General features: G+C 42.0%; 3 protein-coding genes across 4 annotated transcripts; 1 reads left to right on the top strand and 2 right to left on the bottom strand.

Annotated features, from left to right (window-relative positions):
• Positions 1–32,130: 32,130 nt before the first annotated feature.
• Positions 32,131–68,460, bottom strand: TTC13 (tetratricopeptide repeat domain 13). The gene is made up of 23 exons (XM_060242748.1): positions 68,203–68,460; positions 66,395–66,489; positions 65,054–65,129; positions 62,773–62,843; positions 60,312–60,377; positions 56,800–56,892; positions 55,840–55,956; positions 55,166–55,276; positions 53,751–53,833; positions 52,479–52,620; positions 51,937–52,111; positions 48,072–48,228; positions 47,088–47,218; positions 45,298–45,430; positions 44,448–44,540; positions 42,403–42,486; positions 38,914–38,998; positions 37,584–37,690; positions 35,850–35,985; positions 34,624–34,703; positions 33,821–33,899; positions 33,263–33,342; positions 32,131–32,280 (listed from the first exon to the last, which is right to left on the bottom strand). Exons 1-23 carry the CDS (start codon positions 68,426–68,428, stop codon positions 32,169–32,171), a joined length of 2,532 nt encoding a protein of 843 aa, XP_060098731.1. The 5' UTR covers positions 68,429–68,460; the 3' UTR covers positions 32,131–32,168.
• A 26-nt stretch (positions 68,461–68,486) lies between these two features.
• ARV1 (ARV1 homolog, fatty acid homeostasis modulator) lies at positions 68,487–131,380 on the top strand. Of its 2 annotated transcripts, none has more exons than XM_060242760.1 (5): positions 68,487–68,816; positions 81,083–81,202; positions 86,808–86,961; positions 87,596–87,820; positions 94,772–95,382. In XM_060242760.1, the coding sequence occupies exons 1-5, from the start codon at positions 68,640–68,642 to the stop codon at positions 94,876–94,878; spliced, it is 783 nt and encodes a 260-aa protein (XP_060098743.1). In that variant the 5' UTR covers positions 68,487–68,639; the 3' UTR covers positions 94,879–95,382. The 2 variants fall into 2 exon arrangements, with proteins under 2 accessions (XP_060098743.1, XP_060098748.1); XM_060242765.1 differs by lacking the exon at positions 94,772–95,382 and adding an exon at positions 131,370–131,380 and having other exon boundaries at positions 68,625–68,816; positions 87,596–87,867.
• Positions 103,994–115,174, bottom strand: FAM89A (family with sequence similarity 89 member A). The gene is made up of 2 exons (XM_060242737.1): positions 114,711–115,174; positions 103,994–105,122 (listed from the first exon to the last, which is right to left on the bottom strand). Exons 1-2 carry the CDS (start codon positions 114,969–114,971, stop codon positions 104,964–104,966), a joined length of 420 nt encoding a protein of 139 aa, XP_060098720.1. The 5' UTR covers positions 114,972–115,174; the 3' UTR covers positions 103,994–104,963.
• Positions 131,381–135,083: the final 3,703 nt, after the last annotated feature.

Genomic DNA, 135,083 nt, shown 5'->3' with positions numbered 1-135,083 from the left:
AAGGTGCTACTGGGCTCCAACTCAGTTCTCACATTTGTTGACTGCTTTATTATCTGTACTAGGAGTAAGGCCTGTTGTGAAGAAAAATACAACGGTCTGTAGAAGGGGGCTCTGGGCGAGTGCCTGCCACCCTTGCTGTCTTCCCACACACCCAAGTGAAGGCATTGACTTCACCCCCCCCACCTCAACGGGAGCTAATGTCTGTCATCTAGAGAACAGTTGTAAATCTGAGTGATCTCCAGTGCCTCCCTAAAGGGAAATGGCATTGTACCTGTCTGAGGTCCTATCCCTTCTCAAACCCCACCCTCTTCAGGCCCCACCCCTAACTGGAGTTGGCAATCCTATCTCCTTTTCTTTATCTGCCCCTCTGACTTCAGCTTTCCATTGCCTTCCCCCTCCCTGCAGCTTCTACAGTGGGGGAGCCAAAGCAGTTTGCATCATTCTCCTCTCCCTCCATGTGATCTGAACAACAACCCTGAGATGCAGGTTAGGCTGGAAGTCTATGCCTGGTCCAAAATCACCCAGTCAGCTTCCACAGCAAGAACCTGGGTCTGGCAGATTCCACTCTGAAGCCCTAACTTGCATGTTCTCTGTATTGCTATGTTGCATACATATTGTACAAAGTTCAGAGTTAGTTAATACAATAACACTGTATTGCTATGTTGCATACTTATTTCTGTAGTATTAACTAACTCTGGACTTTGTACATTGCTCAGAAAGTGAGTACCCAGAAACTGTTTTGTATTCTGCCCTGGGTCAGAGACCCATGAATTTATCAAACAGAGGTATCTGTGATGCCATAGTTTTGTCAATTTCAGTACAATCGTACTTCATTGTTTAAAACAATTTATTGCAATGTAATATATTGTAATAACGTGTCATCATTTGTCATTAAATGTTAATACACATATATAACATTTTCTCCACCACCCCCTTTTGTAACCCCCAGCAGTGCATGTCCCCTTAGCAAAGTCCCCGTATTACTATTTAATCTAATTTGTTATAAGGTAATAAACTCTATCTATTAATCTTTCTCCAAAAAATCCAAAGGTATAATTATAATCCATCTTCATGGTATTTCTTCTTAATCATTGGGGAAAAAAAGAAAAAGTTATAAACCAATAATCATATTTTAAAAAAATTGTAATCCATATATCGTTTCTTTAAAAATTAACCATTGTCAAAGATCACCAAATGTCCTTTAACGTTCCATTGTTTTTCAATGTATTTTCGAAACTTTCCTCAGTCGTTTTTAAATTTCTCTAAATCTTGTTCTTTTAAGATTCTTGTAAGTTTGTCCATTTCACTCCAATGCATGACTTTCAAAGTCCATTCCCATACTTCTGGTATTTTGTCTTGTTTCTACATTTGCGCATATAATGTCCGTGCAGCTGAATGCATATATCAAATTATTGTTCTATCTTGCTTTTGAAATTTTTCCATTTGTAATCCCAACAGAAAAAATATCTGGTGCCTTCTTAATATTATATCCCAAAACTTTCGAGATCTCCTGTTGAATAATTTGCCAGAATTGTTTCGCCTTTTCACAAGTCCACCACATATGGTAAAAAGATCCTTCATGACATTTACATTTCCAACATCTATCCGACAACTGATTGTTCATTTTTGCCAATTTTTTAGGTGTCATGTACCACCTATATAGCATTTTAAAGCAATTTTCTTTAATGTTATATGTGGAAATTTTCATAGAGTTCTTCCATAGGTATTCCCATGACTCCATCTGTATTTCCTTATTTATATTTATCGCCCATTTTATCATTTGTGATTTAACTACTTCATCTTCCGTAGACCATTTCAATAATAGTTTATATGTCCTTGAGATCAGCTTTTCATTTTCTCCAAACAGCATTCTCTCCAGTTCTGTTTGTTCTTGTCTTATTCCATAGTTCTTAATGTCCTGTTCAAGCAAGCTCTTTATTTGTTGCAGTTGAAACCAATTATCTTTATATTGTATTTCTTCAGCTGTTTTTAATTCCACCTTTTTTCCTTGGATCTTTAAAAGTTGTTTATATGTTAACCACTTCTCTTCTTTAATATCGGAATATGATTTTATTACTTCTGTTGGTACGATCCAAAGTCCTGGAGGAAAAATTTAGGCTGCTAGGCGGGAGACTTAAGGCCAGGACCTCCAAGGTAGCCTTCTCGGAAGTGCTACCTGTTCCACGTGCAGGGCAGGAGAGACAGGCACAAATTAGAAGTCTCAATGTGTGGATGAGACGATGGTGTAAAGAGGAAGGGTTTAAGTTTGTTAGGCACTGGGATGCTTTCTGGAACAAGCGGGAGCTGTACAAAAGAGACGGTCTCCACTTGTCCCCGGATGGAACCAGGCTGCTGGCGCTTAAAATCAAAAAGGTGGCAGAGCAGTTTTTAAACTAAATCTTGGGGGAAAGCCGACAGGAGATGAAATGTCTCTGGTTCGGGAGGACTCGTCTCCAAGAGATGAAGGGTTAGCTGCTATTTTTCTACCGGGTAACGGACCGGAGTTGTCCACTGTGAAGGTGACAAACAATATGGACTGTCTGCCAGTGTCTCGAGGCGGCAGGAGGAAGGTGGCGGGCCTAGCTCGCCTGGGAAATTATAGATGTTTGTATGCAAATGCTAGAAGTGTTCAAAGTAAAATTGGTGAATTGGAATGTTTAGTGCTGGGAGAAAACATAGACATTGTGGGAATTTCAGAAACTTGGTGGAATGAGGAGAATCAGTGGGACACGGTGATTCCTGGATATAAGCTATATCGGAAGGATAGGGAGGGAAGGGTTGGAGGTGGGGTGGCTCTGTATGTCAGAGAGGATATACGGTCCAGTAAGGCTGAGATCAGAGAATTAGATTCACTTTTAGAAATGCTTTGGGTTGAAATAGAGGGCCCAAAAGGAAATTTAACTATGGGAGTTTGTTATCGCCCACCAAATCAAAAGAGAGAGGACGATTATAATATGATGGAAGGCTTAAAGATAGCGGCTAAACGTAAAAACTGTGTTGTAATAGGTGATTTTAACTACCCGCAGATTGATTGGGTCAATATGTGTTCTGGTCGAGAGAAAGAGATTGAGTTTCTTGATGCTCTCAATGACTGTGCTATGGAGCAGATGGTCTCAGAACCTACCAGGGGTGGGGCGATCCTGGATTTGGTCCTAAGTAATGCCCAAGACTTGGTGAGAGATGTAAAAGTGATTGCGCCGCTTGGGAGCAGTGACCATAATGTTATTGATTTCACCGTTTGTATAAATAGGGAGTTGTCCAAAAAGACCACCACAACCACGTTTAACTTTAAAAGGGGTAAATACACTGAGATGAGGAGGCATGTGAGGAAGAAACTGAAAGGAAAGGTACATACGGTCAAAACCCTTGAGAAAGCTTGGACGCTATTTAAAACTATAATCCTAGAAGCTCAGATAAAATACATACCACAAGTTAGGAAAGGCACAAACAGGCATAAGAAAAGGCCTGCGTGGTTAACAAACAAAGTAATGGAAGCTGTAAAAGGTAAGAAGGACTCCTTTAAGCGGTGGAAAACCAGTCCAAGTGAGATTAGTAAAAGGGAACACAGGCTGTGGCAAATCAAATGCAAGACTGTGATCAGGCAGGCAAAAAGGGACTATGAGGAGCATATTGCAAAAAACATAAAGACCAACAATAAAACTTTCTTCAAATATATTAGAAGTAGGAAACCAGCCAGGGAGGCAGTGGGGCCCTTGGATGACCATGGGGTAAAAGGATTACTGAAGGAGGATAGGGAAATGGCTGAAAAGCTAAATGAATTTTTTGCCTCCGTCTTCACTGTAGAAGACGAGAACTTTTTGCCCGCCCCAGAACCACTAATTTTGGAAGGGGTGTTGAAAGACCTGAGTCAGATTGAGGTGACAAATGAGGAGGTCCTACAACTGATAGACAAATTAAAAACTAATAAGTCACCGGGTCCGGATGGCATACATCCGAGAGTTCTGAAGGAACTCAAAGTTGAACTTGTGGATCTTCTAACAAAAATCTGTAATCTTTCATTGAAATCTGCCTCCATTCCTGAGGACTGGAAGGTAGCAAATGTCACCCCCATCTTTAAAAAAGGTTCCAGAGGAGATCCGGGAAACTACAGGCCAGTCAGTCTGACTTCAATACCGGGAAAGTTGGTAGAAACCATTATCAAGGACAGAATGAGTAGGCACATTGATGAACACGGGTTATTGAGGAAGACTCAGCATGGGTTCTGCAAGGGAAGATCTTGCCTCACTAACCTGTTGCATTTCTTTGAGGGGGTGAACAAACATGTGGACAAAGGAGACCCGATAGATGTTGTTTACCTTGACTTCCAGAAAGCTTTTGATAAAGTTCCTCATCAAAGGCTCCTTAGAAAGCTTGAGAATCATGGAGTAAAAGGACAGGTCCTCTTGTGGATCAAAAACTGGCTGAGTAATAGGAAGCAGAGAGTGAGTATAAATGGGCAGTCTTCGCAGTGGAGGACGGTAAGCAGTGGGGTGCCGCAGGGCTCGGTACTGGGTCCCATGCTTTTTAACTTGTTCATAAATGATTTAGAGTTCGGAGTGAGCAGTGAAGTGGCCAAGTTTGCGGATGACACTAAATTGTTCAGGGTGGTGAGAACCAGAGAGGATTGTGAGGAACTCCAAAGGGATCTGTTGAGGCTGGGTGAGTGGGCGTCAACGTGGCAGATGCGGTTCAATGTGGCCAAGTGCAAAGTAATGCACATTGGGGCTAAGAATCCCAGCTACAAATACAAGTTGATGGGGTGTGAACTGGCAGAGACTGATCAAGAGAGAGATCTTGGGGTCATGATAGATAACTCACTGAAAGTGTCAAGACAGTGTGCGTTTGCAATAAAAAGGGCCAACGCCATGCTGGGAATTATTAGGAAGGGAATTGAAAACAAATCAGCCAGTATCATAATGCCCCTGTATAAATCGATGGTGCGGTCTCATTTGGAGTACTGTGTGCAGTTCTGGTCGCCGCACCTCAAAAAGGATATTATAGCTTTAGAGAAGGTGCAGAGAAGGGCAACTAGAATGATTAAAGGGCTGGAGCACTTTCCCTATGAAGAAAGGTTGAAACGCTTGGGACTCTTTAGCTTGGAGAAACGTCGACTGCGGGGTGACATGATAGAGGTTTACAAGATAATGCATGTAATGGAGAAAGTAGAGAAAGAAGTACTTTTCTCCCTTTCTCACAATACAAGAACTCGTGGGCATTCGATGAAATTGCTGAGCAGACAGGTTAAGACGGATAAAAGGAAGTACTTCTTCACCCAAAGGGTGATTAACATGTGGAATTCACTGCCACAGGAGGTGGTGGCGGCCACAAGTATAGCCACCTTCAAGAGGGGTTTAGATAAAAATATGGAGCACAGGTCCATCAGTGGCTATTAGCCACAGTGTATGGAGCACAGGTCCATCAGTGGCTATTAGCCACAGTGTATGTGTGTATATAACATTTTTTGCCACTGTGTGACACAGAGTGTTGGACTTGATGGGCCGTTGGCCTGATCCAACATGGCTTCTCTTATGTTCTTATGTTCTTAAAGTGGTTTCCTCTCATCACCATATCTTTTATATTTTGACCAAGTATTTAGCAGATTGCTTCTGATATAGTGATGTGAGAAGAAACCATCCATCTTATTTTCCCATAGTACATGTAAGCATGCCATTCAAAGACATTTCCATGTCCTTCTAATGTCAATAACTTTCTATTTGATAATGTCATCCATTCCTTAATCCACACCAGGAAAACTGCATCATGATTCAACTTTAAGTTAAGAAGTTGGAATCCACCTCTTTCTTTCGCATCAGTCAGAATTTTCATTTTAATTCTTGGTTTTTTCCCAGCCCATACAAATTCTGAAAGTTTTCTTTGCCATCTATTAAATTGTTTGTCTTTCACTATTGGAATTGTTTGAAACAGGAACATAATACTCGGTAAAACATTCATCTTAATTGCAGGGATTTTGTCCAGCATAGATAGGTTCAATTTGTTCCATTTAATCATATCTCCATCGATCTTGTGCCAGAGTTTCTCATAATTATTTTTATACAAATCAATATTTTTCGTTGTTATTTCTACACCTATGTATTTTACCGTACTTTTGAGGTAATTTCACACTCTGTTATTCTCTGTAGTTCTTCCTGCTTACTCTTTAACGTATTTTTACACATAATTTTTGATTTTTCTTTGTTTATATAAAAGCCTGCCAACTCTCCATGTTCTTGTATCTTACGGAGCAGCAATGGTGTTACATGAGTGGGATTTTCATTTATAAACATCACGTCATCTGCAAATGCTCTGTATTTATAGGAAAAACCTTTCATTTTTAGCTCCTCTATCTCTTTATCGTCTTGGATTTGAATTAACAAAACCTCTAAAGTCATTATAAATATCAGTGGAGATAGAGGGCAACCTTGTCTTGTTCCTTTATTTATTATCATTTTTTCTGTTAAGTCTGCATTAATGCAGAGCCTTGCTGATTGTTCAGAATATATCACCTTTACCATTCTAATAAAGTCTTCTCCCGATCTCAATTTCTCTATCACTGCAAACATAAAGTCCCAATGCACATTGTTAAATGCTTTCTCTGCATCTGCAAAAAATAATGCTACTTCTTTTTCAGGATGTTTCTCATAATATTCAATAATATCTATAATTGTTCTTACGTTGTCTTTTATTTGTCTCGTGGGAAGAAATCCTGCTTGCTCTTCTTTAATAAAACTGTTCAAATGCTGTTTAAGGCGTTCTGCTAAAATCCTTGCGTATATTTTATAGTCATTGTTTAGTAATGAAATTGGTCTGTAATTTTTCACATTTGTGGTGTCTCTGTCTTCTTTTGGTATCAAAGAAATTACTGCTTCTTTCCAGGTACTAGGAAATTTCCCATCTAATCTTATAGTGTTCATCAATATCTGAAGTTTTGGTAATAGCATCTCCACTATTTTGCCATGAAGCCATCTGGACTAGGTGCTTTTCCTTATTTCATTAAGTTGATCGCCTCCTCTATTTCTCCTCTCTCAATTGGTTTATTCAACAAATTCTCCATGGTTTTTGTTAATGAGTTAACCTTAATTTTCTGTAGATACTCATCAATTCTTTTTCTATCTACACTTTGGCTATTAAACAGCTTAGCATAATATTTGTAAAATTCCCTTTTAATGCCTTCATGGTCTTTTTCTCCAGATACAATTTTGTTAATTAGTTTATTCTCCCTTCTTTTTTTCATTTGCCATGCAAGATATTTTCCAGGTTTATTCGCACCTTCAAAAGATTTCTGCTGTAGTCTTTTTAAATTCCATTCCAATTCTTTATTCAGCAAATGGCTCAATTGGCTTTGTAATATTGTAATTTCTCTTATGATCTTCTTTTTCCCAGGTTGTTTTTTAAGCTCTTTCTCTTTTTTTGCCAATTTCTTTCTGAATGTCCGTCATTTGTTTATTTTTGGCTCTTTTATCCTTGTTGTTCAATGTAATCAAAATGTCCCTCATTACTGCTTTATATGCATCCCACACAATTCGAAACTGGGTATCTTCTTTTTCATTTATTTGGAAGAATCATTTAGTTTCCTTTTCCAGAGAAACCACTATTTCCTGTTTCTGTAGCAAATCCTCATTTATCTGCCACCTTAGAGTCTTTTCCCCTGATTTTGTATTGTGAGTGAGTGAGCTGGTGGCTCAGTCCAAACGGGACGTTTCAGTGAGGGCCCTGATGGCCAAAGACATTCGTCTGGCTGGCGGATCTGTATATGTTATAGTTCGTCGTTCCAAGACCGAGCAACTGCAACGGGGGGATACTATTAGTTTGGGTTCCTGTTCTGACGTCAAGCTCTGTCCTGTAGCGGCTTTAATGTGCTACATGGCTGCTCGTGGTTTGGGTGCCGGTTTGTTGTTCTGTCACGGGGACTGCAGTCCCCTGACGAAGCATCAGTTTTGGACAGTGACGTGCAAGGCCCCCTTGCTATGCTGGGCCTGTCGGGAGTTAAGTTCGGCACCCATTCCTTCCATATTGGAGCAGCATCTACTGCTGCTGCCCTGGGGTACTCCCCACCTTCCATTCAGAAGCTTGGTAGGTGGCGTTCCTCAGCCTATAAGGGCTATGCACTGCAGTAACTGACATCACGTTATTAGGGGGCTATGTTATTCATTGTTTCTTCTTTTCTCAGGTGCTGTGGTCCATGGAGAGAGATGACGCATCCTCATATGTGGACACAGCTTCATGTTTTGGGCTGCCCATCAGGCCAGGAGGACTTCGGCCGGGTCACAGCTGGGGCTCAGCAAGTGGGCCACCATTGAATGGTGTGGACAGCGGGGTCTCCATTGGTCGGTTCTGTTGCCCCTATTGTTCAAAGATGTTCACGTTTTGCCACCATATGTTGTGGTGATACATCTGGGTGGTAATGATTTAGGCCTGCTCAAGGGAAAAGCCAAAGATGACTTTAGAGTCATCAAGAGGCGTTGGCCGCAGGCTTTGATCGTGTGATCAGCCATGATCTCTCACCAGGTATAGTGTGGGGCATGGGACCCATGGGCGATTGAGAGAGCTCACCGCAAGGCCAATTTAGAACTTTAAAAAGCCCTCGAGGGGGGTTTGGGCCACTTTCTTCCTCACCCTGGGATCCGGGCTGATTGCGCGGATATATACAGGAATGATGTTGTACATCTTTCGGACAAGGGTAATGACACCTTTTTAGAGGACTTGAAACTGGGGCTTAAGGAAGTGTTGGGCGTTTAGTGGGTGCAACTGCCTAAGCAGAGGCTTGGCCTCGCAGTGGCTGGGTTTTGGCCTAAACTTTCATTATGCAGCTCGGTGAGCACCTGTAGCACCTCAGTTTTGGGGCACGGGGTCTCGCTAAATCATTCCTGGACCGTGCAGGCTGGTTGAGTGATGAACCAGACTGCCTTGGGTTTGCATGGATTGATTCGCCCATTAGCCGTGTGGCTGGGGGTTGGAACTCCAAGTCATAACCTTTGCTAGGCCAGCCGGGTATTAGCCATGCATTTTGGCTATACCTAGGGGCAGGGCGGCTCGCCCATTATGCGGCAGGGGAGGGGTATTTCGTCCCTTGGCCCTGCCGTGCTGCTGGTTATGTTTATAGCCCTTGTGTTAATGTAATAAAGAAAGTGGCCCTTTAGTTACCCAAACTCTTGTGTCCGTCTCTTCCTTCCGTCTGGGGGGGCAAATATAGCACACTTGTTAAAAGTTAAGCCAGAAAGATACTTGAAACCTTTAGGGAAAGTGAAGCAACTTCCAGGGAAACACTGTATCATGTGTAGCCTGTCACCTCAGAAGTGTTCTGTGTGCAGTTTTAAATGTGTGTTTCTATCTGCAAAGCCCAAACACCTATGTACATATTAATTCCATTCTCTACCAGTTTGTTTTAATAAACCAACTTTTGTTTAATCCTCCCCTTTACCTACTGTGCCGTTTTCTGAGGGGTAAATTTTTAAAACAAATAATGACGGATCAATTTTAGTGGAGTGCTGGTTAAATCGGTCATGCCTGTCTCATAATTGGCAGCAGTATTCGAGATTCAAAATCACCCCCTCATGTCATAGCAACTATTACTACTGCTGTGTGTGAAGCACGGAAGGAGGGGGAAATAGGCAGGCTTGCAATCCCTTCTCCTCCACCACAGAGGTCACCTAGAGACCTAGAGTAGGGAAAGAAAAAACAAGAGCCAAGGGAGCCACTGGAAGGAGGGATGGAATTAAAAGGGTGGTGCAGGTTTCTCCCTTAGTTTCATAGCTCTTGCAGGAACTGTATTTACTAATCTTGGTGTCAAGGCAAAGAGAGATGCATAATGTTGCAAATGATGGTCAGTGATTTATATGGTATATGTGTGGTTCCTTCTCTCACAGGTGCCAAAAAATAATTCCCTAACCTATCTCTATGCTAGTTGTATGGGGACTGATATTCCCAGCTTTTTCTTTTTTAAAAAAGTCTCATTCTAGCATTGTCATGTTGTAAAGTGCATACAAATGTGTTTTATCTTCCTGTGCAATGAAAGTATTAAGAGTTTTTATAAAGGTGTATGTGTAATATTTGTTCATGTCTTACAGCTATCAAACATCTGATGTTTATTCTATGTGGCTCTTATGTTTGGCCACCCCTGCTCTAAGCTTCATTAGTTTCCTTCCTGTAATCACTTCTATTATCTTATTTGACTCTTTGCCCTTCCTTTTAAAGACTGCAAGGTGCATAAAATGATCACAATGCTAAAATGAAAACAGTGACGAAGTTTGAAGCCAATAATCCCATATGTTCCCCAGAGAGCACTGAGATCTAGCTCCCAAAACCTCTTAAAAATCCCTGGGCCAAGAGAGGCTAGACTGAAGACAACCAGGGAGCAAGCCTTTTCAGCAATGGCCCCTCGATGGTGGAATCAACTTCCAGAGATGGTGCGAGCCCTGCGGGACCTGAACCAGTTCCACAGGGCTTGCAAAACCTCTCTGTTTCAGCTTGCCTTTGGGACAGAACTGGTTAAACGGATCTGTAGCCATCCAGCCATCTTGTGCATGATTGTGATCTACAGCACTTTATAGCACTGTTTTATCCATCTAATTAACTATGTAACTGAATTGTAACTGAATTGTATTTTAAAATTGTTTGTTTTATATTGTATTTTATTTATATAACGGTGTTCCGTGTCTGTGAGCCGCCCTGAGCCCGCCATCGGCGGGGGAGGGCGGGATATAAAAATAAACTTATCTTATCTTATAATGAAATTATTTCACTGCTTCTTATATTATTCTTTTACATCTCCTATTTTTCTAAGAAAAATTAGAGAGATTTATCAGTATTAGCTATATAAAAGCCTTGTTTAAAATAAATGCCATATAATACTTGGCAAGCCACAGTGACACAAGAAAATGCCAACAACTTCTTAAAGAAGCCCTCTGTGAGTCCTTGAAGACTGGCCATCACCCAAGAATGAAATGAGCGGATACAGTCAAGAATTTGTTTTTTGTATTGTTAATAACCATTAACCAAATTCCAGTGGGTGCAGTTTGTTTTGCTAAAATGCTATAGAACTGAGAATTCAATGAAATCTATATAACTATTTAATAGTACATTTGGTTACCCAGGAGCCAGTGGGACGCACCCCCTCATCCTCAGATGGGAACAGTCATTAAGGTAGTGGTAGCCACAATATATTAACATCCTATTAAGGTGGTGAGTCACATGACACAAATACTTTGTTCCTGACATTCTGTTATTGGTAGGGCATTTTGGACGCTGTTAATTCATAGGGTCACCATAATTTGGAAGCAACTTGATGACACTTCACACACATATTGGCCAGTAGCACTCTAAAGACTAACAAAATTTGTGGCAAGGTATGAGCTTTTGTGAGCCACTGCTCACTTCTTCAGATACACATAAGTATGTGTGGTAGGGCGATGATTACTCTTCTTCGCCTATAAATAGTGCAATTTGCTTTCAAGTAGTTTTAAGGAAAAGGGCTCCATTTAGAGTTATTTATTTAGTGCTGTTAACCCTACCCTTTCTCCAAGTTGCCTGGGGCAGTAAACATGGCTCTTCCTACTTCCATTTTATCTTCACAACAAATATCCTGAGAAAGAGAGTGATCAGCCAGTCTTGCTCACAGTACATTTATAGGCAGTGTCACAACCATCTAAACCCTACATATTTCATGCAAGTGGGGACTGGATGTTGGGTCTCCCCTGAGGCTTAGTCCAACACTCTGACTATTACACTACACTGGGTTATGCTGTTGTACTTTGAACTTCAGAATTAAACTCTCCTTACTTGGTACTAAACCAAATGTCATGTTACTGTCCTAATTCTGTTCTAATAAAGTTTGACCCTGTCAATCTTGAGAGCCAGTTTGCTGTAGTGGTTAAGTGTGCAGACTCTTATCTGGGAGAACTGGGTTTGATTCCACACTCCTGCAGCCGCTAGAATGGTCTTGGGATAGCCATAGCTCTCGCAAGAGTTGTCCTTGAAAAGGGTAGCTTCTGTGAGAGCTCTCGCAGCCCCACCTACCTCACAGGGGGGAAGGAGATTGTAAGCCACTCTGAGATTCTGATTCAGAGAGAAGGGTGTGGTATAAATCTGCAGACTTCTTTTTGAGTTGTAGTATATGCTTCTTACTGAATTGTATGGAAGGGTACAGTAGAGAGAGTGTATGTGATGGAACAGATTTTGTAAGAGAGGGACTGACTGGTGAAGGGGCTGGAAGAATACAGGGTAGTCTGCCTGAGAAGGTAGGAGGGAGAAAGGAATGCTTGGAAAAATCCACCCTGCTCCAAGCCTCAATCTGAATACTACAAATGCTTAAGGCTTGATCAGACCAGTTTTCCCCTTCTCAGTTTCCTTCTTCCACCTTAAGCTCTCAGCATTCTGTCCTCATCAGGCTGTTTTTATGATAATTTTTTTTCCAAATTACAAATAATTGTTTTCCTTTATGCTGGGAAAATCCCCTGGGTATCCAGAAACCATGATCTTGTTGGTAGTTAAGCTTTTCTGTTGCCATATGAGATATCCTATTGCTATTAGATGGAGTCCTATTTAATTATTTTTAGCAATATAGATATTATGAAAATATATTGATATTATAATGGAGGAAGCTTTTAAGGAGTTTAAATGCAGGAGACAGTATCTGTTCCTATTTGGGGACAAAGAGAATATAGGCTTTGTTCAGGATTTATCATAGAATTTTTTTCCCCAAGTTTGTTAGCTCTTATCTAAGACTCCTTTCCTGAATGCCACAAGTATTCTTCTGACTCAGTGAACTCTCTCAGCTTCTGTCTAAGAAGGGAGCTATACTGGACACTACATATTCTTACTCAATAGATTTCCTGGAACCTTTAAGAAAATCACACTTTTATTCATCTAGAATAGATAGCCTTGCTACAGTATTATTTATTTTATTTTATTTATTTTAGTTAATTTTTATTCCGCCCATTCCCCGCAGGGCTCAGGGCGGAGTACAACATATAATAAAACAATAAAATACAATAAAAACATTTTAAAACAGACAACTCAACAGCACTAAGATTACTATGACATCACATATTGCCCAGCCTAGCCATCTCACATCATGATATCTCATAGGGATGGCAGTTTTTATTCCAATTCCTAGCACAGATGACAGTGCTGGCCGGGGAGGCCAACCAGATCAAGAATAGACACCTGCAGCCTCAGCTAAAAGCCTGGTGGAACAGCTCCATTTTATAGGCCCTATGGAAGGCTAATAAGCCAGATAAGGCCCGGATCTCAATTGGGAGCTGATTCCATCAGGTTGAGGCCAGGATTGAAAAAGCCCTGGCCCTAGTTGAGGTGAGGTGGGTGTCTCTTGGGCCAGGGACAGCCAACAGATGTTGGGAGGCCGAACGTAACGACCTCCTGGGCATATATGGAAAGAGACGGTCCCTTAAGTATGTTGGTCCCAGGCCACATAAGGCTTTAAATGTTAGCACTAGAACCTTGAAGCGGATCCAGTACTCGATGGGCAGCCAGTGCAGACTGCGGAGTGCCGGCCAAATGCCCACCCGTAAAGGTGGTGCAGTCAGCAGGCGAGTTGCCACATTCTGCGAGCTGCAGTTTCCAGATTAGTCTCAAGGGTAAGCCAGCACAGAGCAAGTTACAGTAGTCTAGTCTGGAAGTGACAATTGCATGGATCACTGTAGCCAGGTCCTGGGGGGATAGATATGATGCTAGCTGCCTGATCTGCCGAAGATAACAAAAGGCAGACCTGGCAACCATCGTGATCTGGGCCTCCATGGAAAGGGAGGCATCCAAGGTCACTCCCAAGCTCCTCACCTTTTGGGCTGGAACCAATGTGGCACCGTCCAAAGCTGGGAGCTCGATGCCCATACCCACCCCGCACTCCGACTCAGGTACAGGACCTCTGTCTTAGCTGGATTCAGCTTCAGCCGGCTCTGTTGTAACCACCCAGCCACGGTTCTCAATGCCTCAGACAACTGGTCAGGGGCGGCGACTGGCCAGCCACCCATCAACAGATAGAGCTGGGTGTCATCAGCATACTGGTGGCAGCCCAGCCCAAAACTTTGGGCAATCTGGGCAAGGAGGCGCATATAGATATTAAATAATATTGGCAAGAGAATGGCTCCTTGCGGCACTCCACATACAAGTGGATGCTGCAAGGAAGTCTGCTCGCCAAACACCACCCTTTGTCCCCATCCCCGGAGAAAGGAGGAAAACCATTGTAAGGCCAACCCCCGAACTCCGGCAATGGCGAGGCGGTGGGTCATAACATCGTGATCGACTGTGTCAAATGCTGCTGACAGATCAAGAAGTATCAGCAGCGCTGACCCGCCTTGATCCAGATGCCGTCTTAAGTCATCTGTGAGAACGACTAGGACAGTCTCAGTCCCATGGCTCGGGTGAAAGCCAGACTGGAATGGGTCCAAGGCGGATGTCTCATCCAGGAAAACCTGTAACTGCTCCAACGCCGCTTTCTCAACTACCTTACCCAGAAATGGTAAATTCAAAACTGAACGGTAGTTAGCCAAGACCCCAGGGTCCAATGATGTTTTTTTCAAAAGCAGACGAACCACTGCCTCCTTCAATATCTCTGGGAAGGTCCCTTTTGAAAGGGACAAGTTAACAATATCACCCAGAGAATCCCTGATACCATCCCGACTGGTTTTCACCAGCCAGGATGGACAGGGATCCAGGGGGCAAGTGGTAGGCTTCAGTGCCGCCAGGATCCTGTCCACATCCTCTGGTAAGAGCCCACTGAAGCAGTTCAATATAGCAGGGGTAGACAGCGGTAGCTCTCCAGATGTTTTTGCCTACAACACCCATCAGCCCCAACCAGCATGGCCAATGGCTGGGGTTGATGGGAGTTGTAGGCAAAAAACATCTGGAGAGCTACCATTGGCCACCCCTGCAATATAGGACCAGAAGACGCCCAAGGGACTTCCAGCTTGCATACTGTATCAATCGTGGCAGGTAGGTCCTGGTGGAGAGTCAGGATTTTATCTGTGAAATATGTCGCAAAAGATCCAATATCCAGTTCTCTACCATTTTGATTGCCTGATGGCAAGCCTGTTAATGACCGAATTACTCTAAAAAGTTGGGCTGGGTGTGACTTCGCAGACTCTATGAAGGCCGCATAGAACTCTTTCTTATTGGACTTCATAGCCCCTTCGTAGACCTTCATAAACGTTCTATAAGAGGTTCTTGACTCTTCATCACGAGCACGTTGCCACATTCGCTCTAGCCATCTAAGTTGCCGTTTCATCCTCAGCAGTTCCAAGGTATACCACGGGGCAGCTTTGGCGCGACAACGAAGAGGGCGCAGGGGAGCGATGTCATCGATGGCAGTGGAGAACCGGGAGTACCAGTCCTCCGCTAACTCATTCAATGACCCACCAGGGGGCATCGGATCCTGCAGGGCCTCCTGAAACCGCGCTAGGTCCATTTGGCTCCGCAGGCGAGCATAAATCCGCTCACCACCTAAACAGGAGGGAAGTTTCAGGTCTAACTGGGCTTTCAGGGCATAATGATCTGACCATGGAACTGGCTCCACCACCACCAGATCTGGTAATATACCTGTCCCAAAGATCAAATCCAGCGTGTTACCGGCCTGATGCATGGGAGCTGATACAAATTGGCTGAATCCTAGTGTCTCCATGGATGACATCAGGTCCTGTGCCTGGTGAGATGCTGCATCATCAACATAGACACTGAAATTCCCCAGAATTAATAGCCTGGGGAAGTCCAATGCCCAGGTGGACACAGCATCCAGCTGGGCAGGCAGGCTTCCTGGTGGTGTAGCAGGTGGTTGGTATACCACCCAGATTGCCAAACTCTCCTCAGCTTCCCACAATCAATGCCGGCAATGTTTGGGGCAGGAAACGCCCTGAAAGAAAAAGAATCCCGGACAAACACAGCAACTCCCCCCCCCCCCACCGCCCATTTGTCTGAGACTGGTGGAAGACAGAGAAACCAGGCGGGGTAAGCTGGTTCAAGGCAACAGTGTCACCTTCCCGCACCCAGGTCTCCGTCATACATGCCAGGTCCACTTACAGTAGTAAGTGTAGTGGAATATTGTTATGGTCTTTGAGAAATTTTTCAAAGGAGTAAGACACTGGTGAAAAGGAGTCTTTCCCCATCTCTACCATATGGTAGGGAGGGATAGTGCAAAGCTCAGCTAGATCTCCTGATATTTGATTGCATTGATTTACACCATGTCATCCAATTTATAATTTTTACAAAAATTATACCCCATCTTTCTGCCCTCATAAGGGTCACCAAGATGACTACAAATTAAAACATACATAATAAAATCACATATTAAAATAATTAAAACCAACAAGACACATCATTAAAACAATTAAAGCCAGAGCTTAAACACACAAAAGCATTAAGAACTCTTCAGAAACTTGGATACTGAAAAACAAGGAATTGTAACTGGGGGAACAGGAGATCTGTAGTTAATGTCTCAGTATTATAGTTTGGTGTAGTGGTTAAGTGTGCGGACTCTTATCTCAGAGAACCGGGTTTGATTTCCCACTCCTCCACTTGCACCTGCTAGCATGGCCTTGGGTCAGCCATAGCTCTGGTAGAGGTTGTCCTTGGAAGGGAAGCTGCTGAGAGCTCTCTCAGCCCCACCTACCTCACAGGGTGTCTGTTGTGGGGGAGGAAGGTAAAGGAGATTGTGAGCAGCTCTGAGACTCTTCGGAGTGGAGGGCGGGATATAAATCCAATATCTTCTTCTTCTATAATAGTAACAAAATGTATAATGGTCACCAAGGCAGTTAACAAATTAAAACTTTATATAACAAAATCACACCTTAAAAACCATTAAGAGCAACAAAAACACATCATTAAAACAACTAAATTCAGAGCTGAAATACATACAGTACAAAACTATGAAACAACAAAACATTGGGCAGAAACGATAGATCTTTGAGGGCATGCCAAATGAAACAAAAAAAAAAGTCTTCACCTGCTTGGCAGGATAGCAACAGAAGGGAACGGATGAGCAGGGGCTGGGGGAGACCAACTAACAGCGATAATCTGATATTTGGGCAAGAAAAGCAGCAGCAAAGCTGCAAAAAAACAGCTGACAAACTGCCCAAAAGAGCCCACAAAGCAGCTGAGCACAGGGGGAGACTCTCCCTGCTGGCTCAGCTCGGGCTATTTTGTGCAGTCCAGTTTAAAGGGACTGCACAAGAGAACCTGCAGAGCAGCTGAGCTCACAGGGAGACTTCTCTGGCAGATCAGGTCAGGCCTCTTTTGGGTAGTCCAGTTTAAAGGAACTGCCCAAGAAAGCCCCAGTTGTTTGCAGCTTCTCTTGGACAGTCCCTTTAAACTGGACTGGACAAAAAAGCCTGAGCTGAGCCAGCAGGGAGAGTGCTCTTCTCCCCTGGCTGTTTTATGGGCTGTCTTCTGCAGTCCTTTAGATGCCCTGTTTAAAGGGACTGCAGGAGAAATCTTGAAAAACAGCTGAGGGGAGGGAGCAATCTCCTCCAGCCACTCAGTTGTTTTTTTTTGGGGGGGGGCTGTAACTCCCAAATACATCTGGGTTTTTTTCCCAGGAACTTTACCCCAAAAAATTATGGATACCTTTGGGATGCTGAAATATATTCAGAAAATACCAGGAAGTAGGAGAATAATAATAATAAGATGAAGATATTGGATTTATATCCCGCCCTCCACTCCGAAGAGTCTCAGAGCTGCTCACAATCTCTTTTACCTTCCTCCCCCACAATAAACCCTGTGAGGTGGGTGGGGCTGGAGAGGGCTCTCACAGCAGCTGCCCTTTCAAGGACAACCTCTGCCAGAGCTATGGCTGACCCAAGGCCATTCCAGCAGGTGCAAGTGGAGGAGTGGGGAATCAAACCCGGTTCTCCCAGATAAGAGTCCGCACACTTAACCACTACACCAAACTGGCTCTTTGAAGGCCACAAGACATCCTCAAAGCAAGAGGACCTTAAACAGAAAAGTCTGCTTCTGCCTAAAAAGGAAAGCTGCTATTGCCAAAAGAATGGCTGCTTCCAAACCTGCCTTCCTCTTAGCCATTTCTATGTTTCCCTTGGACAACAGCAGTACCATGGTGGCTCACCGCTTTTCTGGAAGGAGTCAGAGGCACGACTTAATCTTTCCCTCATTCACTGTTTAGTTTGGCACCCAAGAGACTGCAAAACCCAATTTCCATAACATCTTCCCAGTATCCCAAATCAATATGTTGGGTGTGAGCTTGTCTTATTGGCCTTTGTGTTCATCAGAATTGCAGGTGTGCAGCTGTGTCCCAGGGACTTTTTATTTCCACAGTGTTGCATTTTGAGGGCCTTCAAATGATGAATTTCAGTCTGGCATGCAAGGAAAAGTATTCCTGAATAACTTGATTGTGCATGCTAAAAGCTTGGGGGGGGGGGGAGGTGTCTTTCCCTCTTATGTGTAGAATCCAGCCCTGTGTAATCTCATTCTTACAGCATCTTGGTAGCTGTTTATCTTAACATAGTTGCCGAAGCTAATATTCCAGTTGATACACCAGTTTTTGGGCACCTTCAGCTAAATCCAGAAATGTTCTCAATGCCACAGGAACAATCACACAAAATATAATAAAAAAATCCAGTAATCAGTTCCCCTTATTCCATAATATCAATTAGAGCCAAACACAACTGAGGTCATCTAGTGGAAAGGTCTTCTGTTGTTGAGGTTGTCTGGTGGAGAGGTCATCTGGACAAGCATTACTTCCATTAACCAACACTTTCTCTCAGTATTAAGAGTTGTTTTTCCAATGTTTGCAGCTACTTGTACTTAGATTTTCCTCATGGAATGCAATCACTTGGTGCTGTATTGTTGCATTCGCAGCAAAGGTCACAACTTCTGATGGCAAACACCACAGAGTATTAAATACATTTTGTTTGAAGTTTAGGGTTGCTAGGTCTGTGTTAGAAAATACCTGGAGACTTTGGGGGTGGATCTGGGAGAGGGTGGGGTTTGGGGAGGGGAGGGGCCTCAGCATGGTACAATGCCATAGAGTCCACCCTTCAAAGTAGCCATTTTCTCCAGGGGAGGTGATAGAACTCTATAGATGGAGGCTGTAACTGGGCCATCCAGGGCCAAGAAAGTACCAGATTAACACCTACGACCCACTCCAGTCAAAATCCAGGTTGCAGGATTCTGTATCAAAGTTCCCAAATGCTTTCCAAAGACAGCCTTATTCAGAGTACATTGGATCTAGATGTAAACAGGGCCAGAACTTTTCTGCCTGGGAAAAGTTACAGATGCCTAACTAGTCAAGGCTGGTAAAAGGCACTCCTTGCCATAACTGGCATCTCCTTATCCAGCAATTAGGCCTGGGTCCAAGAGTACCTGCAGACTCTTTCAAAGGGAGTGCAATCCCATGCAGAACAGATAGTATCTTAAATACTGCGTTAGACTTTCCACCTACCAGTAGCATTTCCCCCTTGAAAGAATTAAGTTTCAGTTTATTAGCACTGCATCCACGCCAAAACTTCCTTCAGGGACCAGTTCAGTGTTTCTACAGCCTCTCTGGGATCATCCAGAAGTGCAAGACAGAGCTGAGTTCACATTCACATATTGGTAACATAACCCCACCCAAATCTCCAGATGACCTCATCCAGTGGTTTCATGTAGATGCTAAATTGCCTAGGTGGCAAGATGAAGCCTTATGGGATCCCAATTGCCTAAGGGCTGAAGAGCAATCCCTCAGCAACACCTTCTGAAACTTACCTTCCTGGTAAAATTGAAGTCACTGTGAAATGGTGCCTCCCACTCTCAGAGGAGAAAGACAGTTCATAAGGAGATAAATGGTACTGAACACTGCTGAGACGTCCAGGTGAATCAACAGAGTCATACCCCCTCTGTCCATCTCCTGCCACCACTAGGGTAATCAATGCTGTTATATATATGGTTTCAGTATTTGATTCCGACCTGGCTCATTGGAGCCATGAGAGCAGAGCTTGGGGACTTGGGAACAATGGACAGTAGGATCCAAATACCTGCTGCCCTACACCAATCACAGGCCCCCCCTGCCTGTTTGAATGAACCAATGACATGCTGGTGTGGGAACCAGTAGTTGTATATAGGTTTGGCCTGTGGGCCCTTTCTCCAGTCTTGTAATGCAGCCATCTACCATGCTGCCTCTAATAAAGAGCTGTTATCACTGTTGCCGCATCTCCTTGATGCTTTGAACCCACTATATTATAGTGGCAACGAAGGTGGGATCCTGGTAGGTGCTCCAGCAACCAGTACCGCACTGCATCTCACAGCAGCTGTTCCAGCTCCGCACATCACACCACCATCACTGAAGTAGGTCACCAAGCCAGAAATGGAGATGAGTGAGGACCAAGCATCCAGCTCCTCCAGCGTCTCTGCACCAGCAACTGCTCCTCCAAGGCCCAGCTCCGACCAGGCTGTGGCGCCCAGCACGTATGGGCACATTCTGGAGTTCAATGCTGCTCACCCGGAGCGGTGGGAGAAGAGACTAAACTTCTATCTTCTCTACCACGACATAACAAAAGAGCTTGTCACGGCTGGGGCCGGGTCAGGCAAAGTCCAGAGGCAGTCCGAGGTCTTTAGCCAGTAAGCAGGAGGGTCCGAGGCGCCAAATCCGAATCACTGTAGAAGTATCGCAGGTCTGAGGTCCAGAAGCCGAGGTCAGGGAGTCCAGAAGTCCAAAGCCAAAGTCAGGGAGTCAGGAACCAAAGTCAAGCCGGAGTGGATGCTAGAATGTCAGGGAGATGACTAGTTGCTTCCACAAAGCTTCCTCCCAAAGCCCACAGCTATATAGCCCTCTGCTGGCTGTTGCCCGTTTGGGCTAATTGCTGGCTCAGGGAGGCAGCCAGGATCCTGTTACCACTCAAGCATCCTTGCTCTTAGAAGGGCCAGAATCCTCTCAGAACTCAGGGCTCAGGGAGCGTCTTGCTTGTGAGCGTGCTGCCCTCCTCCGATCCCTGAGGTCCTGCCGGAGGCGGTCACGCACACGAGCCACCCGAGAGGGCGAGGCAGGGGAGCTGGGATCTTCTCCAGCAGGAGGCAGGGGCACTGGTGCAGGTGGCAGGGGCACAGTTTCCTCATCAGACTCAACTTCCTCTGAAGGGTCCCCAGCACCCATGACAGAGCTAAAGGAGAAACAGCTTTTGCTTGGCCTCTGCGGAGAGGACATGCTGGAGTTAGTGGAGAACCTGATGTTACCAGTGTCGCTGATCGACAATGCTGCCACCTACCAGGTCATTACGGAGAGGCTGACAGAGCACTTCTCCCCTCGGCCAATGCAGATGTCCAGACAACCAAGGCAGAAGCCCCCGCAGCCACAGCTCAGCCACCACCTGAGACTCAGGGGGAACGGGAACATCTGGCTGCAACTAAGACTCCAGAAGAACCTGAACTGCTGGTTGAGGCACCAACACCACCAGACCCCCAGCTCCCAGAACCCAAGGTTGCAACAGCTTCACCGGTGGCTCCAGTGCTCAGACGGTCGACACGCAAGCATCGCAAGCCTGCGGATCTACAGGATTATACGCAATAGAACTTGTGAACTTAGGGAGGAGGGATGTTATGTATATGGTTTCAGTATGTGATTCCAGCCTGGCTCATTGGAGCCTATGACACCTCCTGCGTTTCTATAAGCAGCGTATGGCGACTTAAGGTGACCCCAGCCCCTCTTCTAACTTTTGGTTCCTTCCTTCTGTATTTTACCTCACAACTACTGAACAAAAGGGGTGGGTATAATACTAGTCTCTTCGGGGGGGGGGTTGTTTTATTTTCAGATGGATGGAGAACTCAATATGTAGGGGACCACGGCAGATTTGATGGTTATTCTCAATATACAGGCACCAGAGAACTTAAAAGTAAACCACAGGATTTCATTTACACACAGTCTCCAACTGGTGGATGGGAGGTATTTACATGGGCTATATTGTATCTCAGATAAATAACAGTTGCTAAAAAGTTCAGGCTTTACAATACAGATTTTACTGAGGTCTCTCAGGGTTCACAGTTCATATAATCGTCACTCTCCAACACTATTTTAGGTTAGCCTCTTGGGCTTTGTGTGTCTGGTCTCTTGAGCCGACTGGTGTCTCTACTCCCAGCCCTTCTGACCCCTCTAGACCCACATCTCTCCCTCAGCAACCTTGTTGTTTCTGTGACCTCTCAGGTCTTTCACTGTGACTCTCCTTTTGTCACACTCAGCCCCTTGGCTGTCTCCACAGAGCTAGCAGCGAGCTTCACTTCTCTAGAAGTCTCTCCTCAGCTCCTTCTCCTCAGCTCTACTGCTGACAATATACTGCCCACTTCAACTGTCTCCCTCTGACAGTTGACTCTCCAGCCGTTATATGTCAATCACTCCTCCTGAGAGTTCCGAGCACTCCGGCCCCCACCCTCAGATCACCTGACTCAGGCTCTATGAGTCCTTAGTTTTTCTATTTACCCTTCCATTACCGTCACAGAGCCATGAGAGCAGAGCTTGGGGACTTGGGAACAATGGACAGTAGGATCCAAATACCTGTTGCCCTTCACCAATCAAAGGCCCCCTGCTTGTTTGAATGAAGCAATGACGTGCTGGCGCAGGAACCAGTAGTTGTATATAGGTTTGGCCCATAAGCTCTTTCTCCAGCCTTGTAGTGCAGCCATCTACCATGCTGCCTCTAATAAAGAGCTGTTATCACTGTTGCCGTGTCTCCTTGATGCTTTGAACCCACTATATTATAAATGCTATTTCAGTCCCATGACCAGGCCTAACACCAGGCTGAAAGGATCCAAGCCATTTGCTTCATCAAGGAAAGCTTGAAGTCATCTAGCCACCATCTGTTCAATCACTTTGCTCAAGAGAACACCATTTGAGACTGGTCAAAAGCTATTGATAGCTCCTGAATCCAGAATAGGGTTCTTCAGAAATGAATGTACCACAGCCTGTTTAAGGCTGGGGTGACCATCCCCTCTTTCATTAACTATCTCTCAGACTCAGTCAGCCAGTCTTTCCCCAGGAAAGTTAAGTAGCCAAGGGCAAGGATCATTCACGCAAATGGTAGGCCTCATAACTCCAAGTATCCCATTCGCATCCGCAGACGGAATAAACTGAAAAGTATCCTAAACAGCTGCCAATTTAACACCAGATGACCTTGTCATTGCTCATGTAGAGTCCAAGTTGGAACCTATGTAATAAATTTTCCCTGCAAGGTGCTAAAGCAAAACAGTCACAATGAGCCACTGAGCAATTTACCTCCACCTGCAGATCCCACCAGGCCCCTGGTCTACACTGTGCAGACACAATGGTGGTGGGAAAGTATTGTTTTGCCACTATCATCGTCATGTGTACACTTTAAAATGAGCTTTTACAAGTGTCTTGTTGGATAAGATGTAGACGGAGGCCTCACATTGACAGCCTAAAGACCCCCTCATTCATCTTAAGACCATGAAAGCTTATACAATGTGTTCTTTTAGTTGGTCTTAATAAAAGGCATTACATAACTTGTTTTTAGATATTGAGGTACACCAAGGTGGCTATCTTCTTTGTTACATTTAATATTGATGCCCAATTTTTTAAAAAGGTTACAATCATATTTTGAGAAATGTTTTATCGGCTCCAGTGGATAAGCATCGCACACTACCTGTTAAACAATTGAATCTACTTGTTTCTACCTGAGATAGAGCCCTGGCCTCTTCTTGCACCAGAGATTAGCCAGTAATAAGATCCATGGAAAAGATTTATTAAATCAGAATTGTTTAATCTCATTGAAAATTCAGCTCGGTGATGCTAGATGCTTGCATCTAGCACAGCATTTCAATGGATGGAGCACTTTCCACTACAGAGCACAACTTTCTTCTTTCCCCCTTCCACTGCTGCCTAATGTCCCCCTTCTGTTGCTGGGAGTCCTCTGCTCCCCAACACTAGCATTTAAGGGGATATTGGGGGCTGCAGCAGAGGAGCTGAGGGAAGAAACTAAATGCTTTGACAGAGCCAAACAAACTGTTCAAAACAATGAGAGGTGACTCTAAATAGCAAAAAAGTATTTTAGAAGTCTGCTGAGTTCTCTCTTTTAGACATATGCAGCATACAAAATTTTCAAAACTATAAAAAACAGGTTCTAGAGGAAAGTCAATCCACAAGCCAGTAATTAAAACTACACTGGAAGAGGTAGTTAGGCAACAGGATATGGCAGTTTTTCAGGCAGCTTTAATTTTCCCAACTTACTTTTGTGATCAAAGAAGCTGTAAATTATGGGAAGCATTTATAGTACTAGTTCCAAATATATCATATCTCAGATGGGCACAGATTCTGTGGCATGCCAGTATAGCAGATTTAACCCATTATCCATTCTATTTCTGTATTACTCATTCTATTCCTGTTCTAGGAATATGTTTTATCTGATTGACAGTAGGGGTGTGCAAAAAAAAAAAATTGAATAAATCAGATTCGGAAATATACATGGCCAAAATATTTGGAATACCATATATTTCTGAATACCAGTACTCGAAATAGCCGTCTATACAGGAGATATACGGCTATTTCCGAATATACGGGCCCCATTATACCCTATGGGCCATTGAAATCAATGACAAAATAGGGTATATTGGAAGCCACCTGGAGGGAAGGGGGTTTGAGGGAGAGCCCCCAAATTTGCAGGGGACCTGCAAGGGACTCTCCCCTATGAACCCCCCAAGTCCCAAAAAGATTGGGCCAGGGGTTCCCGTTCCAGGGGCACCCAAAGAGGGTGCCCCATTCCACCATTATACCCTATGGGCCATTGAAATCAATGGCAACATAGGGCATAATCAGAGGCTACTGGGGTACAGGAGGTTTGAGGGAGAGCCCCCAAAACTGCAGGGAACCCGCAGGGGATTCCCCCCTACAAAACCCCCAAGTCCCAAAAAGTCCCTGTCTTTGGGCTCCCCAAAAGGCCCATTGCCACCAATGCTGGGGAAAGCCCAATTAGCTACTTTCTCCACTATAATTGCTGTGGGGAAAGTGGCTCTGGACAGAGGGGGGGAGTTTGAGGGAGAGGCCACAAAACTGCAGGGCAGCTTCAGGGGACTCCCGTGGATGCAACCCCCCTGGCCCAAAAAGATTGCACCCATTTGTGGGCACCCAAAAGGAACACTGTTCCCAATGGTGAGAAAAAAACAATTAGAGCCACTTCCCCCACTGTAATTGTCATGGGAAAAGTGGCTCTGGGGAGCAGGGAGTTTTGAGGAGAGCCCCCCAAACTGCTGTGCAGCTTCAGGGCACTGTCCCACACAAAACCCACAAAGCCAAAAAAAATTTGGATCAGGGGGTCCAATTCCTGAGGCACCCAAAGCCAAACCTAACTTCACACCAGAGAATCTCTATAGGACCCAAATGCACTACATCCATCTATCTACTCTATGAAGCCTGCTGGCCTGGAACCAATATAAATCCAGTTGCCAACATCACTGCCACACAAAACACAATCTGCTCAAGGTCTGCTCTGCAGACCTGGCTGCAGCAAACCCAGATGCCAGCTCTCCAGCCCTGTACCAAACTTCACGGGGAGAGCTGGCCAAGCACAACAAGCATGTTGGTTCTGGGTCTCTCACCCAGATGCCAGTTTCCCTGCCACAGAACACACAATCTACAGATGCCAGCTCTCCAGCCCTGCCCCAAACAACACAACTCTCAAACAAGAGAAACGGTGGACCACACCTAACTCCACATCATTCTGTATCTGACACAAAGCAAGAAGCATTTAGACTTACCTTGAGCGATGGATGGTTGGCTGGTTCAGGGTACACCACGAGGAGGCGAGCCAGAGTTGGACCCCAAATGAGGAAGATCACTGGGAGGGCCTCAGATTGTGTGAGAAGGGAACCATTCCTTCTCTCTCAGCTCAGCAGCAACACACCAGCATCACTGTCCCATTAGAGGGACCTCAGCATTGGTATGGCTGCTGGCTGCCTGTCATCATCACTGGCACCTCCCTCTTTCTTCCTCCTGCCCCTGAAAAAAAAAACAGGGTTATTCTGGCTGGGCCTGTGGGTGCTGTTGGTTACAGTTGGGGGCTACAATGGCCCTTTCAGTATTATTAGGCATGTGTGGATGGGGACTCGGGACATTTGGATTGCTTTGCAGATTTTTAAATATTCACTTTTGGTTTGGGGATGGATGAGGGGTGGGGGGGTGCACTGCCAATCAATTTGTGAGTTTTGGGGCTGTCTTTGGACTCTAGTCTATGTTTACTGGGAGAACGTTTTACAACCACCTTCGAAGCATGGGCCAAGAGAGGATGCAGACTCAAGATGGGTTGTGAACTGGCAGAGACTGACAAAGAGAGAGATCTTGGGGTCATGGTAGATAACTCACTGAAAATGTCAAGACAGTGTGCAATTATAATAAAAAAGGCCAACACCATGCTGGGAATTATTAGGAAGGGAATTGAAAACAAATCAGCCAGTATCATAATGCCCCTGTATAAATCGATGGTGCAGTCTCATTTGTAATTCTGGTCACCGCATCTCAAAAAGGATATTATAGCATTGGAAAAAGTGCAGAAAAGGGCAACTAGATGATTAAAGGTTTGGAACACTTTCCCTATGAAGAAAGGTTAAAACACTTGGGGCTCTTTAGGTTGGAGAAACGTCGACTGTGGGGTGACATGATAGAGGTTTACAAGATTATGCATGGGATGGAGAAAGGAAAGAAAGAAGTACTTTTCTCCCTTTCTCACAATACAAGAACTTGTGGGCATTCAATGAAATTGCTGAGCAGTCAGGTTAAAACGTATAAAAGGAGGTACAATTAATATAGAATGGCAGTGTCTGTTTCTCACGCAGCAGATATGAGTCCGTATTGCTGTGTGAGAAGTGACCCGTGATGTGCCGACACTTCTGGAGCAGAAGTTGGTACTCATGGGTCACGGCTAGATACCGACGATCCTGGCTTTTCGTCTGGTCCAATGCGTCCTTAACCATGAGGTGGAGAAGGTGGGCTATGCAAGGAAGGCGTTTTAGGCCCTGACGCTGGACAGCCGCCTTGATGTTGGAGCCACCGTCAGTCACCATGAAGTCTGTGGCGACGTCCCCGCTGCCTACCCAGCCCTCTAACTGCCATGAGAAGATGGTTCCGAGAGTGTCCGTGTGCGGCGCGTCAACTGCTTTGGCGTGCAACAAGGCCCAGCGATAGCTGGCCTAGTGGCCCTGACCCTGCCTGCCACTACTGCCACCTCCACCCTGCAGCTCACTTGGTTGCCACCAATGCACAGTCAGGGAGAGATACCCCTCGAACGCATGTTGGGAGCTCCAGGTATCTGAAGTGAAATGAACAGTGCCCCCGACAGCACGGGACAAATGCTCCTTCACCACAGATCTGGTCGCCCTGAAAACAGATGGCACAATGGTCCTGCTAATGGTGGTTCTAGCAGGAACTTTGCACCAGGGCGCCAGGTACTCAAGCAATCCTAGCACCCTAGGATTCTTGACAACTGAAAATGGAAGGCCATGGGCGACCAACCTGACAAGGTTCCAGGCAATCACCCTCCTGCCGTACCTGATTTCCCCTCTTGGCATACAGGTGCCACCCCCACCAAACATTTCAGGCAGAGATGGCTGGCATCCCTGCCCTATCACAGAACTCTCCTGGACAGCTCTGGAGGTAGTCGCGATGGGACGGACCTCCTGGCTGGGTGGTGTTGGGCACTTGGGCACTCCAGCACCAGCCTGCTTCTCCCCCTTAAGAAGCACCGCCTGGTGGTGCTTCTGCAGGTGGTTCTGCATCCCCCCCAGAGTTAGGTGGGCAGGGTCCCGCCCACAACTGATCCGAGCCCTGCACAGCTAGCACTGTGCATAGCGTGGATCCTCCATAAGTCAGAAATGCTTCCAGACTTTGGAGGTGTATGGATGCCCAAGCTAACGGGCAACTTGCGAGTCCGGAGCCACCTCCTGTGAGGTGCTCGGGGCAGACACATCGTGTCTTGGGGTGGCAGGAGGGGCTAGCCGCCAGGGGGAAGTGGACAGAGATGGAGGCACCTCGTGTGTCTCCATTTCTTCCCCCTCCACCCCATGTGGCCTCCCCTCCTGGCCATCCCCTGAAGGACTGCTGGTGCCCGAAGGTTCCAGGCAATCACCCTTCTGCTGTACCTGATTCCCCCCCAACCCCACCCCCCACAAAACCAGAACCAGGAAAAGGGACAACAGGACAGGATGCAAAACCAACAACAACAGAAAAGATCCAAACAAATCACTGAGAAAAGGCCAAGAAACTCAAAAAAGCGACCTTTTCAACAATAAAAAACCTCAGGCCAAACCAGTCAACAACACCCCCCCCCCCCCAAAAAAAAACCCCAGAACCAGGAAAAGGGACAACAGGACAGGATGCAAAACCAACAACAGATCCAAATCACTGAGAAAAGGTCAAGAAACTCAAGTGTTAAAAAAGTGACCTTTTTAACAATGAAAATTAGGCCAAACAGCGCCCCCCCAGAACCAGAAGAGAAAAGGAACAGCAGCAGCAACAAATCAAACACAGAATCCTTTTAAAACAGTAAAAAACTTGACTTTTAACTATACAGGAACTTTACCAACCCTTACTCCCAAAAAAACCTTCACCCTAACCCCAAGAAATCCAAGCCACCCAAATCAAGAAAAGTAAAAGGACACTGCACTTTTAAAAGTCCCTTCACTAAAGTAAGATATAGGCAAATTGGCAAACGCTCCTCACCACAGGCCTCCACCCCCAGAAGAACCCCCCAACCGCAACCCCAAATAAGCTACCCAGTACCCACCCACCCAAATCTGGATAAGTAAAGGGACTCCAAGTCTTAAAAAGTCCTTTTACTAACTAAAATAAAAACAAGAACCCCAAGACTGTCTTACCTTAGATGACTTCTCTTCTCCAGGCAGGTCAGGCAAGGCTGAGAGTGAGTAGCAGCAGCTGAGGCCAAGGGCCAGCGCAGCACAATCTCTCTCTCACACCAACACAGCAGCAATGGAATGGAATCCAGCCAGGCAGACTCCTTAAAAAGCTTCTCTGGCCCTACACAGAGCAGTTTCAAAAAATACCACTGCTCTGTGATTGGCCAGAGAACACTGTTTACTTGGATACCCAAGTAACAAAAGAACAATGTTGCTGATGGCTGGGGGATTAGCCCAGCCATCAGCTACACAACAGCCCTGCAAAGCATGCATTTGCAACGCATTTTGCAAATGCATGCTTTGGATTGGCTGCTGGGGCTCCTCTCCCCCTCCCTCCCTGATCCCAGGGAGGCTATGGGAGAGGTGGGAAAAGGCTTCCAAAGGCGGGAAAGGAGGCAAGCAGCTCCCCTGAGGCTGCAGAAGCTCCTTTCCCGCCTTTTCTATGGACTTCCGTATACTTCCAAATATTGATTCGGAAGTATATGGGGAGCTGTATACAGCTCCCGTATAACGGCTTCCAATTGGATTCGGAAGTATACGGCGCCGTATACTTCCGAATCAGGGGATTTGGAGGTTTATTCAGTTTGGCCAAACCAAATGCACACCTCTAATTGACAGCAGAATCTCAAACACCCTTCAAAGACCACAGAAGAGTGTAACTTTGCTTAGGATTGCACTTTTAGCAACTAGAACAAGCTGTCAACTACAAACATTCAGGGCTTTTTTTGAGCAGGAACACAAGAGAACACAGTTCTGGCTGGCTTGGTGTCAGGGGTGTATGGTTTGATATGCAAATGAGTTCCTACTGGGCTGGTTTTACAAAAAAAAGCCCTGTGCAAAACAATGCTGATGTCAGAGGGTGTGACCTAATATGCAAATGAGTTCTTGCTGTGCTTTTTCTACCAAAAAAGTCCTGGATTTTATATCAAAATATGTTTTAATTAAACCCACTTAACATATAGTCGTTATCTCTGCAGTGGCAACCAGGAAGTTTTGTTTACCACAGGATTTTTGATGAGGTATAACACCAGGAATGGGGGGGGGGCAGTATTTTATCTGGTTTTAATATATAAGGCATCTTGAGCCACGGTACAAACAGTTAAATAATCCTCTGGAACCACCTATCTCCCTACAGTCTATGATAATCCTGTAAGTAAATGGTCTTTCAACAATTATGCTGTGTTACTGATCCATGTTCACTATGATTCATTAAGTCTCCATCCTTGCTATGGCACATACTTTAAAAACAAAGACTGATATGGTGTTTTTGTTTGTCAACTTGGGGACTCTGCCTGGGTGGAAAGGTGGCATTAAAATACTTTACATAAGTAAATATGATAGTTATCTTGTTGACTGAAATTGAAATGGCTCAACAATAGGAAAAACTGTGCTTTTCCCCGAGAAATACTATTTCAGTGAAACATAGAAAAAGATCTTGTGCAGGAGCAGGAGAACATTTATCAAGTGAAAAATGATCATGGAGAAGACCTATCATACAATGAACAAGTTTGTACTTCTTCCTATCATGGATATATCTGCTTTCCTCTCCTCAGTTAATGAAGAAGAGAAATTGCTACCCGGGGCTCAGCTGCTGAGATGGGAGCAGCAGCAGACTTTTCTTCATCAACAGAGAAGGGTTGTTCAAGACGTTGGCATTATCTCAATAATCAAAATGTATCGTTTTGTATGTTGCTGTGTTCACACATCACAATAAATCAGTTTTCTGTTGTTTAAATCCGTTTGTTGCACAAACCTTGACTGATATTCCAGAAGTGCATAACAGAGCAGAGACCTGTAGTCAACCATTATTCATGGGATGGTGGGTTTTTCCCATATTCCTCTGTTCCTGCAGGAATAGCTGCATGGGTTCTACTGCTCTATGATTGGTCTTTCCAGAGGCTGGAAGCAGACTAATGTGGGAATATTTTGTGCTTTCTGGGCACTGGTGGTTGGCTACAAGCCATAATACCTGTATGTCCTGTATGGAGAAAGTCCAGAGAAGGGCAACTAGAATGATTAAAGGGCTGGAACACTTTCCCTATGAAGAAAGGTTGAAACGCTTGGGACTCTTTAGCTTGGAGAAACGTCGACTGCGGGGTGACATGATAGAGGTTTACAAGATAATGCATGGGATGGAGAAAGTAGAGAAAGAAGTACTTTTCTCCCTTTCTCACAATACAAGAACTCGTGGGCATTCGATGAAATTGCTGAGCAGACAGGTTAAAACGGATAAAAGGAAGTACTTCTTCACCCAAAGGGTGATTAACATGTGGAATTCACTGCCACAGGAGGTGGTGGCGGCCACAAGTATAGCCACCTTCAAGAGGGGTTTAGATAAAAATATGGAGCACAGGTCCATTAGTGGCTATTAGCCACAGTGTGTGTGTATATATAAAAATTTTTGCCACTGTGTGACACAGAGTGTTGGACTGGATGGGCCGTTGGCCTGATCCAACATGGCTTCTCTTATGTTCTTATGTCCTAGATAGTCTGCTGCTTGCCTCCTGTCCCATTGCCAAGCAGAATCTCCCCAACAGGCCTGCAGCTTGTAAGGGCCAGAAGCTCTTGCTTGTCCCTACCCCACAGGGGGCTGATTTATTACCTGAAAGGACAGGTAGGAGAGAGAAGAATGCCTAGTCTCACTGCACTGTGTAGCATTTTAAAATGGCCCAAGGCCTGCTATCCTGCTGGGGGCAGCATCCATTGGTCAGACCTGTGGATGCCATAATGTCTACTTTACTTCTGTTGCTATTTTCTGCCAGCAAGTGAAAACTTTTTTGTTCTGTTTAGGCATTTCCTTCCTTCCTCACACAAAACTTTTAATTATAGCTTGTCTTACATATTTTAGCTCTAGATATTGTTTTAATGAGTTTTTTTAGATAGTGAGTTTTAATGATTTTACATTGTGATTTATCATGTTTTAATTTGTTAAGTTGCCTTGGTGGATCTTTTGAGGGCAGAACGGTGTGGTGTACATTTTGCAAAATATCGAAGTGCACAGGATTGTTGCCTGCACATCTCAGTTTCATGCACTTACTACTGACTTCAACTGAAAAAAATAAATTATACCTTGAACAGAATAAGGCTCCTAACCACTGCCTATCAGGAAGTGGTGGCAATGAATTCAGAATCACAAAATTTTCTCCAACAATCTTCAGTTATTGAAAAGGCTTCCTTTTGTACATAGTTCCAAAAAGAAAAATAATTAATGTATTTAATTTCTACACAGTATCAGCAAAAAACCCTCAGCTGCCACCCAATTTTTCCTTTTAAAAACAACATACAAGAGAAGATATCATTGTTCTTTATTGGGATTTATACAGCAGCTAAAGCCTTTTAAGGCAATGAGATGAATCTGTACTCAAGGCTTCAATCATGGTTCGTAATGTTGGAAAAGACTCTGATACTGATGGAAGACTTTTGTAAGAAGGTGAAATGCTGAAAAAAGAAAAACAGAAAGATTAACAGAAACAAAGATAAAAACTGAAATAAAATGTGTACATTTGCTTCAAATATTTTGTATGAGCCCCCAAAGCCTCCAATATTAATCTAGAACTTACTAAGGTTTTGCTTGGGGAATGCCATAATGGCATCTCCTATTCTTAGGACGCAAAGACTTTAATTCATTATTTCATATTTTGAAGCTTTTTGCACAATACATAGCGTTAAGTTTGGTGTAGTGGCTAAGTGAGCAGACTCCTATCTGGGAGAACCGGGTTTGATTCCCCACTCCTCCACTTACAGCTGCGGGAATGGCCTTGGGTTAGCCATAGCTATTACAGGAGTTGTCCTTGAAAGGGCAGCTGCTGTGAGAGCCCTCTCAGCCCCACCCACCTCACAGGGTATCTGTTATGGGGAGAGAAGATATAGGAAATTGTAAGCCACTCTGAGTCTCTGACTCGGAGAGAAGGGTGAGGTATAAATCTGCAGTCTTCTTCTTAAGCTATACACTGTCATCATGATAATCAGTGAAGGCAGCTAGTTATAGAAATGGTTCTACTCCACAACACCACAGAGAGACTGAGGGGTTCCTTCTGCTAAGTGAGGAAGCATCAATTGGAGGGAAAAACTTCTTACAGTGAAATACGTCTTGCTCCAGTGGTAGGTTTTTCATGTTGCAAAAAGAGAACTATTGGATCCAACTCTTAATGTAGATTACTCTTTACTTTTCTCAAAGAGTAAGCTTCCATACTTGCTCCCTCTAACGTGTACTGCAGCTTAACTTCTCACCTTCCTTAACTGACTAGGATGGTTGCTTGATGATGCAAATTTTAAGTATGACAACTACATTTTGCAATGAATGTAAATGTACAAAATAGTTTTATGAGCTGGAAATATTTATAGTAGTGATGACAGCTCAGTGGATAGGAAAAACGTTTATAGGCTACATAACAGATTGAGTCAACGTTAATAGTGTTACCTTTTCAGATTCAGCCAGTCTTTTGCTGTTCTACTGAAGGCCTCAGAATCAGGTGCTGTCATGGCTTCAAAATCAACCAACTGTAACACAAACGACAATTGCATTAAAAAATTAAACTTAAGCCCTCAAGTTTGTTGATGTATATCCCCATGTGGGGAAGACTTGAACACTTCTGACTTTTCTCACACATGGTGCAACTATAGAGCACTGCAACTGTGATATGCTGAAGGTAGTAGCACAATTTCAGAAGAAAAGATATTTATATTTGAGAGCCACAGTCATAGGGGACTCGTGATATGATTCCACAAGTGCCCAGAAATGACAGCAGATGCAAAACACAATTGGCAAGTTGGCATAATTTCGGTATTGGGAAGATGTCTTCCTTTAAGAAACTGTAGGCGCTTCCTAGCTGCTGTCAGAATCTTTGCAATATATGCATTAAAACCACTCCCACAATATATTTTACAGAAGACTTTGGACACAACAGTGAGAAATAATCGTCTTGTGTCACATTTATATATAACAAGTATTTACTGTGGCATAGTTCACACATCATACCTTTCCTTTAGGAATTTTTCCAGATACTTCTTTTCCACTTGCCATCAGGGCCCCCATTATCACTGAATAAGCAACCACACTAAACAAAAAAACAAAAAAACCCCATCAAGTGTACTATAGGACTGAAACAAGTGGATACTTGATAAAACTACATATAGGTTAAGACAGGTAAGATTAAACATAGAGTCTGTATCCTAAGTGTAGCAAAGTAACCTATGTATAGTCTGCATATGTTTCATAGTTCTGCTAAAAAAATCATGATTTGTATTATGCTTATTCTCCGACATTTACTAAACCAGCTATTTCAGAATGACATTCAATGGAAAACTCAGCTACCCAGGAAAGATAAATGCTGATATACAGATCATTAGGTGACTGTTATTTAAAAGATCTTTTCGTTGAGAGATGGCTATAGGCCAAATTAGAACTGATGTTTTCTCCCCCAACTCGTCTGTAACCCAGCTCTCATTCACATCAGTTAGACAGCAGAGCTCAACCTCTTCCAAGTCCCCTCCTTGTTACAACCCCTGTTCCACATGGCTTTGGCTTTTGTCCATCCAGATCCTATGATCACAAACACAGCTTTTTTGGTGGTCAAAAGTGATCCCTTTCTTCCCTTTTCACCAGTGGAAAAAGTGGTTGGATCCAACTCACAATCAGGTGTTGTTTGTACTGCATGGTGCTAGCAGCACTGATCACTGGAGTGATGTATATTTGTTCCATGCCCATTCTAAACCTTTGATTAGTGACAAAGTTTTCAGATTTAAAAGACCTGCAGAATGTATGGGAAGAAAGATACTAACCTGGAACCTCTGGACAGAGGCATTAAGTTATAGAAGTAGTATACAAGAGTCAGGATCAGATTGCACACAGCATCTGTCTCCTAAGTAAAATAACATCATATCTTTAGCAGGAGAAAATACAACGCACACATATGCTGTGTTAAGAAAAAAATTCAAAACATGCACACATTCATCAATGCTTCAGTTGGAGATAGTTCCAAAATATTTCTCTACATTTCAGTGAGCATTCTCTGCAGTCCATGATATGTCATAGATTAAACACTATGAGAGCAATACAGTTTTTATATGGCAATATTTTATTTCTTAAGTTCAAACCCAGTTTATTACGTCCTAGAACCCAAACCTGACAAACATAACCATTATTCTGCCTATTCTTTTTTTTTAATAAACAACTATCAATCATTGTTTCATATAAAAATGTGAACATCAAGGAAATGAAATCTGATGGATGAACTTTATCAACACACTTATGGCATTTATATTATAGTATATTTCAGAATCAGTACAATACTTTATTAGAAGGACACCACTGCAATATGACAAAAACATTATTGCATACTTTGTAGAAACAAAGAGTATGAGTTTTTAAAAAATATATATGCTAAAATGCAGTATTAGGCCCACAACATAGATAATAAAATAGAAAACATGAAATCAACTAAGCTGAAATATAATTAAAGAGGCACTGTGGCTAGGTGGAAGGTATATGCCTTGCAAGCTGAACAATGATCAGTTAAAAGGACCAGGCATTAGGTGATGCGAAAGACCTTTGCCTGAGACCCTGCAGAACCACAGCCAATCAGAGCAGACAGTACTGCTTTGATAGCCCAATGGTTTGATTCAGTATAAGGTGGTTTCATGTACTGAAGCTATAAAAAAATTCTACAGAACCAACAAAACAGAATAACAGTTCACAAATATATGATCTACTACTGGTCACGTTTGAGCACTGTATTAAAGCACATTCTAGAGATGGAACCTGACTTGATGAATAAGGAATATGGTTAAAGGTTAGAGAGATTATGATTAAAATCCAGAAAATACTTTGGCCCACATAAGGGGCTTGTGCTAGCCCAGAGAAATTTTCAGCTTCTTTTCCTTTGATCAGCTGACAGATAAAAGAGAGTTTGCCAAGTGGAACAGGGATAGCAGTTAGAGAAAGCCCAATCTACAGCCCACTCGGGCTCATGGATCAATAAAAATAATAAATGAATGGAAGACCTTACCCCAAGTTCGGCAGATAAAACAAGCATTTTTCCTTTGGCGGTTAGGTCTTTATAAAGAGCATCTATTTCTGCATGATACAGTTGTGTTCTTTCTTCTGTTGTCTGTGTTTCCAGTGAAAATAATATATTGCCAGTCCTAAAAACATGTATATGAATTCTCATATCAAAACATGCAGTTTATATATACACACAGAGACACACAATGATCCTTTCATTACAATTGTCAGTTAAATGCAGAAAAGAAAGCAAAATAAAACAAATCTTTCCCTTCAAATGCTAAAATTAAAAAGTCAGTATCAAGACTTTTTCTGCAGATTTCCCTCTCCAACTCTGCTAGGTATTTCAAAAATGCTTATGTTTATCTTGACCATAAAGCCTAAGCAGGAGCAGTGTTTGCATGAATTGTACTCTTAGCGATTATAGGTTTCCATGTACACTGAGTAGAGATCCTTCAAAAAAGAAAATGTGTAATTTAAGAATTATTTCTATAATTCTATATAATTAATTCTACAATTAATTATTTCTATATAATTTTATATAATTAAAGCATTATTTCTACAGTACTAGGCTACAGTGGAGCTGCTAAACAAAAATACTGGGTTGAATCCAGAGAACCATGAGCAAATTTCTGCTTGTGAAACGTCTATTCCAGGTGTGTCAAACATGCAGTTTGGGGGCTGAATGAGGCCCCAAGACGGCTCCTATCAGGCCTCCGAGCAACTGGATGTCATCTGCTTCCTTCTCCCTCTCTCTTGCTTCCTTCTGCATAACAGCTTGCTTTGCCAGGCTTTCTCAATAGCAGAGCTACTGAGCCAAGCCTCTCTTCCTTCAACTGACTGAGGCTCCTCCCCACCCACCCTAGTCTCTGGGGAAGGAAGGAAAGAGCCAGAGCTTCCTTTGCCCAGTTCCCTGGATCCCATGGGAGAAATACAAAGAAAGCACCTGTAAGACTAATGAGTGTGAACATTTTAAGTTTTTTTAAAAAAATATTTGTGTTTGTCTTTGTTCTTTATAAAATTGATATCTCTGTTACCTAGTCTTAAATAGGTACACAGATGGCCGGCCCAACATGTCTCTGCCCAACCCGGCATGGCCCAGCTTAACAAGGTCTCATTTATGTCAGATCCAGCCCTCATAACAAATGAGTTTGACACCCCATGTCTATTCTCTGCATCTCTCTCTACTTCCCTCCCTCACCCATCTGAAAAGTTGCTCCAGAAGGTCAGGCAAGAAACTAACTGAAACTAACTGGGAACAGAGAATTAGCAAAAATCACCTGTTCTTGCATGACTGGAAATACAATCCACTTATGGAAGGCAGGTTTGGAACCAACTCACTACAACCCAATTCCATTACAGTGTAATTGCTACAATGTTGTTATATTTACAGAAGGATTATGATGAGCAAAGGGATTAAGCGGTTTGGCAGGCAATGCCTGGCATCAAAATTTTATCTTTGTGAATACTAAAGAAGATTCCTACAAGGTGTATACAATATTCCTACAAGGTTTATACAATCTATATGCCATTAGTAAAATCACTCTAGGATATTAGAGAGTATATGATTGCAGAGCGATAAATAAAGCAGTGGTTAAAGTACAGAATACTTTCCAATCAACAACAACAAAAAACCTTTGGAAATTGCTTTAATTTATTGAAGTGTTAATAAAACAAAGGATGGTGAGTTGTTGAAGGTTTGCAGGTATAAGACAAACAATAAAAAAAATAAACATACTTATCTCCTGTTATGGTAACAGTAAATCCATCATACTCCTTCCCTGCATCTTTGAGGCTAGGGACTTTGCTGTTGACAGTAAACCCATCTCTTGTTTTACTGCTTAACTGTTTTCAAACACAGAAAAAATGGAAAATAAGATATATTTTGTCCTTTGTGATATACTAATAAAAATTTAAGGATACTTTAGCCTTCCTAATGCTACAAGGACTGGTCCAAAAAAGACACACTTTCTTTTCTGTTAAGAGCTCTGATGTCAGGCAACAGACAACAGGTGTTTTCACTGCTAGGAAAATTTCACCCAACACCCTCTGGGCTCTTTAGGAGACAGAATATTCCCCTTTTTTAGATTACAGTCACCCCAATGACTCTAAACATTAACTTTAGTAAATTTATTTAACTGCAAAACAATGGAATTGGTTTTAAACATGTCACACTACAAAAATACTAGAAATACAAACACCATTCTATACTAATTGTCTTAATTATCTGGTTCTTAATTAAGCAGTTGTAAGGTAAATAAAAATTGCCAGCAGATTATTATGCATGGAAATCATTTCTTTTCCCCACCCCCCATTAAAATATGCTTAAGTCAGCATGGGAAACAAGTTTGATTTATATTATATATTTATATTTGCTGGAAAACATCAGAACACAGAGTGAAGAAGAAGATGATGATGATACTGGATTTATATCCCGCCCTCCACTCCAAAGAGTCTCAGAGCGGCTCACAATCTCCTTTATCTTCCTCCCCCACAACAGACACCCTGTGAGGTGGGTGGGGCTGAGAGGACTCTTACAACAGCTTCCCTTTCAAGGACAACCTCTGCCAGAGCTATGGCTGACCCAAGGCCATTCCAGCAGGTGCAAGTGGAGGAGTGGGGAATCAAACCCGGTTCTCCCAGATAAGAGTCCGCACACTTAACCACTACACCAAACTGGCTCTCCAGAGTGGGACATCAGCTCTCCATAGTGAGATGTGCAGCCTCAGCTCAATTCTTTCCTCCTTTTTACTTTCTCTGTGAGATGATGATGATATACCTTGCACTACAGACATTACAAAGGAGGGGTGGCAGCACATGCTCCTCCTCTCCTCCTCTCACAAGCCAACTTCATGTCTGAAACACTGTCGAGAGAGCCTCCTGTAGATCCCCACTAGAAAGGAACAGTTTCCGCAACACATATACAATACAGCAATTAGTTTATTACTCTATTGAAATCTTTTGACTGAAGAGTTTTTAATTTCTCAGTTCTTCACAAGTATTGTACATGCATGACCTTTCCTTATTCCCAAAATTCATTGAAGGGGCGGCGGGGGGGTGGGGATTACCTTCATTATTGGGAGAAGGTCTTCTACTTTATGTACCTGGTCCAGTGCATCTTGAACTTCTACAAGTTCTCTGTGATTATTAGTACTGCAAGTTAGATTATAGGTTTAATATATTTCATTACGTATACACATAATATGTTATTGTAATTGAGATTATTTCTAAGAAATACTCTGAATACCATAATATGCTACAGAACTGCAAAATACTGTTATTGCTATACTTAGCTTCTCCTGATCAAATCTTCCTGTTTAGACTTCTAAACATGTATTTGTTAGTGTATTTGTTAACCAGCCTGAATGAATCATTTATATTTTAATATATTCCTATTTTGCTCTTACTCAGAAGAATGTAGTACAGAGTTGTTGTCTCCCACCCCCGCTTGAGGATTCCTAGGCTGAAACACTCAGGGATTCAACTCATCATGAATGGAGTGAATCTGCTGAAGAGAATGTTGTTGCTTCTCCCTTTCCACCAAAGCCTTGGAAGCAACATGGGATGCACTGCAGAGGACAGTGTCTCCCTACTTTCACACAAACTTATCTAAATTCTGCAAAAACTTGCAAAAAAAATGGGAAGGAATTCAATTTTTGCTCAATGCCTTGTTCTCACTGCAGCTGCCCACGCCATTCCAGAGAGGTTCATCCAGCCCTTAAGAGGGGGAGCAGAAGGAGATACATTAAGAAAAGATCTTTGGATACTGCTTTGAAACTCCAATAATGGATTTAAACCAAAGTTTCCTCACATTCAATCTGTCACTGTCACACTGATTCTTTAGATAGGCTCTACCCTCCATGACTTCGGAAACTATAAGCAAAAAAAAATGGTCAAGTCCAAAACTTGATTTGCATAGATTTAAGGAAGACGGCTGACACCTGAAAGTACAGGAGTAATACTCAAGAGGAATATTAAGGTTATTCATTAGTTCTATTTACCAACCTTAATAGTAATTTAAAGCGCTTCAAATCTACAGCATCTATTATACAGCCTTCCAAAAATCTGTTAAAAGAAGTTATAGGAGGGAAATCAGGTCCCTCGATCTTGTCCTGACTTCATCAATTCTGAACTGCTTTTCAGAGGACCCTCTTGAACCGGAATGAGTGTATATGGATTGTACCAGGGTTCCCCAATCTTCTTGAACCCTTTGAGCACCTTTGGAATTCTGACAAAGTACAATGGGCGTAGCCGCAGAATAGACAATACAACAATAGTATGGATTCAGAGAATTGTGCGCAAATCCTTACTTAACAGAATACTCAAATGTTTGCTCACCACATGCTACTTTTGCTCACCACATGCTATCACCTACATCTGTACTCACAACATTCCTATGATTTTGCAGATAATGAACAGCAGCTAAGAGACTTAAGGTTGTCCATAGTTGCAAACTAATTTCAATCCCAGTCAATCCAAAAGTGGGAAGAACCTCATACCTAAGATCACAAGCAGCTCTCTCTTTTAGAAATGTTTCTGTTCCTCTAAGGTACTGGACCATGATCCATAGCTAAGTCTGCACTCAACTCCCACATTGGTATCACCGGACTTGCAGGTGTCTGCTAGACTTTGGTTAGGCTCCCCCATAACTTTACCATTTCTATGAAGCTATACAAAGAGCTGAAAGAGTTCAGAATTCTTCCCATACAACTATTCAAGAAAGAAGGGGGTGTTGCTTTTCTGCCTTCCATGTAACACTACTGGCCTTTGTTTCTTCCTATTTGTTCTTTTATGTCTCTTAATATGGATTCTTGCCCTTTCTGCATGGCTCCTTTCTTACCTCCTATTCCGCCACGTCCTTCTCACAGTTCTGCCGTTGCTCTCTGCTCTCTCTTACACTCAATAGTTTTGCTCCACTTGTTCTAAATTCTAGTCAACTTTTGCTTTCTAAGCCTAGATTAATTCGTTTCGTAATCTTTGACCTGTACTGATGTTTTGGACCATGCATGGCAAACATTCCACCCCTTCTTGATATTATTCAATTTAAATTTACGTTTCCCTTTTGCTTTTTTGAGTTCCTGCTAAGCAAGACAATTTCTTTATTCATTTCCCAATTTCTTTCCCTAAGATCTTTTTCTATTTTTGTGTGCTTCTCTACCATTTCCTTGCCTCTTTATACTTTGCTTTACTCTTGGGCTTTAGAGAAATTCTTCATGGAGTTCTATTATTTGTGTTTATCTTTCTCCTTTTACTACTTTCTTCCATCACTAAGGTTGCAATCATTCTTTGGAACCAAGCTCAACTGAATAACATGGAACTTACTTACAAGTAGATCTTCAGAACGCTCCCTTAAGTCTTCTTGCTAGAAGTCTGCTGTTTCTCCCACTTTAAATGAATGTTCTCGACACTATTTTTAACTGTCCAATTTCGCTTTCATTCCCTTAGAAAGCTTTTGAATATCTTAGTTTCATTTTTCCTTCTACTAATTCACTGTTCAGTCCCTTTAAATGTGGCTTTCTTGTCATTTGACAGAATGCTCTCCAATTATGTTTCACTACTGAGCCACATAATCACAATCAATTTTCTGTTCTTTTCCCTACCTTCAGCCTTTGATATCACTAAGCTCTTCTAGGGCCATGGCTTTCCTGGCTTAATTTTTACCTGTCCTACTGATACTTTTACATTAATGATAAACAAGAATTGTTCCCAGCAGTTTCCAGCTGGACCTGTTCTAAGGTCTGTTATGTCTTTTTATATTCTTCTTTTTTATCACTTCTATCCTGATGGCTTGCTATTATACTTTTCTGGATCTTCATTTTCTTTTTCTATTTCTGCTTGTCTGATTCCTATTTCTGACTAAATTATTCCTCAATTATATTGGCCTGTCTTCCTCCTTCAATGTATGATCACCTTCTCTCTCTCTGGGTAATGCTTCTGTTTTCTTCTCAGCCAGGGAATCCTTAGATTCTCTGTTTTCTTCTTTTATTCAAGCCTCTTACAATTTCCAACTTCAAAAATAAAATCAATATCTTTTTTGTCTCCTACTTCTGCAAAACCATTGGTTTATTACTTCCTTTGCTGCTGCAATTACCTTTTTCCTCATTTTCTTCTCTCTACTTCACCTCATCCCTTTCCTTCTTGACAGTGTTGCACATTTGTTTTTTTGCTGCATTCCACTTTGGGCAGTTTTCTTTTGATACACTCTTCATTAACTACCATCTCAGTTTGTGAATCTCTTCACTCTGTTCAATTTCCATTGCTGACTTTATTCTGCTGACAGTTTCAACTCCTATTTCATGCCCTCATCCTATTTTTCTTGCTGCATGAGCCTCCCACCTCCCAACATCCATGCTCTGTTTGCTGGCACCTGTTCAAACATTTAAAAACATCTTTCTTCTCTCAAGCCTCTGACCTCTTCTTTTCTTCTCTATCTTGTGTGCCTTCCTCCTTTCCTTGTGATCTGATCATGTAAACAATGTAAACCTACGCAGTGCCCAGCTTGATGTGTTTTTTTTTAAATACTGTTATTAACATAAGAGAAGGAAGAGTATATTTACCTATGATAAACAAGGATTCTGTCTTTTATAAAATCAAGAATCTTTTCAAAATAGTCAAGGTATCTCATATTAACAACCTGTCCCCTGTAGGTAAGAAAATGTTTAAAAACAGGACATTCAGCACTTAATTGGCATTTATATATCATTAATAAAAATATACAATTACCATATTGTAAAATTGTGAAGTTCAGATTTTCTCAAGGAACAATTTCAACACCAATTTGCCTAATGTGGACCTCCTGAATATTGCATAGGATTCTGGACACGTCTGTGCTTATACTTTCTGTGCTGAGCACCAGTAAGGCTTTTTGGGCTTAGCTATCACTATGTGTAAATTAGGAATATACTCATTATACCTGTGTGTGATTATACATAATGGCAGACAAATTATCTTTGACGCACCAATGCTTACCATTCTTGTTGTAAGCCATATCATTTTCTGCGAACACAGTCTGAAAGCTAGTGGTCCACATGGCAAGGTTGAGCATACAATTTGTGCATTTTTATACATATTAAAATTGTCACTATTTAGAAGTGACAAAATAAATGATCAGTAAGTGTATTATCAGTATTCTAGCACTGGCAATAGTGTCTGTTTGAAGCAGTATTTCTGAAGCATCACATTTATAATGTTGCAGTCTCTCTATAAGTTAATGAAAGCACATTAATACTGAACAAATGTGAATGAAAAGATCTGTCTAGACTCTTCCTGACCATACACCACATTTATACTCTAACAGAAAAACTACATACCATTATCGCATTTGTTGAAGTCCTTTCTAATCTCCCAGTTTACAAAACAAGATTTTATGAAGCAAACATTACAGCTGCAAATATCAGAAGACAAAACTACTTGTCAATCACAGGGATTAATTATGTAATCCATCTGGAGGTCTTTTAACCTAACTTTGATATGTTTAGTTACATTTCACAGCTCTACTGGTTAAATTAAAAAAAAAACTATTGTGCCCAAACAAGAATTACAAAATAATTGCTACCAAAGGAAGTCTGAAAATAGGGCAGACTCACCAATACAGTTTGCCAAAAAAACAGGGGTTTTTTTTTAAAAAAGAGAAGAAACAAAGATAATTATATGTCCTTTTCTCTTATGCTACATCCTGCTGTAGCTCATGCTAATGATATGGTTCAAGCCACAAACAATGGGTAACTCTGCACAAATGGAAAGCTAATTTCACTATATTTAAAATGAATGCAGTGCCTTTCTTTATAGCTGAAGCTACTGAGGACCAGAGCCTCTAAGGAATATCTGTACATATACAACGTTTGTAGGGATACTGACAATTTATATCCATGCATGCCCAGTAGACTTTAGATCTTCCATTTTTGTGTGTTAAGTGCTGTCAAATCGCTTCCAATGTATGATGTTCCTATGAATCAGTGTCCTCCAAAACTTACAATGACCTTCAAACATACAATTATAACAAGGATTCAGTAACTCTTAATAAGGAAAAATAAGGAAAAAATCTGCACTACAAAGACTACACATAAACCTGAATATAAACCCCTGCAACTGACAACGTTTGCCATTTTCCCCTTCAAGTTTCTGTGAGCCCTCCAATGCATGCAGTCTTGTTTTGCAATATAGGAGAAGAGAGTATGTACAATAATGGTTGAAATACTCTTTGCTGACAGCTGGGCCTTCTTGTGATGAAGCACACTGGAATGCAGAACTTATCTCATGCTGGATGTATTGTTACCTTCTACAGGCATCTGCTAATGTTTTAAAGAGAAGCCACTTCAGATAAGGAATGAAGGGCAACAGTGAAATCAAACAACCCAAAACTATGGCAAATATTTATTTTGCCTACAAAGCAGAACAGATGTACAAGTTCAGCTAACAAAGGAAAAAATGGAAAACAAGGACTATATTTTGTTCTCGAACTCACAAACAAGTTTTCACTGAAAGAAACACGATGTAATACAAAGCCCAGCAAAACATGTACAAAAACATCAAGACAAATTGTACCATGCACAATCCTAAGATTCTGGCACAACTTTCACAGCAAAAAGAGATTTCACCATACCTGATTAAATTGATATGATTATTAAAACCTCTACTAAGACTCTGAAGTGGCATTTGGTCTAGCCATAGTACTGGCTGGTCTGGGTCAGCAATCCTAAGGAGGACACATGCATTAGCACGATTAAGGGTTCAACAATTATACAAATTCAAACACAATCATATGTTTGATTCCCCAAATGGCCCCACCATGTGAATCAACAGTCTACCTGAGGATAGGGGATATATTATTATAAATCTGGAGGAATCCCCAGCATGTAGAAATATCTTTATGCACACACAGTACACAAATAAACACAGCATGGTAACTTACAAGATTCAGTGCATGCATGCACCATATCAACCATTAAAAATGGGTTTTTAAAGAAGTATTAGCTGAGGAGTATTTGTGGAAAAAAGCACAAATGGGAGGATTGAGAAGAACAAGAATGGAGGAACTGGAACCCGTGGGAGGATAGCATAGGTCCCATATTTTTTCTCCTTGTGTGCCTGGCAGAGGTTAACTGGAGATCAGAAGAATTTGTAGTGAAATACTCACATAGGCCTTAACCTCAAAAATTATTTTGCTTAAGTCAAATCCTAGAGGGATAGTTAGCCATATCAGTATATTCTTTGTGTTTTCTCTAGCAAATAGCCTGGCAGCTTAAATATTTCTCTAGACTTTTTGGACCAGAGTCCACTTCATCAGACTCAAATCCACAGCAAAACTGAGGAGACAGAACCATTCAAAACTGAATGTGCAATTTCTTTGGTACTCACTGCCTGTATATGCAACCTACCTACAGTTCAACTCTGTATGCCTACTATTGTAATGAAATCCACAATATAAAGACTCAGTTACTCTTCTTTATTACCTTCTCCATTTCACAGCAATATCAAACATATCTCTCCACTGCATCAGCCTGGATTTTCCATTTATTCGGACTTTTGAGTTCACCCATGTTCGCTGTACTGCTTGCATTACTTCTAGCACAGCTAGACCCATTGCTGAATGACAAACAAAGCATGTTACTAGTTATGCCCACTTGCATTTGGGGGGGTGGGGGACAATAAAAGCAACAAAGGCAAGAACAGCATAAGAAATGATGTTTAATATCAGCATTAAAGGCTTATTTTATCATCAAAAATAGTTTATGCCAATTTTCCACTTGATTAGGGTCCACAAGCAGTGAATATTAAAAAAGTAAACATTTAAATAATTAAAAATAAAGTTAAAATAATAAAATAATTCTATTTAAAATATTTCAACAAAACACACTAGAAGGAAGGCCAGTAACCATTACTGAAAGTATGCCAAACAAGACAAAAAAGTCTTCACTCACTGGTGAAGATGCTGTGAAAGATCGCAGACATATGAATGCTGAGAGGCAGTGCATGTGAGTGTCTCCCAGTGAGTGACAGCTAACGGAACTCACTCTGATTGGTGAACTGCTTCTAATGGTCAAAAAGAGGATCACAGACAGTTGTAGAAAGCCGTTACAGAGGGGAAGGAGTTGAAGAATGACTGGAAAAGAGAGTGGTGTTCTTTGTGATGCTTTCTAGTGTGTGACAAGAGACACAAAGCAGAATCTGATTCAGAGCCTGTGTGGGGTGGTTTTGAATACTGGGGACTCTGGTGGAAGGCTGTTCCCAGGAGGGAAGAACAGTCTCTGTATTTGTAAAACAAAGAATCACATATTGAGAAGGAAAATAGTTTCCTGTATTAAGCTTAGTGCCCAAGGGGGAAAGACTGGAAGTCTGGAAGATCAGTCTTTGGCAAAGAGTTTTGAGGTGGCAGTGAAAAGCCCTCAAAAGGTACCAAAGGTGCAGGTTATTTATCTTAAAGGGGAAATAGTAACGATCTTACCAGAGAAAGTGGTCTAGTGGAGAGACCTTAATCTTATAACCAAAGGGAAAAAGCAGGGTACACTCAAGATTGTGTGCTTATAAAGTGGAAAAGGTTAACCAGAAATACAAAACATTTATCAAAAGATAAACCTTTAACATCGATGATACCTTCAGGAAAAGTTAAACCATGTTAAGGGAAACACTTCAGCTTGTGAAGTCTGTTTCCTGAAAAGTAGTTCTGGGTTCAGTTTTAACTGTCTGCCTACATCTTCTAAATCCCAAAAAACTCTATGTTCCCTTCCCTGCCAGTTTGTTTAAATAAACCAACATTTGTTTAAATCCTTCCCTATGTCTACTGTGCCATTTTCTGAAAGGTAAATTTTGACAACTGAAGCAATGACAGGGTGATCGATTTTAGTGGAGTGCTTATTAAATCAGTCACGCTTGTCAAAGACACTGATAGAGAGGCAGACAACTTGCTGGGAAGGGAGTTCCAAAGTTTTGGGGCCATGACTGAGAAGGTACTTCCTTGGATTACCACCTGTGTAGCTTCAAATGGCAGGAGCAACCGAAGCAGGGCCTAGAAGATGACCAGAGTACATGGGAAGGTTCATACGAGATGAGGCAGTCCTTAAGGCATGTTGGTGCCAGGCTATACAGGACATTAAAGACTAATACCAGCACCATGACCTAGAATGTTTAAGAAAGTGTTTTGAAATTGCTCATCAGTACTATTTAAAATTCTGTAGTCAGCTGCAAGCAAGTAACTGTTATCCTTTTTAATTTCAACATCCAGATAATGTTGTTTCCAGCATACCTCTATGTATTCTCTTGTTTGAAAGAAATCCTGGCGTCTCATATTGCATCAGTGAACCCAAATGATCAGCTACACATATCATTTCTTGTATTTCAGGTTTATAGTTTTCAAATTTCTGATGAAGCACATCCCTTAAAATCATAAGCAAAATATTAAACACCAAGGTGATTCCCAAGGAGTTTTACTCAAATAAAGGCCGTTTCCTCATGTAGATGCTTCTCTGAGTAGCTCTTGTTACTGCAGATGCCTTTGCAATGGCAATGGTGTCTGTACCACAGCTGAACCTTATCAATGAAACTAAATGGTATACTCCAAATATGGTACACTTCCAATTTTTTAAACAAGTGAATTGGTCATCTCCTTGGATCTCATAACAAAAATACACCATATAGAAGATACTTGGTGCAATCATGCCATATTTGATCAGCCATAGCCACCCCCCACCCCTGGATTTAATGTGTGCGTTCACGTGTATTCATGTATCTGCCCCCATGGCCCATCTGTCCTTACCTCATTGTAGGATGGGCTGGGACTGGATTAAACAGCTACCAGGAAGTTCCAGTCTCCCAATTGCATGCATGGTGCATTTCCCAGCCATCTAAACAACTGAGATGTGGGATGCTCCTCTTGCAAATGTGCAGCCCGTGGCTCTCCAGGCAGCAGGGCAGGGGCTGTGCGATTGCTGTGGCATGTCTCAAAGAGTACTGGCTTTTTCAAAGCCAGGAGATCGCCATGGCAAATTCCTTGTCTGATCACACACACTAAACTCCCATCAAAGACTTGGCAGGGTTCAAAATATTTGGAAAACTTCTCACATTTTAGGTGATAGCCCTCCACTCCAAATTTGCAGCTACTCTAAATGAACAATTCAAAGATATTCCACATACAGAGAGCTACATGTGAACTGCTGAAGACTAAGCACCCTTATGCATCCCTCGTAAATTTTCTAACAAAAATGCTCAAAAGAGACAATAAATTACTCACTTTATATGTGGTTGTAACCCTGGCTGTTCTTCATAGTCATCTATGAGAAAAGGAAGATTTTTGGCCCAATGTTCTTTAAGCTTTCCAGGAAGATCCATATCCACACTGTATTCTGAAAGTGGGGTATCCAGATGTGCATGCAGATAGCGAGAATATTCTGTGAAAGAAGTAAATACTAGGTTTTTTACCCTATTAGGCAAATTAAAGGACCTGCAGACTGAATATTCTTCATATGATCTACAATTCTGATCTACTTTTTACATTTTATCATTCTGCTGTTCTCCTTAAACAACCAAAGCACCTACAGAGAATCATAGCCAAGATGTGCAATCCACACTTTTTGTCAGCAGTGTGTGCCATTTCTGGTTGTATTTCCTTCATGCAAAAAGAGCACTAAGTCATGAATGCAACACATGTTTTTGTGCAACAAGCCCAAATCTCATTATATTGTACTGGAATTATTGCCATTAGTGTCACCTTTTCAGTGAAGATCTCCCACAACTAGCTGTTTCCTAAGTTCTATCTGAAGTGTATACTTCTCTCCCAGGCAAGCCTCATCATAATTATCACGTTGGATACATCTGTACAAATTTGCTCTTTAATCAGAAAAAAGCTAACTTGTACAGAAAGGGAGAAGTATGTTGTGCAGCACACAAAGATAGCAATGCTGTGAAATGAAATAGAAAGAAAATATAGTAACCTAGCCTCTTAAAAACCAGATTAGGATCTCATTGTTCACTGTGGTAACTACTCTAGAGATTTCTGCCAAGCAAAAACACAAACAGTCTTGTGTGACAAGCGTTAGAGCCAAAGAACTGCAAGCAGAGTTGTATTCACAGGACAGATCTCTCCCACCTCTTTCTTCCCATTACAGCCCTCAAAAAAAACTACTCCTGAGCTTGTACATGGAGCAGAGAATTAGCAGAAACTGTATGAGAGGAAATGCCTTTCCACTTCCATTGCATGCAGATTTTTAAAAGCAGATAAAAAAAAAGTACAGGGGATCAAACCGTATTCAAGCAGTCATGAAAATTCCTGACCTGCCTGGTTGTCAACTTCCTTTTTCAAATCGTAGAGTACAGGGCTTTTTTTATAGAAAAAGGCCAGCAGGAACTCATTTGTATATTAGGCCACACCCTCTGATGTCACCATTGTTTCATACAGGGCTTTTTTTTGTAGAAATAGTTCAGCAGGAACTCATTTGCATCTTAGGCCACACCTCCTATGCCAAGGCAGATGGAACTGCGTTCCTTTGCATTCCTGCTCAGGAAAAGCCTTGGTAGAGAAAACTACAAGGGGCTAGGCCATACTTGACCTAATATTAACCAAAAGGCAAGAGTTGGTAGAGGAGGTAAAGGTGGCAGGAACCTTAGGAGGAAGTGACCATGTCTTCCTAGAATTTCTTTTGCTGTGGGGGGCCAAGGAAGTTCATAGCCAGACACATACTTTAGATTTTAGTACTTTAATGAAATCAGAGCCAAGATGAGAGTCATTCCATAGGCAAGAATGCTGGAAGGGAAAGGGGAAGTGAAAGGTCAGCTCTCCTAAAACAAGAACTCTTGCAAGCACAAACCATCATTATTGCAACAAGATAGAAACATGTTAAGGGATCCAAATAAGCCAATGTGGATGAACAGAGAACTCCATTATGAGCTAAGGAAGAAAAAGGAAATGTTCAAGAAATGAACGGAAGGACATACTAATAAAGAAAAGTATCTGAGGGTGCTAGGCACTGTAGGTCAGCCATTAGAAAGGTCAAAATTCAGATTGATCTGAGGTTGGCCAGGGAGGCTTGCTAAAAGAAAAACTTCTTCAGTTATGTGAAGAACAAATGTAAAGTAAAAGAGATAACAGGCCCACTGTTGGGTGGAAATGGAGAAACTCTGACAGATGACAGGGAGAGAGCAGAAAGTTTCAACGCCTATTTTGCCTCCGCTTTTTTTCCCTGAAAAAGAGGACAAGTTTATCTAGAGATGATAGTAGGCAGGCATGGATTCTGGTTGGACAGAGAGGTTGTTGAGGGGCACAGCTGCACTGGATGAGTACAAACCCCTGGGTCAGTGCTCAAAGAACTTTCCAGAGAACTTGCAGAGCCTTCATCCATCACCTTCAAAGCCTCTTGGAGGATGGAAGATGTGTCACAAGACTTAAGGAAAGCAAATATTATCCCAGTCTTCAAGAAAGGTGACCCAGGAAACAACAGGGCAATGCCTGACCTCTGTTCCAGGGAAGATACTGGAGAATATTTTAAAAAGGTCAATATGCAAGCACCTGAAGGACAACCTGGTGATCTGGGGAAGTCAGCTTGGATTTGTCCTCAACGGGTCCTGCCAGACCAAACTTGTCTCCTGTGATTAAGTGACAAGCTTACTAGATCACAGGAACACCGCTGACATTGTTTACCTGGATTTCAGTAACGCTTTTGACAGTTCTTACAGGTACACTGGAGGACTGCAGACTGGACTCTAAGAGAGTTAGGTGGATAAAGAATGGGTTGGCGAACTGGACCCTAAGAGTAGTTGTCAATGGCATTTCATCTGATTGGAGGGAGGTATTCAGTGAGGTGCTACAGAACTTGGTTATGGGCTTAGTTCCACAAAATATATATATATTTTAAATGATCTGAATGAAGGGATGGAGAGACTACTCATTAAATTTGCAGATGACACCAAATTGGGAGGAGCAGAGAACACACCAGAAGGTACGGAATTCAATGAGACCTGAACACACTGAAAGAGTGGGTGGATGTGGATAAGATGCAGTCTAACAAGGATAAGTGCAGAGTTCTGCATCTGGATAACAAAAATGAGAAGCACGAATACTGGATAGCAGACACATTTCTGGGCAGGAGTGGTGGTGAACAAGATCTTGGGGTGTAAGTGGACTGTAAGCTAAATATGAGCAATCAATGTGATGCAATGGCAAAAAAGGCTAATGCAGTCTTTAGGTGTATCAACAGAGGCATAATGGTCCTGCTGTACCCCATATTGGTCAGACTACACCTGGAATGCAGTGTGCTGTTTTGGGGGCCTCACTTCAAAAAGGATGTGGACAGAATTGAATGGGTGCAAAGGAGGGTGACAAAGATGATCAAGGGCCTGGAGACCAAGCCCTATGGGGAAAGCCTGAGGGAGCTGGGAATGGTTAGTTTAGAGAAGAGGGAATGACTGCTCTCTTTAAATATTTGAAAGGCTGTCACTTAAAAGAGGGTAGGGAGCTGTTTATTTTGGCAGCAGAGGATACGATCCACAATAATGGGTTTAAATTACAAACGGAATGGTATCAGCTGGATATTAGGAAATTCTTCCCCCGCTCCCATAAAGTCCAGCAGTGGAATTGACTGCCTAGGAAGCTGGTGAGGTCCTCATTGGCAGTCTTCAAGAAGCAACTGGACAAACACTTGTCAGGGATGGTTTAGGTTGATCCTTCCAACTTTATGATTCTAATTCTAGAAATGAGATTTCTTATGTATCTTTATATATTCTGAAACAAGCATACAACATTTTTGTATTTATGTGCAAGCATTTAATTTTTGTGGGAAGGGCGGGATATAAATTACAAATAAATAAAAAATTTAATGCTGTATATCTGGATACCTATAAAAGCTGCACACTGCCCATGGGTTTTAGCTGACTATCTTAGATTTTTAATTGGTTTTATTGTATTTTAGTTTTATTCAAATTGTTTTAATCTTGTTGTAACCTGCTCTGAGCCTTTTTCAGCAGAAAGGATGGGATATAAATATAGTAATAAAATAATAATAATACAGAGATGGCATATGTTTCTTTTAAAATATTCACTAGTATGATTATAATATTTATACAGTTTTGACACCAATATTAATGTTTTGTCAGGTTCAACTTACCTCTGACGTATTTCACTTTTAGGTATTCTGTACTAGCTTTCTGACCAGGAAGAGGATCATTTAACATAACTTTAGTTTGAGCTTTAATTCCTTCATAAAATTGCCCCAAAGTGACATGACTGAGACCTTTCATATATTGGCACACTTCATTATATGGTTCTAGTTGCAGGCATCTCTAAAATATCAAGGGGAAAAGAAATAATAGATCTAACACTGACATAAGTTCAGATAACAGACCACAGAACTTTATTATCTGAAAATGCATACATGAATAAAAGGAATTTTTTTCATATTATTCCAATGAACTCCCATTCTTCAACCCTAATCTTCAAATGATTAATTATGCTTTCTACAGTCGAATACAGGTAAGTTTTTTCAGCACCAGTTATGGCAGCATAAGGAAAATCATGCTAAATCTCATTGAGGGGTTTATCTGTTCAATTTAGTCATATGACTAGTTGTGCTAAGAAGAATGTAATAAATAACCAGTTATTAGCATTTACATCATATCTGTAGTGTACTATAGCTTTACCAGTGCTTACCTTAAAGTTCTTCAGAGCCTCCTCTAGGTTACCATGATGATATAACATCATTCCCCCAAGCTGTATCGTTTGAACATGATTTGGGTTTAGCATCAATGCCTTCTGAAAGTTTTCTGTAGCAGCTTCAAAATTACCAAGTTCTCTGATGTATTCATGAAGTAATTAATACCAAAAAATAGCAATATTTTAATTCAACAAAGCCATTTCGAAAGCAATCCTAGGAAGGTCTACTCTGAATTCCACTAAAGTCCATTCAATGGAGATTACTCCCAGGAAATGTTCTTAGCTTTGCACTGTTAGAGCATTAATGACAATCAACATAATCTGTAAAAATCAGTGTCCTCACTGAAAATGAGGCCGCCCTGAGCCTGCTCCGGCGGGGAGGGCGGGATACAAATAAAATTTGTTGTTGTTGTTGTTGAAAATGTTAACACAGTATGTATGACTCATTTACACATTTGTTGCTCAGAACCTCAAAAATTAGGATTTAGAAAAAGTTATTTTAGTCAAATGCACTGGGATAGACCTTAACACTTCTACTTGTGAAAAAGAAATTTCTTACTTCACACTGAAGTCCCCATATTTCATACACACCCCACACACAAACATTTCCTGGAAGCCCACTGACTACCAGGGACTGGAGTTAATGGGCCCTAATAAACTGTACTGGGGAAGGAATTGGTAATTCCCACCCACTTTCTGCTTGAGAAGAACCTTCTGTGAGCTAAAAGCTTACAAAAGACAATAATTTTATTCCAAATTCTTCTCCAGTTAACTTTTCTTCCAATTAAATTGTTATAAGATATGAGGCAAAAATTGCTGTAGCATCCAATCTTGTTAGTAAGTCAGCATAATGTCTGGATGAAAAAAATTATTCTCAACAAGCTCCTGCTTTGGCAACACTTTATGTCAAGGGTCCCTGTGGGTGCCACAGCACCCAAGTGTTTTTAGAAAGTGGGTCCAGCCGGATGGGGCTTTTGACCAGAAAGGCTTCTGAGTAGTTACTGGAGATCTGGACTGTGATGATTTTTAAAAATTTGTTTCAGCAGCAGCTGCCACCTGCATGACTGAAGGTAAGCTGCGGCAACCATTCTGCAGTTAACTCCACCTCCTATAGCAGTCATTTTCTGGCTATCATTTTATGGCTGTGCCCACCACTTTAGTCTCTGAATTTCAAAGGTGCATGCAGGCTAAAAACATGAGGAACCCCTGCTTTATGTTCTTTGCAAAATAAAGGCTGATAATTTAAAAAACTGCTTTCAAGTTGCTTACCGATAGGCTTGCCCCAGACTTTTATATGCATCTATGAAATCTGCTTTCTGTTTCAGGGCATCTTTGAATGATTCAATAGCTTCCTGTTTTAAAAAAAAACCCACAAACAGTTAACATTAATTATTCCAATTTACACTTATTATCCCTGCTAGGATTTTAGAATAATTGTGTTTAGAACCAAAGACTCCCTTCTTCTAAGTAGCTTTCCACTGTTACTCCAAGCTCTGTGGAAGGAGTCACTGGACCCAATCCTATGTAAATAGTCTAATGGAAGACGTGACCTATGGCTCGTACAGGCAAATACTACTATTTGTATCTAAATACTACTAGGGAAAAAACTTCCAAAACCAGCTATAAATCAATTAAAACATTTCCTTTAAAAACAAGAATGAAATCCCCGAAATGTTTGCCTTCTCTTGGAGCTTACAAGACACAGTACCATGCAAATATACAAGGTATTTCATGCAATACACATTTTCTGCATGATCATACATAAGCTTAACAACAAATTTAAAAATTGTTTTAAATAGATTTATTAGGTTTTCAGGTAAAATAGGAAGGAGGGGTAGAAGGGAAGGGAAGGGAAAAGGGTGGGGTACATGAATAAAAAAATGTGTTATTTCTACTTATACATTATTCATTACATATCCTCATCATCAATATCAGTCACAAATTTAAAAATTGAAGATATTCATAACATTTTAAAAATCAGAAAAATTAAAGAAATTTCATTATTTGAGCTATCAGAAGTTACCATGACATATTTCAGACACAAATTAAGATGACATTGCTGAGTTACTGAGGTTGCAGCCATTTTAGAATCCTCATTGCTCAACTATGTTAGAACTAAAAATACTCAGCACAATTTTGCCAAGTGAAGTCATTTTTAAGACTCACTGGTTTTAATGCAAAGAAGTTAAGCGAGTCTGGCTCCCCCTACCCAGCAATTTACAAAGGAAAAGAAAGCTGATGACATCTCAATCAGTCAAAGAGGTAAAACAGAAACAAGGAAAGATTTTCCTCCAAGACCCTATGGAGGCTGCCAGTTCAAACAGACATGGCGAGGCTCAGCAGACTAAAGGCTGGAGAACTCCATTTGTACATTACTCTGCAGAAGACTTCATGGAAGAACTAGGTTGGATCCAGGATTTCCATTGGCAGAATGAGACTCTCTCATCTTTCCTATCCTGCTGCAGCCCAAAAGGCTCTCTCAAATGCCATTCCTGGGGAACAGAGATCCCTGAGGAAAAGCTTGAGGGGTGTATCTGCAGTGGATGGAAAGATTCAAGGAAAATCTTTCAGTGGAAAACTACTACTGGACCCATCTCATTATGTATTCTGGCAAACACATGTGGTAGAAAACCTTGTGACATTTTATAGTCATTTAGAATTTTGTTGTCCTTCAAAATAGTTACCTTTAGAAGCCCTCTATGAAAAAATGTCAGCCCTTTGTAAAGCATAGTTGTAGGCTGATTTTTGTTCAACTCAAGGGAATTCTGGAAGTCTTCATAGGCTGTTGCATATTCCTATTGGACAAACACAACTTCCATCAGACAGAAAAATCTGCTCTGTTTAGATTATAAAGTTTACATAAATTACCTTGCAATGACATAATACTTTACTCTCCATAAAACTGGTATCTGGAAATAAGCTGTTTTAATTGCTCAGGGTATCAGTTATTTACTGTACTTCTAACATAACAATACTTAGAAGTTAACTGAGATGGTGTCCTATGAAAATGCTGAAATTATATTTGTATCATATCTACAAAATATTGATTTCTTTAAAATACACCATTGCTAAATAACATGCACTACTCCCTCACACCTGTACTTTATAAATATTTAGCAGCCAGTTTTCTCCCAATAAAGAGATATCCAGCTCATTTCTCACGCAGCCTCCCAGTAACATTTTGTGAGCTAGCCTCAGTGTAGGAGATGGGAAATTCCAGAAATTAAATATATGCCTTGCAAGCCCCAAAGCATATACATATTAGCATGAATTTAGCTTCCAGTTCACTTTCAGAGGTAGTCTTCAAGAATAAATCCCTATCTACTAACTCCCTAAAGGTGTCTAGTTAGCTACTAACCTCAGACATGAAGTAAAGAGTACCTCTATGCCGGTAGAGTCGTGCTGAAGGTTTTAGTTGAATAGCTTTAGTGAGATCTGCCAGCGCTTCACTAATTTGACCCAAAGGTGACAATATCTATAAAGCCAAGGTAACACTTTAGTCCAGCAAGAACACACAGGTAATCCTTCATTTCTCAACACAGTTTTAATTTTCAATATGCAGTACTAATAAGCAAATAATTGAGAATTTGTGTGCAATATTTATACTGAACAAAGAAACTGTTATGTAGAAAAGAGATTGTACACTACAATTCATTGGTGATTGTGCTTGCATATTACATAAGCCAGTGAAGGAATGTAAACGCCAGGAATCAGATTATGGTTACTGCTGCTTTTAGGATTTTGTGGGAACTTTGAGTGTGGTCTAACAAAATGTAGTTTACAAACTGCCCTGGAAGCTTTTTGAACTGAAAGGCAGGTTACAGTCGAAGTAAACACATAAAACAAAGCTATGTTTTGGACTATATTGAAATTGTATATTTCTTTCTTGTCAAAGACTTGACAATCCATCTGCAGATTTTATAAAATTATAACTATTATTACAAGTGGCCTTAAAGAAAACATCAAACACACAAATACAAGCTCATGCTTCAGAAGATGGGACCCTTAACAAGTTTATATTATACCTTTAATTACACAATACTTCTAATTAAACAGGTTTCAGGAATGCAAAATATCATTTCTTAATCTGTCAATGGCTATATATATCTGTTTATACCCTATCAAGTTTTTAAACAAGTAAATATATGTTCCTTCCTTCAATTATGCTGCCTTTGAAAAATGGAGGCATATTGTTTTGACAAGAACTTTCAACAATAAAAATGCAGTAAGTATTTAGAAAAACTCTAGCAAAAGGGAAAAAGAACTGTATAAAATACTGAAATCCAAATCCCTTTTAAAAGGAAAAAAACATAGTTACCTCAGCTCGCTGTTCAAGAACCTCTGGGTAATCTGGTGCCAGGCTAATTACTCTGCTCAGTTCAAACAAAGCATGCTCTGCATTTTTTATGTCCTTAAAAATGGAAAATATAAGCAGCAGTAATTTTATGCTCATTTCAGACCTCACAGCAAACTATAGCTATGGCTAGCAAGATTATCTGAATGTAAGTCACTCCACTAAATGTAATTAAAGTTCATAAAGCCAGGATCTAAGATTTGTTTATTAAGTATAGTTCGTCTTAATAATGGCTTTACAAGATGTCTGAACGTAGACAATTCCCATTAACTCTCGTTTAATCCTGGCTTCTCCTCTGGCAATGTCCTCCTAGACTACAGAGAAAAGGCAACGAAACCAGCATTTATTAACACAAACCAGGATTTGACAGATGCCTACGGGCTGAATCCTGTTTTCACAAACTAACCACAGTTAAAATAAACAATTGTTTTGTTTTAAGCAGTGCTTTTTTTTTGTAAAAAAATAACAACAACCAATACTAGCTTTGGAGAAGATCACAGGGCTACCGATATACCACATCACACTTGCTGATTATGCCACCATTGTGTGCAACAGAATATATTATCTGTCCTGCCACCTTCTTTCTTTCACCTGCTGCCTTCTCCACCAGCTTCACTGCAAAGAGGCCAGTCAGAAAGAGGCATTGGTTTGCTGTTCTAGTGCATACTGGCACAGAAAAAGCCCTGGTTTTAAGTCTGAACCAAGCCTCGGTTAGGCCAACCATTTCAGATTGCATAATGTAAAAAGTAGTTCAAACCAGCCATTTAATTATATTATAAAGTGTCCAAAAAGACTGAACTGCTTTATATCACAAACATTAGTAAAACAAACAGTATGCATAAATATGGGAAAAGCAAATTAATTCCTTAATATTGGAAGATCTGAAATCTCCAATGTGGTTCCTTCATTTGACACTTGTGTTCATTTCAAAAAGCAGTGCTATCATAGCTCTAAAAATATTATCAGCATTATAAGCTGAGTGAAGGCTATGTAACCATCTTTATATGCATATATATTGAGCCGAGCTAGGTGCTGCATAAAGCCAGTTCCTAGTCAACAAGCCGCATAAACAGAGTGGAAATGCTGAACTTGTTTATGTTACATGGGGAGAATCAGTGGGAAAGCATCTGCTTTATATGCAGAAAGTGCTAAATTCAATCCCCGCCACCTCCAGTTAAAAGAAGCAAAGAGCAGGAGATAGAAAAGACTGCTACCAGAAACCATGGAGAATTGTTTCTAGTCAAACCTCACTGACAGACCAAGGGTCCAATTCAGTATAAGGCGGTTTCATGTGATCAATACACAACTCATAATTTAATTACATAAGAGGTACAAGCTGATGTTACACTATGCCTCTTTTCTCATCTTCCTCATAACATCGTATGCATTATCTGTGACATGACATACTGTGTACTGTTCTATGTCACCTCACATTATTGCTCACCAGCAACTGGGCACAGTGCAATGTCACTAGGCACTGTGTGGATGCAGGTGCTATGAGGAAGAGGGGCAAAGAGACATGCAGTTCTGGCTAGCATCTGTTTAAGCCGTTCACATGGGTCTGACAGAATTCCAGAGAATAGTCTTAAAATGGGACTGAGATTTTTTTTTTAACTGACAAAGAAGAAACTTGTACAACAGAGTCATGGAAATATGTTTGGGTTTTTTTCCTAGCAATAGTACTCACAGTTTGATTGTAAAGTATTACTCAGGAATGCAAAGAGTATGGTTTTCGTACAAGTCTTAAGATGTATACGAACAGCACTTTGCATTTCCCTTTGGACTCCTATCATATCAGTCTGTCAGTCAGTCGGCTATGAAATCATTCTCCAGAAACTGGCCAACCAATCTCCCCCTTGCCTGCTAACTCGTTCTTTATGCAGTCTACATTTTAATTCACTGAGAGTTTTGAAATAACACTAAGACAAAGACCAGGAGATACAAACACTGTGAACTGACTTGACAGTATTTCTATGTTAACAAGCTGTGTACATATTTGAATCTGATATAGTTTGAATGGGGGGGATTACATTTAGATTGTTAGAGCCTAACAATCTCTAGATATTTTGCAGTTATAAACAGTTTGCCATATTTAACGTATCAAATTAAATTAACATGCCAGATTATGCTCCCACCCAATAAACCTTCAGCATCCCTCTAAAAGGATACCTCCAAGGCTTAAAAGATTACTCTGCTCCCCCAGAACAGCACTGGGGCCCAGCAGTAGAAGAGGGGTTCAGCAGAAAATCCTCTGCTTTCCACAGCAGAAGTGCCATCCTGCTAGTTTATGATATTAGGTGCAATATATTTTTCATATAATAAAGAAAATTTGAAACTAAAGAGCACTAATCTAGAACAATATAGTACCCAATACAACTGAACTCATGCCTGTCTAGTTCTAAATAAAAGGTCTGGATTGCCCATAATTCAATCAAAACAGCCTACATGTTTCTTAGTTCTTGTCTGGAAAAAAAATCAAGTTAAAAGGATCTTTAAGAAGAAATAAAAACAAGAGTCACAATATGCCAAATTATGTATCTTATCTCTGTATGGTGAAGCTTTGGATACACAGAGCTCTAGGGACTGAGAAGTCTTACACAATTCTAGTTTATACAGATAAGGTATGTCATTAGCTTGGGCTGGAATCAAAGCTGCTCTTATGCAAATAGAAGGCTCTCCCACGCCACAGATTTTGGATTCAACATGCAGCTTCTTAAATTGTATCCTATACTATTTCCAATGGTCCTGTGACCTTAAGGAACAGGTTTTTTGGTGGTGCATGGGGCAGCAGTAGATAGAGGAAGCAGGAAAGATCTAATCCATGAGTGGAGTGCCACTCACATTTCATTAGATCCAGCCCCATATATTTAGCAAATATCCTTCATTCACAACACTATGACAAGTTTAGTTCTATAAAATCCAGTAGGGAATACCTTTTAATCCGCAAGACTTCAAGTGTTAAAAATCACCTGCTCCAAAAGTCAGCATGGATTAATCAGCATGTTCATTTTTACTAATGTATGGTTTTAGAATAAAACATTTTATTTAATATTTACAGCTATAATTCAGGAAATTTGATGTAACATTGACCAAAGCAACATAGTTGCTGAGAGGTGGAATTATGTAAGTAGCCCTACTCCTTCACTAAGAGAATCCTTCTTTCTTGAATGCTTAAATCTTTGCGAAAAGATACACAGTGCAGTTGTCAGTTTAGAGTTCCAAACAATTATTTCACATCTACACTGAACTACCTATTTGGAGTTCAACATCAGTCTCTGCCATTTATGTAATGCAATAGAACAAAAAGCTAAATGTTCCAGTTCTTGCTACATATTTATTCTGCTAATCCATGCATTATGTTAATATGTAGTTTCATTACTGCATCAATATATAGTACAGCCAAGGTGTACTCTGTAAACAGCAGCTCAACCTATCAATATAATTATTGTGGCATACTGTTTAAAAAATATACTCACATGCAATCCTTTCTTTCTGTACGCTATCCCCCTTCCATAAATTGCACTAATGAGCTCCGGCTGTTCCTGTTCAGAGCACAATACAATTAGAAGGTTCCAGTGTAAACAGGCCATTAACAGTGAGTGCTACATTCCAGAATGCCTTCATTCCCAATACAAGCCAAGATCCAGGGAGGAAGATATTTATTTTCAGCTTTCACACACATTTAAAATGAATTTGGGGGGATTTGGTGTGGGAGCAACAAGATGGGAGAAATGGTTGAAAATGTCTCTATCTTTCTGCAGCCCCCTGAATTTATTATTATTATATTTATATTCCGCCCATGGGAGCTCAGAGCAGAGTACATCAAATATACAATAATAAAAAACAATCAAAACAGCTAAAATCATAATAAAATCAGTTACAGCATTAAGCTCAGAATCTAACCAGCACTTTACATACCATATATTATGATGTTACATAACCCACTGGCCCCCGTCAGTAACAAACAGTCTGAATAATGATGAAACAGCAATGCTATATTAATAACATATTTTTTTTTCAGCACTGATGACGGTACAGCAGGGGAGGCCAACTGATCGAACAAGTGGACGCCCGCTGCCTCATCCAAAAGCCTGGCAGAACAGCTCCATTTTACAGGCCCCACAAAAGGCTAACAAGCCAGGTAGGGCCCAGCTCTCCATAAGGAGCTGATTCCACCAGATCGGGGCCAGGACCAAAAAAGCCCTGGCCCTGGTAGAGGCAAGATGGGCATCTCTTGGGCTGGGGCCAGTCAAAAGATCTTGGGAGGCCGAATGAAGTGACCTCTGGGGCATATATGGGAAGAGACGATCCTGCAGGTACGTTGGTCCCAGGCCGCGCAAGGCTTTAAACCTCAAAACTAAAACCTTGAAACGGACCTGGTACTCTATAGGCAGCCAGTGCAGGCTGCGGAGCATTGGCCGTATGCTCACCGTACAGGTGATGCAGTCAGCAGGCAAGCTGCTGCACTCTACACTGACTGCAGTTTCTGGATCAGCCTCAAGGGCAAGCCAGCATACAGTAGTCCAGCCTGGAGTTATAGTAGTCCAGCCTGGAAGTGACCATTGCATGGATTGCTGTAGCTAAGTCTTGAGGGATAGATATGGTGCTAGTTGTCTGATCTGCCATAGATAGAAAAAGGCAGACCTGGCAACCATTGTGACCTGGGCCTCCTTTCTAGGGAGGCATCCAGAATCACTTCCAAGCTCTTCACCTGTTGGGCCGGCACCAAAACAGCACCGTCCAAGGCTGGGAGCTGGATGCACGAACCCACCCCTCGACTCAGGACCTTCGTCTTAGCTGGATTTAACTTCAGTTGGCTTTGCTGTAACCATCCGGCCACGGCTCCTAATGCCTCGGACAGATGATATGGGGTGGAGAACAGTCTACCACCCATCAACAGGTAGAGCTGGGTGTCATCAGCATACTGGTGACAACCCAGCCCAAAACCACATGCAATCTGGGCAAGGGGACGCATATAGATATTAAATAATATTGGTGAGAGGACAGCTCCCTGTGGTATTCCACAAATAAGTGGGTGTCGCAAGGAAGTCTGCTTGCCAAGCATCACCCTTTGTCCCCATCCCCGGAGAAAGGAGGAAAAGCATTGTAAGGCTGTCCTCTGTACTCTGGCGATGGTGAGGCGGTGGGTCAAAATATCATAATCGACCATGTCAAACACTGCTGACAAATTGAGAAGAATCAGCAGCGCCGACTTCATAACTGGTTGTACATATGGATCCTGCACCTCCAGCATCAGCTTTTCAGAAGTTTCAGGGGGTCGGCAGAGGCAGGATTGTTCCATAAGCAGCTTTGTGCATCACTGGAGCTATGCCTTCATATTTACTATCATGAAAGTTATTGCCAGTTTCAGATGAGTTTATTATGCTGTGTCTGCACATTTCCTCTAGGATATTCACATATGCAAAAATATATTCTAATGCATTAATACTTAATCATTAACACACAGCAGTCTCTACCATGCAGGATTAGGAGTAGCCAGTGTTCAGCTATAAGGAAAAATTTCAAGCTTAGGTATCTCTTAGTCCCTTACATGATCAACCCAGATATGATGTTGCACATACTGTTTCTCAACCCCACCCTCCACCAGCAGCCTGGCCATAAGTCTGAGCAGACAGTTCCATGACCTGCTTTCTCCCCACCCCTGATTTCAGGGACTCTAACTACATGTGAGCCTCTCTCCTCCTGCCACATAACCTCCTATGCTCAGGACACAGAAATACTTTCAGTGACATCTGCCATAGACTCCTGCCTCTCTTTCATACACATGAAATCTGTGTACCAGCCATACCCTTTGTTTTGTATCATGAATGAATGTGAAGCAGCTTTCCCATTCTGTTTCTGTTCCCCAGGAAGAAAAGTATTGTGCATTGTGAAATTCTGATATGGAAGTTTATATAAAAAGAAGTGCAAATTTACCTGAAGCATTGTTGAGAAATGACGTATAGCTTCATCATAGAGGCCATTACCAATCAATACATAAGCGATCGCTGCCAAAACAACACTACGAATTAATAAAGCTGAAATTCAAGCTTCCATTAATTCCACATTTGCCATACATATGACAAGTTGCTGAACCGCTTTGAAGAACTGAAAGCAGCAAATTTTTAAAGTCTGGTTTCCAGAGGTCTAACTCTTCTAGCCTGTCACACAGTAGTACTGAATAGGGATGGGCATGAACTGAACCACAAATCATGATTTGTGCTGAAAATGGCTGATTTGTGCTTCATTTCAAACTAGTTTGGCTAACCTGTGGCATCTGAACACAAACTGGCTTTTTTTCTTGGCATGCTATTTGATTCATGTTTGCTTCATTTTCCCAGGAAGCCTGGTGCCAGCATGTGGATTTCTGGTCAGATTCCAGTGAAACTGACTAGATGTTGCAGCTCCACTCTCCCAGGCCCCTCGGCTTCTCATCAGTTTTCAGTGAAACTGATGAGAAGTGCAGGGTCCAGGAGAGCAGAGCTGCAGCAGCTAGTCAATTTCCAAGCTTTCTGGGGGGTGAAACCAATCGGAAACCCTGCAGCTTCCCTTTCTTTCCCCAGTTCCTAGGAGAGAAGTTCACTGGTACACCTGCTTTGGGGGGCTGTAGCTCAGCCCCCCAAAATCCAATTTGCACCAAAACTGGCAAGCAGGTAGAAGAGAGTCTGCTGAAGAGTTTGCCACAAGTTTGGTGTTCTTAGTCCACTTGGGGGCTGTTCTACCTTCTCAAATAGAACAACTCACAAACTGTTCAGGAAATTTTAAAAAAATGAACTGAACCATCGATTTGGGCCAGCCACGAACCATGAAACAAAATGAACCACCATTTTCCCATTCCACGCTCATCCCTAGCACTGAATAATAATCAACAAATAGCACATCAATATTTAGCATATGTAATTACCTGCTCCAGAGTGGTCTGCATCAATGTACAGAGTGGTCTGCATCAATGTACATTTTAAAAGATAATTTTTAATGTGCACTGGCCTACAGATTTAGTATCTATCTAGTATATTTTACCCCATCTGACTCAAAATAACTTGGAGCAGCATTCATGGTTTTTCACACCCCATTTTATCCTCACAATACTGCTCTGAGACAGATGAAGCGGAGAGAGAATGACTGGCCTAACATCACCCATAGAGCTTACGCACAGAATGGAGATTTGATTCTGGGTCTCCCAGCTTCTAGTCCAGTACTGACTACCATTCCACAGCACACATTTCATTTTCTATTCACAAGACAAGATACCTATCTAGAGGGTTGTGACCTATAAAAACCAATGTTACAACGCATTTATTTATCTATTTATAATATTTCTGTTCTATTTGCTATTTCCTCCTTTAAACTCGTCACATATTGCTCAGTTGCAAAAGATCATGGGTGTAATAAATTTTGGCACTGTAGCCACAACCTGTTCTTCCAGTATCTAATAATGAAATGCATTGGTAATTGATTCTTTGATTGGATCTAATAGCAGGCCTATTCCAGCTTCCTCAAGGTAAATTACCCTAATCTGTGACAGAGTCTCAACACAAACCCATGCCTTAAGAGTATGTGAGAGACATACAGGAAAAAAAAACACCCTGGCATAGTTCTAGAGATGATGCATTTATCCTGCAAAATTCTAGAAGCAATTTTTAGTCATGAACAAAAATAACCACTCCTACAATCTATTTACATCCATCTTAAATACAAGTTTTAAAAATGTATTGCTGAAACCAGTACATTTGCTGTAATCTAGTGTTTGTGAAAAGTAAACTGCTCTGGGTGATAATGTGGAAATACCAATGTACTGAATCAGGAGTGCCCCCTTAAATGAGCTGTAATGAACATGGGAGGTGGGGGTAGAGAGAGAACTGAAATATGGATGCAGGTTTTGGTTTATTGTTCATCAAGTGGCTAAATGTGTCTATTTTTGTTAAAACATCCAAAGTGGCACATGGCAATCCCCCCCAACAGATTTCTGAATTAAGGTGTGACAGTATATATATAATACAGGTGGAGAGCTCCAATTAAAAGCCCAGAAACAAAAAAAAAACGGAATAATTTGTAAATGTCAAAATTTCTCAATCTAACTCTCACCTGCAGGCAGCTGTTGCAGTAATTAAAAGTGACTTATTAATAAGTCTTAACACACCTATTTCAGAAGAACCTGCAGTGTTCCTCAGGCACTGTAATCTACTTAAAGGCACAGATCACATGCAGTGCATCTTACCTAACTCTTCATTTATACTGTCATCACTGGTGGCAAAGGGAACTCTTTTTTGTTCAGTGAGCAATTTTGCTTGACTCTGTAAAATGTAAAAAGTTTAAAAAGTTAATCTCATAACACCAAAATAACAATAGGCACATGATCTAGCCAAATTTTATTTCAGCAAGAGAGACAAAGTTACACCCTTTTAAGCCCATTGACATCAACAGATTTAGAAGGGTGTCAATTCTGTTTAGTGTCGCAGCATAATTCTACTGAATACATTCCATGAATACTTGTTTTCTTCTGGCAGAACATGCCTTTTTCACTTGTACCAGAGAAAGAATCATTCTACCAGATGAATAGACCTCTGCTTAATGAGACAGACTCCTAAGACCCAAACCGCTGAGATTTGCAGTAGTTCCTAAGCAGAGTTACACCCCTCTAAGTCCACTGAAGTCAAATGGGCTTTGAAACAACTAACCCTCCCTAGGATTGCAGTGACAATGTTCAAAATCCTATCAAACATTTTGTACCAGTAAAAGCATTTGGATTAAAAGTAACTAAGGTTGCATGTTGCTTTAAAAAACAACAACAGGGCAATCATAAGTATTATTACAGTATATATTTTTATCCTACCCTTTGGCTCAGGATGGCATACATTCTCCCTTTTATTCTCAGAACAGTCCTGTGAGGTAGGTTAGGTTGAGAGATAGCAACTGGCCTATGGGCAGCCAGCAAACATCACAGCAGAACAGGGATTTAAACCAGGTTTCCACAGTCCTAGTCTGACACTACAGCATGCTGACTCACTTGATACAGTTTAAAAGCGTTAATAGTTCTAATTTTTTTTTCTAATTCAATGTATGCAGTCTTTAAAGAACTGCAATCAAATAAAAGACACAACTTCTTTTTTATATTTGTATCAATATTTGGGCATGAAACACAAGCAAATGTCATCATCAAGCAAAATGAATATCCTAAGTAATATGGTAAAAACTCCTACTATATTGATTCACTAGCATTCACTAGTGACTTGCACCTTGAAACCAGGACGTCCTTGTGTCTCTGCTCCCACCAGAACCAAAACTGATTCCAATTCCTGTTTATTTTCAATAAAACAGTCCATAAAGTTCAACAGCTTATTGAACTTACTCAGGCTGGACCTCATACAGACATTAGGTAATATGCAATAGGTATATGCAAACATTTCAGATTCAAAAGTTTAAATTATAAAAGGATGGGATATATTGTGAAAGTTAAATAAAATATTAATAAGCCCTCTATCAAGGTTAGATCAGTTCTCTGAACCCACTCAGCAAGGACAGTTTAAAGACTTGGTCACGATGTTTTAGATAAACTTACCAAGAGTTTTTCAGTGTTGAGTGAAAGCAGGGATTCACAAGCAGGAAATCCCTGTAGCTCACAATCTGAGTCATGGAAGTTCAAAAAAGAAGAGTCTAAAATGGAAGATTTCATTATTAATCAATATGTTCAATCTTAAAACAATTACACTTCAGCAGAATTTAAAATGTAGAAGACAGTATAAATTATATAATGTATGACATGGAAATAATATTTCTAGACTAATTGTTCAAACACTGTCTCCTTAAACTTACAACAATGGACTACCTCTAAATGGAAACTAGCACTCAAGAGGTTCATTTTTGATAGTCTATAAGCCTTCTGGGAAAAGATTGCAATGCTTTTGTGATTTGTAGTTAGCACCTAGCAAACAGCCTGCTATATATCATATTTGTAGGCACCTGTTCTTTTAAAGGCTCAATACAGTCCCCCACCCCACCCCACCCCCACAACTGACAGCAACATTACTTTTAAGTGGGCAGGTACAAAATAGATTCAGTATCACTGGCTGGCTGTTTGAGTTTAAATCTCCATAGACAATCAGAACAAAGGCAGTTGGCATCCAAAATGGGGCAGAGTAACATTAAGTTGCGATAGCCCTGAAGTGTCTGAAAAACCTGGATGTTTTAATTTTATGGGAAAAAGAAAGGTCCCTTGTGCAAGCACCAGTCGTTTCCGACTCTGGGGTGATGTTGCTTTCACAACGTTTTCACAGTAGACTTTTACAGGGTGGTTTGCCATTGCCTTCCCCAGTCATCTACACTTTCCCCCCAGCTAGCTGGGTACTCATTTTACCAACCTCAGAAGGATGGAAAGCTGAGTCAACCTCGAGCCGACTACCTGAAAACCCAGCTTCCGCCAGGGATCGAACTCAGGTCATGAGCAGAGCTTAGTACTGCAGCTTTAACACTCTGCACCACAGGGCTCTTTTAATTTTATACACAACTACTAAAACACACAAAATTATGAGTTTTAAAATGTGTAAAGTGTTTGTTTAAAGACATTTTAATGATGAAACTGAGGGTAGCTTTATTTGCAGTTGTTAGGCTGCAGTAGTGATCTTTTAAGCTTAAACAGTAAGTCTTTATCTTCCCTGAATTTACTATCCCTTGAGTCACCATTTGGAAATACTCTCCAGGCAGCATTTCTTACTGATGACCTCAGATATGAGGGTGTGGGGTTTAGCAACTGCAATTTGATGAAAACAATCATTCCTTTCCCAGCCAGTAGATTCTCCTGAGAACCAGCAAAGCAAGAGATTCGGCCAGTGCAGCAAGAACTACTATGTGCAGGAAGAAGAGAGAGGGAGAGCACAGTGCTCCCACAGAGAAACCTTATGTGGTATAACCCAGGAAACATTTAATCTCTTAATGCTGTGTAAACCGAACATAAAACTCAACAGGAATCTCTCAAAGTCAGAAAACAGCGTAAGGACGGCACAAGCCCTACTCAGCGTCCTTCAGCCACAAGCAGTCAGGGTCAGTTGGTCATTTGGCATTTTCCTGGAACGAGGGTGCAGGAGGGGGCGCTATTCCACGTCCAAACGTCGGTCAGTATTTAAAGCGATCTGCATGTAGAAACCGAGCATATCAAGGAAAATAGTTCAGCCCAGCTTTTCCCCTGACACGGTCCTGCATGTTGGGACGGGACTGGGGCTTTTTCCTTATCCCATGCAGGTGCATTCCAGCGTGCAACCCTACAGTAGCACCCCAGGAAAGCTATTCCATTGGGTGTGTTGCACTGCCCCCTAGCCAGGACAATAAGGAGGAAGCTTCCTTTGTTTCAATCTTCCCCCTTCCGTCACTCACCACAGTCGCCGGCAGCTGCCGCATACTGTTCCCCACCCCAGTCAGCCACCAAGACCTCTGGACAGCCTCTAATCCCCTGACCCTGAGGGAGGTAGAGCTCCTCCTGCCAGAGCAAGGACAGCGTTGGGTACGGCTCAGTCAGGGCAAGCGCCGGCTGAATTACCGACCCCAACAGCAGCACGGCGAGACTTGGCCAAGAACACCAAGAGGCGGCGGCAACTGCCATTTTCCTAGCGCGCCTGCGTAAAGCAATTACCTCCTCTACGTACCTCCCCTTCTTTGTAACACTTAGGGCGGGGCGTGGAGAAACAGACACGCGTTCTGGGAGCTGTAGTGCCAACTTTTTTTTTTATTGCTACTGTTTGTGGCTGCTAAACCACAAGCCCCAAACTGCCTTGCGGCTTCTGTCCGCCTCTTTTAGTAGAAACCGGAAGTGAATGAGGCGAAACAGCAAAAAAAGGACCTGTAATGTTTCTGTGGTAACGGGACTGCGGGGCTCTGTTCTAAGGAAGAAGATGGAGGCGCTTGGCGCCTACAGGTGCATCGAGTGCAATGGAAAAGCTACGGAACTGTATAGAGACTATCAGCGTGGCGTGCTGCGCATCTCTATCTGTGTAAGTGACGGGAGAGCAAAGACTGGTCGAGGAGAAACAATAATTAGAAAGGGAATTGTGGAGGTACAAGAATGTAAGACAACTTGTAATGACCTTGTTGTTGTTCAGTCACACAGTCGAGTCCGACTCTTTGCGAGCTCATGGACAAAGTCACGCCAGGCCCTCCTGTCTTCCACCATCCTCCGAATGGTTGTAAATATCACCCCCAATCTGCAGAATAAAGATCGAAAGAACAAAGATACGGAAACAGGATACCTTCAACTCCTTCCCCTGCTGTTACCTATATATTGGCATTTTAAATTGGCTGTTTATACCCTCTTTTCTTGCCAATGGGGAACCAGAGCCTTACAGCATAGTTCTTCCCCTTTATTCCCCCCCATAACAACCTCGTGGGGGGGGGGGGGCAGAGACTGAGACTGGCCTAAGGTAACTTGGATTTGCGTGGCCGTGTGGGGGTTTGAACCAGAGTCTTGCACTCCAGCACTGATCACTAGACCACATTGCCATTTGAATTCCAGAGCAGAAAGATAAAAGTTTTGGGAGAAATCCTTGTGGAACTCCCTCCTTAGGTATCTTGAGCACCATAATTACACGTTTTAAAGCCTTAGTTTTTTTTTAATTCTGGAGGTCAGTTTTCAGATGGCTGTGGATTCTGGGTTTAAGTTGTCTTGAGAATTTTTGGAGGAAAAGTCAGCCTAGAACTCAACTAAATAAAACAAGATGGTTCACGGCATATTTACAGCTGACACTGTTCCCAGAAACAAACTGATGATATTGAAATCTGAGAAAGCCCATTTGAGTCAGAGTTGTGATACTGTATACTGCCATCAAAACAAAGTGACTTCAAGTTTGTCTAATGCAGGGGTGGCCAAACTGTGGCTCGGGAGCCAGATGTGGCTCTTTCACACATATTGTGTGGCTCTCGGAGGTTGATGCTTACTCTTGAGTAAGTGTGCATAACAGCAGGACCTCAGTCAGCCTCTGAGTGCTGACCCATATGTAGGCAACTATTTCCACCAGATGTGAAGCAGGGGAAGAGGGGGAAATAGGCAGAATTGCAGGCTCTTCTCCTCCACCACAGAGATCACCCAGACACCTAGAGTGGGGAAAGAGAGTGCAAGAGCCGAGGGAGGAAAGTGAGCACATAAAATGGCTGTGCCACCGAGTCCAGTATTGAGGATTTTAATAAAAAGTGTGTGGTAGTATTTGTTCATGACTTGTGGCTCTCAAACATCTGAAGTTTATTCTTTGTGGCTCTTACATTAAACAAGTTTGGCCATCAGTGGTCTAATAGGCTCTGCAAGCTGTGGGATTTGCTTCTTGTAGTAGACTGCCTGAGGGTTTTTTAAATTACCTGAACACACTTTTATGCAGCTCTCTTTAAGGAGCTCAGAGTGGTGTATATGGTTCTTTCTTCTTCCAGTTTGTCCTGACAACTTTGTGAGGTAGGTTAGGCTGTAAATATGATTGATTCAAGGTCACAGTGAGTTGCAAAGTGAGTGAGGAGTTGGACCAGGATCTCCTTGGCCGTTTTCCCACTTAGCGTTTGCTCCCCTTATTCCCCGGCGCAATTATCTCCGGATCATTTTTTTCGTTTTCCCACTAGTGACTCTTTGCGGAGTCGCCTTCCCTGAAGCCCCGGCTCAAATCGTTTTCCCACTGGCATCGACTTGAGTTCGATGCCCTGTCAATCATTTTTTTTTTTAAGCGCAAGTCTGGTTGCGTAATGACGTACTAACGTACTAACGTACTAACGTAACATCGAGCTGCTCCCTCCCCTTCATTTCGTGGACAAACCGCATCACGTGTGCTGCTGCTGCTCATGGATTGGCTGCAGCTGTAGAATCCTCCACAGTCCTTTATGTATTAACAGAAGCATTCCTAGCGCTATATTCCCCCCCCCCCCAAATTCTGAAGTTGCGAAATATCGCAATAACGAAGAGAGAGAAATCGAGGGGTTTGTGTGTGTGTGTGTGTGTGTGTGGCAGCTTCTTCCCTTCGCTCCCTCCCGGGTGGCGAAGCTGGGATTTCCTCCGCTCTCTTTCCCCTCTCCGGCTGGCTCTTGCAACGGGGGACCTGACTGATTCCTGCTGCCAGAGCTCCCCCCCCCCCGCCCCATTCTCTCCTTCCCCTTCTGTGGCGGGTATGAAGAGCGAGCTCCGTCTATTTTCTAACCGAGCAGAATGTAGCCAGGGAGAAGAATGCAGGACTCCAACTTCCCATTTTATACATGGCGATTTTGTGCAGGTCCAGAAATCCTGGTGGCACAGCTGAGGGAGGCATTCCGTTTTTAACACACACACATGAACGCTTTGGCCCGCACCGGCACTAGATTCCCCCCCCCCCAACAATGGAGAAGCGCCGCCGCCGCCAAATGTCTCTGGGCGGCTGGGCTCCCTTTGCCAAGGCGGCGGCAGCGGGAAGCCGGCGGGGTCAAGCGGGGCGCAAATGGAAGTGAAGTGGGGGTGTTTGAGCTGGGGAGAGTCGAAGCTGCCGGGGCCCCTCCTCCGGCCCGATGAAACCTCCTCCTTCCTGCTCGCCCTCCCCAAACTAGACCCGAAACGAACTGGCTGGAAAAGGCCTGCTGGGGGGGCTGCCGCGGTCCCCCCACCGGGGCCCCTAAAGGGAGAAGAGGCGGGGGATAACGCAACAGCGAAATAACGCAACTATTCCAGGAGGGGTTTTTTTCCCTTTGTTAATTTCGAAATATCGCTATTACGCAAAACTGTGAAGTTTAAAAAAAAAAAAATGGCCGCACCGGCACTTCGGGGAAGCGCCGCGAAAGGCTGATGATTGGCCAAGGGGGTGGATGGGGTGGGAGGACGGAAAGGGAGAGGGTGCCGCCCACAAAGCGTCGATCCGGCGTGGATGGATTTCCCACAGCAAACTCCGCTGAGTGGATCCGGAGTGGATCCGGAGGTTTTCGGAAACTCCGGCAGAATGCTGAAAAACATACTCCGGCGTAAAATCCCTGAAGCGCCAGAGCAAACCGCAGCGCCGGAGCAAGATGTGCGAAATCCAAGAGAAGATCCGGAGGTAAATGGGGCGCTACGCTGGAGCAAACGCTAGTGCGAAAACGGCCCTTGTGTCTACTATACGGGTCCCCAATCCTTTGCAGCCTGTGGGCATTTTTGGACTTCAGGTACAGCAGTGTGAGTGCAGCCATATAGTGGATCCAGCCAGAGAATGGCTGCCACAGATTACTTTCAATTGTACAGTGATGGTCCTTGTGCTGTGGCAGTAGCTGCTCCTATAGCAGTGTTTTTAAAAATCTACACAGCCAATCAGAAACATTTCTAAGTGTGGCGGAATTTATTTTGAGTTGGCCCTCCTTATGATCCTAACCATATTCTTTATGGTCTAATAAACTGTTTTTGCTTTGAGAAGCCTGGAGTCAGATAAAGTTTATCTATGAGGTCTTAAAACTTATTAGCGACTATGTATTAGCCTTCTGATAACTGCAGGTTGTTTTAGTTTCTGCAGGTTTAAATTTCGGTGTTTTATATTGTTGGGGGTACAATAGAAATCCTCCAACACTAAGCAAGTACACCATGTGGCTCTACCCACCATCTAAAAATACTTGATGTGTGCCAGAAAAGGTGTTAGGAAGTGCCATAGCACCCATGGGCACTAGAATTGGAGGTGATATAGTATTACCCTGGCCACGATACTACACTGATTCTTCTAGTTGCTGGAACTAGCATTCACCTATGATCCTGATGATTTCTAGTTCTTATTGTTAAAGGCTAACCAGAGAGATGAGTACTAGCTAGAGATGTAATGTGTTTGCATTGGACGGTCTTCCCATTTCCTGTCATGGCCTGGTGAACAGATTGCCTTGAAGGTGGAGGACATGTTCTGTTACAGCTTATAGGGATTCCCTCATACATGCCCTATTGACATTATTCTTCTGTTATCATAGCTGTGACCATCAGAAATAGCAGAACGGAAATGTTTTAAACAAACACACTATATTCTGGTCCTCTGAAACATAGTGAATGCTTTATTCCAACACAGACATTCAAATGATTTTTCTGGGCCAGTCAGGGCTGACCCTGGGGTTTTTGCTGCCCCAGCCAAGGCCCTGCCCTCACTCTACAGTGGGGAAGGGCCCCCAGCACCGGCCCACATTGGGTTCCATTTGCACTGAGGGCTCCTTTTAAGGAGCCCTCCTTGCAAACACTGCCCCCACTCGAATTTTCCACTGTGTAGGAAAGCCAAGCAGGGCCGGATGGTCCCGTTTGCACAGTGAGCTCCTCTTGAGGAGCCCTCCGTGCAAATGCCCCTCCCCCGGCTTGACCTTCCTGCGGCACGGCACAAGAATGTCTTGAGCGAGAGAAAGAGGCGACTCGGGGCCTCTGCCTTGCTCTTAGGCTGCCTCCCCTGTAAGGGAAGGCAGCCTGGGAGAAAGGCCAAGGCGTCTCTTTTCTCCACCTGAGTCTTGGGTGGATGAAAGAAGTTACGGGCCAGCTGGTGGGTGGGAAGGGGGCGCCTAGCTGCGTCATATAGGCCACATAGTGCCCCAGGCAGCCACCTACATGGCCTACTCCCACGCACTGGCCCTGGGGCCAGTGCATGTTATATAGCTGTCCCTTCCAATTTCTTGTCTTAATTACTATCAAGAGTGCAAGGATTGTCACTATGTTCCTCTTACAGTGCAATTCTATGCAGTTTAAGCCAGCTGAAATTAATGCATTGGGACATGAAAGAGGCCAAATAAGTTTGTTGAAAGCTGGAAGAACTCTGCATTGGGTTGTACTGCAAATTTCATAAATCCAAATTTATCCTCATTTAGTTCTCAATTGTATTCCTGTCTTCTTTGAATTATTTGAATATTTCTGAAATGTGCCTTATACATCTATATACTATTTCTCAAGTGTGGCCCCCATCTAAATTGCAGATCAGGGTCACGCTGTCTCTAAACAGATGTTTCTGTAAACTTTGGGGATACCCCAGGTTTGCAGAAAAATCTGACATCTTTAAAAATATATTGAGGGATTTACCCCCCACCCCCCCACCACCACCAATAAAAAAAGCATTCTCTGTGCACTTGCCCTTTTGTTCCGAGCTGGTGGTGGTAGAACCCAGTCAGAACTTGGGATCCTCTGCAGGCCCTGCAGCATTGGCAGTACTGCCTGGGAACCTTCATGGACATGGCCACAGCCACATCAGTGCTAGAACCCAGGAACCTCTCCAGGATGGGTGGCAGTGCCCAGGAACCTCTCCAGGCCCAGAGCAGCTCTCAGATGCTGCTGCAGCTGGGCCTGGAGCTGCACGTGGCCTGGCAACATGAGAGCCGCTCCAGTCATGGAGCAACTTCCTGACATCACAGCTGCCACAGATGGTAAATTAAGGAGAGGGAAGAAAGATCGGTGGAATACCGCCTTTTTGTTGTTTGCGTGTTTGCACTGTTTTTCAGTTTTGCAGTTATAATTCTACTGCCATTTGTTGGAGATCATTGCTGTTAAGTGAAATAAAAAAAAATTATCTACCGTGAGTCTCAGTGAGAAAAGTAGGCTATAAGTAAAGTATAGTAAAGTAAAAGTACAGTTTGGGGTATTTTTCTCCCAGCCTGGATGAAGAACCAGATTGGGGGTGGGGGAATGAGATTGTCCCCCAAAAGTAAAAGATAGGAGGAATATAAGGTAACCCAGGAGGAGGAAGTATAAAAAGGGGATAAGGAAGGGGGAAAAGGTACACAAGTGAATGGACAGAGTCTGCCAGCTGGAAAACAGAAATGGAGAATATAGGCAGGGATGTGGGGCAGAACATTTTCTAATACTATCTTGTTCCATGGAAAAATTTACATCCCATGTATGACGGTGTAACCTGTTTGTCTATAGCTGTCAAGATTGTTGTGCTGAACATGAATCATGTTAAATGGGCCAAGTGTGGGATATAAAGCATGGACCTAACCCCCTTGCTTGTATATGGTGCAGGCTTGTACATGGTGTATTTGCCTACTTTTGCTAACATTTTAAAGTTTTACTAGCATTACTAGCATTATTTAGTTATTTAAATTTGAATGGAAAAATTTGCTGATTCATATTTTTCTGCAAATCCAAGAAAGGAAAAGGGAGGGACTGTGTGAAAGACGGGAACTAAAGATGCTGGTGGGACCAAAACATGTAGGTGAGAAAGAAAGAAAGAGCTTCAGGGGGGTTATACAGGAACACAAGAGAAGGTGGGAGTGAGGAAATGAGATCCACATGCGTCATTTACTTGTAAATTTGTAGTTCTGTGGTGGTCAAATTATCTTTATTTTGTTTTGGAGGATGGGCACTGTTGTACTATACCTAAATCCTATTAGCCTATAACCGCTAATACATTTTTAGATTAAATGGATCTGTGTTTAAGTTATTTCCTGCTGCTTTCCTAAGTGAAACTGGAACCCTCCATTTCTACTAATGTATTTCTTTTTGTTTTCTTTTATGCTCTGTCAGATTCCAGCCTAAAGATTCACAGTCTTCTGTTGTTTTCTGCTTCTTCTCATTTTACTACATTGTCTGAAAGCTCTTCCTTTGGATATAGCTGTCAAATATTCTCTCCATCTTTCTGCTCCCCCCCTCCCTTTCTGTCAACAGTGTTCACTTGTAATAGTTGTGCTTCAGCTTGTGTTTTCATAATTTGATAGGCCGTACCTGTCTGGTGAATTAATGAATTGCTCCGTAGAGTCCCACTTATCTTTGAGCAATCCTTCTTTGGAATCCTTAGGTTTCCTAATAATTACGCTGTTATTTGAGTTATATCATCTCTGTCCTGTAGCCTTAGACCAGCTTACAGCAGTTTCTCCAAATCAAAATACTCCAGTCCCTAAGTGGTCACAAACATAGCAGTTAAATAGTTTGTGAAGTGAAAGAGGCCAAATGAAATTTAAATTACATTTCATACCTGTAAAATATATTTAAAATAAAAAAGCCCAAATGATTAAATCACGCCATCCATATGCATTCCAGATTGGCATCAGAAGGGCATTGTTTTCTACAGACATCCACTGCTAAGCAGAAATTTGTTGGCAGAAGCATGGTTCAGTCCCAGATGTGGTGGTGACAGTGCCTCTTGAGGTCTGCAGAGGAAGTAGGTGGATGATTATTCCGGGTTGTTAGAGTACTACTTCTCTTCAGAGCTATGTCACCTGTCAATGGTGTCTGTTAGAAACACCGGCAAAGTTTAGGAGCAGAGTTCAGTCTCAGGAGTGTAGTACTGGTTTCCTGTGGTGTTCTTGTTGCGATATGAGAGAAGTCCTCATTATCATTCCCTGATTCTGCCATCATTGGGTCACTGAACAGCCATCTGTAGGTGTTTCTTGTTTATCTTTAGCAGGTTCAATGGAAAGTGGCAAGAATGAAACACATTGGTAAGAAACTGAATTGTCAAGATCAAAAAGCAGTGAGATGGTGATGCTGTAAAAATGTCCTTTTGGGTGAATGTTTATGATAAGACTTTTACAGCACATTTTCTCAGAATTTCCATATGTTGACTTTGCTTACTAGACAGTCATTGTTTATGGTTGTCACAATCCCAGTACATCTCCCAAGCCCTCTGGTACACAAAGGGATGTAGTGGAGATGAGAAACAGAAGGAATGCCTTCCTTGCTCAGAAGAGATCCCTGTTTTAGTTATTTAAAATTACAGTTGTGAGAAGGGAATATGTCTGCTTTTGAGCATCCTACTTGCCTATGGACTAGGAATGGGCACAGAACACGAAAATGGTGATTTTGAAAATGGCATTTTGTTTTATGGTTCATTGGGTTGCCCAAATTGGTGGTTGGTTCATATTGCGGGTTTTTTTCTGATTTCCCCAAAAAATCATGGTTTGTTCAATTCAGGAAAGTGTAGAATTAGTGGGCTAGGGATGCCAAACTTGTGGAAAATTCTTCAGCAGACTCTTCTCTACCTGCTTTCCAAGTTTGGTGCAAACTGGATTTTTTGGGAGGGCTGAGCTCCACATACCAGAACAGGTGTCCTCAGTAAACCACTTTCCTAGGAGCTAGGGAAAGAAAGAGAAGCTGCCCTGCAGCTTCCAGTCAGTTTCACCCCCAGGAAGCTTGGAAACTGACTAGGCACTGCAGCTTTGTTTTCCCAGCCCCTGCACTTCTGTTCAGCTTCCTGTGAAACTGACTAGAAGCTGCAGGGGGACAGGAGCAGCTTCTAGTCAGTTTCACAGGAAACTGAACAGAAGTCCAAGGGGGAAAGCAGAGCTGCGATGTCTAGTCAGTTTCACTGGAAACTGACTAGAAGCTTGGGGCAATGGAGATCAGAGTTGTAGCGTCTTGTCAGTTTCATTGGAAACTGACCAGAAGTGCACATGCTGGCATCAGGCTGTCTAGAAAAATGAAGCAAAAGTGAACCAAATGTCATGCCAAGAAAAAAGGCTGGTTTGTTTCATGTTCAGGTGTGGCAGGATCAGATGAACCAGTTTGGAATGAACCACAAATAGGCCATTTTTAGCACAGATCATGATTCATGGTTAGGCTCATGTCCATCCCTATTACTGACTCTCTCTCCAGCTGATGAGTGTATTTTTGTATGCCTGTGCCTTCTCCATACACAGCCACTTCAATCTAGCAATGAACATTGAACTTCTTTGACTCCTCTGAAAGTATTTGTACAATTATCTGAGAAACAGCTGTTGAATCTCAGTTGCTTTGCTAACAGTATGTGTCTGCTAGGTTCGCAGCATGTGTTTTGCTTTGATTTCACACATCTGAATTGAATCCCACATGCAAGCTACAGTGTTATAGTAACATGTGGGTTGTACTTGCACTCTTAGTCTGGGAGCTTTATTTGTTTATTTAAGTGTCCTATTGTGTTCAAAGGCTAGCACTTTTTTGCTTCAGTTGAAAACTATATAGACTGTATGGCACCCTTAGTCAAGGCTAACTTCTGGTGTCCCCTGCTGCACTGATAACATCACTGAGTCACATGGGGAGCACCCAATTTGGTGCCCCCAGAAGGTTGGCACTCTAGGCAGTTGCCTAGTTTGCCTAGTGGCAGGGCCAGCCCTGCTGTCAACATTTTTAAAGATCTGCATAGCCAGTCCAGCAGCCAGTCAGAAGCCTAGCTGAAGTAAAGCCCCATCTTGCTCTGCTCACTTTCTAATAATACTTGGAAGACACCAGGGAATGGAACCTTGGATACTTGCCATGACAGCTCCTTCTCCTCACATCACTTCCCATTTAACTTTATCTTCATTGTTTTTATCCATCTCCCTTGTGTGTTGTTCTCAAAACCTTGTTTTGGGTCAGGGCGCAGTTAACACCTGTTATGAGTGAGAAATATTAAATGCTATGTTTATCTTAGCAAAACCTTGTGTTCTCATTCAGTACTGATACTAAAGCTTAGTGTAACTAAGAATGGTCTCTATTTTTCTTGATTAGATTTCTCCCGAGTGGGGATGAAAAGCTATTTACATCATTCTCTTTCATTTTATCCTCACAACAATATTGTGAGGTCAGTTAGGCTGTGAGTGTGTGACTGGCAAAAGGTCACCCAGGAAGCTTCCATGTTAGAGTGGGTATTTGAACCCTGGTCTTTTGAATCCTAGTCCAGTGCTTTTACACTATGCTGGCTACTGCATAGAGGGAGATTTCTCCATGTATCTGCAGAAGTGAGCTTTAGTCCATAAATGTTGATCCTGGAATAAAGCATTATGCTGCAAAATTACATTTTTAATATGACTAGTGTCCTGTGCCACGTCCTAAATAAACAAATTTGAGGAATTCTGTCAAACAGTATACTTTCAATAAGGCTAACTACCCATAGTTAGTGAAGTGGCCTGTGTTCAGGCAGTCATACTAGTCAACTAACTGTGATTTTGTCTGAATTGATCCAGTAGGGTTGCTTACCCTGAAAGGAGTAGTAGAACTGCTGTTGGATCCACACATCCAGATGGATGTTCAAGTTTCATTTATAGCATTAATCAACTTCATTTGGTTCACAAGCTGCATCCCTTCATATAAAAGCTAGAGCTGCCTACAGTCATTCATATTTTAGTCAAAACAAGCATATTGCTGCAATATGGTCTTGGTTGGGCTGCTGTGGAATTTGTATATCAAGCATTCTTAAAACAGGAGGGAAATTACATTTTTATGAATGATAATAAGCAGCTGGGATAGTTGCTGGGAAAGGACAGAAGCAGTTGCAGTGGGAAGGAATAAAACAAGTTTTAACTGCTGTCCTTTCTCTCCAATGACAGATTGTGCTTCATATAGAGTTTATTATCCTTCATCCAGAAAAGCGTCTTTTCCTGTTATAAAAACTAAAGTGGAGGTCATCCTTTATAGCCCTCATTATGTTTCCTCAGCAATATTGCCTTTGAAAGTTGCAATAAGGGTACATGCATAAAAATGGTTGGCAATCTGCTTACATTTTGTAGGAACATGGTTATTGCTGTTGATTCAGTTGGTGTTTTCCTTGAAGCTGGTTTATTTCATTTTATTTGTCAGGCTTGGAAGCTTTTTTGTTTCTAACATAAGCAAATGAAATATTTATGTAGGAGCAAAAAGAGGTATTATTCCAGTTAACTGCAGGGTAGTCATGAGTTTGATTTTGTCCAGCAATAGTTTCAGCCAGGGTTTTGTTTTGTTTTTTTTTTAAAAAAACCCAGAAACGCACAGGAACACAGTTCCGGCTGGCTTGGCGTCAGGGGTTGTGGCCTAATAGGCAATATACAAAAAAGCCCTGTGGGAAAGCCCTAATATCAGGGTGTGGCCTAATATGCAAATGAGTTACTGCTGAACTTTTTCTACAAAAAAAGCCCTGGTTTCAGCTATCAGCGTTGAATGAGCAAGGCCCTGTCTGTGAATACAGATGGCTCAAAATAATGAGATGAATGTTTATTTGTGGTTGTCTAAGTTAGTAGTTGTCACTGTGTATTGCAATAAGTTTATAACTTAACTAGGAAGGAAGATACTTTTTTCTTTGTCCTGAGCCCAATGGCTCTGAACAGTGGTACTGAAATTTTGGCTGTTTTCTAGTGGCCATGAGTGCTAGTAGCTTTCTGCTTTTACTAGATATAGAAGCACCACAACTGTGTATTTTGTGTTCTCCCAGATAAGGGTCTACACATTTAACCACTACACCAAACTGACTCTCAAAGAAAAGGGGTTACTAACCTAGAGTGTGTAGTATGTAGAATTTTACAAGAATTCTTGCTATATTTAGAGAAGTACCTTACCTCCTTATTTCATTGGTGACTTTAAAAATGCAGGATTGAGAATTCTGGAAATTTGCCTGCTGGTCACCAAAATTAAATTTTTGGTCAGCTCTAGCAGTCTGCTGACTGTTTATAACTGCTGGCAATCAGTTTTGCTGGACAGTACTAAGTTTTGTTTTGAGAAATTTTCTTACAGTTTCTACATGTACCTTTATAAGCCCACCCTTACTAGTCCATTTTCTGCATTGAAAAGTCTTACTGACATGTTTCTTTGTAAGGAAGATATGCCAATCCCCTAATCATCCCCTTTGCTATATTTTCTCTATCTCTTTTTAAGCCTTTCTGAGACCAGGCATCAGGAACTATGTGCAGTATTCTAAATGTGTGGACATGGTAGGTTTATATAATGGAGGTATAGTACTTCCTGTCTTGTTTTCCTTTGCTAATAATTCCAAACATTGTATTGGATCCAGTGGAAAGGCTTCTCATCATTAGAGTGGCACTTCTTTGCCTTCCTCACTTCATAGCAGCCCAAAAGGCTTTTCAAAATTCTACTTCTGGACAGAAATACATTCAAGAAAATCTACTGCTGGATCCAATCCTTTGCGATTTCCTAATTTACTGCTGTCATGGGCTGGCTAGAATGTAGCTGAGTTTCTTGGATTTAATTATGGCCCCATATTTGTATAACTCTCACAGATCCTCTTCTAAAACATACCATTGCTTCTTTGTTTAATATGTATGTTATAATTAATTCTAAATGACTATTTTGTACATCATATCAAAACGTCTTCACGTGGCCAAAATATACATTTTTGGTAAGAACACTTTATGAGCTGCTAGTACATTTTCTCAGAGTCTGGCAGTTGGCAAATAGCTCTCTTTCTCTGCCTTGTGGTGTATATGAATTTAATGGCTGAGTTTAATGCTGGGTGAAACTTGAAGCTATTCCTCATGTTTGTCTTTGCTTTTGTGAAGATCTCAGATGAAAACCATAATGGGAAGACAGAGCACAAAACATTTTTGTTACTCAGAATACAGACAGCTGTGTGTGATTTACAGGAATCTTAATAAGCATTTTAACTTGTTTTTGCTTTTTTATTTTCAGAAATCTTGCCAGAAACCAGTGGACAAATACATTGAATATGATCCTGTTATAATCTTAATTAATGCTATATTATGCAAAGCACAGGCCTACAGGCACATTCTGTTCAATACAAAGATAAATGTAAGTTCCTGGGACTTTTTTCTCATCTTAATATAAGAAACAAAGATCTTATTACAAGTCAGTGAAAGTAATAATGAAAAAATTGAGTCTGTGATTCATTGCCAGGAACTGATCCCTCCCCCACTTTCTATAAGTGTATTAGAGGCCTCTTGAAAGTTGTTTCTTGTGTGTGATGTTTTTGAGAATGGAAAGTCTCTTGAAAGTTACTCTTGTGCTCACATAACATATATAAACATATTAACATATACACAGATATTCTTTTACTGTTTTTACAGTTGACCGTTTTTATGATGTATCCCTCCCTGAGCCTGTTCTATGAGAAGGGCGGGCTAAAAATAGAATTAAATAAATAAATAAACTGAATGTATAACTGTTGAGATGACACTCTGATGGCTAATTAATAGAAGTAGTTCTGTAGTTTGCATCTGTCTGGAGGCTAGTTATATGGGATACTTTTGCAGTGTATATACAGAGATGTGGTGATCCTATGTGTGCTCATAGGAGACCATTGCTTCTGTGAAAAATCATCATGAGAAGCTTGTGTTGTAGCTTCATTTTATTTATTTATTTATTTTTCAAATTTATATTCTGCCCTTCCCACAAATGGGCTCAAGGAAGATTACAGACAAATAATTAAGCTGTTCAGCTTCACAATATTACACAGATTAATAAATAGTTAAAACACATTCAAACAAGAATGGAAAAACAAATTGCATGTGCACAATCTCCAAAACTGGTGCCGCAGACTCTGAAGTTTGTTTGATCTAGGCTGAGTGAAAGTGGTATCTTCAGCAGGGCTCCCTGACTTTTTAATTGGATATCCACCACCTCAGCCAAAGGCCTGGTGGAACAGCTCCATTTTGCAGGCCCTATGGAATGGTAAAAGTTCCCTCCGGATTCTGATCTCATGTGGAAGCATGTTCCACCAGGATGGGGCCAGGGCAGAGAAAGCCCTCTGGTCCTGGTTGGGGCTAAACAGACACCCCTTGAGCTGGGGACAACCAACAGATCTTGGTTGGCAGAGCACAGGACTCCGGGGCACATATGGGGTGAGGCAGTCCCTCAGGCATGTCATTCCTTTAACATGTTGAAACCTGAACACTGAAGCAGAGAGGGTTTTTATAAAAATAACAACACATGCCATGTTTGGGTAGTTCTGTTCTGCTTTGAGCAGGAGAAGAGCCTGTACCTCCTAACAGTGGCTGAAAAGATATTCAGGATTAAGCAGGCATGGGGTACTTTAAAATTAATTAGGTATCTTGTGTGCATGCGTGATCTGCCATGAGCCATTGGGAAAGGGCAGAATAGAAATTAAACTAAATGAATTAGGTTCTGCATGATCAGCTTGTTGCATTATTAACAATGTTGTCCCATTGTACTGCTAATCAGATCTATTATAGGCTTGCCTTAATGTGTTTGCTTCTCCAAAGAGCTTTACTCTTAGTGCTTTTCAGTGCTGAACTGAAAAGGATAGCTGCTTGACAGTACAGTTATAAAAAGGGCCATTGTAGCCTGGCCTCTCTTAAGTTGATGGTATCTTTTGTATAGTTTAAATTCTCTGTGTGAGTATTTGTTCTTTGTGGACTCCTGTTGCTGCTTAGAACAAAACTCTTGAATTGCTTTAAGACAGGTTATTTATATCTGTCAATTAAATGGGGATCTGCCAGTTTGGTGGGCGGTTGTGTGTGATTTGGGGGTTGTACCTGCTTAGTAATTTTGCCCTTCATTCCAGGCCATCTCATCCCTCCCTTCAGTTTCAGTAGGATCAACAAAGGGAGGAACTAGAGCAGGGAACTAGAGCAGAACCTACCAGGGGTGGGGCGATCCTGGATTTGGTCCCAAGTAATGCCCAAGACTTGGTGAGAGATGTAAAAGTGATTGTGCCGCTTGGGAGCAGTGACCATAATGTTATTGATTTCACCGTTTGTATAAATAGGGAGTTGCCCAAAAAGACCGCCACAACCACATTTAACTTTAAAAGGGGTAAATTCTCTGAGATGAGGAGGCATGTGAGGGGGAAACTGAAAGGAAAGGTAAATACAGTCAAAACCCTTGGGGAAGCTTGGAGATTATTTAAAACTATAATCCTAGAAGCTCAGATAAAATACATACCACAAGTTAGGAAAGGCACAAACAGGCATAAGAAAAGGCCTGCATGGTTAACAAACAAAGTAATGGAAGCTGTAAAAGGTAAGAAGGACTCCTTTAAGCGGTAGAAAACCAGTCCAAGTGAGATTAGTAAAAGGGAAAACAGGCTGTGGCAAATCAAATGCAAGACGGTGATCAGGCAGGCAAAAAGGGACTATGAGGAGCATATTGCAAAAAACATAAAGACCAACAATAAAAATTTCTTCAAATATATTAGAAGCAGGAAACCAGTCAGGGAGGCAGTGGGGCCCTTGGATGACCAAGGGGTCAAAGGATTACTGAAGGAGGATAGGGAAATGGCTGAGAAGCTGAATGCATTTTTTGCCTCCAGCTTCACTGTGGAAGATGAGAAGTGTTTGCCCGCTCCAGAACCACTAATTTTGGAAGGGGTGTTGAAAGACCTGAGACAGATTGAGGTGACAGGAGGTCCTACAACTGATTGATGAATTAAAAACTAATAAGTCACCAGGTCCGGATGGCATACATCCGAGAGTTCTGAAAGAACTCAAAGTTGAACTTGTGGATCTTCTAACAAAAATCTGTAATCTTTCATTGAAATCTGCCTCCGTTCCTGAGGACTGGAAGGTAGCAAATGTCACCCCATCTTTAAAAAGGGTTCCAGAGGAGATCTGACAGGCCAGTCAGTCTGACTTCAATACCAGGAAAATTGGTAGAAAGTATTATCAAGGACAGGATGAGTAGGCACATTGATGAACACAAGTTATTGAGGAAGACTCAGCATGGGTTCTATAAGGGAAGATCTTGCCTCACTAACCTGTTACAGTTCTTTGAGGGGGTGAACAAGCATGTGGACAAAGGGGACCCAATAGATGTTGTTTACCTTGACTTCCAGAAAGCTTTTGATAAAGTTCCTCATCAAAGGCTCCTTAGTAAGCTCAGGAGTCATGGAGTAAAAGGACAGGTCCTCTTGTGGATCAAAAACTGGCTGAGTAATAGGAAGCAGAGAGTGAGTATAAATGGGCAGTCTTCGCAGTGGAGGACGGTAAGCAGTGGGGTGCTGCAGGGCTCGGTACTGGATCCCATGCTCTTTAACTTGTTCATAAATGATTTAGAGTTGGGAGTTAGCAGTGAAGTGGCCAAGTTTGCGGATGACACTAAATTGTTCAGGGTGGTGAGAACCAGAGAAGATTGTGAGGAACTCCAAAGGGATCTGTTGAGGCTGGGTGAGTGGGCGTCAACGTGGCAGATGCGGTTCAATGTGGCCAAGTGCAAAGTAATGCACATTGGGGCCAAGAATCCCAGCTACAAATACAAGTTGATGGGATGTGAACTGGCAGAGACTGACCATGAGAGAGATCTTGGGGTCCTGGTAGATAACTCACTGAAAATGTCAAGACAGTGTGCGTTTGCAATAAAAAAGGCCAACACCGTGCTGGGAATTATTAGGAAGGGAATTGAAAACAAATCATCCAGTATCCTAATGCCCCCTGTATAAATCGATGGTGCGGTCTCATTTGGAGTACTGTGTGCAGTTCTGGTCGCCACACCTCAAAAAAGATATTATAGCATTGGAGAAAGTCCAGAAAAGGGCAACTAGAATGATTAAAGGGCTGGAACACTTTCCCTATGAAGAAAGGTTGAAACGCTTGGGACTCTTTAGCTTGGAGAAATGTCGACTGCGGGGTGACATGATAGAGGTTTACAAGATAAAGCATGGGATGGAGAAAGTAGAGAAAGAAGTACTTTTCTCCCTTTCTCACAATACAAGAACTCGTGGGCATTCGATGAAATTGCTGAGCAGACAGGTTAAAACGGATAAAAGGAAGTACTTCTTCACTGCCACAGGAGGTGGTGGCGGCCGCAAGCATAGCCACCTTCAAGAGGGGTTTAGATAAAAATATGGAGCAGAAGTCTATCAGTGGCTATTAGCCACAGTGTGTGTGTGTGTGTGTGTGTGTGTGTATGTATGTGTGTATATGTATGTGTATATATATATATATATATATATATATATATATATATAATTTTTTGGGGCCACTGTGTGACACAGAGTGTTGTCTGGATGGGCCATTGGCCTGATCCAACATGGCTTCTCTTATGTTCTTATGCTCTTATGATTTCAAACTCCTGACCTGTAGGGCACACTCTCCCAGGGCTTCAATCAAGCCTGTGGCAATTTTCTCCCCCCTCCTGTCCTCACCCTTTGAAGCTCCCAGGCTGCCTGTGACATTCCCAGCTCCCGGCATTATCTTTGCTGGCTTCTGGGCTTGCAAAGCTGCAAGGAAAACATGGAATGAATTTTCCATTAAAGATATCTGCACCCAAAGACCTTTAATGGAAAACCCGTGTTTTCCATGTAATTCTGTGCTGCAGTGTATTTCAATGGAGATAAAGCAGTTTCACTCTTTGCAGCATTTTTTGGCCAGTTGAAGCTGCTTACAAATAAAGGGTTGATGCTTTGAACCAGCATGTCTATGCTGAATAGACCTGAGAACTGGTGCCTAGTGAGTACTCTAACCTGGGAATTCATAGTCATATTACACTGGAGAGCTATTGTCAATCTGAGTAGATCCCGGAGGAGGGGGGAGAAGCTTGCAATGCCCAGCCATTTCACATTTCCTAGATTCAGAGCATTTTATATTTTTAGTTTCTGCTGTGATCCTTCATGTTTTATTTTAAAAATTGCATTGCCATATTTCACTATTCCCACCCTTCCATTTTAAACAAAATATCACAAGAATTTTAAGCATGTTTATATTTTAAGTTAAAAATAATTTTATTTATTTATTATTTTCAATTTATAGCCCACTTTTTCCCAAATGGGCTCTGAGCGGATAACAACAGTAAATAATACAAGGTTAAAATCAGATACATATAATAGAACAATATGCAATCTAAAGCAATATAACAATCTAAAAACAAACTCCAATATATTTAATTGTGTTTATATCTCCATTACCCGGCGTTACATTTTATGACATGCATGGCTCGGCCCCACAAAGTCCCATTTGTATCAAATCCAGCTCTCATAACAAATGAGTTTGACACTGAACTAGAGCAAGCCAGTCATGTCCATGTGCAACTTGCTTCTCCCTCATTTTCCACATTTGTTAGCTTTTTTTGCCCATGACTGGTGGGGAAGAAAGAGCAACTGTAAAAAGGTGTCCCCAAGACCTCTTATACTCCCCCTGTTGTTTTCTTAGCACAAGAACCTTCTAGGGAAGGAGAAGAAAAATTGATCGCTGCATTTTAATGCACATGTCACCTGTTTTGCTTTTGTTATTTCTCAACTTCCCAACATGAGAAAAGTGCAAAACTGGCTTTAAAGAGGATATTCACAGCTAACTTTATAGAACCTAGCAAAACAGTGTGTTTTGCAATTTCAAGTGAGGGTGATAAGGTTGTGGGCTGTGGATAATAAGGTTGTGAAAGCCAAGAGACTATTTTAATTGAAGTACGTAACTGCTTCTGACACAAACATTCTTTTATACCCAAGATCCAAGGGAAGCTCTGCATATTTTGTTTGCTTTGTGAAGCTTATCTCAGATGGTTACAACTACAGGATTCAAGCCAAAGCCCTGACCCTGATGATTTAATTAGATATGCCAAAGAATGGGATTTTTATCGAATGTTTGGAATAGCATCCCTAGGTAAAATCAAAGTTTATTTGTTGTTTCTGCCAAAATAATATTTTAAAAGTGTAATTTAATACATTTTAGACCTTTCTGAAGTGCCTTTACACCACAGATGCAGAATTTATGTGTTATAATGTTCATTCATTATTTCTGTCTCATCTTCCACTGATTTTGCTTGGGTTTTGTGCTTTGTTTTAATCGCAAATTGCTTTGAGCCATCTTGGAAAAAATGGTGTATAAGTACAAACCACAACCCTTTGCATTTTATCCGTTGTATTTGAGAGCCCCAAAGGAACAATAAGTGGGTTTTGGGGGAGCACAGAAGGCTATAGTGGAGCAGAGAAGCCTGAAAAATCTTTGGTGCCCATGCAAATACAATTTCACAATTCTCTGAATCCTGGCAATTAGAGATATAATTGAGATTTAGAGATATTATTATTTCTGTCTTTGCATAACTTTTGGATGATCCTGTTCAAATACTTGTTGCTAAGTTCATGGTCCAATCTCAAAAGATCCATGTTTTGATTGGAAATTACTTTAAAAGTACTTTGTGTGTATGCATTGTAAACTATTATACAGACTTCTTTATGATTTATCATTTAAGGAGTCTTTTTAAAATCTCTTCTTGTTTCATCCCTCTTCCATTCAGAGCAAACTGCCTTTTTGATTGGCATCTTCACTGCTCTGTGGTTAGCAAGGCCAAGAGTCCTACAAACCAAGGCAGATTTCATCTTACTCCTGAAAGCACTGCTGCTGTCTAGTTATGGAAAACTTCTGCTGATTCCAGCTGTTATTTGGGAGCATGACTATACTCATTTGTGTCTCAAGCTCATTAAAGTATTTGTCTTGACATCAAATTCTCAAGCAATTAGAGGTATTTTTCTCATTTTCTATTACTAGTATAATTATGCTGTGAAAGAGGTCTGACACATTATTTCAGTCCTAGCATATAGCTGATCCAGGTTCATCCACTTGTTGACATGTCAAGCATCAAGCTATAAAACTCAACAGAAGCTAAATTTTATTCGCTAAATCATAAACTCCAGTGGAAAGACACTGATGTGTGTAACAGCTGACCCAAATCTGTACATTATATTTTTAAAAGATTGGCTAACATAATCTGATGTTATAAATGGCTGGACTTTGATCAACAAGAATACCAGGAATGGGCAGGTTATAGAATTTGTTACTGGTTTTGCCTCAGACAGACTGTCATGATTTCCCTCTTAATGTATGAAATGCTGCTACCAGGAATTTAAGTCCAGACACTTTATTTAACATTCCCAACTGAATTCTGCCCAAACTCGAAAGCTTCTTCATTGGACTATGGGGTCCAGAAGATGAGACTTTTATAATTCAAAATTGTAGGACTCCAGGTTAATGTAAAACAAAATAAAACTTTATTTGTACAATAAGGGTATTGGTGTCAAGATGTTTATACCTTTATTCTTCAGTGAATAATAACTTCTGACTGAGGTGTCACTCTTTCATTTCACACACACCTCACTCTCAAATCCTCCTTTCTCTTCCTAACTCACTCCTACAATACTTTGATAACATTAGGTTTTGGTTCTCTATCTAGCCCCTAATATGTCCTCTAAAATATTCTACTTTTCTTCTCTAGAATCTTAATGCCTTTCACAGCACTAGTGTGGGATTCAGAAGACTGCTTCTCAGACTCTATAGCTGCTGACCACAATTGACTATTAACTGCTGTCACTTTGCTGACAATTCACTTCTCTCTCTCTTTCTCTCTCCCTCTCCCACATACTTCTTAGATCCACCCACACTCTCTCAGCCACCAACCAATCATCTCACTCACTCATTCCCCCTCTTTCACCCCTTTCTGTACTGCAACTTTCCAACAATTAAAGGAACACACTTACATAAATTCAAATAATTACACACACACACACACATATATATAATAGCTGGGTTTATTCAGCTGTATGACATTTGATACTGCTCTCAGCCAATCTGTGTACCCTGGTATCTGTTTCTTCAGTCCTTTGCCAATAGAATGTTAATAAATTCCAGATCTCTATTTACCAAGTATTTGGGAAGCCCAAACAAAATCTCTGCTGTTTCAAGAAGGACTCTATCCTGTTTCTAATTTTGAACCTGGCCCTCAAGTGGAGTAATAGATGCAAAGTATGGACAAATGGGGGGGGGGGGGGAAATCCCCCAGATTTGCAGAAAAATCCAGAACATTTTTTTAAAAGTCAATTAACTTTAGAAACCAAGATCTAATCTGCCATTTTTGAAGCTAGGAGTAGCTGCCTACCTCTGCGTCAGGCAAGCAAGGAAGGAAGAGTGGGAGCTGCTTCTGGATCTGACAGATGAGGGATGCAGGAAAGAGTACTGCATCAGTTCCTCATCTGCCACTTGAGCAGACAGGCTGGTGAGGAGGACTGGGAGCCACTGCTGCCTCCCTTTCTGCTGATGGCAGTGCAGAAGAGGTAAGAAAGAGGAGGCTGAGGGGGTGGTAGAGCATCTGCTTGGTAAGCAGATGGTCTCAGGTTCAATCCCCAGCATCTCCAGTTAAAAGATATGGTAGTAAGTTATGTGAAAGACCTTTGCCTGAGACGAGGAGAGCTGTTGCCGGTCTGAGTAGACAGTACTGACTTAGATGAACCAATGGTCTGATTCAGCGTAAGGCAGCTTCATGTGACACTGCTGCCCCCTGCCACCACATGAGCTGGGGGGCGGGCAAGAGCTGCTGTCACTGCCACTGTGCACTCTGCTGGACAGACTGCACAACAGCCATGCAGTGCTTCTGTGGAGAAGAGCAGGGAGCTTGCTTCCCCTGCACTTGTGCCAGGTGTGCTGGGTTGGTGCTTCCTGCGCTGGCACCTCCTCCACTCTCAAGCCTTCCTACTACTTCACCCAGTCAAAGGGACTTACTTTCCCTGTGTACTCATCCTGTGAGGCTCTCCCCAAGCTTTGGGTGGCTGGGATGCAGGAGTGGGTGGGTGGGGTTGGCGGCAGATAGGGGCACAGGTGGCTGACACCCCACTCCGGCCTAGCTAGCTTTGATTCTCCCATTGCAATCTCATGAGTCCCCCACTTATGTGCACAAATTGTGTTTTCAGTTTCCTTTTCTTAATACACCTTCAGATGTTCATGGTTCACTCAGTAAGTTTGCAAGAGGAGCTGTGGGGTAACACACACACACCCCTTCCCCAGGCAGTCTGTTGTTTGTTCCAAGACCTTAAGAAAAGGTCCTAAGGTCTGGAGAGCCTCAAGAAGAAAATGCTGATTCATTACATGGAAAATGGGTGAAATTGCCTCCTTTGCTGAAGTAAGCTGCTAATGGGAAAAGAAGAAGGAAGAGGGAATTTTACTTGATTCCCCCTCCCCGACCCAATCACTGTAATACTCATATCATGGCACATTTTGTTTACAAGGCTATCTTGGTCTTCCAAGAGGATTTTTCAGATCAAACACTAGGTTTGTGGGGAAGGCAGGAAAAGAATCTACCAACTTCTGCAGTCTTTTTCACTGGATCCAACCTAATGTGTAGGTAGTTATCATTCAAGACCATTTGTAAATTTCCTGACCATAACATGCACTTAGTGACATGGATACAATTTTCAAAATACAGTCTCTCTAGTTTCAGGTGAGTAGCTGTGTTAGTCAGCAGCAGATCAGCATTTGAGTCCAGCAGCACCTCTAAGATGAACAAAATTTTATTCAAGGTATAAGCTTTTGTGTGCAAGCACATGAACAAAATTGTGTTGGTCTTAAAGGTGCTGCTGGGCTCAAACTTTGTTTGGTCTCTCTAAGGTTAATGTCTTGGGAGGGGGGAGGGCTATCTAGTTGTAGCTGATTTATGGTGACTGTTTTCAAGGCAAGAGACATTCAGAGGTGGTTTGACATTGCTTACCCCTCTGTACATAGCAACCCTATATTTCCTTGGTGGTTTCCCACCCAAGTACTACACAGAGTTGCTGCACTTAGCTTCCAAAATCTGATGAGATTGGGCCATGTGAATGGAAAAGTTATATTCTAGATTTTGAGCATTTTAAAAAATTTAGCTAATTCGTAATGGTGTACCTCCCCCACCCCCAAGGGAATCATTCTTTCAAAAATTGATGTATGGAAATTAGGGGTAGTCTATTTATATGTTCCAAAGCAACACATTAACCACTAAATCAGAGCGCTATGTTGAGAAGGCTTAATAACCCTCTGACTAAAGAGAAGTCAGAACCTGAAGTTAATTTATTCCAGGCAGAAGGGAAAACCTTGTATCCCAGCCAAAGACAACTCATGTTTGCCTTTTAAGTGTTTTTATTTAAAATCAATCTAATCATGCTTGAAATGAGTAAATATTAATTACAATTAAACAAAACTGCTTGCATATGTAAATGAAATCACAAGAAGACATATATGTCATCCCTTATTTTGTATATTTTAAGATTAAAAGATAAGCTACATCTTCTGAGATTGTCACCAAAGTGCTTTCAGAAAGGTTAAATATTCTCTTATAACCTACATTTGAAAGATTCAGGGGTGTTTTGATTGTGGCTATTTTATATAAACGTAGCTACATAAAACCCCTATGACCATACTGAAATCTCCCAGGTTCTGATGGTATGAAGTATGTCTGTTTATGGATAAACACTGAATATCTTTGGGCTGTTATAGGATCTTTCAGAAGCTTTTGACATAGTTGACTTCAATATTTTGTTAAGACATTCAGAGATGGAATTAATGTTTCAGTTTTTCTTTTAATTGACTGTATGCCACAAGTTATTGTTGGAGATTAGGAATCATTAGGATTGGATCTGTCCCATGAGATTCCACCAGGGCTCTGTGTTATCTCTTATGCTATTTAATTTCTGTAAACATTGATCTTTGTGCCTTTTTTCAGATGCTTGTTGCTCCACACTCTTTTGTGCAATCGGCCAAATGCACTATTGCACCCTTCTTAAATCTTCGTTCGCGAAGCCAAGCCGAGAGAGAGAGAGAGATTTAATTTCTGTGCGAAACATGCAAGGGAGATCATCTATAGTTTTGGTGCTGAGGATAATAAGTGTGCCAATTATACGCAACTCTGTAAGCCACCAGTAGCATCTATTGGTGTCCCAGGCCATCTCCTGGGCAAACCAATCAAATAAGAATCTTGACAGCAAGTATTAGAAGCAGGAAACCAGCCAGGGAGGCAGTGGGGCCCTTGGATGATCAAGGGGTCAAAGGATTACTGAAGGAGGATAGGGAAATGGCTAAGAAGCTGAATGCATTTTTTGCCTCCGTCTTCACTGTGGAAGATGAGAAGTGTTTGCCTGCTCCAGAACCACTTATATTGGAAAGGGTGTTGAAAGACTTGAGTCAGATTGAGGTGACAAGAGAGGAGGTCCTACAACTGATAGAAGAATTAAAAACTAATAAGTCACCAGATCCGGATGGCATACATCCAAGAGTTCTAAAAGAACTTGAAGTTGAACTTGTGGATCTTCTGACAAAAATATGTAATCTTTCATTGAAATCTGCCTCCGTTCCTGAGGACTGGAAGGTAGCAAATGTCACCCCCATCTTTAAAAAGGGTTCCAGAGGAGATCCGGGAAACTGCAGGCCAGTCAGTCTGACTTCAATACCGGGAAAGTTGGTAGAAACCATTATCAAGGACAGAATGAGTAGGCACATTGATGAACACGAGTTATTGAGGAAGACTCAGCATGGGTTCTGTAAGGGAAGATCTTGCCTCATTACCTGTTACATTTCTTTGAGGGGGTGAACAAACATGTGGACAAAGGAGACCCGATAGATATTGTTTACCTTGACTTCCAGAAAGCTTTTGATAAAGTTCCTCATCAAAGGCTCCTTAGTGAGCTCGAGAGTCATGGAGTAAAAGGACAGATCAAAAACTGGCTAATTAATAGAAAGCAGAGAGTGAGTATAAATGGGCAGTCTTCGCAGTGGAGGACGGTAATCAGTGGAGTGCCGCAGGGCTCAGTACTGGGTCCCATGCTCTTTAACTTGTTCATAATTGATTTGAAGTTGAGATTAAGCAGTGAAGTGGCCAAGTTTGCAGATGACACAAAGGGCGTTTTCGCACTGACCTTAATCGGCAGCGACGTCCCTCTTCACTGCACAGGATCTGCGCGGATTTTGCACCAATTGCTGCGGAGCACCCGGAAGAGCCGCAAAGTCCTGCGGCTTTTGCGGCGCAAATGGAAACTGTTTTTTGGCGGTTTCCATTTGCGCCGCAAAAGCTGCGGGACTTTGCGGCTCTTCCGGGTGCTCCGCAGCAATTGGTGCGAAATCCGCGCAGATCCTGCGCGGTGAAGAGGGACGTTGCTGCCGATTAAGGTCAGTGCGAAAACGCCCTAAATTGTTCAGGGTGGTGAGAACCAGAGAGGATTGTGAGGCACTCCAAAAGGATCTGTTGAGGCTGGGTAAGTGGGCGTCAATGTGGCAGATGAGGTTCAATGTGGCCAAGTGCAAAGTAATGCACATTGGGGCCAAGAATCCCCGCTACAAATACAAGTTGATGGGGTGTGAACTGGCAGAGATTGACTAAGAGAGAGATCTTGGGGTCATGGTAGATAACTCACTGAAAATGTCAAGACAGTGTGCGCTTGCAATAAAAAAGGCCAACGCCATGATGGGAATTATTAGGAAGGGAATTGAAATCCTGTCAGCCAGTATCATAATGCCCCTGTATAAATCGATGGTACGGTCTCATTTGGAATACTGTGTGCAATTCTGGTCACCGCACCTCAAAAAGGATATTATAGCATTGGAAAAAGTGCAGAAAAGGGCAACTAGAATGATTAAAGGTTTGGAACACTTTCCCTATGAAGAAAGGTTAAAACGCTTGGGGCTCTTTAGCTTAGAAAAACGTCGACTGCGGGGTGACATGATAGAGGTTTACAAGATTATGCATGGGATGGAGAAGGTAGAGAAAGAAGTACTTTTCTCCCTTTCTCACAATACAAGAACTTGTGGGCATTCAATGAAATTGCTGAGCAGTCGGGTTAGAATGGATAAAAGGAGGTACTTCTTCACCCAAAGGGTGATTAACATGTGGAATTCACTGCCACAGGAGGTGGTAGCAGCTACAAGCATAGCCAGCTTCAAGAGGGGGTTAGATAAAAATATGGAGCAGAGGTCCATCAGTGGCTATTAGCCACAGTGTGTGTATGTGTGTGTGTGTGTGTGTGTGTGTGTGTATAAATTTTTGGCCACTGTGTGACACAGAGTGTTGGATTGGATGGGCCATTGGCCTGATCCAACATGGCTTCTCTTATGTTCTTATGAATACTGGTCAGTAAGATTACATTTTTAAAATATTTTTAAAAATTTATTCAGATGTGTTCGCTTATACTAGAATGTTTTCTATGATAGCTTTACCTGGTGGATTATTGTTTGCTTTTCAGATATTTTTGTAAAATGAGGTTATTCAGATTATAGGTCATATAGGTTAAGAATGGGGCTTGATTTCTGTTATTAGTCATGAGTTACTCTTGGTTACTTTTTGAAGGAAGGAAGAGTAGAAATATCATAACTAATCAGTGAATATTTGAAACTCCAGTAACAAGTTTTTGATGTTACACATTGTTCCAAATCGTGTAGGCTTTGGCTTGGATCCAGTGGAGTATTGGGGGCATTTTGGACTTCAGTGGGAGGGAAGAAGTAAGAAAGTTATGCTTCATAAGTAGAAATCCCTCCATCTGTGGACACATTCTGCTGGATCCAACCATTATTGATAGGCCTCAAGCATTAACTGGGAAATAGGATTCTGTCCAAACTAATGCATTTTCTACCCACTGTAGCAAACCTTTTGGAATGTTGCCCATCCCATTTCTCTTTTCTTTTGCAGTTACCTTGAATACAAGCCGAAAGCTTTGTCTGCTGGCCATTGTGAGTGGACTAATTTTGGAAAATGGTATCATCTATTTGTTCCAGAGGATAGGATGGAATGTTTGAAGCAGTTGCCTTGTCTTTTTGCTAATGATGGATTTAATTTTTGAGAATGTAAAGAAGGAACACCTTTGGAATTCGTCTCAATTGTTACTTTGCCACGGTGTTGCTGCTCATTAGTTATAAATGCTATGGTAAGGAAACTCTGAGTGTACCTGTTGTTCCAGGCTGAACACATGACCAACTGAAACCAAGCCAAGGACTTCAGTTTTCATGTACTCATAGTTTGCTTTATAGGATTCTTCGGTATTTTGGTCTTGCCAAAAAGGTCTTTGAGTCCTGTTATAACCGGATTCATAAGTATCTAGAAGAACAGTATTAAGAAAATGAACTTTTATCATTTTGTCTTCTGGCACTTGAGAAAGAAAAAACCTAGATTGGTTGTTTCTTTGTAAGAAAAAAGAAATTTACTCATGCGAAGAAGAAACTGTGTAATACTTAAGTATCTTGAGTTTATGAAATGAAGAGTGACAGATTGTTTTCCTTTAACAATAAAAAACCAATCCAAAATGTGGTTCTAAAGCATTTTGTGGTAGCACATTTCTTAGGAATAGGGTTTGCAGTGCTGCACACCATAAAATTAAGCTTGCCTTAAAGGGTCATCACTTTGGCAGTTGTGCTTTGGAAATAATTTTGTATTTGGGTAGTAATCACACTTTTGATGTTTACAGAAACTAAATAGTACAAGAGGGGAGAAGTTAAAAATCTCAAATTATACAGTGGTTACAAAGCATCACCTCTGACGTAAAAGTAAATTTTAAATTTTTTAAAGTTCAAAATAGTTTCTATTATCTCATTTAAGATGCATCTGTATAACTTAATGAAGTCGCTTGGTTTCTAACGTCTTTTTATGCTGCCTAATCCTTAATCTAGTGAAAACATCTGAAGAGTTTTATTCAGTTAGTCCTGTGTCTATAGAGTGATGATTATTTATAGAGCTTTAAATATTGAACAAACCGTAGTCTAAAACCAGCTATTTTCTGTTATTTCTGATTGTGGTGTTAGGAATATAAGGGCCAAATATCAAAGAAATTTCACTTCACAAGCTTTCTTGGTGGGAAAAAAATCTTGTCAATAGGTTTCAACTCTTGCACTATATAAAATTGCAATCTGAAAGATATGTCTGCATTAGGATTGTACTCATGCAAAACTACATGGAATTTGCAGGCCTTTCAAGTAAGGACATCTTGTGGCAGAATGTGGCAGTATATAAAAGATGATGCTGCTTTACTTGAGCACAAATTTAGGGTTGATGATTATCTGATCCTTTTCAACATGATAATTATGGTAAACAGCAGATTATGTAAGTGACAAGGTAGCTGTAGCTTGAACGAATCTTAATTACATCTGTAGCTTTAGTACTAAATATTAACATAAAAATTCCATCCTAGAACTAAAAGTAAAAATATTCCCATATGTCAAAGTGCATATATGGTTGTAACATGGAAAGACCATGGGCTGCATATCACCAGCTCCTTTTGGCCAATATTGTATTTATTTTACAGGGCAGTAGTAAGTGAAGTAGGTTAGAACAAACATTCTAATTAATCTTTATTGGAGAATTAACTGCTGCCATGTCCAGAAAAGTGATAGCTTGTGATTAGAAAGCTATGTACTACTCATATTTTCTCAACAAAATATATTGGAGTGGACCCATACCCCAAAGCGAAATACACTTAGGTTTATTAAGGCATTGGTGCACTGCTTTTCTTCTTCGAGGCCTAAATTAACAATATAATTTAAAAATAAAAAAAACAAATGCATTCTGAGTGGGTCTTGATCCTAAGTCTGGCTCTTAGAGGCCCCCAGGGTGCAAGCCATAGACCCAGAGCCCTTTGGCTGGAGCCTCTGAGTGTACCCAGCCCTTATAGCCGCGGGCAAGAAGCAAGCAAAAGCAGCTGAGATGATGTGCAGCTGGCAAGATAATCTGCAATAATTCCCCTCCCCTGTTTGTGGTTGTACAATTCAGTTCCATGTGAATTTTTTCACTGAATGCATTATTGAGTGATGGTGAATATACACAAACTCAATCTAGGCAAAGTAGAAGTGTGGCAGGAGGACATAGTAGGACATGCCTGTTCTGGTAGCGGGGGGTGTAGGGTGTTGGTGGTGTGTTTCTCCAAAAGATAGAAGTCTTCTGTCAGGCAGCTTACTTCTGGTTTCCAGGTATTAGCAATGGCCCAAAGTGCACTTTTCAGCTTCTGCTAATTTCCAGATGCACCCTCTGCTTGGAATATCAGAACTTAGCTGTCACCACACATATTTAGTGAGCTTTTAGCTTAACAATACGATTGGCAGCATTTGAAAACACTGTTTCTTGTACAACTTGATTCAGAACACTAAACTTTAAAATTACATAGTTTAAACAAATATAAAAGCATAAACATACAATTTTCTGCAATAAAGAATAACAGCTTATGGAAATACAAAATACTGATTGGGTGCAAGAGCTGCCTAGGTTCCCAACAAGGGATTTGGTTTACAACAGTTCATCCCATACCAAATATATATATATATATGAGCCGCTAATGCCAGATAAAGAAACTGACTAGTTGCGTGCGTATTGTTATGGGCATTGGTTCCAGATAATATGAAGTGAATTGATCAAGATGAAGGTCTACAACTGAAACACGGAATGTGTTATCATTTACACTTTGTTATAAAGACTTTGCCTCATGTGTTGAATCTTCAATGTACTGCAGAGTAGCTTTTGACATCGCAGACAACATCATCATCCATCAGGAGAGGTCAAAGCGCACCTACTAGGACTTTGCACTCCTTGGAGTCTTTATTCTACATGACTCTTTCATGATGAAAAATGGCAAATGCTTTATTGTAGTTTTGATTTATAATTTTGGATATGTACATTATATGTTATAAAATAATATGAGATATTCCTTCCGTTACTTGTATGCCAGCATTTCTCTCAGCACATTAAGACACTTTACTGTTCAGAACTAGATTCATGGTTCTTTTAGGTTCTACTGACAGCTTTCAAATGCTGAAAATGCATGCTCCTAAAACTGCAGTTTCCTGATACTTGACCTTTTCTTCATTGCTGACCCCTTCTTGTTGCTTTCAGGTCACAACTGACTTACGACGACCCCGTAAGATTTTCAAGGCCAGGGACATTCAGAGGCAGTTTGCCATTGCCTGGCTCTGTGTCATGACCCTGATATTCCTTGGAAGTCTCCCATCCAAATAGTTAGCCAGAGCTGATTTTGCTTAGCTTTCGAAATCTAATGAGACTGGGCTCACCTGGTCTATCCAGGCCAGGACTTGTACCCCCTAATGGTCCCCAGAACCTCTCCCAAAGTTCTGGGAAACCTCCAGATGTGTGTGGCTACATGGAGTGGGTGAGAATCATTGTAAACTAGAGACACTGTCTCTAGTCAGTAAGGCATAATTGGATCTAGGCTATTTGGAGATAAGGGCCATACATTAAAAATCTAGTGACTAAAAGTGATGTTTTCTAAAAGCAGGACAATACATGAGACCTGTCACTAGAAACCAGGAAGCAAGAAGAAAAGACACTACAACAGTAGTGACTATATGGCTCCTTTCAACTCGGTGATTCTGTGAACTGCATATGTTGCTTATATTTACACAGACACTGCATAGTCCTGCTGTGCTTTGACAGTTCTGACATACTTCCATGTAAAGAAAAACAATCCTTGTACATCTTTTGGGACAGATAGAAACAGTAGTTTGGATCCCATGATATAGCTCTGCCAGCATAATGAGATATCCTTTCTTTCCTCTCTTGCTGCAGACCAAATGCCCCCTAATATGTGACTCCTGAGAGTATCAGGAGATGGGAATCTACAAAAAAAAAATCCACCTCACAGAAGTCGGAACTGCTGTGTCTAAAGATATTTCACAAAATCTGTTTTTATAAGCTAAATTATGAACTTGATTCCAGTCCCTTTATGGACTAACTGGGCCAATAAAAAGTATTGTATTCCTTGATCAATATTTCACCATTTTACTTTAATACACCATTTACTTTAATACGTATGTAGGATTTCCAGTGTATTAAGCTCAGTTTTTTTACAGACCCTGAAATATGCTGCTGAATTTCAGTTACCTATCTAATTATGCTGGAGGATTAATTTTAAATCTTTGGATAAATTTCCTTTAAGCTACCACTAGTCCAGGGATGGCTGAACTATGGCTCAGGAGCCACATGTGGTTTTTGCACACATATTCTGCGGCTCTCAAAGCTCCCCTCCCATTGGCCAGCTTGGGGAAGGCATTTGTCTCTTTAAATCACTTCACCAAGCCAACCAGTGATTTGGAGAATGCATTTAAAGTTGCTTTCTTAACCCTTCTTCCCCCATCTATTTTCCTTCCTTCCTTCCCGCCCTGCCTCCCGCCCTCCCTCCTGTCTTGCAGCTTTCACACATCTGACATTTATTACATGTGGCTCTTACATTAAGCAAGTTTGGCCACCCCTGCACTAATCCAATAAGTAAGTCAGATAAAATGAACACAAATGCCCCCAAAAGTAGAGTTTTATTACAATTTTTTATTTTGTTTTTTTGGTACTCCACCTCTATAGGATGCTCTGATTTTGTTTGATCCAAGTGACTCAAAAGACTTTTCTGCTGACCCAATCCATGCAGTTTAAGCAATAGCTGATACAGGCATAATTATTATTTGTGACAAGAGTCTGGTGCTGAGAATCTGAAATGAAATCTTGGAATATCACACATATGCCAACCTACCCAGCTCCACAAATCTCCACAAATTGGTTTCCTTGACCCATGAGGGGCCAGATGTTTGACTGACAGGATAAAGTAAATATCTGTGAGGTGAAAAAAAAATGGAAATGTGTAGATGCTTACCAAAATAACCTCTCAGACTTACAAAGCAGGCATTCTTGGGGCAGCATTTCCATTTCGGGCTTGGCTGCATACCAAGGAGGAAGATTTTGCTGTCATGCTTTCCAGCTTCAAAATATTGATGCTGCTAGTTCTTTTTCTTGCTCACTTGCTTGCACTTTTGCATGCTCTCTTGCCATTAGGCTGAAGCAGGAGTAACCTTTGACTTTGCTAGGAGCCCTCTGAAAAATTTAGAAAGCACTGCTCAGGGGCCTTCCACAGGCATCTGGGCTTCGGCACTTGGCACCCATCAAGGCTTTTTTTTTTTGCTACCCTGTTACTGGTCTAGAGCATTCTTGGGTGAGAAGGAAAGACTCCCAGTCTCTCATGCAGAACAAAACTGACAATGGATTGATATCCTTCATCCCACAATATTTTGGCAATGATAACTGAACCAGAGAACCAGCTTGGTTAAGGGCACAGACTCTAATCGGGGAGATCCAGGTTTGATTCCCCACTCTTCCACATGCAGCTGCTGGGTGATCTTGGGCCACTCACAGTTCTCTCAATGCTGTTCTCTCAACAGCAGTTATCAAAAGGGCTCTCTAGGCCCCACCTGCCTCACAGGATGTCTTTTGTGGGGAGAGGAAAGGGAAAGAGATTGTAAGCCACTCTGAGACCCAAGTGAAGGGCAGGGTATAAATCCAATCTCCTCCTCTTCATAAAAATGTCTTGCTTTTAAACGGAACACATCTCTGTAATCCTGAAAATCTATAATTGCTGACTACGACAACAGTTAAATGACCAAATCCCATGAATTCTCTATAGTGCATTCAAAAGGAACTATTGCCTTTTAAAATATTGACATAAGATATATTGACATCTTTGAACAACAGAGGAAAATCCACAGCAGGAAGCCATTTCCTTTGCTTTCCTGACATCCTGCTGTCCTTCTGAATCTGCAACGAATACCAGATGGATGTGGAAACAGCCCAAACCAAGTTAAGCAAACAGAACTTTGTATAGTTTCCCAGCAGCAGGATTACTATTTTACAGATACAATGGTAAGTCTTTGAAGGAGAGAGAGTAATTATTTTTGCTTTCTTTGGAAATGCATAAACCACTGGATAGTTCAAGCCTTTGTCAAGTAAATAGAAAACTTCAGTGCTAAAACATTTTAGACTATTTAAAGAGACTACTGTGTATATATCCCTGTAGATCTGTTGAACCTATATATATAAAGTAGGTTTTTGTGGACACCCAATCTCCCACTCCACTCTGGAAAGGGTGGAAATTCAAGCAATTTGCTAGAAAGTTTATCTAGATTCAAGATATAGTCTGATCTCCAGACTTCTATCACACAATGACATAAGCACTGAGGATCTTCCATTGCTGTGAATTTCAGGCAAAAAATATGGGATCACTCCCACTCTCAATGCTGTTCTCTCAACAGCAGTTCTCAAAAGACCTTCTGCATAATGTAGCAACATAAATAAAAAATTTTATTATACACTTTTAGCTCTCTGTATGGGAAGTAATTTTTCCTTGCCTTCATAGAAAAGATGGGATCGGTTTGCACTGCTTTTGTTTTACACATGACCTCAATGAGTCCTTGCTATAAAAAATGTTTACTGGTTTCAGAGTGTTTTCAGTACATAATGGAATGGATGCACTGTTTATGGAATGGATCTTTCTTGCCTCCACATCTAATACGGCCACTGAAACACCTTCTCTAGATGAACATATATGAACATATGAAGCTACCTTATACTGAATCAGACCCTCAGTCCATCAAAGTCAGTATTGTCTACTCAAACTGGCAGCGGCTCTCCAGGGTCTCAAGCTGAGGTTTATCACGCCTATTTGCCTGGACCCTTTTTTAGTGGAGATGCCAGCGATTGAACCTAGGACCTTCTGCTTCCCAAGCAGATGCTCTGCCACTGAGCCACCGTCCCTCCCCTGAAGTTAGATAGTTAGGCATCTCTTAAGAACATCACAGGCAGTTTGTATTTGAATGAGGGACCTGTCCCATTTGCCTAAGGGCACATTTGGATCCAACCTTATATGTATTCTTAGCAAGAGCTCTGTACAAGTAGTAGGGGCTGTTAGGTCTTGATTGTGTGGATTGTCTGTCCAATTTATGTTGAACATTACATAACCATTACCTTGCTAATTACTTGCCAAGATATAGACTAGATGGATATTTGCTCTGATATAGCAAGGGATGTTCACCGAGTCCAGTGATTAAAATCCCTATGTTCAAGTTAACAGCCTGATAGTGCCACTACTGATCAGTATTTTCTCATGACATTAATATGGGCCATACCTAATGTCCTTGATTTGTGAAGCAATGGACAAGCCATAAACTGTGTAATTACATTTATTTGGGTGGGGAAAGAATGCTAGGGATGAGTTCATCTGCCATTCAGTCCAAAAGTTTCTCTAACTGCAGTATAGCATGAACTCTAGAGACTATCTGGCCCTTTATCCAAATAAATGGGGTGGGGAGAGAAACAAGCCAAATACCGCAAGATACAACAGTTTTAAAATCAGTACAAGATTTTGTGGTCTGGTAGGCCTGGAAGAAAATACCATTGTTGAACATTTGTTATTTTGACCTACTAAAATATTGATGCAAGAAGCCAAAGCAAGGCAGCTTAATCTAGAACTAGATCTTTGAACTTTTTCAAAAGTTCAGGGTGAACTTTGGCAAGTATTTTATGTTTAACTTCAAATAGGTAGCTGCAGTTTCTCTGTACTTTAATCCAATACAGGGCCTTGTTTTACTAATTTCTATATTGAATACAGCTATACACAATGCCTCTAAAACTTAAAACTAGCAACTTTTACACACAATTTGTGTTGTTTCCTAAACCTCAAGAGACATTCTACATGTACACTTCACCCTTGAAGGGAAATGTGTGTCTTGTTTGCTCACGTAATGTATACTCCAGAGTACAAGAAAGTGAAAAAATCAGCATCGAGACTCAGCTCTCTGTATTCAACATAACTGCCTTACAAGATAACAAAAGTAGACTAGAAACAAGTAGGCCAGGATGCAAAGGACTGCCTGCAACAAGACTTTGCACCCTATACACACTCTAAACTGCTTCTGGAATTCTGTGGACCTCCAGAATAGTACTCAAATGACCTGCAAGGGGTTGTAGCCAGAAAGAAAGGAAATAAGTACCATGTCCTGTGCAGAAGCACTTAGGATATAACCCATGCTTAATGAACTGAGCCAGCTGGCCTGGGAGAAAGAATCCAGGAGACAGCTGCTTGGAAGGTGAGTGGGGTCTTTTTTGCCTTCCTTAACTGCTAAATTACTGGACAGCATTAACAGATGTTGCTTTGTGATAGTTTGAGGAAGGTGAGTGGCTACTTATACCATACACTGGAAAGCAGTGTGTTTTGTCCGAGTCTGTTAGAGTCTTTCTTCTGGTCTGTTGCTCATTGAGCAAGGTCTGTTTGCCTGGTGCTGACTGCAGGTCCCACCCTCTGCTGTTGCTGCTGGGAGATGGGGGCTGTGGGCCTCTGAACTGTAAGGCTTTATTCTAGGCAGAGGCACGAGCCTCTAGCATAAGCTGAAGAACAAGAGTCAAAGGGCTCTTGGCTTGTGGACACTGCATCATTCTAGATACCTTTAAACCACTAACCAGTTACGAAGGTAGGAATCCAACGGGGGAGTAGGAGCTATCCAGTGTTTTACGGTGTGACATTTACAATCATCTATCGGCTGGGTAGAAATCTTGGGTGTGTGCTCATGGCTCTCAGGGAGTGGGTATGTTCCCTTGAGGCTAGGATTGCTAACCTGGTAGACATACGCCTGGACTTCCAATGAGGTACCTCTGAACTATGAAGAGTCATGATAGAGATTTATGAAATTATGCATGGGGTGGAGAGAGTTGACAAAATGAAATTTTTCTCCCTCTCCCAAAATACTAGAACTCGAGGGTTTCCAATGAAATTGATGGACAGTAGGTTCAGAGTGAACAAGAGGAAACACTAGACACAAAGAGTGGTAAAAATGTGGAATTTGCTACTAATTCCTGCCTGCAATGCATAATCTATTGTGTTTAGATATATTGGGAAGCCAGAGTCAATCTTACTACAACTGTAAACAAACAAACCCCCATAACCTGTTAACCATTCTGGGTATAAGCTTCCAGCAGATTCATAGATACAAGCACTCTCTCTGCAGCAAAACTGGTAAAATGAACTGGTCTTCAGGTTTTTGCTTGAATCTGGATTGCGGTCGACTACTTTTGTGGGTTGTTTAAAAAAAATAATACACACAGTATTTTTAAAAGTTTAATAAATTACTGTTCAAGCTTTAATTCTTTCAGTTATGTATTATAAAACCTATAATGTTATATAATATTCTAAAAAGTCTTTGTACAAGTTCAATGATTTGTAAGAAAGAACGTTCACAGCTTACCTTCCAGGCAATTTAATGAATATAAAATATTGCTGCTGATACAAGTTTGTGCAGTATTTTTTCAGATTTGCCACTCGTGTAGTTTGCGTGAGCTAACTAAATGATACTTGTGTAAACTTGTTAAGCCACACAACATGAGGCAGACTGTTGACTTGTTACTGTATATAAAGTGTTAAAAATAAGTTCTATTATATTGGTTTAAATGGTTAATGTGTACTCTGACAGTAAGAAAAGGGGAAACGAATTGTATCACTGGAAGGAAAGATTAAATTTACTAATACATGTAAGTCTTAAAGGTGGAAGAGAAAGAAGACAGGATAAAGCAGCTTTTACAGGATATTTGAGACAATGTTAAGGTGGTCCCATCTAGTACTGTACCAGAGCTGGCTCCATAGTTCTGGATGTTCAGTTATATTTTTAAACCCAAGATTCCTGTCTGTTATGATTACAAATGCATACACATTCTAGGTAGTTATATTAACTACCGTTTTACATCAGAACATTCACTGCTTTCTTGCATAGTCCAAGTTGTGGCTATAAAGAGACATTTGCCAACATGTTCAAGTTGAAAACATCCAGTACATAAATTAGACCGATGTGGCCTGTCAGATGCACTTGAGGACACTTCAAGGTTTGTCGCATGTTGCTTTCCTAAAGCAGGATTAGCACAGCATCTAACCTGGGTTGACAGGATGCCAGAAATAAATGGGTTACAGAGCGTGTTTCCTCCAATATAAGGCAGAGATGCACTTAGAAGTTCCAGTAGACACTGATGATCTCATGACTACAAGCTCCCACCACACTCCGCTCCTGGCAGTGGCACTGCATTCTTAGAAATATTCTTCCTCTTCATCAAAAAAACCATTTTCCAGAGCATACGCACAGTCTGCACTTGATACAGCTTGGCAGGCACCTTTATATTCTTGAATTGATTCATAAAGGGAGTACAGTTGACACAGTAATGACATATCTAGCTGCCGGAGGCCAACCTTATAGAAGAGAAACACAATATTAGTATATATGGCTTCATTTTATTTGTAAAATGCTGGCCAGTGCACATTTCTTTTTCTCCACAGGGAATTAACCCCAAAGAAACAGTGTTATACCTGACAATTATGCAATACAGCAAGATAATTAAATTACTTTGGAGATTCCTCCCTACTGAACCAACAAGATGAAACAGTTGGGAAAGTGACATTAGAGGATGCAATGTCACAAAGCATTCCTAATGCTTAAGTCATGGTGCCATGCCCTCTTTAATAGCCAAGGATCCCTGTAATCCTGGGCTGATACACTGTTTTATTAAAGACAAAAGAAACAAAATGATGTAATAGCTTTTACTGAGGCCAACCCAAATAACACAAAGGGAAAACTAGACACTGTGGGTCAGACCTGTGTCTTAGAGTTAAGTTGACAGTTTTTTTTTTTTTTTTAAATTAAGCCGGGGGTTGGGGACAATTTAAAGTGCTGCATGGTCTAGTGACAATATGTTACAGCTTCTCTCACTTGTGTTCCCTCTAAAGCTGCTTCTTTTCAGCCATATTTCATGATTTCTAGCTTGCCCCTAAAGCAGAACACACTGGGCAATGCCTATGTAAAACAAATAGTCATTACAACATTGCTGGCCTATTTGTACTCTACTTTTCCTCATAAGCATCCTAACAAAATGTGTTCTGTGCTAGCTAAATACAGTTAAACTGGAAACATATCCTTGAACTGCCCAGAAGTAACAAAGGTACAACTTGCACTTATTTCTCAGTGCTGCTTCCCATGATACACAGGGTTGGCTCCTATTCTTCTGTGAACAACACTAGGCAATGGAAGCAAGTTCTCAGCTTCCCCTTCCTCTAATGGCCTCCTATTCTCCCAGAAATACCACTACTATGTATTGAGGAATGCTTCAGAAAAGGGATTCCCTGCCATGTGAATATTACAGTTCCCCTCCATACCATATGCCACTGCCTCCAGTAGTGGTCTTTCAAGGGATTCAGGAGGCTGCCTGGGGAAGGGATGACCAATGGAAATTGCTTCTATACACTTCAAGGCCATAATTATAGGACCAAAAACACTGTTTCTACACTTGGGTGCTCCCTGGGAGGGGAAGAGTATACTTTGTTGTTTGAAGAAATGACATGAATGTTCTTTTTGCTGTGAATACACAGACTGTACAACAAATATGGTCATATAATTAGTTGTCAGTGGATCTTGTTGAATCATGGATGCTTGGCCTTACATAGCAGCAGTAAACATGGAATAAATACAATAATCTTCCTGACTTTGCATATACCATTGAGTAACGAAAAGGAAAAGCCCTTACGTGGATAGGAAAGAGGGAACAATGGGAGGAAAGAGGGAACAAGAAGGCAGGAGAAAGAAAGCTGAAGAAGATGTGAAGGATAGGAAGAGGCAAGAAAGCAGGGGATATTAGATCCAGGATTAAAGTTAGTTTGTAGGAAGGAGAAATGATAATTAATTTCTATATCTGCATTTGCATGCACAAACACAAGTGGATACTTAAGTATGCCTACTTAAATTGGCAACTCTAGATAGTCTTGTTGACTTCAGCAATAGTCTTTGTAGAAGTAAATGTAGCAAAGATGTATTTATGGGACCTAGAGCCTGTTTGTATGTGTTCGTGTTATACGATGTCCTAAACGGTGTTCAGTGTGTGGCTATAAGATCATACCTCAAAGCTAAACCTAATTTGATATGAGCATACTCATATCATAAATCTTGCTTATGTTTCCTGGGTAAAAATACTGAGATACGCAGACTTTATTGTTTGGAAATTTCCTTGTTAAAGAAAATCTAATTGACAGCTGTCTTATTCTTGTTCATTCTGTTGTTTGTATTTTTCAGCTTGCCACTCCCTTCAAATACCGGCAGCCATCACTCACTCTGATGCAGTGTTCCTTTACCTGCCTTGTGCTTATGTGTATTTAGTACTAAAGGTGAGACTTGCATACTAATTTTGTGTATCTGCTGGAATTTTCTTGAAGGGCAGACAAAAAGTTAATATCTGGTAATGTATCAGTTTTGCAAGGCTAATTAAAGAAGTATGCCGGGGTGGCCAAAATGCAGCTTGGGAGCCACATGTGGCTCTTTCACACATATTGTATGGCTCTCGAAGCCCCCCCCCCTTACCCCACTGACCAGCTACTCAGTGATACATGCAAAGTCAGGAAGATTATTATATTTAGTCCATGTCTAGTGTTGCTGTGTAAGCATGTGAAGAGTGTTTGCTACACATGTAAAACTGGAACATGAGTCCTGGGTAAAAAGGGATTGTTTGAGTCTTGTTGTATAGACAGTTCCCAGCAATAAATCTGCCAGGAAAGGAAGAAAGATACTTAACCAGCAAGTAACTTTATTACCCTATCCAAGATACAGAAGAGAAAGAGCAGGAGCAAGAAGTCGGTACAAGACCACAAGACTGAACTATTCATCGGCAATAATGCAGGAAGTTACATGTGGCAATCCAATAACAATGATAACCTGAGTACAAGTATACTGTTCAGCTGTATTACATTAAAAAAAAACCAACCCAATTTTAACCCAAACTGTTTCCTCCCATGTGGGTAGTTGAGAGAAACCAACCCAAACAGAAGACTTAAATATGGGCTGCCCAAGAAGGGATCCAAAGATGTAGGGATAAACACAGGGAACAATTTTCAGACAGGAAGGTAGGAATCTCTCTCTGGGCATGGCATGTTATGTGAGAAAGTCAGCTGATGCTAATACACACTAATGGAAAACAATAGAGAAGCTAGGAAGTGAAGGGTTAAAATCAAGTGCAAAAGCAGAATGGGAGAAGAAAAAGATACTCTGTTTGTCTTGAAAAAGTCATCTAGTGATTTCATGCTTGTGGTGATAGAAGAAAATCCAGGAGAAGAACAAAAAATGGAGGGCTTGATGTGGCTTTCTTATGCCTCTGGATTTACCTAGTCTCACAGGAAATGCTGCTATTGGCCAAATCTGGTGCAAAATTAGGATCTGTGCCCACTGGTAGAATTTGGGCTGTGGTCAGTGCAACTTTAAGATCTGAGACCACATTGGTGAAAGGTTCAAGATCCAAAGAGTCATTTCAAACTTTTTACTGTTAACAGGAACCAGGAAAGAGGACCAGGGTGATGTAATGAGACCAGGAGATGTCTAAATGCAGATGGCTAAAACAGCAGTGGTAACAGATTATTTATTGTAAAGGAGAGTTACACAGAGGAAGCATATAATATAAAATATATAACTAGGTTGATACAGTGAGTATACAGACAGATTGAACAATCCCACTAAAATTTTCATTCCACTCTATTGCAACTGGAGAGAGTTCAAAGAGCTCTCTATTACATCTCCCAGGATTGCATAACACTCACATTCCTGTGACAGATGAAGAATAGTTCAGTGGGCTGCAACACAATTGCATTCAGGTCTTGGTATTTTAATATTATATAGAGCAAGCAGGATGCAGACCCCATCATAGTTGTGAAGACCAGGTTCTCAGCTTAACAACTTCCATTGAGGCAAGGTATCAGAAGTGTCTTAAGAAATCAGCAGTTTTTGTTGATCTGACTGCCACTTCTCACACAGTCTGGAGGGATGGTCAACTGTACAAGTTTTTACAATTTTCCCCCTGCAGAACATTATTTCAACTCCTAAACAACACGCTGAGCAATAGAACTTGTAAGTAATTACAAGTCAGTCAATCAGCAAACAGAAGAAACTGAGTAACAGTCTACACCTTGGCTAGGTCCTTGCCCCAGTTCTTTTCAATCTATACATCTCTGAGGGTCCCAAGATGATATCCAGGAAATTTGCTTATGCTGGTGACATGGCAATTGCAGTAAGGTACAAATCAGATGAAAGGACTGAGGAAATGCTGACTAGAGACCTCAAAATTTTGACTGACAACTACCATAAATAGTGATTTATCCCAGGGCTGTCTTAATGCATGGGCCTGATGGGCACTTGCCTGTGGGCCCCATGAGCATACGGGCCCCATACTAATCTGTGTATGATGCAGTACTAATAACCAGGTATTGTTAGTTTATCGACCATTTACATTTTTATTCCTGTGAGTAATTGTCGTAGGGGCCCAGTACACTGCTTTGCCCGGGGCCCATAATGCTGTTAAGATGGCCCTGACTTATCCCAAGTCCGAGAAAAACAGAATGTTCCTATTTCCATCTCAATAATAATCTTGCCAACTGTGAACTGAATGTCTATTTTAATGACTTATGCACAATAATACGCCTATATGTACCTTGGCATGACCCTGGACAAGACCTTCAGCTATAAACACCATCTTATCAATGTAGAACAAAAACATACCTGCAAAAAATTAAGTGGTACAACTTGGGAGTGTGTCTCCTATAACACTTAGATGGAGGGATGGGCACAGACCTGAATGCTGAGCCAAAGTTTGGCCCAGACTTGGCCTGGTTTGGGGACTGGGAAAAGTGCCTTCCCTGGACACTCACCCTGAGCTTTTTGGGCAGGCTTAGGATTGTATTTGGCATGATACGTGCCTGCCAGTTCTGGGTGGCATTGCCCCCCTGGTGTGCCTGCATTTTCTAGAAGTGATACAAGCATGTCACCAACATATTTGCATCACTTCTGGAAAATCTGGGTACACTGGGAACAGAGACTAATGCTACCCAGAACTGGCAGGCATGTGTTGTTTCTGAGTAATGTGGGCATGCTGGGGGCAGGGCCTGATGCCACCTGAACCAGTTCTGTTTGGGCTCAGGAGGTTCAGTCCTTGGCCCACCTGGCTCACAAGTCACAGACCAAACCAAAACTTTTTGTCTGTGCTCATCCCTACTTAGATGCTCAGCTTTGGGGTGAGTATATAGTACTGCAGAATATGGTGCTTTAGTGTGGCTCAAAAGCCCTCATGTCCACAAATTTGATGTCCAACCCAATATAATACACTGGTAACAGTGTGACTCAAACTTGCAAACAGTGGCTGATGGCCCTTCCTAGGTTCATGATGAAATTACCAAGGAAGTTTCTATTGTGAGGGAGATTCTGAGAGATCTGGTTACTGTCCTGCAAACTTAGATAATTACTCATATCCACAGGTGTGAGGAGATTTGGAGGGTCACACAAAAGATCCTTGATTAACGTTTCCTAGGAGAATTCAGATATTTAAGCAACTTCCTCTTGAAAGTACATGGTGAAATATATGCCTTATTCCAAAGACCCTGTCTTGATATTAAAATGGATAAATTCATCCGCACCTCTGACATTAGAAGTCTAGAACAGGGGTGTCGAACTCATTTGTTATGAGCGACAGATCTGACATAAACGAGATCTTGTTGAAATGTGCCATGTGTGTCAAAAAATGTAATGCCATAAAAGGTAGCAAAGATATTTATTTATTTATTTATATTTATTTCTGTAGATTGATAGGCCGCCCTTTCCCATAATGGGCTCAGGCCAGCTACCAACATAATAAAACAATCAAAACAGTTTAAGAACAATTAAAACAGTTAAAACAGTTTAAAGGTAAGACAATTAAGCCACAACTCACATTAGTTAAGGTGGCATAGATGGTATGGACAGATCGATTATACATACTTGTCCCAACCTAGATGTTCAAATCTTGGCTATATTGGTTTTAAGGAATCAACCTGGGTACACTGGGAACAGAGACTAATGCTACCCAGAACTGGCAGGCATGTGTTGCTTCTGAGTAATGTGGGCATGCTGGGGTAGGCTTCCCAACCTCCCCGCCCTGCCGGGGGACCCCCGAATTTGCAGTCTCCTCCCTCGCTCTCCAAAAATCCGGAAGCAGGGGGGGGGGAGTGGGGAAACAGCAAGTCCGAGTCCTTCTCCGAGCCCATCTCGGTGCAGCAGCTATGGTGTGAAGCGGACAAGAGGCGGCAGCGCAGCAGCGTCACCCGCTCCGCCTCTGAGGTAAAATGAGAGAAGGGGAGGGTGGAGGCAGGGGGAAAAGTGAGCCACAGAACGGGACGAGCGTGAGCAGCTGTCCGCTCAACCAACGTTGCAAGTGGGGGAAGGGAGGCTGGGTCTGTCCTCCTCACCATCGCATTTGACCCAGCAGGAGCACTTTTAAGATCAACAAAGTTTTTTTTCTCTCTTCATCTGTGAGTGAGCGAGCGAGTGCGTGCTGGAGGTGAAGGGAAGCTATAAATGCCATCCTTTCTCACTCTCCTCGGGATTGTTTTCCCCAGCAGCACTGCACCTTTAAGATCAAGGAGGCTTCCCCCCCCTCCTTGAGTTTTTCTGTGTGTTGGGGGTAAAGACTGTGCCTGCTTCCCCGCCCCCTTTCCTCAGTATCATGTTTGACCCAGCAGCACTTTACCATCAACAAACGTCCCCCCCTTCCTGTGTGTGGTTTTTTTTGTGTGAGAGAAAGAGACTGAGAGTTTGTTGCAGGTAGGGAAGGGAGGCTGGGTCTGTCCTCCCCAGCATCGCATTTGGAGAGGGGTGAGTGGGGAGAGACACAGTAAATCAGTTTTGCTAACTATATGGAAACCAAAGAAGGGAACTACCTGGGGATCCTAAGCTTAAAAGGGTAAAGTCTAACCTAGAGTGCTAGACTAGGGTCTGGGAGACCTGGATTTGAATCCCCACTCTGCCAAGGAAACTTGCTGGGTAGCACTGGAATACTCTCAACCTCTGATGGAAGCAGCTTTGGGTTCCCATGGAAGGTAGGATATAAATTAAGATTGCCAACCTCCAGGTGGTGGCTGGAGATCTGCTACTCAACAAATGTTTGAGTAGCAGAAAGCAATGTAAAGAGATAAATTTAAATTTGGAAGGAGAAAGTGACATCACAGGAAGGGAAGGCGTTTGGGTGCAGTGTGCTGAAAGTGACACCATCGAAAGAAGTGGAGCGTGGAAGTGACATCACTTGATCTTTGACCTGGAAGTGACATAACAGGATATGAAATCACAAAGGTGATGTCATATCCTGCTCCTGGCTCCACCCCCAAAGTCTCCTGGCTCCACCCCCAAAGTCCCCAGATATTTGCCAAGTTGGACTTGGCAACCCTATGCTGGGGGCAGGGCCTGATGCCACCTGAACCAGTTCTGTTTGGGCTCAGGAGGTTGCAGGAAAACCAGCGGTCATTTTGTAGAAAAATAGGTGGTGGAGCTCATCCAGGGATTGTTATGCTGCTGCACATACTATTCAATGGACAAGGAGGTGGAACTCTCAGAAAGGTTCAGGAGCTGTGCTCCTGTGAACTCCCACTGAATCTGAGGCCTGAGGAAAACATTTTGTATCAGAAAACAGTTCAAAGATGCTTCAATAGTACTTTGTTGGCAGCACCATCCCACCAGATACTGTGAGGAGAAAACAGCTTTTAATCACATCTTGAAAAAGCCAGATATAGTGCTCACATGCAGTGCATATTCATGAGCTCTAAAAAGCCAATTCAAAGGCTGCTTATCACTCATTAGAACTTCCTCCAAAAGAATGAGACAGACAGCTTCAGAGTATTTAACTTGGGTGTGCCAGCATGGCATAAATCATTCTCGCCTCTAGAATTTAATGTCACAGATTCAAAACAAAGAAGTGTTATGCACCTAATCATTAAGCCTAGCTCCGCAGAGAACAAAATACTTTGATTACCTCTAAGCTTTCCTTCTCTCATTAAAGAGGCATGTATTACTTCATAGTCCTTTACATCACTATAGAATTTTAAAGAGGCTTTCGTGGGATAATGAAACAAGTGTTAACAAACCTTTGATTATGGTATAAACACTATCCTTGATTTTCAAAGCTCATTTATCCCATTTTGTGTGTATATATGCTCTATTAAATATTTGTCAGTATTTCCATCGTTAACACTTCACTCTAGGAAAAAAATCTGTTAATTCTTCACTGTCAAATGTACAACTAATGTCAATTTATATACAAAAACAATCTTGGGAAGACAAAACCCAAGTCAAGTAATCCACATCTAAAAAGAAGGGAAGTCGAAAGTGGGAAAGAAACAGCTCACTATAAAAGTTCCAATTTCTGCAGCAAAATAGTTAACTTTTATAACCACAAGCTGAAGATAGATTTCTGTGTAATCTGCAGCTATCAACATGCCTGAGGAAGAATGAAAAATGGATTCCAGCCAGAATAGCATTTCAAGAACTAAGGCATTAAACCACATCCCTTAGTTTGAGAAAGTTATTTCTAAAAGAAAATAAAGAAAGAAGGAAAGAGAAAGGGAATTTAATCCAGAAAATACTAGTAAAAAGTGTTTCTTGGACACATACTTAAGATCTTATCAATAGTCTTTAAAGTGCTTTCTGGTTTGCCAAGCTGCTTTCTTTGAATTACATGTTATCTTGCTACCACAGGAGAGATGTTTTATTCCCAAACCCCAGCCAGCTCTCAGATAAAACAGCAGCAACTTGAGTAACCACCATAGGTCTACATTCAAAGAAAATTCAAGTCATTCTGCACACCCAAGGAGACTTGTGTTCCTCAAACCAAAGTTCTCCTTGTCTCATGGCAAGTTTGTTCAGCATGCAGCTCCACAACTGATTCAAAGCTACACGGCCCTCTAGGGGCAGCTGCCATCTGTTCATTTTAAAAGTAGGACTTGCTTTAAATAGCCAGAGATGGCGGGGCAATTTTTATCTGGAAATCAAAAACTTGTGGTCTGAATATCCTTCTCAAGAATGTCAGATCATTGTGATAATTAAGGGCTATATCTCATATTAGGGTTGTTGTTTTGGTAGACATCTAGACAAACTGTCTTATAGTTTGGACACACAAGTATATGCACATAACACAAAGGCTTTTTGATCATATACATCCTACAGAATGCCCCTCTTGCCTGATACAAAATGGGTGGCCTTTTCCATGTCTCTGAACTGGCCTCCAAGTCCCAATATATTCCATACAGCACCATCCCTGTGCTGCTGAAAATGTGCAGGTTTGTGAGATCACTTCCTTCTGGTTCTTTAACCAGTTGGCTCATACAGTTTTGCAACTTCTGGTTGGTTTTGTTGGATTTTTTAGACTTTGAATCATATGCTGTACTTTTATGCTTTTAAAGACAAGTCAAAACCCTCCCAGCGAACAGGAGAAAAAGAGAGCTACATATAAGACCATACTGGTAACAGCTGTCTGCTGGGCGTGCACAGAATAGCAGACACACTTTTGCCACCATGTAATGTGTGAAGAGTCCTGACCTGGAGAGCTCAGTCTCGGAAGCAGAGCCGGGTCCACCTTGGCTAGTATTTGGATGGAAGACATCCAAGGAATACACAGAGGCAGGCAATGGAAATTTGGGCAAACCACCTCTGAGCGTCTCTTGCCCTGAACACCCTATGGGGTCGCCATAACTCAGCTGGGACTTGTCGGCAAAAAAGCGTGCAGAAGTGCAAGAGGTATTTGCTTCTTTCCAAAAGTAAGCCCTGCACTTGCAATCAGACCAGCTAAGCCCAAACTCAAACCAGCATATATAAAAGTCCTGAAGAGCAGACATAGGACAGCAGGAAGGGACTCGTTCCCTTCTACCTACGGAGCTGCCGGTCTAGGATCTCTGTGCTGAATCCGCAGGGTCTCGTCGGTCGCCGACCACTTGCTTGCTCAGCCGCGTACTCACCATCTCTTTTCGGAGGAGGGCCAAAGCCGCGTCCAGATTCGGGGGCTTGGGCGTCCGCGGGGACCCTCGGCTCCCTCCGCTCCGGCTCAGCTCATCCTGGATACGAGATTTCTGCGCGTAGAGCCTCTCCAAGTCCCGCCAGCGCCCCCCGGCTCCACCCGGGCCGCCGCTAGAGGAAGAATTCAGCAGCCCACTCAGACTCTTGGGCAGCGGAGGCAGCCCCGCCGCCCCGCCGCTCACGGGCAAATCGGGCCCGCTCATGCTCCTTGGCCCGACAGACCAGGCAGCCCAGAAAGCAACACCCGCCGCTCGAGCAAAACACGATGCCCAGCTCCCGCCCGCTGCCCGCCTCCTTTAGCCCGCCCCGCCCCGCCGCACGGCCCTCGCAGCCTGAAAGGGAAGGAGGCGCGGAAGAGAAAGGCGTGTTCAACGCGGAAAGGAAGGGGCGTTTAAAAAATGACGGCTGCTTCCCCTCTCCCCCGGGGTTTAACAAAACTGGGAGTTTCTACCCATTAGACGTGTGAACTAGTTTAGCAAAACTAGTGAATGGTGGCTGTGCTTTTCTTGATAGGATCTGAATTTTATATAGGCCGTTTCACCTTGTACTGCCTGCGTTTCATGGTTCCTTGAGTCGGTTTTTTTTTTTTTACTCCTCTTACATAAAACGTGTGGCCCGTAAAGATCTGGTCATTGCATGCGAAGAAGTGGCCTCTAGGCCAGGGGTGTCAAACTCATTTGTTATGAGGACTGGAGCTGACATAAACGGGACTTTGTGGGGCAGGACCATGCCTGTCATAAAATGTAATGTCAGTAAGCAGAGACAGAAACTTTATGAAGGATACAGACAAACACAATTAAAGATATTATTTTTAAAACTTAAAATACAAACATGCTTAAATGTCTTGTAATATTTTGTTTAAAATGGGAAGATGGGAGAATAGTGGATTTCGCAATGAAATTTTAAAAATAAAACATCAAGAATAAGCACAAGGATCACAACATAAACTAAATATATAATATGCTCTGAACCTAGGAAAACATGAAATGGCTTGGCATTGCAAGCTTCTTCCCCCTCACCAGGTCTACTCAGATTGGCAATGGCTCTCCAGTGTAATATTCCTCTTTGGCTGTGGGTTCCCGAATCCCAGGATATAGTACTCACAAGGCACCAGTTCTCAGGTCCATTCATCAGAGACAAGCTGGCTCAAAGCATCAACCCTTTATTTGCAAGGACACAACTCCAGGAAACAACAGCTTCAGCTGGTCATAGAAACACTGAAAAGTGAAACTGGGCTCCACTCCTTTGAAACACATTGCAGCACAGATAGACTATCTATCTGGGTGCAGAGCCCATAATGGAAAATGCATCCCACATCTTTTTGAAGCTTTAGAAGCCCAGAAGAGCTTCCTGCTGCTGCAGCCAGCAAAGAGGAGACAGAAGGAGCTGGGAACTTCAGCAGCATCAGAGCTTCAAAGAGTGAGGACAGGAGGGAGAGAAGAAAGAAGAATTGCAGGCCTGATTAAAGCCCTGGATGGGCCGGTTCAAGCCCATAGGCCAGACATTTGACAGCCCTGCTCTAGCCTGTGAAAGCTTATACTGGGATAAAATGCTGTTAGTCTTATTTATTTATTTATTTAGTGGACTTATATCCCGCCCTTCTCACCGAAGTGTCTCAGGGCGGCTCACAGCATAATAAGTCATACAGTTCGATTTAAAACATTTACAAATACAATTAAAACTATAATTAATAAAACAAGATAAGATAAAACCAGCGGTCTATAGAAGCATTTTATTCCATCCAGAGATGTTCTCATTATCAGTTAGGTGTTATAGGCCTGCCGGAAGAGGGCTGTCTTACAGGCCCTGCGGAACTGCCCTAGGTCCCGCAGGGCCCGCACCTCCTCCGGCAGCTGGTTCCACCAATAAGGTGCCGCTATTGAGAAGGCCCGATCCCTGGTGGATTTTAGGCGGGCCTCCTTTGGCCCAGGGACTACCAGCAGGTTTTGTGAACCCGAGCGTAGTACTCTCTGGGGAACGTGTGGGGAGAGACGGTCCCTAAGGTAGACAGGTCCTAGGCCATATAGGGCTTTAAAGGTAATGACCAACACCTTGTACTGGACTCGGAATATTACTGGCAGCCAGTGCAGATCCTGGAGCCCCGGCCGAATGTGCTCCCATCTCGGGAGCCCTAGTAGCAGCCGGGCAGCAGCGTTCTGCACTAACTGCAGTTTCCGGGTCTGGCACAAGGGTAGCCCCATGTAGAGGGCATTACAGTAGTCCAACCTCGAGGTGACTTCAGTGTCACATTTCATTACCAAGGAGAAAAAAAGACAAGTTCGTTTTATTCAGCTGTATAGCAGTAGATGCAGGAGTGGCCCTACGGCGCCATGCACCCTAGGCGCCCCACTCCCCCCACACTCCTGCTTGCTGCCCTCGCCACTGCTCTCACCACCACCACCCCGGCTCCACACAGGCAGAGGGCAGGGAGGGTGCATACTGCAGTGCCATCGCTCTGGCTTCCAGAAGTGGAAGCTGGAGCAATGCAGTGGCGTGTATGCCTCCCCACCCTCTGCCTTTGCACACACAGGACTGGTGGAAGGTGTTGGGGTGTGGCGGGTGGTGTGGAAGAGGGAGGAGTGCTCTGGAGGCAGGAGCGGCTGGGAGGACCCAATCTGTTGCCCTCCCCCGGCGTGTTCTCTAGGCAGCCACGTAGGCCTGTCTAGTGGACGAGCCAGCCCTGAGTAGATGTAAGCAATAAGGGAAACTGACAATTCCCAACTGATTTTTCTGTATGTCTTTGAATCACATTAAACTCTTCAGAAGGTTCCACAGCTTCAGTTCCTGGGATCTTCAGTTAAAAGACCCACAGCTCAGTGGAAGAACCTCTGCTTGGCATGCAGAAGGTCCCAAATCCCCAGCATCTCTCGTTAAAAAGAACCAGGCAGTAGGTAATGTGAAAGACCTCAGCCTGTGACCCTGGAGAGTTGCTGCCTGTCTGAGTAAACAATACTGACTTTGATGGCCCAAGAGTCCAATTCAGTGGGCCGCTTCATGTGTTCAGTTGCAAAAGTGTAAAGTTGCATTAGTTTCCTTCAGTTAGGTGGATCTCAGTGAGGCAAAAGGGGGATGAGTTGGGAATGAAAGGAACATAAAACAGATGCAGTGGTATTTGTGCAAGCTTTTTAAAATTCTGGACAGTTTTTTCAAGTTAAAAAAAAAAGAGAGAGTAGCTCCTTCTCTGCAATTGAGCAGACTGTGGAAGGGCCAAGGCTCAGCGGCAAAGCAACTGTTTTTGTCTGTATAAGAACTCAGGTTGAGTCCTGTTATGTATGAGAATCCATGTTGTTACCAATGGTGTTCCTGCTTGGCCCATTGGAGCCTGAAGGACTGAGCTTGGGGACTTAGGAACAATGGGCAGTAGGATCCAAATCCAAACTGCCTTGCTCCAATCACAGGCCCCTTGCTGGTTTGAATGACCCAATAATGTGCTAGCGCGGGAACCCAGTGTTGTATATAGTTGGCCCAGTGGGCCCCGTTCCTCAGTCTTGTTCGTGCAGCCACCTACCATGCTGTATGGCGCAATAAAGAGCTTGCTATCACTTCCACCTCGCCTCTTCAATGCCTAAGAACCCACTATATTATAAGTCCTCAATATCTCTGGTTGAAAAGATTGGGTGATGTAAAAAACCTCTACTTGTTGAGACACTGGAGAGTGGTTGTCAGAATAGGCCAGTGTTGTTCTAACCACAGCTCTCCAGGGTCTCAAGGAGAAGTCAGAACCAGCTGGGCTGGCTTTGCAGTGAAACTATATAAACAAGTTGCTTCAGACAGCAGATTCCAAAAATGGCTACCAGTTTATCACCTCCAGCTTGCATATCTATAGATCACCGAAAGGAGTTGGTAGAATTTGAGAGCTGCTTTGACCTTTCACAACAAGTGCCAAAACGTTTAAGCTTGGTACTCAGCCCTGCCCCCTGCAAATATTTAATTGCTTGCCTCTCCCAGCAGAATCTCCCACTGTAGGCACTACATTTTTTCTGCCAAGGGCCATATGGATATTTATAATAACATTTGCGGGCCATAAAAAATTATCAACTTAAAAAACAGTGTTCCACCGAGGGAGAATGATTCAGGCCAGAAAAATTAATGCAAACAATTGTTTTTCTATTTCAAGTCATGTGGGGAGAGCCTAATCTGGCACACACACACACGCCTGGCCAGCTGCCCTAGGCAAATGGATAGGTCCAGGGCTTTTTTGTAGAATAAACCCAGGAGGAACTCAGTAGCATATTAGACCACATCCCCTAATATTAGCATATTAGGTCACACGCTCATTAGCATATTAGGCCACACCATCTGGGATAATCAAGTGCAAACTGAACTGTGACAGTAACTTTTCCAGTTCTGGCTGGCCAGCCAGGCCCCAGAGAGGCTGCCGCACAGTACATCTGGCCCCTGTGATCCCTGCCCTGGGGAGGCTGCCGCACAGCGTGGCTGGGCCCCATGACCCTTGCTGGCCAGCCAGGCCCCAGGGAGGCTGTCACATGGCTCGGTTCAGCCCAGCAATCCCCGAGGGCCACACCAAGTGACCTCAAGGGCTGTATACGGCCCTCGGGATGGAGGTTCCCCACCCCTGCACTACATGATCTGTCTTCACTTCTCCCCAGTTGTATAAGAAAGCAAGGACCTATGCTGGACTGACTGAACACCATTAGTACTTGGAGCATGATAAGATGCACCAATTCAATATCTGTGGACCAAGTTAGATGTGAAAGGGAAGGGGATAGTGTGTAAAGCAGTACATGGAAGAGGTCTATTTTTCACAAAAAATACAATGGGCAGATGAAGGGAGATAAAGCAAGCCCCTGTTTGTTTGTTTGTTTGTCATTGTTATTGAAGACATGTATTAGTTGCCTCTCTACCTTGCGGCAGTCAAGGAGGCTTACAATATAAATACAACAGTTATAAAACACATAAAAGTTTAAAATCTCAGTTAAGACTACCATAAAAATAAAACTAAATTAGTCGAATGCAGTCCTAAATAAAACTGTCTTCAGTTGCTTTGAAAGTGAGGGGGTAGGCATACCTCCCTGGGGAGTTTGTTCCATAACTGAAGAAGAAGAAGAAGATATTGGATTTATATCCCGCCCTCCACTCCGAAGAGTCTCAGAGCGGCTCACAATCTCCTTTACCTTCCTCCCCCACAACAAACACCCTGTGAGGTGGGTGGGGCTGGAGAGGGCTCTCACAGCAGCTGCCCTTTCAAGGACAACCTCTGCCAGAGCTATGGCTGACCCAAGGCCATTCCAGCAGGTCCAAGTGGAGGAGTGGGGAATCAAACCTGGTTCTCCCAGATAAGAGTCCACACACTTAACCACTACACCAAACTGGCTCTAAGGTAAACTGTGTTTACCTTGCTATGCAACATTTCCCCCTAGCTCAGCTTCAATGTCCACACCCACCCAGACAGTTTACATATGCAGATTTGTGAATAAATAAATGTGGATCCCACAGTATTATGTCTAATTGGCTTATAAAAGTAATGAAAAGTACATTTAACAATTCTTAGTTCTTGCAACTGTAGCAACCAAAACAGAATGTGTTACTTTGTGCTGAGTTAACGGAAAATCCAAATAAAAGTGGAAGTCTGCTAAACTTTGTGTAGACTTCTTCTAACAGGGTCTGGTTCCACAAAGAGTTAGGCATGCTAGAACTCCCTGTGTCCAAAGGCTGGGGACAGACATTGATATTGTGATTATGCATCTTGCTATCATTGAGATGAGAACTGTTCCATTTAGTAATACATAATTCTGTAACTTTGGCTTTCTGATATGGGGTGAAAGTATGCTAGTATAAGCTGGCACAGGGTAATGATAAGAAATGGTCAAAGTGGTATTTCCCCAGCTTCTGCTCTGAACTTCCTGAGAGACATAGTACCAGTAAGAAATTTAAATTACTTTCACGTCTGGTTTGGATACACATAAAAATTAACACATGACAGCTCAAGATGTTCCAGTTACCAGAGAGATTGTTTCAATAAAGTAAAAATGGCTTAAAGATTTTTTTAAAATTGTGCAACTTGGGTATTTCATCATTAAGTGGAAGACAATAGCCTGCTTCATTAGCAGATTATGTGTTTTCCTTTGTTTTACAACTCATTCTGGATGAAGTCACTAAAAGACATCTGTGATTCAGTCACGGGAAGCAAAGGAAATGGACTTCAGTGACATATGTGGAACCCAGACATCTTCTTGCAGGAAATAGATAAAAACTCAGGAAGCTGCTGTCTGAGCTGAAGAACATACATATGCAGTAGCATAATTCTCTCGGAAATGGGCATTTAAATGATCAGCTAGAGATAAATATGTTACAAAAACAACAGAAGAACATGGTGTTCTTTGAAAGCTGAGAGACACTGGTGTGACTAACTGTGAGGCAAAGCCCCAGTTTCTCTCAAGGGTTAACATGGTTATTAGCAGGCCTACTTCAGCTCACTGGTTGGGCCTTCCTGTAGATACTATCCTTATCTCTTTCAAGGCCAGAGTTAAGAATGGGTTAATCATAAGAAGCTGTGCTTAGCCATTACTCATGCCCAGTGAGGGGCATTTTGATTAAAGAACAATTCTTTCAAGCCTTGCCTCCAGAGTCCAGACATTGCCTCTTTAGTACAAACTTGCAACTCAGCTTCTCGGGCAGTTTTTACAGATCAGCTAACTGTGCAGCCCCATCCCTTTTTACATTGAAAGTGAAGAGAAGAGAGGAACAATGGTCAAAAGGCTTAGAGCAGACAGGGCAAGAGTAACATTAACTCCTAGGATTGAACACTATTTCTGCCATAGAAAGGAACACTTGAAGAGGGACTGCAAGAAGTCAGGGCCATAACTGGCGGGGGCACAGCAGGCAGTGCCTCCTATCACATAATGGGTGCTTCTTTTCGCAAACCCCTCCACGAAGAAGAGCCGCACGCTCCTATGCCAGGTCAGGGAGGCCTTTTATGGCCAGGGAGGTGCTCCCTGCTGGCATGGGTCACATGATATCAGCAGTGAGCTCCTCCCCCCTCCCAAGGGGAAGCCAGGTCCAGGTGCTTCACCACAGAGGCAAGGAGGCATGCTGGGTCCTGAGGCTTTCCTTGGTTGGCTGCCTGGCTTGATCCTGCCAGTGTTGCAAAGCCTTCTGCCTCACAGCCAGAGAGGTATAACTTTAAGGGTCACTGGCTCTTCCCTCCCCTTGCCTTTAGGGGGCTGCTGCCTCCATCTTGGTCTCCCCAGCTTAAGGTGGATCCTGCTTTTAATGCGGAGCCTTTCCTTTCCAAGGTGTAATTGACATCCACTCTTGCATCAGCCTGATTTTAATTAGCTGTGTTAATTAAATTAGTGCCCCCACCCAGTGCCTCTGCACCCCCTGAGAAAATTCCTAGCTATGGACCTGCAAAGAGTTCTCAAAGAATGGAGTTAAATGGTCTCCCAAGCCCAGTGGTCTCAATTAAATCCAACATAGAAAAGGAGGGAGAAATGGGCTGCTCTGGCAAAATTGCAATGTAGGGTCAATTTTTATGTCAGTGTGACATATAGTGATCAAATCCAAAGGTGGAGAGCTGAGCTGATTGCTCAGGAGGAAATGCAACCTGATGCCAGCTCAGGGGAGAGAGTGCCTGGAGGCAGAATGACCAAGATACTCCTTATCTGCTGCTCAGAAGCTGTGGCTGTGTTGTGTATGAGGACTTACGGTTTCATTTACCAGTGTTCCTGCCTGTGAGTAGGAGCCGTGAGTACTGAGCTTGAGGACCCAGGAACAATGGGCAGTAGGATCCAAATCCCTGCTGCCCTGGTCCAATCAGAGGCCCCCTGCTGATTCAAATGACCCAATGGCGTTCTAGCATGGGAACCCAGGACTGTATATAGTTGACCCTGTTGGCCCAGTTAGTCTGTCTTCTAGTTCGGCAGTTACCATGCTGTACCTTAATACTATGCTGTAACTTAATAAAGAGAGCTATGATCACTGCAATGTCATATCTTTGATGCTTTGAGCCCACTATATTATAGGCTGGAAGAACTTAAAGGGGGGGGGGGTAGTGTTATTGTGGGTGTGGAACCCCTCTGTCCTCTGAGTTTAAAAAGTGTGGTTTTTCTCTCTCTCTGGAAGTGGCAGGGACAATTCAAGAGCCTGCTAGATTACTTCTATACATATGCTAATGGCCCTGGTAGATTCATTGCAAGTGCCAGGAACCTGGCTTGATAGAAAGTCATCACTAACAGCTGAGCAAGATGTGAATTGTCTGTAGTGAAGAAAGTGGCCTCTCAGGCAGGTGAGACTGTGAGAGAAGAGCTGACTGAGGAGAGAGACCTCACAAGTGCAGCAGCCTTTAAGGAGGCACAGTGTGATAGTGAGACTTTCCAGGCAGATCCTGTGGTGAACTTAAATTCTTCAACAGCCTTTAAGGAGGCACAAGCTGATTGTGAGGTCTTCCTTCCAGATGAATGAAACAGGAAGCTTACAGCCTTTAACAACTTTTTTTTTTAAAGAATTTTTTTTTATTAAGAAAATAGACATACAAAGAAAAAGGAATAAAAGACATGACATACAAAACAAAAAAGGAAAAATCATACATTCCTAACAAATCACATCAGAACATCTACATACAAACAATTAGCATTTGCAACTAAGCCCAGCCATACCACTGGGAGGTGGAGAGGTTTAAGTATCAAAAGAAAAACCAAAACATGATTACTCCAATGTAAAGCCACTACTTTTAACCCATTTATAAACAGGATCCCAAACCTCTTGACATTTTTGTACATTACCATTTCTTAATCTTGCGGACATTAGATCAGATTCTGCAGCGCCCAGCAACTTATTAATAAATTCGTCCCTAGTGGAGGTTTTATCACTTTTCCAATATTTAGCATAAACTATTCTGGCAGTAGTAACTATATACAACAACAGTTTCAATTTAGACAGAGGTAAGTTTTGTCTACAAATATTTAACAAGTAAAGTTCCGGTACATGATTAATTTGTACTTCCAAAATTTTTTGAATCCATATATTAACCTGTGACCAGTATTTTTTAGCCTTTTTACATTGCCACCATATATGAAACAGAGACCCTTTAGCTTCATGACATTTCCAACATTTATCAGAGTACATGGGGTAAATTCTAGCCAACCTGTCTGGTGTAAGGTACCATCTATAAACCATTTTATATAAGTTTTCTTTCAATTCTGCTGGCTTAATCAACTTTAGGTTCTGTTTCCATAATTTTTCCCATTCTTCCAAATCTATGCTGTAACCAAAATCTTTCAACCAACGTATCCATGCTTCTTTCACCACCTCATCTTGCATCTTAGTTTGCAATAGCCAATCATAAACTTTGGAAATTATCTTCTGTTTGGAATCCAAAATAAGGTCTAATTCCATCGGCTTATTCGTGAAGCCTTTTTCCTTGTCCTTACGAAATCTTGACTTAATTTGACACTGAAGCCACCAACTTAGCTTAGGAAGCTCCTCCTCAATCAGTTCATTCTGGTCATTCAACAAATAAGTGTAATCTTGTAAATTGCCCCAATTATACAAGTTTGGATGAGTCAGAGCTTCTATCGGAGAGAGCCACTTGGGAGTATAAGTATATTGATCTTTAATTTCATTCCAAACCTTGTACAGAGATCTTCTTATTTCATGTCTAAAAAAAAGGCCAGTTTTAACTGGAGCACGATACCACATATAGCTATGCCAGCCTTCACCCAGGCCGGCCCCTTCAATAGTCAGTAATTTTCTATTATCCAACTTGCACCAAACTCTCAACCAAGCAATACAGGAAGCCTTGTAATACAAATTCCAATCTGGTAGGGCTAGGCCACCCCTTAGTTTACTATCTTGTAAAACTTTCAGTTTGATTCTAGGTTTTTTGCCTTGCCAGATAAAGATCTTAATCATGGAGTTGAGTTGTTGGGAAAAGGATTTAGGTAAAGTAATTGGAATTGTTTGAAACAGGAATAAGACCCTCGGAAGAGTATTCATTTTAATTGTAGCAATTCTACCTAAAAGTGAAATTTGAAGATCTTTCCAGTTAGTTAAGTCATTACGAACTTCCTTCAATATTTTTCCATAGTTATCTCTATATAATGACTTTAAATCACTCGTAAAATAGATTCCCAAGTACTTTATCTTCTTTTCATGCTTAAACCCTGAGAGATGCTCTAATACTTCAATTTGGTTTTTGTCCATATTTTTCGTTAAAATTTTAGTCTTAACAACATTCAATCTAAATCCGGATACTCCTCCAAACTCACTTAATCGCTGCTTTAAAGGAACAATCGATGAGGAGGGGTGTTCCAAAGTAATTACAAGATCATCTGCGAACGCCATAATCTTAAACTCTATATTGTTGATTTTGGTCCCCTGAATTTGGGTATCTTCCCTAATCTTCTTGATTAACGGTTCCAACGTCAGAATAAAAAGTAAGGGGGATAATGGGCACCCCTGTCTGGTGCCTTGTTCAATTTCTATTGGGTCAGACAATACTCCATTAAAGCTCACTTTTGCTGTCTGCTTAGAATAAATCGCTTCAATCATTCTGGAGTATCTTTCACCACAGCCAATTGCCATCAATATCGCTTTAATAAAGTGCCAGTTCACGTTGTCGAAGGCCTTTTCTGCGTCTACGAAGATAGCCGCAAATTCTTTATTGGAATGTTCTTTGTAGTATTCAAGTGCATTTAATAACAATCTTACGTTCTGGTTCATTAATCTACCAGGGACAAATCCAGTTTGATCTTCGTGGATTAAACTCGCAACTACTTTCTTCAATCTGTTAGCTAATATAGCTGCGTAGATCTTATAGTCACTATTCAAGAGCGAAATTGGTCTATAGTTTTTAATTTCTGAAGGGTCGGTTCCTTCCTTGTGAATGAGTGTGATTAAAGCTTCTTTCCAGGAATCCGGAATCTCAGCTGTATTATAAGCATTCTCCACTACTTCCTTGAAAGGCAGCAATAGTAAGTCTTCGAAGGCTCTAAAAAATTCAATCGGAAGTCCGTCTGGACCTGGTGTCTTGTTACTTTTTTGGGTTCTAATTACATCAACTATCTCTTGTAATGAAATGGGATTCTCCAAATTTGCTTGTTGTTCTTTTGTTAGTTGTTTCATCTCAACCCCTTTTATATACTCTTCTTGTTTAGATAATTCAATCTTCTGCTTTTTATATAAATTTCGATAGAAGTTTTGAATGATTTCTTTCATTTGAGAATTTTGGAATACTTCTTCCTTAGCTTCATTCTTCAGCATTTTTATTATCTTCTTCTCCTTCTCCTTTCGCAGTTTGTAAGCCAACCATCTACTCACTTTGTTAGCATTTTCAAAGTAATTTTGTCTTGTCCATTTCAGTTTTTTCTCAATTTCTTCCGCCAGAAGTGTGTTTATTTGATGCTGTGTGAAGGTAATTTTGGCTTGTAGCTCCCTAAGGTTACCCGCCTTCTGTTGTCCCTCAAAGTATTTCAGTTTTGTTATCAGTTCATTATAGGCCTTCTTTTGGTCTCTCTTCCTCTTCGATGAATATCTAATCGCGATTCCTCTGAAAAAAGCTTTAAATGCATCCCAAATAATTGGAATCTTCGTATCTTTTTTCAAGTTAAGTTTGAAAAACTCCTGAATCTCTTTCTTGGCTTGATCCAAAAATTGAGCCTCTTTTAAAATTTGTAGGTTCAGAGACTTCTTGGCTGTTCTTGCAATATCAACACAATTGGGTTATGATCTGCATAAGACTGAGGAAGAATGTCCGCTTGGTTAACCGACAATATCATACTCATGGATATCCAGGACATATCTATTCTTGACCACGATTTATGTGCATGGGAATAAAAAGTGAAGTCCGTTGTGGTCGGGTTTTTAGTTCTCCAGGCATCCAGCAAACTTAATTCTTCTGCCATTCTCAAAAAGGAAGGAGGTAGTAAGTTCCGATTTTTCTTCTTTTTCCGCGGGTCATCGTATTTTTTGTCCATTTTAATATCAAATATCGCATTGAAGTCTCCAACGATACAGTATCTATCTGAATCGAATTCCCTGAGTTTAAGGTATAAAGCTTGATAGAATTTCTCTTGGTTTTCATTAGGGGCGTATATGTTTCCAAGAACTGTTTTAAGACCGTTTAGTTCCACTTCAACTATTATGATTCTCCCTTGTTCATCCGAATATAAACAACTCGACTTAATATGATGAGATACGAATATGGCAACCCCCTTCTTTTTTTTTAGAGAGTCACATGATGAATATAAAGTACCTAATTTCTTGTTTTCCAAAAACTTGACGTTGTCTCTTCTAATATGGGTCTCTTGCAGACATGTAATTTGTGCACCCAATTTTTTCAATTGTTGAAAAATTCTCTTTCTCTTTCCAGGTTCGTTCAAGCCGTTGACATTTAAAGAGAGTATTTTAGTACTTAATTTGGAGTTCATTTTGCTGAGTCGATACTACCAGGTATTTTGGCCGAGTCTTTCTTAGTTTGGAGTCTGGTTCTAACCTTCTCTCGCTTCTTCTTGGGGGAATCCTCATCCGTGGATTTCCTGGCGCCATCCTGATCTTCTCCTGATTCAGAACCATCTCTCTTAACACACTCATCCCAGAATTCTTCCATCTTCGCCTCAGTGGTAATGTTGTACCGCTTGGTTTGATATGTAAAAAACAGCCCTTGAGGGATAAGCCATCTAAACTGTATTTCGTGCCGAATTAACCAATTGGACAATTTCTTAAATTTAAATCGTCGCTGCCGAACACTCCAAGGTACTTCTTTCAAAATTTTTATACTTGTTCCTTTCCAGTTCATATCGGACTCTCTTGTTTTTCTCAAGACCCTTTCCGCAGTTTCAGGACGGACAAATTTTACCTGGACCTCCCTAGGAAGTTTAAATTTCCTTATATAACTTGAAGAGACTCTTTTGGCCCAGAGAATATCTCTTGGACCTTCTTCCAGTAATTCTTCCTCATCGACTTTTAAAATCTCTGTGATCTTACTAGTTAGATCTTCTTCCTTCTCTTCTGGTAAATTTTGAAATCGGAGAATGGTTGCCGCCTTTTCCATTTCAAGTCTCATAACACGATCTTCCAAGTCTGATAATTCTGTTTGGTTTTCTCTGAGCATATTACTTGTTTGCCTATCCCGATCTTCCATTCTCTCAACTTTAGCAGTTAACCCGTGCACCTGTTGGGTGTTAGCTAACAATTGTTTTTGAAATTCTGCCAGTTGGTCATTAGTTCTCTTGATCTGGTGCATCAGATCCGTTTTCATCTCATCAAGAGCTTCTTGATTCTTTTTAAAGCCAGCAGTGACAGTATTCTGTAATTTTTCTATGGCATCTTGGTTGCCAGAGCCTGGAGTTACTTTACCTCCCCCAGCCGGGGGGGTACCCTGTAAGAATTTTTTAATCTTAGTTTCTGTCATGGCAGTCTACTGCCCCAGGGCAATACCTTAACCCTCTTAACAGTTGTTGGGAAGCAAGGTGACTCAAGCCTCAGCAAAATACTCCAATAATAATATTCACAAACAGTATAATAAAGAAATGAGCTAATTTAACAATCCCAAGGTTCACACCCTCCCAAGAAACAAGAAAGACAAGGCAAGGCGGTAAAACACACTAAAATAACTAATCAAATAGGCACCATACCCACTAGGCAAAAGAATCCAATTTTGAAGGAAAAACAATGATCAGTAAGTTATAAATACAGTCTTATCTTATCTTGTATATTCTTTCTTCTGTCTTCTTCTCTCTTCTTTCCCCAGACTCTTCTTCCCAAAATCTAATATTAATGTTCTAGTAACTAGCAACAGAGTTCATGAGTAGAGTGGCAATAAAGTTCATAGGGACTGTTCATCAATATAATGTCCAGATTAATCCTGGTACTTCCAATGGTCTAGCCTTCTCAGGTCTTCTAGTCTTCTAAAAAATCCTAAAAGGTCACTATAAGATCCATAGGCAAAGTCATATATCCAATAAGGTCTATAACTGGCTTTATTAGTGTCTCTGTCTCTGACTCAGTTTCTGTTATTTATAGTAGCACTAGGACCCAGGAGCTTCAGCAGAGCGCAGCCGCAGATAAACTGCTCAGAACTGCAACTCTGCTCTTTAGATTAATCCAAGATATCCCGGAAATAATGAAATTACAAAGCAAAACAAAACAAAACCCCTTCAACAAAATAAGAGTAAGGCAAAAACAGACGTCAGGAAAACTAAAAAGAAATGAAGAGGGGGGGGGGATCAGCCGCTTAAGTTCCAAACGCCCAGACGCTTTCACAGCTCCTACGCTCCGCTTGCAAAGGGAAAAAAGAGCTTCAAGTCGCGTCCGCCATTACTAGAAGGCTCCGCTCCGAGCCACGCCAGTTTCTAACCCCCCCGAAGCAGTTCGACAGCTGCTGAAGACTTCAGGGGCACAATAAAAAGTATCTCTTACCCCTTCACTCCCCCTCTACAACACAATCCGTCCGGCTCTGCAGGTCGAATATTTCCTGGCTCTCACAAACGCGATCGCCTTTCCACCGCTTCTAATCGCTTCCAGCCGCTTCTCCCTCCATGAATCTCCCCGAGCCGCGCCAGAGATCACTCCAAACAAACTGCTCGCCTGCACATCACAGCAACAGCATTCTTCTTCCACAATTCCAGACGTAAGGACCCCCACCAAGGTAAGACGTTTCAGGGTCTACTTAAGAGGAGATTACAGTGCCTCTCCAGGCTCCCTTTCCGGCGGCACAGTTAGGCACCGAAGGTGTTGGGAAGGTAGTGGCCAGGAGGAAAGCTGGGTCTGAACGGGGGACCTACGTTCCCCGCCCACGCCCAGAAAGCCCCCCAGGCTTCGGAGCGTCCCCTGACAGCTCCTTAAGAGGTGTCCCCCAGCCGGGAAACCCCCTCAGTTACCTCCCAAACAGGATTCCCTCCTAGAGCAAGGAAAGGAGCCCCGCGTCACTCCGCCATCTTTCCGGAAGTCCCTTTAACAACTTTTAAGGAATTGTGAGAGCTTAAGGGACTACTGTTTGCAAGCTGATGCTGTGCTGCCAGAGCTGAATGGAGTTAATAACTGCCTGGTTTGTGTGGTGCGATGGACTCCTGTATCAGGAATATTTGCCTTAGAATCCCCCAGAAGAAACTGAGCCAGTTCATCAGCCTGTAGATCCCTGAGACACAGAGAGGAAATTCCTAAGGTGATGCATGACATCACTTTTGCAGGCCACATGGGCATAAAAAATACTGGCTAAAACCACTCAGTCCTTCTACTAACAGGATGTGGCTAAGAGTGTGCAGACTTATTTAGCACCTGTGAAGTCTGCCAAAGAGTGGGGTTTCCACAAGACCATCCCAAGTTTCCTTTGTGTTCATTTTCAGTTACCAGTGAAGTCTTTCTAAGGTAATTTCCAATTACCAGTGAAGTCTTTCTAGGGTTGCCAGATCTGACTCAAGAAATATCTGGGAACTTTGGGAATGCAGCCAGGAGCACCATTGAACTCTGAAGGGAGTTCTGGCCATCACATTTAAAGGGACCACATGCCTTTTAAATGCCTTCTCTCCATTTGGAAATAATGAAGGATAGGGGCATCTTCTTTGGGGCTCATAGAAGTGGATCGCTGGTCCAATCTTTTTGAAATTTGGGGGGTTATGGATCTATAAATATATCACCTGCCCTGGATGCTATCCAGCCTCCTACTGAAACCCAGAGACCTACGGATCAATTCTCCATTATTACCTATGAGAATCTGTCTCCATAAGGTATAATGGAGTTCCCAGGTGACATTTCCCTCCCCCCACCCGCTTTCTGCTAACCCTGAAATGGAGGGTGAGCCTTCAAACCAGGTATCCCCTGCCCCCAACTGGAGATGGGTGACCCAAAGTATTTCAATTGATTCCTATTGACATCTTAGCCCCTCTGCCTAAATCCAAGTCTGGTATACAATTTGCTTTGTTGACCATGGACCATTCAAGTCATTACCCCACAGTGTTTGCCTTCAGTTCCAGCTCAGCACCGCCGTCACCAGGGTACTGCTGGAGTTTACAGAAGGTTTATGAATTGGCAGAGACCAAGTACTCACCAGTGGTGGCTCATCACCAGAGCACCAATGGCCTTGTAGAATGGTATGTTCAGACTTTGGGCAAAATGTTAAAGGCTTATGCTGTAGAACATCCAGGGAGTTAGGATGTGGCCCACACTGGTTATCAAGAAGGATATGTGAATTTTCCTAACCACGAGGACCTGCATGGCTGGGTGCTGCTCAGGTAAACAGGAGTGGTGGCCCAACGGGACCTAGGCTTTGGTCTCTGATACTAAGGAAAGGTGAAAATGTGAACAAAGTTATATTGAATGTGTATTGTATAATAATAATCAATAATATGTATTGATTTTAATTGTCTGTTGTGATTTTATACTGTGAGCTGCCCTGAGCCTGCTTCGGCAGGGAGGGCGGGATATAAATAAAATAAAATAAAGTATGTTTTGTTTATGGCTCTATAAACATATCACCCACATACCAAGGATAATTTGCATGCAAGTCTCCTTCCCCTTTTCCAAAGAGTAAAGGAACTACCAAGGAAAAGATCTTGTGCAGCATCCCCTGTACCACCAGTGTATATAATATGGTCAGCATCAGCACAGAGAGGTGGTAGTGGAAACAGGCAGAGCACCCTCAGATGAAGACCTGGAGGCAAAGTGGCCTTTCTCAGAAATTGAATTGTGGAGCACCATTAAAGAGCAGCAAATGGTCCATAATATGGTCTAGTGTTATATTTTTACTGCTGTGATGTCATTAATTCAATATTTAGCTCAAGAGCTCACTCACTCAATGGTACTTCACCATCCATAATTGTTGCAAGTTTGAAATGATAGTTCCAGTGCAGAGCTAGGGCAGAGCTAAGATATTAGTCTCCAGAAGTGTAATCCTAAACAGTTACACACTTTTAAGCCCATTGACTCCAGTGGATTTCTAAGGCTGTAATTTTTCTTAGAGGAAGGAAGGCAGCATGGAATAGTCTGATCTCAGATCAAGGAAGCTAAGCAGGGAAGGGAGACCTCTAAGGAAGATTCTGCAGAGGAAGGCAATGGCAAACCACGTCTACTTCTCACTTGCCTTGAAAGCTCCTTGCTAGGGTCACCAGAAGTCAGCTGCATCTTGACAGCATGTACAGTATGTAGTTCAGCTTAGAACTGCACTGTAAGAGTAGGAACTGACTGATTTGCTACTCACTGAAATGTAGCCTTTACATCACAGTACCCTGCAGTTTAAAAGCACATTCTTTATAATACATGTAAAGATGATATGAAATGCTTCAATGAACCCAAAACATTTTGTAACATTACAAAATTGCTTCCTGACTCCAAAGCATTTTGTATCATTACAAAATGCTTTGGGATCAGGAAGCAATTTTTCTTCAGGCCAGTTTGGTCAGGGATTCTGGAGTTTTTTTTGTGGGCAAGATCACTGGGGGTGTGGGGGGAGGTAGTTGTGAATTTCCTACATTGTACAGGGGGGTGGACTAGATGAGCCTGGAGGTACCTTCCAATTCTATGATTCTATGACCATTAACATTTTGAGCTCCCTGTTTTCCCCATGGCAATATTTTCTGACAAGTCAAGGGAATATGTTACAGTAATTATCCAAAAACAACAAAGAAATTTTTCCTTTAATTGGATTTGTATGATATGAACTAGGTAGTATATGGAGGGGCAATGTCAAATTAGATCAGCAACTGCTGGAAGCAATAGTCCTATTTTGACAGATTTGGCTAAACTAGCACAAGAAAGTGGATTACAGATAGAATATATTACTCTTCAGCATAGTGTAGGTCAGACCCGGCACTGTGACAAACCTCGTGCAGATTCAAACAGAGCTATTCAGATGTGCTGCTCACTTGTGAATCAGTACACATCTAAAATGCCATCTGGACACACCAACTAAGCAGACCTGAGTGTGCAGAGACTTATTTATAGAGACTTATATGTGAGCTCTTCACTTTTCTGAACTGTTGTGAGAAATCCCAGGAGCTACATTGGTGGGGTAGCTTTCCTTTGGAAGAGAAAACATTGGAGTTTTACGACATTCTTGAAAAATCTGCTTTGTTTACAAAATGACAAACAGCACACATGTGCAGGCAAAGGCACCCCTAATGAACAGCAGGTCTGCTGTACCCTATCAGATTCCAAGAAAAAGAGAGAGACCATTTCAGGGTGCTTCAGCCAACTTTCAGCTCTGTCTCTGTCCACAGGCTTTTCCACATTTTTTTTTGTCCGTTCTGGCACCATATTGCTTTGGTTCATCCCCTGATTTCCGCACACATTTTTGTACTTTTCATTTTTACTTCAGGTTTTTTGTTTTTTCTCTGTCCCCCCTCCCCCCCCCGTTCTTTTGTGACCATATTTACTCCAACATTTTTCTGGAAACAGATTTTGAGTCAACTTTTTCCTCATGTGTAATGTTTCTGTTGGTTTTCTTTGTCCTGTAAACTTCCACCCAACCTCCAGCCTACTTTTTGATGATAGAAGAAGTGTTGGTTTTTATGTCCCACTTTTCTCTACCTTAAGGAGTCTCAAAGTGGCCTACAGTCACCTTTCTCTTCCTCTCCCCACAAGGAGTAAGTGGGGCTGAGAGAGTTCTGAGAGAAGGTCACCCAATAGACTTCATGTGGAGTAGTGGAGAATCAAACCTAGTTCTCCAGATTAGAATCCACCATTCTTAACCACTACACTATGCTGGACAGTAATGGTGAAACCACTCCTTCTCCTCCCTGCACCCTGAAGACAAGTGGTATCTTTTTTTTAAAAAATGGCACTAAAGTTGTAATATATCACTGGAGCATTGTAACAATAGGCTTAGCTGGTTCTCTGAATCCCAACTTCCATAAAAAGATAAGTAAATCTCCAGCATGTTCTCTTGTGGAGTTTTGCCTTTTTTTCTTATATCTTTGCAAGGAAACTTTAAAAAAAGAAGCTTGGGATTCAGAGAACCTGCTACGCCTAGGGTTGCCAAGTCCAATTCAAGAAATATCTGGGGACTTTGGGGATGGAGCCTGGAGACATTGGGAGTGGAGCCAGGAGCAAGGGTGTAAGAAGCATAATTGAACTCCAAGGGAGTTCTGGCCATCACATTTAAAGGGACAGCACACCTTTTTAAATGCCTTCTTCTATAGGAAATAATGAAGGATAGGGGCACCTTCTTTTGGGGCTCATAGAATTGGACCCCCTGGTCCAATCATTTTGAAACGGGGGGGTATTTTGGGGAGAGGCATTAGATGCTATACTGAAAATTTGGTGCCTCTACCTCAAAAAACAGTCCCCCCAGAGCCCCCGATACCCACGGATCAATTTTCCATTATTCCCTATGGGAATCGTTCTCCATAGGGAATAATTGCCCAGTAGACATTTCCCCTACCCACCCCCGCCGCTTTCTGATGACCCTAAAGTGGGGGGGGGGGTCCTAACCTGAGGATTAGCAACCCTCTCTCTCTCACACACTCACACACTTACTGAGTCTGGTGCTGATCCCTCTCTCTCTCACACACACACACACAGTTGCTCTGAAATGAAAGCAAAACAAGCGTTGCTGAGTACTTCCTGCTCAATTTTAAAGGCACAGACACACACACACATTTTGAAACGGACCTGTTTGCAGGTTTCTATACCTGCCCAAGACCTAGAGCTGCAAGGTGGCTGAGGGGGTGGGGCTTCCCCCACTGGCCAGCTGACTGGGAAGGGGAAGCCTGTAAAACCTGGGGATCCCCCGCTGGGAACTGGGGATTGGGAAGCCTAGCTACGCCTATTAATACAATGCTCCAGCAATATATCATTATTGTAGTGCTGTTTTAAAAAGGGTTGGTGGTGCTGTGACACCATCAATGATGAGAACACCCTCCCTTGAAAATTCTCATTATTGAAGGCACACACAGAAGAAAATAGACTAATTCCACAACTGTGCGGAGGGAGGGCAGATGTGCAGAAGACCCCAAGCCAATTCCAGTGCTCAATTAACTCCCAAGGAAATCAGGAGTAAGTCAAGCATGCGGAAAAGCCCCATCTTTCTCTCCTAAATGGGTAAAAGAGTAAAAGTAAGCTGATTCAGACTGGTACCAATTACATTGTTGGTAGTCCCCAGGCCAAAGGAGGCCCGTCTAAAATCCACCAGGGATCGGGCCTTCTCAGTAACGGCACCTTATTGGTGGAACCAGCTGCCGGAGGAGGTGCGGGCCCTGCGGGACCTAGGGCAGTTCCGCAGGGCCTGTAAGACAGCCCTCTTCCGGCAGGCCTATAATACTGACTGACAAGGAAATCTTTTGGATGGAACAAAATGCATCTGTAGACCGCCGGTTTTTATCTATCTTGCTTTTATTAATTTATGGTTTTAATTTTACTTG

This window comes from Heteronotia binoei, chromosome 1 (assembly GCF_032191835.1).
Source record: "Heteronotia binoei isolate CCM8104 ecotype False Entrance Well chromosome 1, APGP_CSIRO_Hbin_v1, whole genome shotgun sequence".
NCBI classification, from domain to species: domain Eukaryota; kingdom Metazoa; phylum Chordata; class Lepidosauria; order Squamata; family Gekkonidae; genus Heteronotia; species Heteronotia binoei.
The sequence above is the reverse complement of the archived record's forward strand: the minus strand, read 5'-3'. Positions and strand labels throughout refer to the sequence as shown.

What these genes read in the sequence shown, in the direction of transcription:
- TTC13 (XM_060242748.1), bottom strand. Translation starts at nt 68,428, where the DNA reads ATGGCAGTTGCCGCCGCCTCTTGGTGTTCTTGGCCAAGTCTCGCCGTG. An exon ending in GGCAGCTGCCGGCGACTGTG is followed by an intron (nt 66,490 to 68,202) that starts GTGAGTGACGGA and finishes CTTCCATTTTAG; the next exon opens with ACTCTTCTTTTTTGAACTTC. An exon ending in AAACAAGAGAATACATAGAG is followed by an intron (nt 45,431 to 47,087) that starts GTATGCTGGAAA and finishes TTTGTCATTCAG; the next exon opens with CAATGGGTCTAGCTGTGCTA.
- ARV1 (XM_060242760.1), top strand. Translation starts at nt 68,640, where the DNA reads ATGAGGCGAAACAGCAAAAAAAGGACCTGTAATGTTTCTGTGGTAACG. An exon ending in TGTTCAATACAAAGATAAAT is followed by an intron (nt 81,203 to 86,807) that starts GTAAGTTCCTGG and finishes TTTATACCCAAG; the next exon opens with ATCCAAGGGAAGCTCTGCAT. An exon ending in AAATTCTCAAGCAATTAGAG is followed by an intron (nt 87,821 to 94,771) that starts GTATTTTTCTCA and finishes TTTCTTTTGCAG; the next exon opens with TTACCTTGAATACAAGCCGA.
- FAM89A (XM_060242737.1), bottom strand. Translation starts at nt 114,971, where the DNA reads ATGAGCGGGCCCGATTTGCCCGTGAGCGGCGGGGCGGCGGGGCTGCCT. An exon ending in CCCTCCTCCGAAAAGAGATG is followed by an intron (nt 105,123 to 114,710) that starts GTGAGTACGCGG and finishes CTCTTCTATAAG; the next exon opens with GTTGGCCTCCGGCAGCTAGA.